Source organism: Anguilla anguilla, chromosome 12 (assembly GCF_013347855.1).
Source record: "Anguilla anguilla isolate fAngAng1 chromosome 12, fAngAng1.pri, whole genome shotgun sequence".
Classification (NCBI taxonomy): domain Eukaryota; kingdom Metazoa; phylum Chordata; class Actinopteri; order Anguilliformes; family Anguillidae; genus Anguilla; species Anguilla anguilla.
The window spans coordinates 25,882,106-26,006,501 of NC_049212.1; the positions used below are offsets into that span (position 1 = coordinate 25,882,106).

A 124,396-nucleotide genomic window follows, 5' to 3' on the forward strand; every position below is an offset into this window, starting at 1 on the left:
GCATTTTACCGCTGCGGAATCGCACAGAGGAGATGTCCACCGGATTAACTGATTAATAGATATCCTATCTCTGCACCCATACCCCTAAGCCCTGCCTAGATTCCATTCTCTGTCTGTAGCTCATAAGGCTCAGGTGCCTCAGTAATAATGAGGACTCTTAACAGTAGGAATGTGTGGAGAGGGAACATGGTGATGGTGTTTTGTCTATATTTATTTATTTATTCTTTTATAACCGTGGCAATGTTCGCCATCCTCCCTTCCATAATCGGATGATGGCCTGAGGCTCTTAACAGTCACTGACGTAATTTTTCTGGCATTTTCGGATTTTGTTTTTACCAGTAAAGATGTGTTTGCTTCAGTTTCTTTGGAAGACTCTGAAATTCTGTTCAGTTCTTTGTTTTGAGAGGCATTTTTATAGAGCTGTGAGCTATAGGCTGATTATTATTCAGCATCACTTTTCTGTGATTTCCATCCACTGCTCTATACAGACATCCAGAGAATGTTCCAGGTGTGAGGTGCTCCAGTGACATGATGTCATATGTGGTGAAAGAGAAGTTATTACATTACAGCAACTCCTGGTGGGGTAATATATATAATGGTGACCCATGTGCCCCCTCACACCCCTTTTGTGGAATATATCAAACCACATTTTTGGCTAGTTTCCAAATGTGATTTACATTTACTTTTTGTCGCTGTTTGCTGTCCTATATAGCTATGTTAATGAAAGCATAAAGGAGTGACATTTTATGCTAAAACAACAGATTTTTTTCCCACCCATTCCCATTATTACCTTACAGACCCCATGTCTGTGTACTCGGATGATAAATTCACCAGTGAGGGAAACGTTTTGTGGCGAACTACCCTTTGTGGCTTAACAGTATGTGCTGCTGCCTGTGTTTGTCCCTGTACGGAGGTCCCGGTTCATCAGTACAAATTTGGCAGACCTCTTCTTGCACCTGCATTTGAGATTGCCATTTGTCATGGGAGAACATGGGTATCTTTAGCTTGTGCAGGGTAAACCAATCCGCACCTGGCTGACGGTTTAGGCAAAAGCTTAAACAGATCAAGGACAAGCCCCTTTTGGGGCCAGACCATGCAACACCAACTGGTGGAATCTTGCACTGACATGGATTGCACAATTGGCTTCATTAGTTGTTGCTATGAAACAAAAGCAAGCAGAAAACAAGGGAGTGGACCTAACCTTTAAGTTTACAGCAACACCCTGCAGGAGCAAGGGGCCTTGTGAGTGATTCATTTATTATGTTATGTCTTGTGCAGTTTTCATCATCCTGATCCCATTTCTACAGTTTCACACTGTAGGTTTACAGTAGTGTGTTTGGTATTCATATTGATGCTGAAATGCAGATTTACATTTCTGAGCACGCATGGATGCATGGTCCTATACACGTTGTATATTTAAATGCATTTGCATCCATTGATTCAATTACCAGTGAAGAGAGAGTTGCACTAAGCCAGGTAATTGCAAGAAGCTATTTGTGTAGCCCACCATTTATGGAGTACAGAAGAAGGTCATTGAAGCCCCAGTCCTGTTGCCAATGCTCAATGTGTAAATTAATTGCTGTCAGGAGCTTTATGGAATAATTGAATTGACTACCAGTCTAACGCTGGCGGAATATTACAGAACTAACCTTCAAATGCGCTGAGCGTTCCCTTGGGAAGCTTGGCTCCTTTGCCACAGTCGTACCTCTTAATCCCTTCCATCAGAAATGAGCAGCACTTCTTCAAACCCCCGTGTGAAGCGCCCCTGGGCTCCACATTATAACTGAGAAACACAGGGAGAGAAATTGCACACTCTGCTTAACACCTCTTTTTTTTTTTCCCTCTTTGGAGGTTGGGTAACACCTTAATACCATGACAACCTAAAGCATAGTCTCATTAATGTCAGACCCAGCGTCGCAATTACAGTACATATCCTGCGCCTGACATCAGCGCTCGATTCATCACATTGATTAAAACCGTAGGGTTGAGTTTATTCCCTTTTTTAAAAATTACAGTCCAATTAGCAACGCGTACAGTGAGAATGATATTCCAGCCATGGGTGTAAACTCTTAAGAGCCAAAGGGGAGTCTAATTGCAAGACAAAGTGTACAAGTGTTGTGTAAAATATCAGACGTTTCATATGGAACTGGCCTCATGGTATTTGCACGCTGGATTATTTCTGCATGCATTCTCAGCACAGTGTTGCTGGAAACTGGGATTAGCTGTACTGGTGGGCCAGTCAGTCATAGAATGTCATTAAAAACACAACTGACTTGAGTTTCCATGCTTGCCATTTCAGGCTGGTATAAGCCTTGCACCTCATTTTATTTCAAATTAGTGAGTTGTAGAAGGGCTGCTTCACTTGTCATGAGCATGAAGGAAAATGATTAAAATACCTTGTCATGGCTCATCCTACTAATACACTGTTTCTCAATTTAATGATACACCCCACGGTCTGTTATTGAATCAGGGCAGTGCCAGGCCGGCCTGGATAATATAATAGTAAAGTGACATTACTGCAGTATTTCCCTAACAGAGGAGTTGCACCAAAGACGGAGTATGTGGGTGGTAACCAACAGAACCACATCAAAGGCAATTGGTGGATAGTCCCTGGCTATTTGGTAATTCCAATAGTGATACCAGAAGTATAGCTCAAATGTATCCACCAGTCACCATCAGATTTTTCTATTGGTTGCTAGCATACTCAAGATTGGTGATGCTCCTCTTTTTTTTTTCCCTCGATTAACGTAACATCAGGGCCATCTCGTCCATATTTTATCACCCGTTGACAGCAGTGTAATTGTAAAGACCTGCGAGTTGTTTGCTTCCACATCCGGTTGACCCATTATTTGATAAAATACTATCACATGATTATGTACATCAGTACATTGTTTTGCGCATGCATGCAAGTTCCTGGTGCATGAGTTCACTTAGTAGCCCGTATGTAGCTGTATTAGCTATGAAGGTAGCTAACAAAGCTCTGTAGCGTGCTAGCTAGCCAGCAGAGGTGGGTAACCCGGCTTCAAAGACTGACCATGCATTTGCTTAGTTTCGTGAAAATGAACTTTAATACATAATCATCCCTGAACATTTTAGTGTGCCAACAAACGTATTTGGAATCTTGTAGAGATTATGCATTTTTGATATGGGGTTGGTAGAAAAATTATGCACACAAGCAAGAATCTTTCAGGACAGAACGTCTGGACGTATTAAATGCTTCACCAGGGCAACTGTAATGCAGGAGCACTTCAGCCAGCTTACCCTGCCCTGAGAGAAAGGCGAAAAAAGTCTCCCAAAAATAACTTGCGGTTTTGCGCCGCCAGTGAGTTCATGTGTGGCCCCAGGACAGCAGATTCCATCAATCTTTAAGCCATTTATTGATGGGCTGTCCACACTGATCTGCCTGAATGGCGTTGGCGCGCTGCAGAGTATTCATTTAATATTCGTGTTTGTGGCATTGTGGGATGCGAGAGCGGTAGAGTGACGCCTCTGGCACGGAGCACTCATTGGCCCTGCAGTCTGTGGGTTCTGCGGAGTGCTGCAGTGGGGCAGGTATTGATGCCGGTGGGGTTTCTGCTTGATTCTGGAAGTTCAGCACACGAGCAGCAGAACTGCCATCGATGTCACCCTAGGTCATGCTGTAGAAGGATGGTCAGTTCTTGTTGCAGTGTTAAAAGTTAGATTCCAGCTTCAGTTGCAAAGACAGAGATGGAACATAAACACGTGGATGCATCTTCATTTGATGGCTCTTGCGCCTTTACATTTGTATGTAGTCCTCACGTTATGCTAAACACGTTCCGTAAACTCAGATTTTAAAGCGCATAATCGTGTGCTCCCAGCTGCTTTCTCTCTGCTTTCCTGAAACCGTGAGCAGAGCTGACAGGACAGATACTGGGACCGCCAGCGCGGCCGTCCACCAAGCCCCGCGAAGCGAGCAAACAAATTTACATATTTCCAGCCGGCTATCGGAAGTGACAGTGCGGTTTTCCGCGTTTCTGAAAACGGGCCAGGGTTAGGTTGTGGTTTGGTGCTCCTCATTTAAAAACAGCCCCAGAGTAAATAAATTATACGCATCAGTCCAGGCGCAGAGTGCGAAGGAAATGCCGTTGAGTATAATTATATCGCCGCGTGTGGATGGGGAACGGAAGATGATTGTGGCCTTCCATAAATCATATCTGTGTATTGTGCACTGGAACATGTTGATGTAGCCCCTCACGCAGGCCTCGTGCTGTGGAGCTCTTCAGGCTTGGAGGTGATACAGTGCCATATTGTGCTGGAGAAAGTGGGGAGGGTTCACTGAACCCCAAGCCTCTGAACGTAAATATGTCTAAAAGAAAACAAGACTGTAAAAAATAAAGTGAATTGGCATTTTCAATATGCAAGTAATATTAAACATAAATTTCTGTATACAATACACATAGCTGTATTGCCTCTTTCATTCTGTAAATGTATGTATGTAAACATGAATACATATTCATATATGCATAAGTGGGCTGACAGACACTCATTACCACAATTTTTGTTTGTCAGTGTGTTCCTTGTTTTGGACTGAACATATGCTGCTTTTTTGTGAAGTGAAGTGAAGTGAAGCAGACACTTGTCCATCACTCTGTGCTGTGCGCACTGTGTGACAGGCTCAGTCAATGTGGATGGCTGTGCAGAGCGGGAGACTGACAGCCTGACAGGGCTTCACGTCTGTCCGCAGGGTCCAGGTGCCGATGGAGCCGGCGACTCCGTCAGTCACTGTGCCTCCACAACGACTCTCGCACTCCTGCTATACCGGCTCCTGCCTGCCGCCCAGTCTCGCTATACTGGCATGTGCCCACTCCCACTATACTGCCATCTGCCTGCCACTCACTCCCATTATACTGGCACCTGTCTGCCACCTGCTCCCGGTGTACTGGTACCTGCCTGCCACTCACTCCCATTATACTGGCACCTGTCTGCCACCTGCTCCCGGTGTACTGGTACCTGCCTGTGGCCCGCCACCTGAGGCATCCAGACAGCGTCTGAACAGCCGCTGGGATTTAGGGATTTCAGCCTGGGCAGAACATACCTTTTGGAGCTGATCCAAGATCAGCATGGCCTTTGCTTCTTAAGATAGTTACAGTGAGGACTGGAGGTGCTGCAGCTGATCTTGGACCTGTGCTTTCTCTTTCCTCCCAGAGTCTGGGATTGGACCATGCAAATCTGATCTTATTTTGACAGGACTTGTCCACTTCGGTATCCCTCCAGTCAGAAAGAGGGATGATCAAGTAGAAAACAACCTAATCCCCACTGTGAAGTATGGTGGTGGATATGTGACCTTGTTAGGATGCAATGATATCATGGAGAATACCAGGAGATTCTAGAATCGTGGATGCCTCTGCCGGTAGGCTAAAACCTGGTAATTGGTGAATCTTCCAGCAGGACAATGATCCAAAACATTCCTTAAAATCCACAAAAAAAGGTTAACTGACCATACAGTCATTTTTGCAGTCCCCGGCTGCTCCTCCCAAAATCCCAGCTGTTCTCGAGAGGTTTGTGACAAACGTGTCAGAGTGTCCGATGAATTGTGTGTGTGGGCGGCATCAATAATAATGAATGATGGCCCTCCCAGCTGTTTGTAATGCATTGCACTGATCACATACATGAGCACTGCCGTGCCCTTTATTACTGGAGGCAGATAGGTCAACCACTCCTATCTGCTCCAAGCACTTCCAACTTATGCTCTGCAGGTGGACTTGTTGTTAAACACTTTCTCATTCTCAGTCCAGGGATGTTGCGTATCTCCATATCTGTCCTCTAAGGTGTCATTGTTTATTTGTTGTAATTTTTACAGCTTGGTTAATTGCTAATCACATTTCCATTAAGACTTGAATGAATTCCACACTCTAAAGGATTCACATCAAATTTGCGAGTACCGGTGCTGTTTCTGCAACGCTGCATGGGTGTTAGCACGCTAGTCACACCTTAATAGCTTAATAGTTTGGATGTTATCAAATGGCGTTCCTTTATTTAATGAGCCACCTGGAGCCTTTAGTGATGAGCAGCAGCAGTGATACAGCTGTTTTCAGTGTTTCTGTACTGAACGTTTTTTTTGTTTTGCGCCTATAAATGGTGCGAGCTCCCACCCCCCCGGGGTTCACACGCAGCACAGACCGGAGTGCAGCTCGCCTCACTAGCCTCGCAGCCGCGCGAAGGAGAATCGTGCTGTTTGCTGGTGTCAGTGGGGGTTTTCTTAAGACTCGGAATAGCTCGGTGTAATCTGTGGGCGGGCGCTCTCTGCCCCCTTAGCGCACCTTCATCCCTTCCGCTAGCTGAAGCTTTAATTGCCGTGACGTGCCCTGGCCCTGGCACCCACGCCCCCCCACCCCCCCCCGCCCCTGTTACTGGGCGCTAATTGTATTCAGATTTGCGCGCCAGCGCCCTGTTGGACGTCGCGCTCTGTGGCACGCCGCCTCAGCCCCGCCAGCGCCGTGATTAACGGACCCCGGGAAGAGAAACCGCACGCTGTAAACCCGCTCGCCGCTGTGGAGAGCCCGGGCGGGCGAGGGGCGGGCGAGCTTCACACGGCCTCCTTTCCGTTTAGGTATTCTCCGTTTAATTGGGATTTATGGAGAGCGAGGCCCACGTGCGCCCCCAGCTGTGCCTTGCGGCCCAATTCCCCAAACTCAGTAGGCGGTGCGGCGGGTAATTACCCCCCGCGCCCACACCAGGACCTCCCACGGGTACCTCTCATCACTTCCACTCCCAATCACACACTGGATTGTTGGAGCAGTCCTGCTGTATCAGCATTTTGGAAGAGCAACTAACAAGGCCTGCTTTGTAGCAGTAATGCAGGAAGGGAAGTGCTTATTTTGTAATATGCAGCCTTTGTTTGTCGATGTGTTTGTTTGTGAGGAAGCACAGGATCATTTCCCATTGTATGTAAATATGGGAGGAATGGTGGAACAGTATGGTGTGATGTTATTTATAATCCCCTGCAAATTTGAGCCGGATGCTGCAGGGTTTACGCAGTGCAGATCGACTCGCTGGGCCTGCAGATAGTTTAATGCGCTGCGTAATTACCTTTCCGCAGAGTTGACCGCGGGTACTGATGCCAGATTGCTGGGTTTTGCGAGCGGCGGGGAACGCAGCGGAAAGGCTACTTTGTGATGTGTGACGGACAGACGCTCCGCGCTGGCTTTTAACTGGAGGAAGGGTAGGGGCCTGGGTGTCATGCCGCGCGACCAAACTCAGCCTCCGTATCTTACTTCGGGCCTACATTACGGGCCAGTCTGCTCAGAACCAGCCCCCCAGCGCTGCTAAAATATTCACATCCCCAGTATTATGCAAGTCTTCCAAATGAGGTATTGATTGTTCATCCCACAAGGGGGGGGTGAAAATATTGATTTAAATGGAAGATAAAGGGCCTTGAGAAATGGGGCCTCAGTGATGACTGAACGCTGCAGTTCATGATGTCTGCTCCCTTCACTGAGCGAGCTGACAGGGTGTGCGAGGAGGGGGGCGCGGCGCGGCGCATTCGGGGGGCTACTCTCCTGCTCAGTCTGATTATAAATCTTCCTCCAATTATCGTGAGGCATGGAGCCTAGATTGCGTGTTTCACTGAGAGAAACGACGCCCTTTCTGATGCCATCAGCCAGCGGTGTGAGCGGGGGCGAGACTCCCACTCTGCTGAGATGGCCGCTGTGGCTCAGATTGCACTCAGATACTGCGCATGTTTCAAACACCACTGCTGCAAAGCTAGAACCCTCAATCGGGGTTGAGAAATTGAGAGGTTCTTTGAGGCCTGGGCTTGGTTCACATTCACATCCATGGTGTGTGCAGATGACCAGTGAAGAGTTTGTTGGAGGGGAAAAAAACATTTCTCCGAAAGGTGTGGGAGCAGTTTCCCATCCATACGCATGCACACACATTCTGAGAGTAAATCTACTGGCTCCCCAGGCTTCATAAATTAACCCCAGTTGAGCCTGTTTTACTTTTAAATTGCTAGTCAATGATTGGCTAATCGACCCAGCTGTTAAGATTAAACCCTCCTGCCCTGAACAAGAACCGAATCAATGGTGTGCAGTAATATTTATGGACTGGAATCTGCAGAAAATGTGCCGGAATTCACTGAAGGGGGCGAAGGAGCATTCCTTGGCATTCCATCTTGGTGGCCTCATTCCGTTGCTCCCAGTGCATTCTGGGTAACCGTTACCCTAGGAGCGGGCTTGCCCAGAGGTCAGCCAATGGTGGGGAAAACATGGCTTCACTACCTAAGGCCTGCTTCCTGTTCTTATTGGATGAGTGCCATGCCTGTTTTGCCGTAGCTCGCCGCCTCTGATTGTTGTCGCGGAGACGGCTCCAGTGGGGTGATGGGATGGCTGTAGCCGGCGGATTTTGATCTGCCGTGCCCCCCCCCACCCCACCGCACCCCGCCCCCTGCTCCTGTCAGCTGTCAGCCCGCATCACACACATGCAGACAGCCAAACGATAACAGCCTTTCATATTTTATACTCCACTCAGCTGTACACAACATTGCCTTTCCACCCACTCTCTCTCTTTCTCTCGTACTTTCTCTCTGTGTTCCTGTTTCTCTCTTTATTTAATGAGGCAGTAATATTCCTGATTGATGAATGATCTCGGCCATTTTCAAATAGCTAAATCTCCTGAAAATAGGAAACAAAAAACTCTCTGGGGATAGGGCTTGATTCTCATTATGTGAGACAATCATAAGTTGTTTTCATTGGTTTAATTTGTGTTTCCTTTGTGTCTATCTGATTTGCAGTGTACAATTTGGATGAATGACAAAATAAAGGATATTAGTTGCCAGTTCGGGAACTATTGCTCATATATATGTTTGGTCAATGTATCCGTTTTCTTAAATTATAAATCACTCTGAGAAGGTTTGCTAAATGAATGTAATGTCATGTAAAGGCTTGTTTAAAGCTCATATTATCTTTGCTTTCTGGGACTTTTTACTTCTATTTCATTTCTGAAGGTTAATTATACTCTTTGATCCATAAATGTGGAAACCTGCCAGAGCAGAAAGGGAGCAGGAAAGATGTGTGTGTCCATAATGAAGCTTGGTAGATGAGTTGAATGACAACAGCAGGACCAGAGTTTTGAAATGAACACCCATCATCATATGTGGTATATGTTAGCTTCCTGGGAGAGAGGTCATTCCATGCTTGATTTATGGAGGTACAAAAGGAGGTATAAAAAGTACAAAATAATGTATTAGGCTATAGTGCAATATCTTACTAGTGAAAAATTTGTGTCATCCAAAATCAAAGACCCTTGTCCTTACCTTTTCCCTGAACACAACCCCTCAATTTGAACCCTCCTGGTCTATTCAAGAAGTAGGCTTATGGTCTTGAAAGTACTTCACATTGATGTGAAGAGTATGATAAGATCATCCGTAGCCAATGACTTGCAGCACACATTTATTATTGCATATGCTGGTGTAGTTTCCAAGATAAGATCATGCATAGTGCGGGAGATTCACACATTTTTAACTGCGAGCATCAAATGTTTGTGTTCTTCCTTGTCATCCTCTACTCTTTTTTAAAAATTGTTTAGGGTTGGAACTTCTGTCAAGTATAAGAGATGGTTAACTTCACTTAGCACATTTATTTTCCACAATGCATATTTTATTGTTTTATTTCATTGTAGTGCACACGAGACACACAAAACTATGGGCTGAAGGCTAAATGTTGTGTAATTGTTTTTTTTTTTCTGCAACAATTTCTATGATGTAGCCTAGCTTCATCTATTTTTATGTCTTTGTTTCCCAGAATAGCTACATAAAATGTTGTCCTGATGTTCTGTGTGCAGTAGAGCTGGAGAAAATGCTCTGTGATGCCTTTAAGCGGGCCTGCTGCTGTAAAACGGGCTTTAAACACACAAAAAACAGTGGCTGAGTATTCTCAAGGACAAAAGAGATTGAAAATCGTGTAACCCCTACTCCGGTCCTGGAATGCCTGTGTGTGTGTTCAGCTCTGAAGTGCTTATTTTCACTCACTGATCATTTCTGTGACTGACATGGGCTGCTGATTGAAAGGAATACACAAAGCCTGCAGACACTGCAACCCCCCCACCCCAGGGCTGGAGTTTGAGATCCCTACAGTGGATGCTCTCAGCCAATACCAGGAAAAATTGAAACCCATGAATAATACAGAACCGATCAAAAATGGGAAAGGGGGGTGGTGAAAAAATAAAACAACAACAGAGAAAGAATGAAATATGACGGCCTGGAGGGAACTGGGTGTAATGGAAGCAAAAATGGGACAAGACACGAGGATGGGGTTTGCGAGCGGTAACAAAAGGGCTTTGCGGGAGGCCGGTCAGACGAGCCGCTGAAAGGGTGTTTTAAGAACACAGGGCTGATGGAACCTGACAGAGCAGAGAAGAGAAGGACAGGAGGAAAAAGTTCTAAAAGCCAGAGTGCCCCTGCCTTTAGCATTAGAAAGCTCTAGAAAATCCACTCACCCCAACGGGAAGACGGCTCTGCACTGGGGGGCGGGGGGTTTGGGTATCTGCGGCTGGAGGGAATGTGATTATTGGCACCACCTGGGTGCTCTGGCCCACAAGATGGCTGAAGTGACATCGTTCAGACACTGAAGTCCCAGTGAAAGGCTATCTTCCCCTGGGCGCGGGACGTGCACGTCCATTTAGCGATCGCCTCCAACATCGACCAAATTCCGCGAGGCCCTCCATGATGTCGTTCTCACCCAACGCATGCGTCACACACCCACCGATTTCTCATGATTGTAATTGTGTATCACATTATTATTAATAATGATTGTTAACTAGACCGCAAAAACTTAATGGTGTATTACCACTGTCGATGCCCAGTTCCTTCAATTTCGTCAGGGGAATTTTTTAAAATCTGGAAATCAAATGAATATGATGGAGAGGGGAGAAACCAGGGTCTTGATGCGAATGGGATGTGAGCAGTATTGGCAGCAGATTTCTGCATAAGCTGCTTGTGTGCCTTTGTTTGCCCTCAGTAGACTGGGGTATGGACCCCTGATATTACACACAATGGTGTTTGTGACACACGTCAGCAAGACAACGCAGGCTGCAGAATGTTGAGCTGTTTTATTTCTTTAAATTTAATATCCCACTGTTTGTTTTTCTAAAATATTTGTCATGTCCAATTTCTTGAGCATAGTTCTAGGAAGTGGAAAGAATTGCTTTTCCTTAGCAGTTCACCTAAACTTCCGTAACGTTCGAAAGCCCCTCTAAAAATACTTTTTAAATGGATTATTTTTTGAAACCAGAGTTACTGTACAATGACAGAATGACCTGAAAGTGGAAATTTGTCGTGGGCTTTTAAAGAAACCGTGACCAATTCATACAGTGCCATGTGTTCACACTGCACATCCATACAGTACATACAGACCTGCAGCTTTGTATATGTAGATGCAGTTGTATTAGGCACCCAGCCAGATGTTGTCTAAGCCGAGAGAAACTTTTCCAAAAATGAACAAAACATAAATGGCTTTTCTTCAATTTCACGGAACAATGGCTCGCACCATGGCGGTATTTCCTTCTCAGAAAAGGCCTGGTGGTGTCTCATAGAAATTTCCGCCATTTCTTGGCCGGTGCATTCCTGCTGCAGCTCCGGCAGACTGCCTGCTGTTTGCTCTCCAAACATCGAGCTGTCACAGCATGGCGGTGCGCTGAAGAACCCCGTGTTTATCCGCGTCTGTGTGTGTGTGTGTGTGGCAGGTGTCTGTGCGCACAAGGACCCCGTGTTAACCGTGTCTGTGTGTGTGTGGCAGGTGACAACCGCACACTGGCAGGTGTTCTGCTCGTTGGCCCCCTCCGATCGCGGTGCCGACCGCATCGATCCGGCTCGTCGCTTTCTGTGCTGAACCGCGGGGGGGGGGTGTACAAAAAGATACAAAATATCAGCGCAGCAGGGACGCCTGTCACTCACCGATGTGCGTCCCGATCCATGCGATCGATGGATCTAATAGGCCCCTGAGAGTCCCAAAAACGGGACACCCCTTTCTCCTCCTCCACAATTACGTTGACGCGCTTGCACGCGTGCCTGTGCCGGCTGGCAAGGCCTGGGAGACGGGCGGGAGGTTGGGTCTGGGAGACGGGCGGGAGGTTGGGCCTGGGAGACGGGCGGGAGGTTGGGCCTGGGAGACGGGCGGGAGGTTGGGTCTGGGAGACGGGCGGGAGGTACGGCCTGGGAGACGGGCGGGAGGTACGGCCTGGGAGACGGGCGGGAGGTTGGGTCTGGGAGACGGGCGGGAGGTTGGGCCTGGGAGACGGGCGGGAGGTTGGGTCTGGGAGACGGGCGGGAGGTACGGCCTGGGAGACGGGCGGGAGGTACGGCCTGGGAGACGGGCGGGAGGTTGGGTCTGGGAGACGGGCGGGAGGCACGGCCTGGGAGACGGGCGGGAGGTACGGCCTGGGAGACGGGCGGGAGGTTGGGTCTGGGAGACGGGCGGGAGGTTCGGCTGGGAGACGGGCGGGAGGTTGGGCCTGGGAGACGGGCGGAGGTTGGGCCTGGGAGACGGGCGGGAGGTACGGCCTGGGAGACGGGCGGGAGGTTGGGTCCGGGAGACGGGCAGGAGGTTGGGTCCGGGAGACGGGCGGGAGGTTGGGCCTGGGAGACGGGCGGGAGGTTGGGTCTGGGAGACGGGCGGGAGGTTGGGCCTGGGAGACGGGCGGGAGGTTGGGTCTGGGAGACGGGCGGGAGGTTGGGTCTGGGAGACGGGGGGGAGGTTGGGTCTGGGAGACGGGCGGGAGGTTGGGTCTGGGAGACGGGGGGGAGGTTGGGTCTGGGAGACGGGCGGGAGGTACGGCCTGGGAGACGGGCGGGAGGCTGGGTCTGGGAGACGGGCGGGAGGTTCGGCTGGGAGACGGGTGGGAGGCTCGGCCTGGGAGACGGGCGGGAGGTACGGCCTGGGAGACGGGCGGGAGGCTGGGTCTGGGAGACGGGCGGGAGGTTGGGCCTGGGAGACGGGCGGGAGGTTGGGTCTGGGAGACGGGCGGGAGGTTGGGTCTGGGAGACGGGGGGGAGGTTGGGTCTGGGAGACGGGCGGGAGGTACGGCCTGGGAGACGGGCGGGAGGCTGGGCCTGGGAGACGGGTGGGAGGCTCGGCCTGGGAGACGGGCGGGAGGTACGGCCTGGGAGACGGGCGGGAGGTTGGGTCTGGGAGACGGGCGGGAGGTTCGGCTGGGAGACGGGCGGGAGGTTGGGCCTGGGAGACGGGCGGGAGGTTGGGTCTGGGAGACGGGCGGGAGGTTGGGTCTGGGAGACGGGCGGGAGGTTGGGTCTGGGAGACGGGCGGGAGGTTGGGTCTGGGAGACGGGCGGGAGGTTCGGCTGGGAGACGGGCGGGAGGTTGGGCCTGGGAGACGGGCGGGAGGTTGGGTCTGGGAGACGGGCAGGAGGTTGGGTCTGGGAGACGGGCGGGAGGCACGGCCTGGGAGACGGGCGGGAGGTTGGGTCTGGGAGACGGGCGGGAGGTTCGGGCTGGGAGACGGGCGGGAGGTTGGGCCTGGGAGACGGGCGGGAGGTTGGGCCTGGGAGACGGGCGGGAGGTTGGGCCTGGGAGACGGGCGGGAGGTTGGGCCTGGGAGACGGGCGGGAGGTTGGGTCTGGGAGACGGGCGGGAGGTTGGGTCTGGGAGACGGGCGGGAGGTTGGGCCTGGGAGACGGGCGGGAGGTTGGGCCTGGGAGACGGGCGGGAGGTTGGGTCTGGGAGACGGGCGGGAGGTTGGGCCTGGGAGACGGGCGGGAGGTTGGGTCTGGGAGACGGGCGGGAGGTTGGGTCTGGGAGACGGGCGGGAGGTTGGGTCTGGGAGACGGGCGGGAGGTTCGGCAGGGTCGCCGGCGGTTTTATTTTGATTGCATCACGGGCCGTGCGAGTGATGGATGAAAGCTGAGTGGCCGCGATGTGGCAGAAGATCGATGTGGGAGAAAAGGCGAATTGATCGGAAGCGGCCGCTGTTACAGAAGGCTGGGAGGGGAGGTCTGAAGGAAGGAAAAGAAGGAAGAAGAAAAAAGTCACTTTTGAAAGGAATTCAGGCGCAGGAGCGGACGCCATCGGCTCGGATTTGGACCCGCGTCCGTCTGGAGCGGAAAGGATGAGCGGCGACCGCGGTCCGTGGCTCTATGGTCGCGCTGCGCAAGTCGCACGCGTGGGGATGCTGGCAGGTAAAGATGGCTGCCAGACACGCTCGGCGGAGTTCTCCTCTGTGATGCTGGCGATATCCAGGAGGGAGAGGAAACTGAAGGGCGTGCTCCCTATTCGATACCTACGATCCCCGTGACAACAAAGTGCTAATGAAAACCATCAGCTTCCCGCCCAGGCCCAGGAGAGAGGGGCAGCTTGTGTTTCCTGGTGGGTATAGGTGGGAAACGGCCATGGGCTGATGCCTTGTTAATGCCTGGGCACCTCGTCCATCTCTCCCTACCCAGCCCCCCCCATCTCGGGCCCACAGGGTCTGAGCTTTAACGGCTCCGGAAGATTCCTCGCCTTTGGCGTCCCCTTGGTCTCATTGTGAAGGTCAGGCTGCAACTCACTACTCCTGCGGAGAGAGATTCTGTCTAAAATTAGGGAGATGGTGTGCTACAGTACTGCCTGTGAGTGTGGGTGTGTCTGTGTGTATGCGCATGTTTGTGTGTGTGTGTGTGTGTGTGTGTGTATTGTGTGCCTGTGTGTGTGTGTGTGTGGTATTGGTGGTGGAAGTTTCTGCCTGAATGTGCTTGCTGTGTGCAGTCAGATGTCCACAAGATTTATGACTTCAGATTGGCTAATTAGGGTGCACCCCCCTCCCCCCTGCAAGGCTCCGAAATGATAGCAGATGCTTGCCGTGCCGTGTGTAATGAAGTGGACCCTGTCTTAATGGCCGTTCTGAATGCAGTAATGTACAGTAGCTGCCGGTCTGCAGTGTTTGATCGCATCGGGCATTGATACAAGAGGGAACAGCCGACAGAGGAAGCCATGCACCTGGAGCAGAAACAACAGCACTCGATCAATAAATCAATCTTTATTCTTCTATAGTGCTGTTAACTAGCAAGTTGCCACACAATCCTGTGTATTTTTAAGGCACTGGTTTAAATAGATATGAATTACAGGGGACAGTTTGTTGAAGGGGTGGCAGAGTTCACATTTTTATCACAAAGATGCGCGTCAATGGTCATTTAGCACTTGCATGTTAGCTGTAATGCGCTAACGTGTAACTGGCGCTCCAGTGCGAGCGGTGGCTTTACAGGGCAGCTCAGGGTTGGGCGTGCCAGGTTAAGGGGCCGTCGAGGTGCCCTAACGCTGCACTTTGATCTCGGCGTGGCCGTCTCCACGGCGATCACTGCGGCGGTTAAACTGGCGCTTCAGCGCAGGTCAATTTCCTGTGCAATTAAGCGCAGCGGGAGATCTGTCAAACGCAAACCAGGGGCCAATTAGGCACGGCAGACACATGCACATAAACAGATCAATAAACATGAACTTATACTACGGCGCAAAAGGAGGAGCTTCACAACTCATCGCTTTCACTTTACTTTCACCAGGCAGTTTCAAATTCCAATATCTGGGCAATTATAGAATAAAAAGTAAGGAAATTATAGAATTTCCTTACTTAGGTTTAGATAAGTGGTATACTTGCCCTAATAAAATATTTTGTAACCGTAAGGTACTGGGGGGGGGGGGGGGGGGGGGGTCGATATTCAGAATTTCAATTCTGGACTGAGAAGGCCATTATAAAAGTGTAATTTTGTGGATGGCTAGCCATTTCTGATTTTGTGGTAAACTTGGGAGCATGAGAAAGATCCATATGTGGCTCTGTAAGTGAAGATCCATAAGCTTGCGCTGTCTGTGTGGGAAGTGTCTTGGTCCTTGCTGGAGTACATGATTCAGTTCACCTTAACAAGAGCCCCAGGACTTGTTGATACGATATAATTCCATAACATCAAAGGTCCACCATCGTATTTTTTCACTATAGGTTTAGCATCCTCCTCAGGATGAGCATACTTATGATGGCAAACCCACCACTGGTATGCCTGGCCAGAAAACTCTGACCATAGCACCTGGTTCCAGTCAAAGTTTAGTACAAGGAGGATCCTTGTGTGTGTGTGTGTGCGCATATGTACGTGTGATTGTTTTCCCAGCCTGTCCCATGTCTGCAGCATCATTTGTATGTTTGGGAGAGCGCAGGCTACTGCACTCCTCTTCTGAAACAGGTAACACAGGCAGACTGCAGGGGGCAGAATGGCTTGCTCTGAGGGGCTCCTGGCCGCAGTCGGCACTGGGGTGCTCGGTTCGATTCTGGACTATGGAAGTAGTGCATCATAGGACAGTGTAGGGACACTCAAATCTGGCCCTCGAGGCCAGTGGTGCCGCTGGTTTCCATTCTTCCCCTCTAATCAGGGGCTGTATTGGACCAGGGACAGCAGGTGAGAGGGATCTCTGGCCAGTCAGTGACATTAATCGCATATAGAAAAGAACCCCAGCAATCCTATTGGCCTTCAGGGCCTAATCTGAGTATCTGGGGGCTGAACCCTAAGCTGCATGTAACATCTGACAGCAGTCTGATCTATTTTGGGTAAAGCTTAGCATCAGTATGTGGTGTGTCCTGTCATCAATCACCTATATGACACTTGTATTACAATATCCAGCTGCCATTTCCCTCTGAATGGTTGGCGCTCTGCTACTGGGGTCCTCTGTAATCATTTCAATTTTGTGCATGCCTGGAGCGCATCAGCCTACGTTTCTATTTACCTGGCAAATTCCTGTGAAGCTATCAAAACAGGGTGCTTGTCATCCAATTTGTGCCTTCACAGAAATGTTAAAACCCTCTGGGTTCTTTTGAAGGGAAGGTAGAAAACAGCATTTTACCAACGGGGCATTCAGATGAGATTACATGCACTCTTATGAATAAAAAAAATTTAAAAATCAAGGAAACGAAGATGAACAAATGTCTTGTGATGTCTGTGAAAGCCTGTGCTGGGAGGTCAGCCGCTGAGTTTAGTGGCATCTGATGGCTGCTCCCTGAGGAAATGTACAGGAAGTGGCGGGAGCGGCTTTCCCACAGGGATGTGTAATTCTGACATGACTGCCGCGTCTGCGTTCTCAGAAACACGGGACGCACAGAGCACTCACGTAGGGGAACGTGACCAAAAAACAAAAACTGGGCAAAATGTGGAATGTGACACAGCCATGTGGGGAGAAGCCTATTTAAGAATCCGTTGTATGTCTAGTCTGTGTGATTCTGACGTTCATGTCTTGTATAATCCTGATTAGCTGAATTCATGTATAAACCTAATTTTCTGCGGCCGTGTATAATCCTAATTTTCTGGAATCATGTACAGTCCAGATTTGTTAAAATCGTGTATAATCCTGATTATCTGGATTGAACATTATTCCCGCAAATTAGGATTATACGTGACATTTATTACAAATTTTCTGCAGTTATGTTTAAGAATAATCCTAATTTGTGGCAGTTATTTATGCTCTCAATTTGCTTAAGTATGACCTGTTCCATTTCACAGATATATATATATATATATTTTTTTTTTCTTAAACATTACTGGGCTTTGGGCAATAAGTGCAGTATGCTTGTGCCAAAGTCTTATAATGCATTATACAGTATTGTGGTTATAAATGCTACGAAAGATACACATCTATTGATACACAGTACTGAACGCGGCTAGCCTCACAGCAGTATATTATTACTGTTTAATGACTGCATCCTATGTAGGCGATGCCCTTTGTAATATTTGTTTGTCTAGGTATAGTATAGTGTTTAACATTTTGATTTCTAGCTCATCATATACAACTAAATCAAGGCCTGGAAAATGTTTACAAAGACTAGCAAGCAAAACGCTTTCTCCATCACGTAGTTAAAGGCAGAATTACAGGGTGAGTTACCTCATGCTGTTCTGTGATGACACACTGTAGTGTTTTGTTGCTGAGTCCAGTATAATCATCGAGCCAATATTTACGGCAATGCACTGCAGCTGTTATGACTGTCACGTACTCACTCGCTGTCTACCCACCGCAGGCTGCCCCACTGCGGAGAGCTCCGCAGGCCCCCTCAGCCTGGGCAGGCGTGGTCTACCTTCACATCTCCACACTTCTGATGTTTCACCAAGATTTCAAATGTAAATCAAGCTAGAAAGCCTTTAGAAACCCGCACGTGTGTGTCATTCACACCACAGGACACAGCAGGGATGCTATCTAGAAATAAAAGCAACACAAAAACACTTTTTAGATGGACTATTAACAGAAAAAGGTAAAACGTTCCTAGCGATTGTGTTATGGCCTGAGTCACATCTGTGAGCTAGAGGCAGGAGTGCGTGAGGGAGACCAAAAGGGGGCGCTGTGTTGACAGGCAGTGGGGCCGGATGCAGAGGAAGATGCTCGCCGAACATGCTTCACGACCCGAATCGCCGGAAAGTTCAGTTCACCTGACACTGAATTCCGGGGGGGAGGGAAGAGAAGAAAAATGACGCTGAGACCTGAATGAGCGGTGTGGAAACGGCGTCCCCGAACAGAGCAATCAGGGGCCTGTGACTTACTGCATCTGTTATTGATCAATCAGAGCCGTGGATGCGGCTGCCCGGGCGGGCGGGGTCACTTCAGCCGCCTGCTGTTCCGGGGGGCTTTCGGCTGGAGATGATAATTGCAGAGCCCCCCGTTTTCCACGCACGGACAAATATCGGCAAAAAGCAATTACACCGAGCGGGCGCTCCGCTGGCTCCACACCTCTTAGTGTGTCATTTCATAACACCGGGGGGCGGGGCTGGGGTTACAGGCACACCTCTGAAACGTGCCCTGGAAAGCTAAGTGTTTCACAGAAATAGCCCAGCCTGCAGCAGAGGTTTTTGGCCATTTGTGCCAGACTTCAGTAGTATCAAAGGTCAAGAAACTGGCCATAAATCATTGAGTTTCCCAGGGTGTTGAACATTGCCATAATAAATAGGTACGAAAATGAATGATGATGATCATTTATTATACGTAGTAGTATATTTAGTAGTCATAACCAAGGATATTATTTGTCATTTGTTTATGGTTGTGGTACTGGATAGGTTAGGGTAACCATAGCGTAGGGATTGGAAACCCATGTCCAGGAGAGGAAATTGCGGATAAATAACGGCCTGGTTTGGAAACAGGAGCTTTTGAAGGAGGACAGGAGGCCTGGTCTTTATTCTGGATGCTGCCTGCCACCCAGGGGCAGACGGTGGGAAAGTTTCGGTGCAGCCAGGGGCAGGCGACCCGCTCATTCCTTTGTACTTTTGTCTTCCAATCTCCAGGACAGGACGCCGCTAATGTCAAATTTCTGTCTGTAACCCGGAGGCCTGGAAGTAAATTGGGAGGCCGACTCTTCCTCGAGATGGGGCAGGGAGGACGGGAGCGCAAAATTAAATGCAAATCCAATTTATTACTGGCTAATGCTAACGCACTTCGTATGACACAGCAAATGAATGCTTTGTGTGGGGGGTATGCAAATTCCCTTCTCCATTTCAAACTGACACATGAAGCCAGCCAGGTAATTAAAATCCAGTCCCTGTCTCAGTTTAAGTGTGATTGAAATATGGAAATGAATTGAGATGTTGACTGTTATCTGTACAATTCAGTTTGCTTGTATTTTTATGACACTTTTTTCCCCCCCTAGGAGTTTATGAGCTTTTTTTGAACTTTCATCATTTGTGAGCGAGAACAAGTTGACGGGAACTTGCTCAGTTGAGCCAGTACATCTGACAAAATTGTGGCGAATAAGTTGGGATTCTTTATCCGACTGCCCAAACAGCCTTGGGAATGGCTACTCGCGGAAGCTTTCATTTGAATCTGACTTACCTCTAGTTAAGACAGCCTTTCATTGTCTGCATTTCGGAACATCAGACTGATGACACCGCGACGACACTGCGTTTGTGAAACCTCTCGCGCATCGATCCATAGCGCTGCCGTTTTTCTCTTTGACCCAGGGGAAAAACACGTCCCTCCTTAATATGCGGTGTTCTGCGGTCCAAACCCGATTGAGCAGCACCCCGTGGATAGACGTGGCGAGGCCGTTTGCATGCAGATGGAGGCAGTGTTGTCGTTGGGCCCCCGGCAGCTCCAGCTGCTGAAAAATGCCCTAATGCGCCTCGGCTCGGCTTCCCACACGCTGAGGGGACGTTCATCCGTTTGGAAAAGGCTTCGCTGGCCACCGTGCTGTCATTTGTTTGTTTTGTTTGGAGGGTATTTTTGGACAGGGAAAATTAAATGGCAATTTACATTTGTATAGATTTTCTGCTTGTTTAGTGTCTGTATATGTCTTGAAGCGGGTCAGGTGAATTACACTGACTGTGAAGGGACAATCCCCAATGCGACCTGGGAATTGAACCTGCGACCTCCAGGTTATCTCTCACATGCCTCACTGTGTGAATCAGTGTTTTGTGCAGGGTACTGACTGTATTCCCTGCTTTGGGCTGACTCATGGAATGAGCTAGCTAAGCAACACTTCCTAGCTGGTTCAGTTTGAAGGGAAATAATCCAGTTTAAATCAAAATAATGAAATAAATTGGCTTTCTCACCGTTTGGCTTGCTGTGTTAAAGCTGTGAATCACACTACGCTTTAGTATCACACATTGAGGCTGCATTAGCAGTTTGGGCACGGGTGTTATTTTGGCTCTGGGGCAGACTGCAATGCCACATTGAAGTTCACCCCCCCCCCCCCCCCCTTTCCCCGCACACCCCTTTCACATCTGGCGACGGGTTGCAGTTTACATAGCAGGGCCTCACTAAAAATTAGGAGCGTAATTCAAGTAATTACAATGCGAGGCGAAAGGCAGGCTGCCTCTTTCTGAGTTAAACACATTCATCACCGAATTAGCGCTGCATCTTAATGGCGGGAGACGTCGCCGTCGCTCGGGCGAACACGCGAGGCCGGCCAGCCTTCACCGCCAGCACAGCCATCCAGCCTAGCCTTTCTGCCCCTTCGTACTTCCTGAGAGGAAGAGCTTCGGATTCCTGGCAGATCGATGGCTTCCTTTGCAGGTCTCCTCCGATAAATCCCGTACCCCTCAGAGAGAAGATGTCCAGGCCATGGAGAAGGGGACACTCCGCTCCTCCTCGCTCTCGCTCCTTATGTAGACCGTTTGATAATGAAGAGAAGTGAAGCTTTTCTGTGCTCTGTTCTGTGCACAGATTCCTTATGTAACATCCTGTACGTGTACAATAGTGTATAATCCATTACAATGACTTACGGTACTGATGTGGACAAAGAGGGAACGTTTAGGCATATGTTACATATTCTGTGCACTGTATAGGCAATGTATGTATTGCATGCATAACATTAACAGTTCCACAGCCATTTGCGTTTTTCTTTTCATTCAAATAATGATATCATGAAATGAATATATTACAATCTTAAGTATTTCAATATTATATATAAATATATGTATATAAACAGCACAAAACTCTTATTGTTTCAGAATATATAACATTGTTATACTTATGCTATTGTTTTTAATTGTAATATAAAGTAATTTAATGATGTCATTATTTGAAAGAAAGGAATTCTTGTGGATATATTATCTGTAGTATAGGCCTGACTTAAAAACTGGCAGACTCCCAAGATGACACGCAATTGGCTGGTGAATCATCCAGAGAGGGATTGATACAGCCACCGGAGTTGTCCCTGTGTGACCCCCTCAGAATCAGTCTTGCCCGCAGTTTGACTGCGCTGCCTGCTCACGCAGTCTGCTGTCGTGCTCGAACGGCTGCGCAGCTCAGCTGGCGGCCTACGGAGGGAAAAAGAGTTGGGACAGGCCTCTGACCAAACACTTGAACAAAGGCCTTATTCTCACTGTGTTACTATCCATTTTTTTGTTTCCTAACCTATATTCTTTTTCCAATTTCAATTATTTTAAATAGATGGCAAGGAGAACGCAGATATTTGAACAAGAGAGCCAATGTTTTTGCCAACACTACCCACCAAAAAGAACTGGCCTCTAGTATTTCAGCTGTGTAACCCTGCAAGTCATTCCTCCCTGAATAATCCTGTGTGTCCTCACCACCGATCCAGAGTGTGGGAGTAAGGCTCAGGAGAGGAAAAACGCTGGCTCCCGGTGAAAGCAGACTGCCAAAAACCTCGCGACTCGCGGTAAAGGGAGCTCGCCAGACCGGAAGGCGAGGTGTTTGGGAGCGTCTGCCTGGCTGGGGAGGTCCCGGGGGCCTTCAAAAGCCGTAGCTGTCAGGCCGACCGAGCGCCGCCAACGTCCGGGAACACGTCCCACCTGAAAGGCCGCTCCTCGCCCTGTCTGACTCAGTTTGGCGGGAGGCCGCCGTTGGGGACCACGCCCAGACGGTTATTAACGACCTGTCTGCCACCGGCCCGCACCGCACAACAAAGGGACCGGGGAGTCGCGAGGGGGCGGGGGGCTTGTCAGCCTGGCCCTGCAAGAATCTGGTAACTGACAAGCTGTCTTCCTCTGTTTGTCTGCCCCTGAATTATTTATGGGTCGCTCCGTTCCCCGCGGAGTCCTGGGCCGCAGCCGCGCACGGCTGCTTTATTGCGTCTAACCGAAGAGAGGAAAGAGCAATCTTAAAATTTCACATCCCCGACAAATCCACAAGCCCCCCCCCCCCCACCCCCCCCCCCCCCCCACCCCTTCTGCTGGTCCTTCCAGAACACTACTGCATATACAACACCACTTGCAGGATAAGAGGAAATCTCATATAGCCGGAAATCGGATCAGTGCTTTGCCACGTCCACGGCAACCATGTATCTGAACGAGACATAATGAGAGATCGGCCATTAAAACTACTTCTCAATTTCCATGGGATAAGGCTTTGGTGTTAAGGCTGTAGCTCTATCCTGTTGGCCAAAATCTTATGAACCTATCAAAAACTGCGATTGCTAAAAATCTGTTACTGAGTCATTGATGGTATGTGATGGTTCATGGTTCACATAGTTCATGTGTCCACAGCCCCCCATCAGTGGAGGTTACAGCCCCCCCCCCCCCCCACAGGACTGTGTCTCCTGGTTGGCTGCCACAGACACTCCAGGCAGCAGCATGGCTTTTGTCTGCAGTTTTTCTCTGCAGATCTGAGGGCACTGTGTGCAGCCATCTTTAGTAGCTCTTCTGTGAGCTGTAGGTTTAAGCCGGCTGAAGCCCTGCTGAAGGACTAATGCGCTGTTCTGAGGTTTTCTCCTCTCCAGTTTTAGCACTCTGCAGTCCGACGGCTGAACCGGGTTCTTTGCCCGTTTATCAGAAATGCCGTAGGCAGACTGCAGGCACTCGAGGGGTGGGGGTGGGGTGGGGGTCGTCTTTATTCCGTGATGAGCCACACAGTACTCCCCCAATTCAAACCCTTCCTCCCTGAGTAATATTACTGCCCCTTTATATGCTCTGTTGGCACTGGCACCGTCAGGGTCTGAGCTGTGTGTACATTTGCATATATGCACCCTGTCAGAATACCCCCTCTGACTCCTCTCCCCTGTAATACACTCCCCACCCCATAATACCCCCTCATTCCAACCCACACAGAAGCGGTAAAATCCCAGAAAAACAAGATCAAATTTAAAATGAAACATGCCAATGAGAAATGGAGAAAGAGAAAGAAAGGAAAAAATTGAGGTATTAAGACATGTCAGTATATATTTTGTGCCATTCCTTAAGACCTCTGATTTATCTGACAACAAACATGCAGCTCCCACTCTCCAGTTATCCTTCAGCAGTGCTCAACCACGTTTGAACAAGACTTTCTCCTGCATACGTACGCCTATGCCTTTGCCACTGAGGGGGCAACTGCGCTTTGATAAGGGAGAGAGAGAGCAGGACTTTTGGGTAAGTGCACTTTGAGAAGGCAGAGAGAGCAGGGCTTTGGGTAAGTGCACTTTGAGAAGGCAGAGGGAGCAGGGCTTTGGGTAAGTGCACTTTGTGAAGGCAGAGAGAGCAGGGCTTTGGGTAAGTGCACTTTGAGAAGGCAGAGAGAGCAGGACTTTTGGGTAAGTGCACTTTGAGAAGGCAGAGAGAGCAGGACTTTTGGGTAAGTGCACTTTGTGAAGGCAGAGAGAGCAGGACTTTTGGGTAAGTGCACTTTGAGAAGGCAGAGAGAGCAGGACTTTTGGGTAAGTGCACTTTGTGAAGGCAGAGAGAGCAGGGCTTTGGGTAAGTGCACTTTGTGAAGGCAGAGAGAGCAGGGCTTTGGGTAAGTGCACTTTGTGAAGGCAGAGAGCAGGGCTTTGGGTAAGTGCACTTTGTGAAGGCAGAGAGAGCAGGGCTTTGGGCAAGTGCACTTTGTGAAGGCAGAGAGAGCAGGGCTTTGGGCAAGTGCACTTTGTGAAGGCAGAGGGAGCAGGGCTTTGGGTTAGTGCACTTTGTGAAGGCAGAGAGAGCAGGACCTTTCGGTTAGTGCACTTTGTGAAGAAAGAGAGAGCAGGGCTTTGGGTAAGTGTACTTTGTGAAGGCAGAGGGAGCAGGGCTTTGGGTAAGTGCACTTTGTGAAGGCAGAGAGAGCAGGGCTTTGGGTAAGTGCACTTTGTGAAGGCAGAGAGAGCAGGGCTTTGGGTAAGTGCACTTTGTGAAGGCAGAGAGAGCAGGGCTTTGGGTAAGTGCACTTTGTGAAGGCAGAGAGAGCAGGGCTTTGGGTAAGTGCACTTTGTGAAGGCAGAGAGAGCAGGGCTTTGGGTTGTGGGTGGGCTTCCTTCCGCCCCTGCACGTGTGGCGCAGTGCGGACTCGTCATTTTTCAGCGGACTGCTGGCCGCCACACAGCTCTCTTTGGGGGTGCGGTGGCTCCCAACGAGAGCGTCAAGGTGACCCTGCTTAATCTTCCTGTCTTTCGAGCCATTTCAGCGCCATGCAGGGGGTGGGGCTCCCCGTCGTGGGGTAAATTGGGTGCCGCCTGACACAACTCTGTGTTCTGGGGGGTTTTTTTATCGCTCACAATGGAGTGTAATGCGTCCCCTCCCCAACGGTACTACAGACAAATTAACACAAAGCCTAATACTAGCACAAGCTGAAAATGTTCTCCCCCCCCCCCCCCAAGAGCAATGAAATGCTCCCTCCTGTTTGGAACCCTTTTGGTATTGAGGCTAATTGAAAACTGCTGTAGATATGGCTCCCCCCCCCCCCCCCCACATGAAAGGGTTTGGCACCCCCTCTGGACGCCTTCCCCTGATGCTGGTCTGAGCTAATCAGCACCTTGCCGATGAAAAGAAGAATTCTCCAAGGGACCAGGAGCCCGCACCCTGACTCCGTGACCTTGATGTCCTTGAGCGTTTGAGCCCCCTTTGAATCCCGTTGGCCGTCTGATTTCAATAGAGTCTCTGTAAGCCCAGCTACTTTACACGGGCCTCGTTTTTTTCATCTTCTGCTTTCAGCTTAGTCTGCAAATGGCTGGTTAAGTGCTTTTCATTTGTCTCTCTCTCATTCTCTCTTTCCCCCCACCCCCCCTCCCCTCTCTCCCTCTGCTGAGAAAAATGTCATTTACTACTTGGCGCATTGTTAAGGCTAATTAAGCTAAATATACCTGCGGGATACATTTTGTAACAAGGCGCATTTGTGGCTTGAGTCATTAAACGGTTTTGATTCATTGTTTGACTGTACTGGTCACGTGACGCGGGCAGCTCACCTGGTGCAGCCAGCAAACAAAGGAGAGGCTTTTTAAAGGAGAAGCTTGGTTTTAACAGTCCTGCTCCAGCTATTACAATGCAGATAATTTTTTTGGTTTGTTTAAATTTGAACCAATTGCAATTAAATTTTGCATTGATACATTACCTTTATTATGATTAGCCGTAATTAAATTAAGAAAAAACAACATGAGATATGGGTTAAAGGTTGTTTGCTGGAGTGTGAGATGGGGTGGTGAAATGAGCTTTCCAACTGAAGTAAGCACTGCGGCAGGACATTCAGTCCAGGGGTTTTTTTTATTCTCAGTGTATTTTATGATTGCTTGTGTCAGATTTTTCAATGATGAGGCAATCTGGCTGGAACTACAATGACACACCCGTCCTTCCACCCAGTGACTTCTCTGCACTGAACCCCTCCCTCTCTCTTTTCACACTGATGTCACGCAATGTCCTGGCCGGTGCCCAATCAGATTTCAGCATCGCTGTGAGTCAAAGGCTGCATGAGGAATCGGCGTATCCCTATTTCAGTTTGGCATGCAACCTTATATTCAGTGTTCTGTGCTTCAATATTTAATGTTCAGAATGACTTGGAACTGAATTGTTCATGATTACTTTACAAGTCAACATGCAGATCAATATTTAATGTTCAACACAATATGCAATACGGGTTACATTAATAAGGTGTTTAATTCTGGCACGTTATAATCTCTAGGTAGTAGGGGTGTGACGATACGTACATAAAATTCTCCTGAATTATTCGATATGCTCATGGTTCGATGATCATTGTGAATCAAACAATTCATCTCTGCAAAGTGGGGAAAATAAATTATCGCTTAATACTGTGTGAGATGTGTTGAAAACATCAACGAGCCAGCCGATGGTGAAAGACGCGCACAGCAGACTGTACAAGAGTGACCTCTGAAAAAAGACCCTTTCCCCCAACACAGACACACCCAGGATCACAGTGGCACACACTAAAGCAAGCTAATTAGCCTATGAGCTTGTTGAAGACAGCAATGGCTACTGACAGCAGTAAACCAGAACTAGAAGATCCCTAACAGTGTTTGGTTGAACTTTGATTCCCTTTGAAGTTATGATGGTGACGGCCAAAGAGTTGTGGATCAGGAAGTTGCAGTGTGCCGAAGGTGTCTAATGTGTAGCATACACTTGTGCCAGGATCACAAACATGTCAACTGACATGGCATCACCCTACTGCGTCCATTGGGGGAACTAGACAAAAACATAATCCTACTGTGCATTGGTGGAACTGCTTGTACTGAGGCACTGCTTGTTTTTTTGCATTATAGCCAGGCACTGCTTGTTTTGTGTTTATATACACAGCTGAGAAACCGCTAAATGAGTCGGGCAGAACTCCACTGTGTAAATATTATGCTTTTATAATGTTAAATGTTAAAATTGCAAATGCAAATGTAAGGCACATTCTCAGACATTTTTATTTTCAAGGAAGTGGAAAACGCTTCAAATCGTGAAACCACCATATTGTGTCCCAGTGTAATCATGAATTTTGTGAATCGTTATACCCCTATTAGCCAGCAAAGGCATATTTTGCTTCATGTTCTTGAGTGTAGTTTGTAAAACGCTTGGTTTAAGCATGAATTTTGGCTAATTTCTTCAATCAGCTCTCATACCATTTGAGGTATTTGTGTAGGTTTTACAGCCAAGTGAGCAGAATTTAGCTTAGCTTGCTCTGCTTTAGTGTTGGCTGGAAAAATGCTTGCATGACAGGGGACCTGGGTGAGCAGCCTCTGGATGTCTGCTGAGTGAAATGGAGAAGACTGGCCTCTGAGCAGTTGCATTCACTCATTGTTTAGCTTTGCCTGAATAAGTAGCAGAATTAAATGGATAATGTCACGGTCCTACAATTAAATGCTTTCAAGCATAAGAGGTGCTGCTGTAAGCCAGATGCTATCGAGTTAATTTTCTCATTTGGTCAAGGTTGATTATTTCATTTACCCCATAAATAAATCTTATGTTACTCGGTAATACGGACAGGATGTTCACTGGAGGAAGGACTCAACAAAGCAAGCCTGCAGGGGAGTCTGACTTATAAAGACAGATTTTTGGCTTGCTTGTAACTTTGAGTCCTGAACCCCTGAGAGAAGCATGCTACAGTATCTGAGTTTGATATAAATGTCAGTGCTGTGAGATCAGTGTGCAGGGACATGATGTTTTATTTCGAGGCTCTGCACGTCTTTCAATACATCAGCACCATAAGCACAGTGCTTACTCTGTGAGCTAAAAATGTCTGCTAGCGTTGGCGTGGTCAGGATTCCATCCCCATCCAACAGATTTGCTGCATACACTTCTTTGTTTGGGGTCAAATCCTTTTAATTTCCTTCAAATTAGGAAATTAACTAAAGTGAAATTTGTTGTGGAACATTATAGCCATTCACTATCACCTTTTTTCAAGTATTTGAATTTGAATTAATTTCCTGAAGTGACGGAATTTAAATGGGTTTGATGTATGGCACTTGACAGGCTCCGCCTCACCGAAGGAAGTGACACGCGTGTCATGTGAGGTCAGTCACCCGCTTCCCCTGCATTGCCTGTGAATGTCAGACACTAAAGAGCAGCTTCAGCAGCTGCAGCCCTCGTCATATATCACTGCTCGTCCCGCTCTCCTCTGCAGAGGCGGCTTCGGCAGCTGCTCTCTGGGAACACCCTGTGAACGGCTCTGAGTCCAGATGTGCCTTCGCTAAGTCAGGGCTGCAGCTACCGCTTTCCGGTGCTCGACAGCCCGTGCCGAACGCGAGCGCATCGGTCGAGCCCGTGAGCCGGGCCACAAGCTTTGGCGAGCGCGGCTGCAGCCGAAGGAACCGGTCACGGGAAAGCGTAAACGGACCCCGCTTCCTTCCGCTCGTTTGCTGCTGCGTAGATTATTTTCCTCTTTTTTTTTTTGGTCACCCCCTGCTGACTCTGCTGTAATGGAGACCTCCCCCACAACCCTGAAAGGCTCCGGGGGTCAAACGGAAGGTCGCTTGACACGTACGCGCTCTGCGGTTCTGTTTGTGCCGGGACACGGAGGAGCTTTCGTAAACTGAGCTCCCACCCATCCCTTTAATGGTTACCCTTCCTTTGCCCTTTAAGAACAGGCAAAAATCAATCAGGGATCTTTTTTCCCCCCATTCGCTGGTTTGTGTCTATAAATACTGCAGTAGAACAGGAAGTAGTTTCTGCTGCTGCTTTGGTTTGTGAAGGGGGGTGGGGTCTCAGGTATCAGGGTGGGTCAATAGGAGAGAGATGCACAGATGACTTATTTCTGAACCCTGTGATTGCTTTTCCAATGCCGTTCAGTCCTGTGGAATCGCCACCCAGGCTAGTCCCTTGATTTGCTTGGTGGTTACAGGAAGAACATATCGAGGGAGGCTGCACTGTAACAACTGCTGTAAAAGTGGGCTTATGAAAGATGCCTCACCGTTTGCTTTTTACAGCATCGTGGTGGTAGCCTTGTGCATTACCTTCCAATGGGAGCCTTGGGAGGAACAGATTAATGGTAAACAGTTGTGCTTTGCATGATGGGTAACCTCGGCCTTAGCTTTTATGAGTGCTCATTACTGTTTACCTGGTGAATTTGCATTTCTACTGCCAGTCCTGGGCCACGGATTTGTTTTGTGAGCTTTCACTTATTTCTTGCTTACATGCAATGAGTAGAAACAAATTTCTGGGGGCAGAAATACATACAATTTGTGTTTACTGTTATGCCTCAAATATGGCTTTTTGTATTTCTTTGGTGCTATATTGCACAGCACAAGAACAGCCAGCTTGCTGAGAAAGCCAAACTGGCACTTCCTTATCAACAGCCCTCATAACAGGACGGATATTCATGCAGGATACCCATCATTTCTAATGAGATGCAAATGTTCCTTAAAATTTAAGAAAATAAACTAAACTGATTGTAAAACTTGTTTGTGGGATTGTTCTGTTAATTATTTGTGAAAAGAAAACCTCTTTATGAACACCTTTATCTGTTCACCAATCACTCTGAAATGTAGAACCCTCATGGGAGTTGTACTGTAGTTTTACATTAGTTTCACTATTGTATTATGTTGATCGATCATTTCCTTCTCTAAACTGTTTGCTTATTAACAAATCAGAACAAAACCCAACCATTTTTTTCATCGTTTTATTTCTTATTTCCACTTCCCTGGAATACTGAAATGAAGTTAACTCCTCTGACCTGAACATTGAATTCTGTTGGTCATCAATTGTTAATTATTTTCATTACATTAAATTTTATTTGGCAGATGTTTTATCCAAAGTGACATCCAATAAGTGCATACTGAAGGTCATTGGAAATACTACAGAACACGGGTTCGGTAAGGTACAATTCTCATTATGTATCAGTTATCCACAGCCGTGAACATCATTTTTAGTTCACACAGTAAGCACAGACAGTCAGTAAAGTTTGGCACTCAAAACCAGCGTTGCCTCAGTCTGTTCTGACCGGTCACATGACAGGTCACATGGCTGGTGTTGGGTAGAGGGGCTGAAGATGAAGGGCCAGCTGGCTGAAAGGCACATTGGGGGCAGTGGAGCATGTATGAAAGGTGTCCCCAATTACACGGATGAAAATGGCCATTTTTGTGCAGAAGTGATGAACAGAACCCTGCTCTGTAGAAATGTAATTTCCGTGATATGTGGAGAGTGGGAAAAAGTCTCTGACTGCAACCAAAAATCCATTAGCTAAGCATTTACCGGTGTCCCTGAAACCCACCAATCCTGACAACAAATAGCTGCTGCTTTTCACATTAGTTCCAGAAACGCTGTGTTAAACTGGTAAAAGGGGACTGTAATTATTCCGTTTTAGAATGATGGTGTTCCTGTTTTAAAACAGACACTGTTAATGAATCCGAGCCGATAAAGACGTTCTTCTCGTGACATTCTGAGTGGATCTGCATTTCCTGCTCTGCTTGCTTTATTACCTTGCAGAAATAGAACGGCACTTTATTATGTCATTGTAAGGAGAGCTGGGGTCATTTCAGTTCAACTTAGGAACCAAATTAAAATTTTTAAATCCTCGTCAAACATTATCGCTGTTTTCCAATTTGTGAATTGAATTGAAACGAACATCCTGAATTGGCTGAACTGAAATGGAATTGACCCGCCCCTGATAAGATCTGCTGGGGCTGTGCGTGTAGGTAACTGTAGCCGGAGCGGATGTGTTTCTTACCGCCACAGTTCCGGTATTGAGAGGAGGACTCATCCCATTACGCGGGGCTAATGGCGCACTGAGACTGCAGGGTGGACTGCAGGCTCCATTCAGAAGACTCTCGCCCATGGTAAACAAACTGCCAGCCAGAGGAGTAAGGTCAGCCGCACTGGAGGAGAAGGGAGGTCTAGCTGTCGGTTTGGTGGGAATTAAAGAAATAGAGAGAGAGAGGGACAGAAACGGGCTATGTTCTGGACTAGTCGGGGAGAGAGAAAAATCTGACTTTTGGATTGGAGATAGAGAGAACAATAGAAAACAAGATAAAGCAGAAAATGAGAGGGAGAGCGCTCCGAACAGATGTTTTATTATAGCCATTTGAAATGTGAAGGTACGGGTTTGTTCTGATTTTTTTCTTCTTTTTTTTGGCCTCTGTAAACGGAGACAAAACCCCAGACAATAACAACATGTGCTTCACATAAGAAAAAGAGACGGGCTGCGTGACTTGGACGGGACAGCTGTCTGAACTGCCAATTGCCTGGTCATTCAGCGACTCTGCAGAAGTGTTGCAATGAGGGCACAAAGGGCAGCATGGCGTGGGATTTCTCTCAGCTGGGAAGCACATAGGAGCATGGGACATTACAGTTACCAGGACAGGAGATCAATCTATTAATCTGTACGTGTCAATGCATCAGGAAGGGCTTTTCTGGTTCTTGAGAGGAAGGATCCGTTGGTGACAGGGAACATCTGGTACTTATTCACGCAGAAGTGTCCTTGTCCATGTTTATTTTCTCCTCACGTCTCCGCATGAAGGCTTTAATTGGCTGAATGTCACTTTTAAGATAAAGTCATCAAAGCAAATAGACGTTGAAATCTGCGCACTTCGTTAAGTTTATTTTTATTAAAGATGCAGATGCATTTGCAAGCTAGTATTTATTTGTGTGTTCAGGGGTGATAACACTGGTAGGTTACTCTTGTAGGAGCGTAGAAGCACTCATTCTGAGGGTATCATGAGGTCACTGCATCAACCACATCATTATAAATTAAATAACTGACTCCTTTGAAATTTGACTGCCAACAAACCTTTCAGTTTTCCAGAAATATCTTCCTTTAATGAGGAACATTGCAATGTGCAAACGCAGCATTCCACTCATTGCAGGCATTCCAGGTTTAAAAGAAATTAACATGCAGTAAATGATACAGACAATTGGCCAGATGCTCTCAAACGGGTAAATGTATTTGATGAGACGTCTCCAACACCAACATTGTAATTTGTGGGGAAAAAGAAAATGATCCTATGGTGTTTATGACTCTTATCTCCTGCAGAGCTTTGTATAGACAGTGCTGGTTGGCTGACTGGGCTCCTGACAGAACTACCTATTCAGCACCTGGAAGCCGATGCTTCTCGGCGCTGACATTTCTGCTCGTGCAAGCAACACGTCCTCCTTTAATCATTTTTACTGAGGCGCGATGGCGTCCACAAAATACGCCCGTCTTTATGTGTGATTATATCCTTTTAATTGAGTGAAGCAGTTTGAGCATGATGCTGGACCCCTGGGCATGTCACTGGGGACATAACTCCCATTAAAGCCAATACCAAAAAAACAAAAACAAAAGAAGAAGAGTGTGTGGACTGAGGATGGCTCAGTGCTCGGGTGTATTATTGAGGTGGTCCTCTGCACGCCACTGTTTTCACCCGAGCAGTTTTTCCCCCGGGGCTATTAAACAATCACATTTAGCCATTAAGCACAGTCGCCTTCTTTCAAAGCCACGTCAGATATCCTTTTGAAAAGACATTAATGCAGGTTTTCCCTGAGCGTGCAACGCAGAGGGGAGAACTGCCGCCTCTTTCTTTCCTAAAATGGAGCCTCTCCGGAGATTCGGCAGCGAGGGGCGTTCGTGTCCGTGTGCGTTAGATAAAAGACATTGAAAGTTAGGAGGAATAAAAGGAAAAAAACACCCTTGTTCCTTCTCATCTTCCATTTTTTGCATTTTCCCCTTGCTTTGAAAGTATCGCTTCTGGCCTGGCTCGCGGTTCTTGGGTAACGCGTCACGTGTGGTCCGTCTCTCCACGCTGTCTCAAACAATGGCAAAGGCAGCGTTTGTATGGCTTTAGCAATGTCTCCCATTCTTGGCCCGAACCCACCTGAGCATTTTGGGCTATTCTAGAACAATACGTGAGACAGCATTTTCCACTACCATTAATAAAGCACAAGTTTATTAATGGTAGACTGTATTGAGGTGTTTACAGGTCATACCCGGTGGCCCAGCACCCAGTCAATTCACCCTTACATTGATAATCACATTTATTTTTATTTGTTTAGTTCCCTACCTGTAGGTTAAATGATGGAACAAAAAATGTGGAAATAATTACATCCAGTGGCAACCGGTGAGCCACACACCAGCGAGTTTGAGAACTTGCTTTTAATTATCTTGAGGTTGTTTTTTTTTTAGTTTATTGCATTTCACGTGGTAATAAACACTAATTGGTTTTTAGTTAAAACCCAATCTCGGTTCTTTTTGCTATCATCAGAGTTGGTTAATGTTGGCAGTCTCTTTGAGAATCGTTTAATAAGCTGTTGTGAAGTGCATATGAACATGATGGGTAATCCTACTTAAAATCAGCAGAATTGCTAGTCATGAAAAACCTGTTCAGAGCCAGAGTCAGTAGTGCTCCTCTCCTGTTTGTAGCTCACCAGACACAGCTGATTCTTCTTTGCAATTTAGTTTTTATAGGAGGACTGAATAGTACTTTCTTTGAATGGTCTTTCAACAGAGCCGTATAACTCCTTTATAAACACTACATAGCACTTTTATAAGTACTTAACAAACATTCTTCATGCTTATGTGTGGTATTTCAGGCTAATGTCTTGGTGTGTCAAACTTGACATAATACTCCATATGTCTGTTTCTGGTAACTGATATTATCATTTGTATCTACTTATGAAGGGGTTATATGTCTTATAAAGGACAATTCATAGAAATTGTTACCCATGGTTGAAATCCTTAAATCCACAGGAAATTAAAAGCATGAGAGTTTGTAACTCTGGACTCCACCTATTAACGTGGATTTTAATAAAGACATTTGGTCCATCATGTAAAACTGTATGCATTTAAACTCAAGACAAAATCCCTGACTATGATACAGGTTTTACAGCAGCCAGGCAACTTTCCCAGGAGGAATATTACAGTATGCTGGATGTAGGTATATCTTAATGTCTTTTAAAATCTCATTTTAACACCTACAGTCCTTGTCAGCTTGAGATCTCCAATGGCAGGTTGAGTCCTAGCCACTGTTTTGATATCATGGGTTTATGCAAAGAGTGGCATGAACTTCCCTTTCTTTGATGTGTACTGAAATAATTTTTACCCCTTGAGACACATCAATCCATTAATGCATCTAAAATGTATATTAACTATATTTCTCATCTGTTTTCATGTGCCATGGTCTCACATAGACTTACCACTGCTTAAAATGAGATATATTTATTTACAAGATAAAACTCAAGAAGATTTCTCTATCCCCTGGACTGCAAAGCTAAAGTTTGCAGAAGCCAGTGTAGGTGGATAGCAGTGCTTCTTGACAGTACTGTGACAGGAGCTTTATTTTTAGGAGTCAAACAACAGGAAGGAAGCGCTGGGGGAAAGGGGGGGGCTAATTCCACCTGACGAGACGTGGCGGTGAGACAACGCAGACCAGGGGAGTGTAAACAGGTTCCGCTCGGAGGGGGGGTATGAGCGAGTCAGCCAATAAGAGACGGGCCTCCTCTCCCTTTCATAGTGGGGGTTGGTGGGAGGGGGGGCACAACCTCCCGAAAACTTTCATCTACCTTCCGCCATCTGCAGCCAGAGAGCTTTGGCCTATATGCTCCTTGCGGACATAGCTGGGGAGAAGGGATTGGGGTGAGATTAATTATCTAGGTCATCCCCTTCTTCCCATTAAAGTGGAGAGCCTGGAAAAGGTTTGTGGCTGTGGAAAATCCGAGCCCCTGTGAATTCTCGAGCCAGTTTGAAAGGTGTTTATGCATCCGGCCCACAGTTGAGTGAAGAAATCTAAACAACCGTGCGAGCCGGTTTGAAGAGATTGTGAAGTTAACAGGGTCAAGGAGAAGTTCTGGAACAGGGGCCTAGACAGGCCCAACGAATTTGGAACTGAGATGGGCAAATTCACTTCAGTAGTAGGCCACAGTGTGTAAGCTTCGCACAGGATGTTAAATTGGCAACAGGAGATTATGGACTTCTGTCCAGTCGAGACCTCTGACTCATGGAGACTGGAGGTATAGGGAACACCAGGGATGCGTTGGTCTCTCCAGTGGCAGCAGCAGTTTACATGCAATTTGTTGAGTTTTTTTTAACATTGATGTGACTCACTGATCTTACAGCAATCTGATTGGTTCTTCATCACTCACTGCACCTGTCTCATCCAATCCTTGCTCCATAAAGATCAGTGATTCTGTGGCTTCAGAACACAGACCAGAACGGTTATGTGAAGACGCGCTGCCCTCTTCACTACTGTTCACAACCTTTCTGCCGTGTCCCACTCCTGTCCCCCCCGCTCTGCCCAGGCCAGGCAGTGAGGGCTGAGGAGCACTCCCTGCACAACGTCAAACTGGATTTCCGCCCCCGCCCCCACCCACTGAGCAGGCCGATATCAGTTTACGCACAGCCATCGCGTGAGCCACTTAAAGCCATTTTTAATGGCTATTTATATAAACGAGGCGAGTGAATAATTTATTTTTAAAAGCAAATGAGCAGATGAGGGGGTGGAGGGAGAGGGGTACCGTATATTATGAGAGAAGGAATGAGAGGACAACAGGAAAGAGAGGCGTGACTGTCTCTGTGTCACCCCCCCCCCCCCCCCTTGTTCATTAGCTTGCTGCCCCAACAGTGATTACACTGAGTGTCCCTCTGTGAAGATTGGCATGCTGTATCTACCCACAGAGGGTATCTTCAGGGGCAGGGGGGGCAAGGGAGTCTGGAGGGTGGTCGCTTCATAAACACCTTTGGTTCAGGTTTGTTTCTGTCTCAACTTCCTGACATACAGTCAGTCTGTATTGAAATAACAGTGCAAATTGCCCTCACTGCTTCTTATTGATGTGCTTTAAAATATGCATAAAGAAAACACGCTGGCTGCGGTCTGGGTTCACTCTCTAATTAAGGGAAAGTGCCCTCAGCAAATCAGCTGTCATGGCAACCAGATTATTAATAGTGGCAAAGTACAATGTGAATTTAAGTCGTCTGGTTTGCCAGAGACCAGGAGGAATAGTGACCGGCAGTAATGAAGGTTTGTTGATCCTTTGTCAGTTTTGGGTGATGGTCAAACGGTGGGACATTTGCAATTTTAAAAATGGAGAGGGACATAAGTCAAGGAGAGTGCGCACACCATACATGACAGAAAACTGTTATTTGAAATATATGGGATTATATTCCAGTCCTGTGTGCCTGTAAGGACAGTATCTGACCTGGCAAATTTAGCAAAAAAAAAAAAAAGACATTCCAATCAATTATGTCTTTCTCTCTTCAAAACGAAATTGATAAATGATTGTTGACCTCAAAGACTGTGGCAGATATGTAAATGAGATGTTTGATTCCCCCTGCTGGGCGTCACAGCAGATTTATTAAGAGTTAAAGGGTGGTATTTTCACAGAGCTATTTTTGAAGAAAATTTAGGTCAAAACAAATGCTGCCTGCTATTTTTAAGCCCTGGCCTCTTTAGCCAATATCTGTGAGCCATAATAAATTGAACTGGGATTCTGATCCATTTGCATGGCTGAGACGACGTGGGAAAACTCCCCCCACCGCCCCCCCCCCCCCCCCCGGCTGCCTCTCTTCCCATAAATAACGGGTCAGTTTCTAATTCACAAATATGTAAATGTGGGAGCTCTCGGCTCCCAGGCAAGGCCGGGCTTGGTCCCAGCCTCTGCTCTCCTGCCACTGTTTACTGACCAACCTCGCTCTCCCCTCACCACAAAGGAAGGGATAAATTGGATTGCTGCTTGTTGTCATTCCATCATATTTCACACAGCAAGCCCCCCACCCCATCGCCCCCACCACGCGTAATTGAGTTGTTCTCGCCGATGCCAATACCCCTGCGCGGGCTTCAGCGTTTGCAGGCCGAGCGCCCCAATGAGCTTAAGGGGTCTGAGCCACTGTGACGGGTCATGTGACGCCGGCCGTGCCTTTGGACCACGACTTGGGAATAAACCAGTGAGTGTGTAAGCAGCTATTTCCGCCACACGGGTCTCTAAGTTGATTTGGCCACCAGTGGCTGGTGCCTGGACCCCCCCCCCACCCCCCCCCTCCCCCCTCCCAATGTTTCCCTTTTCATTAAGGAATCTGACAGTAGTCTTATCAAAAGTCCACCACAACAGGAAACCTCTTATAGGAAATCCAATTACGGAATCTATGGGATTATGTGAATGCCTATGTGGCTTTAAAGATGGGCTGTCCAAACAGGCCTTTTTATAATAAAGACACGTCACAAAAAATAATAATCCCCTCTCTCCAGCAACAAAAAAATACGTATATATTCTGCAGGTTGGAAAATGTTGGATTTTATTACTTCTGACCATTTTTATAAATTCACTGGAAAAAAAGATGTGAAATACTTTCTTCTTTCATGTTTGTTTTTCCCCCCAGATGCAATATTGGTCATTCATTATTCAGGATTCAGTTTGTTTTCATTGTTTTAGTTTTATTTCTCAATGAATGAGGAGCCTTGAGCTGTCCATGAAAACAGAATTTGTTTGCCTTTTAGTTTGAGGGCTCCAAATCTTTTTCAGTGGCTATTTATTTGCACAATGACCCCTCTGTCTCTTTCCTTTTCTATCTCTGTCTCTCTCCTTAAAAATCTCTTCATTTTTGTGAAACCCCCTACTGCCAACTTGCATTTCACAACGTAGGTTTCTATTTGAAAGCAGAATTTCCGCGCTCATTTGAAACTGCTGCGGATGCGGACCCTTTCCGCCTCATTAGTGAGCACTCTGCCGTTTGAAAGCTGGGTAATGCTAATGTGCTGGGGAATATATTCCAAAAGCACACGGCATCCAGTGCGCTCCATCACTCGTGCATTTCTGATGCTTTCATTTTGGTTTGAAACAAATCAAATTAGGAACTGCCGTAGTGAATCTTTCTATTTCCAATACCTTAAATTTAGGGCCAGGAAAATGCAGTAGGTTTGAGCGTATTATCATAATTGGTGCATCTTTGAAATGAGGGAGCAGCTTGTAGCGTTCATTAGGGCACGCCAGAGCATCTTTCTGTCGCTGTTCTCTACCCACCCCGGCAGCATAAATCATTTGAGTGAGAGCAGCCATTCGTGGTGAAAACTCATAGCTCCTTCCTCACGGATCTCATTTCATTCTTAATCCTGTGGCCGGTTATTTTCCGCTGTTTGTGGCTCAGTGGTGCCGCAGCGCCCGACCCAGGCTGCTGCTGTTCTTTCAGATCCAGAGGAGGGGGTGTGGGGGCACCTGGGAATTAGCAACGGCTACTTCAGACCCTGAGATGATCTGCAAGTATAATGCCAGAGAGGATCCCCGGCCAGGGAAACATTTAATGAATTTAAAGAGCCCATTTAGAATGACTGCATCAGCTGGAAGATTGAGGCATCCATCATGCACTGCAGCATTCCCCGCTGGCCGCCTCCTCCTGGCCGGTGCGTCAGTTTGGTACCTTACAAGAGAGTGGGCGCTCCCAGAATCAAGGTCGTACGGAAACGTGGCTTTTACCATTTGGGCCCTTAAGTTTTTAATCACATGCCATTTAGTGCTACAGGGGCTTGTTCCCAAAAAAAGAGGGGGTCTGGGTGAATTGTACAGGGACAACACTTTAGCTGTTGTGGGGTTGGGGTAGCAGTTCTCTGCCTGTCTTTCCATAAAAGCCTGTGAGCAGCACTGCCTCTTCTTCAGGTTTGAGAATAACGTTGCAGGAGTGTCAGCTTCACGAAGAAACACAGCAGCAGAGAGGGGACTCGCGGAGAAGAAAGGCAGGACGTTTCTCCCTCTCCAAAATCTGCACTTTTACTATTTTTTAGCCGGGAAAAATGCCAGAAGGTAAAGGAGAGCCGTCAGAAGAGTGGCTATTTTTACCGCTGGCCTTTGCCCCCCTACCCCCTCATGGGTGTACGCACCGCCTCCCTTCCATCCGCAGGACGTCAGAGCGCCCCCCTCTGGCCTGTCCTGGCCTAGCGCTCGGCGGAGGGCTGGGTGAGGAGCCGGGCCTCTGTGCGAGCGGCGCTATTTTAAGCGACGCTTTTGGGCGATGTATTTGATTTGCCGTAACGGCGGGGCGGTGTCCCGCGCTGCCTTTAAACGGGTCCTGGGGAGGGGGGGAGGGAGGGAGGTGCGGAAAGCCTCCGGCGTGGGCAGTGAGGTATAGTCCTGGCTGACATTGCAGTGCTAATGCAGGGGAGCTGCAGTGCATGCAGCCGCTGACTGGGGTACGCTTCTGCAGGAGAGCACAGGCTAGAGCACAGAGTCTGTCTCACTAATACAAAGCACACAACGTCTCCCCCTCTCTTTCTCCCTCTCACTCTCTTTCTCTCTCTCTCTTGCTCTCTTCCCCCTTTTTCTATCCTTTTTTCTCACTGTCTTGCTCTCTCTCATTCTCTCTCTCTCTCTCTCTCTTCTCCCTTTTTCTTTTATTCTCTGGCAAGCCCAAAAGCACAGCCTCAGTCTCTTTCAAGGAGTCAAAGGACTCAAGGACTCAAACGGCCTTTATTAACATGACATCATTTATCCAGTATTGCCAAGTCATTTTAAACCCATAAATAAATCAACTACACATTCTAACCACCCTGCTCCAGGGTGTAATGAAGAAAGACAATAAAAATGCATCATCTTTCATACATAATAGTGTAATATAACAACTTCTCTTTTTCTCACGGTTGTTTTCACTCAGGCCCAAAGCAACTGTAACTGTCACTGCAACTGTCTCTCACTTTCACTCATCTCAGGCAGATAGACGATCTGTATGATGGGGCTCATACACACATACTCTACAGTGTTTCTCTTTCTGTTTCCCCTTCTCTCCCTTTTCTCTCTCTCCTTCTCCCTCTACTATCAGGCCATAGAATTGAAAGCAGCTTCTCCTTGCCTCTCAGATTTGAGGGCAGATTAAGGGCTGTTTGCGTTACCGGGCGGGGATGCAGCTTTCGCTAATAGCGTGCTCAGTGCATTCTGTCTGTGCTTCAGAAAGTCCACCGTGGTGTGGGTGCATTTTCCCCCGGAATGCAGCGATTTATATACACCTGCTCCTCTCTTTATCTTCAGGTTATTTTTAGAGTTGAATGTGACAGGGATAATTATACGAGCCATATGGCGTTTTCTTATTTTTATTTGGAAAGGGCGCAGGGGTCATTCCTCTGAAGGCTGCTGGATATGAAGTTGGTTGTGTTGTCAAGGCTACTAAACATTAAAACAGAAGCCTGTTGCCATACACACACTGGATTTTTTCTTTCTTTTTTTATGAAGCCTAGTTCTACCTCTGAATCCTGTGTTTTTTCCCACAGCGTGCAGGCAGGACTACCGCCGTGGGCTACGCATGGCAAATTGTGGTCACTCACTCGTGGACGACCTTTGATGGATGTTTTGTGGGACGCATGCGCAGGTGGTGCTTTGTTTAGTAGGACGCATGTGCAGGTGGTACGGCACGACATTTTAAAGCACAGCTTTATTGCCTAACGTTGCTTTAGCTAAGCCTAACATGTTCGCCTTCCGCCTACTTTACTTAACCTAGTTAGCGCATACGGATCGCCTACTTTATGAACCTAGTTAGCGCGTACGGATGCTATCCTGCACGCATGAGTAGGCCTTAAGGACACACAGCTACAATCACTGATACAGATGTATGGACACACGGAGGACAACAAATAACGTTACAGAGGTGAGGACATTCCATAACTAGCTAGCTTTATAGTTAGTACAGATGTGCCGTGGGTCTGGACGGTTCTGTGCTTGTTGTTCTTTCGTCGTGTCGGAACGGGACAGTGACTCCCTCTAGATAAGCATGTGCTGAGAGAAGTATCAAGCGAGTGACTTTGCAAACGGCGCTTCTGTGCTGAAGTTTGCGGTGCCGAGGCGTTGAATTGTGTCTTGGGTGATCTCTGGAGGCTGCAACCTCCGCACTCTTCTCTGCCGGAGACCCCCCCCCCCCCCCAACTACCCCCACTCCCACCCACCGTGTCCCATGGAGGGGAAGCTCTTGCTCAGACTGTAGAAGTGGTGAATTTCTGGCTCTGCGCCACCGGAACATTCTCTCAGGAAAACAAGTGACTGTGCGTCAGGTGAGTAAGAGGGAGCATCCGGCGCCCGCGCCAAAACAAGTGTCAAGGACGACGTTTCGCAACATGAGTGCTTACTGGGGGGGAAAGACACTGTCCAACAAATAAAAGTACTAAATGTATTATTCCCCCAAATGCCGCCTGAAGACTATGTGTCAGCCGAGGAGTTCTTACCAAATCAGCTACATGGATGAAAAATGAGAGCATACGTCTGAGTCATAGCACTCCGAAGGCTCATATTAACCTTTTCACTGCCAAAAGACCTTGCTGTCTCTTTGAAAAACAAGGAATAATAATTATAACAGTCAAGCCATGTGTTTGAGGGACTGCTGGGTGGCTAATCCTGTGAAGGTACTGTTGTTGTGCATGGATGGGCCCCATACTCTGGTTCTGAATCTGAACCGTGCCAGTGCCAACTGTGGCTGACAGACCCAGCTGGCTCTATTGTCACTCAGGGAGAGTTTTAATGAGCCAGGATTACAGCGTCACACTGCTCACTAGCGCCACCTGTAACCAGCTAACCTCAGCCCCTGTCCATGCTGACTACCATCTTTCATATATTACAGTTACTAATAATTATGCGTCTTTGAGAGAGACAGCTAACTTTTAATTGCTAACAAAAATGAATTGAAACAATACATGCTTAACTGATAAAATTTGTTTACCTGCCTGTTGCCGCATTCTGACAAACTGAATGAAAGCATGGGGGGTGGTGAGAGGGAGTATTGATCATTGATTTTGAGTGGAGTGCCCTCAGGTTAAAAAAAAAAACAATTATCAGAGAGGAGCACTTGGTCATCAAGGGCAAAAGGGGGTAGGGTCTCTATTGCTTCTAGCCTCCCCCTCTGCACATGAAGATCCCTGGCATCAGTACCCACTGACTTGGTCAACTGCATAAGTCTGCATTTTCATTGTTGATATGTGTCCAAAAGAAACAAAGAACTTCAGCTGCCTGCCTTGTATGGATGCATTTTTAAGCCTTCCCTGAGCTTCTGAGACAAACATATACTATGATAATATATACAGACTCAAGGGCGGCCCTCCACTCACAGCTTGAAACAATCATGTGTCCAGTTTAAACTGCACGGCTCCTGAAATAACGGCTTTGGTGTATGCTGTCATTCAGACTCATCAGACACGAGAGCATCCCTCGCTTCTGAGCGAGTTACGCGTGTAATGAAGGCAGGTTTACACCGCCTGCTTCTCGTTTAACCTTTCAGTATATGTGGGAATGAGGTCCCAGAACAAGTTTTCATTTCTGAGACTTCATGGTCAAGGAGGTAATAGAATAATGTCGGGTGTGCAGCAAGCAAAAATAGCAAAAAAATCAATAGCGAGCGTTTCGCAGCGCAGCAGGCTCGACTGGCAGAGACCGTGGTACCATATGGAGGAGAGAGATGGGAAATGTATACCAACATAAAACGGCGCCAGGCAAAGATCAAGCAAACATTGATTAGAAAACTCTGAGGCGTTAAAATTCAGTCGCCGGGAGAGGCGGGCACTGTGCGGAGCTCCTGCTGCGGGCTCAGTCCAGTGGAGTGTGGAGTGAACCAGATTACAGCAGGCCTTCAGGGACGGCCAATCGGAGAGCAGCGCAGAGTCTTGGATTATGGTGAGTGAGAGGGAGAAGAACGGGATTGGACAGGTCATCCTTTCTCCCCTCTGCAGCTTTATAAGTGAGTGAGTGCCAGTGAGACGAGCATGTGCGATGAGGAGAGAGCCGACCAATGATATAACAACACAGAACTCCACTAGTGAAACAGACGCTAAGTAAGATAGATGTTCTTGATAGAGAGAGACATCCTCCTAACTAGATTTTTGGATCAAGTTTGTAAACTGTGTCACCTTTTATGTCAAATAAAAGACAGGAAGCGTGGCAGAAAGAGTTTGGTGGAAGAGTAAAACACTAAAATAATCTTTACTAAGACCGAAGAGTAGTCTGGACTTGTGAAACCCATGGCCGTGGTCTTGGTGTTTTAGAGAAGTACTGTAAATCAGTGAAGTTCCCCTGACTGAATGGCTCTGAGCCCTGTTAACATCACATGACATTGTCAACCGGGATGGATAAAGCCATTCCCTGTTGTGTGACTGTATATAAGCAATAATGAGGAGCACACATTGTGCAAGTATAGGTTCATATGGAGAAGGGAGTGGGACCCAAGGGGAGCCTTGCAGTACCCTCGTAGTCACAGAGCATAGGTGAGAGAGAGAGAGAGAGAGAGAGAGAGAGAGAGAGAGATGATTATGAAGAATGTCTCAATGGGGAAATGAGCATTGAATTCGCAGATGGAGGAACTGCAGGGCCCTGTATCTCTAGCTACACGAGGTATTCAGGGATTAACTGTCAACAGTCATGGGTTCACAGACATGCTAATGATGTAATTTGTTTTTTATATGACTGCCATGTGGTAGCCATTAGTGAAGGCAAACCAATCAAATTACAAGTCAGGTGGCCAATGTTCTCATTAACCCAGGAACACACTGCTAGAGGAAGGGTAGGGGATGGGCGAGTGCCGTTTGCAGGTAGACATGTCTAACTGTGTAGTTTTCTGTTCAGCGTTGGATCCAGCTGTAAAGATGCTCCTTGAATGTGACCAGACCAAAGCAAAGTACACTTTCCTTTGATTTGACCTTAATTATTAATTCACTCAACTAAATATGAATTATTCAGATGTGCAATAACCCCCTGATACACACTCGCTCCTCTGGGAAGGGAAAACCCTGGGACAGTTTTAAAAGGATGCACCCAGAATAAATACTGTGTTTGTGTCTAGAATGGGCTGGCGCTTGGAAGGCTAATAGTCCCTGAGGTTTCCGTTCCAAATACTATTTTCCAGTAAACATCAAATTAAATTCAAGCTCTAAATACACACGCTCGTTAAATAAGTAACTGTGAATTAAATTGGTCAGTGCTTCAAAAAGTAACCCTCGTACCGTCAAAGATTGCCCTATAAATTATAGCTCCCTTTCATTGACTTTGTAAGGAGCTGGGGTGTTCATCTGTCCAATTATCCGATGATTTATAATGCAATTACATCTTCTCACTGCACGTCATACCATTGTCTGAAACATGTAAAAAATGTTTCCCATATTTTAAAGACCCCATTGTTAAATTTTAAGGAAAAGCATTTGTTATGCCTATATGGAACACTAATTGCACTCACAGATGGCTGTTATTTTTTGTAAAGTAAGCACTATACACTAAGCAGCACAACAGTGATTTCCCTTATTGTCAAAAGCACAGTTTTTGCATAGGAAAATAGGGTGAGAAGTGCATTGGTATCATTATTATTTTTTGTTGGCAGCACCAAATTTGTCACTCCACTTTTTGCTGGGTAAAATTTAAATGAACTGAATGATTAAGAATGAACCCCAAAGCCACACATTTTGTTTGCCACTGACTAAAATGGATTAACATATGAAATGCCATTACAGTAATTGTGTGTAATTAATAATTACAATTTGAGATTAATTACATGACAGGTATTAATATGCCTTTTGATTACAGTGTCACCGTAGCTTTTCAAGGACTGAAACAGGAAAGAGAAATGGATCATCTGGACTGGGGTGAGAAGAAAACTGTTTAAAACACTCCAGCTCCATTTGGCATGAACCAACGTCCAACGCCCATTTTCCAGAACCCCTCTTTAATTTATAGCAGCCTCTCCCAACGGAAAGCCTCCCAGCAACAGTCCACCAGAACACATCTGGCCAAGCGAGGGCGAAGTCTGTCATTACCACATTCGTGATGTGTGTGTTTGGAGCACGCAAACCCAGTTGGTCAATGAAGTCTCCCCCTGGAGACCAAACGCTAGGCCCGCCTCGCTTGACTGGCTTTCCAAATATGAGGGAACATCGACATGAAAACACGCAGCGGTTTAACTGAGGGCTGTGGGGCCTCATCAGCAAACCTGCCTGAGAGACTTTGCGGCATGTCGATCCCGATTCGCAGGCTCCTCCATTTTTCTCCCGGTTCGGTGTACCAGCAGCACGCAGCTGCTAAAGGTTCCTTTATATCAGAAAGAAATCTACAGACATTTCTATTTTTACTCTGATGAAAAATGAAGCCTGTGCTCAAAGCAACAGCGAAAGGTCGAAACGGAAACATGCTGACATTTGGTTCCCATGCCGTAAAGTGACTGTCAGGTAATACCAGCAATAATGTGGGACAGTATACAGACATACCCCTCAATATCATCGCCAGTCCAACCTAGGAGGCTTGGCGTAGAGACGAGAACAGTTTGTTGATTTGTGGATTGTCAGTCGCAAGCATGCATGTTGAATGTTAAATTAACTAATTGACTTTTTTTCAAATCTCAAACCGTTCAAGATAAAAGATCACCAATGTTACCTAGGCTACTGCTCTGAATGGGTAGTAGAGGGGGCAGGCGGGCCTTGTTGTCATTCACTTAGCCATCTTTTCACTGACAGTAAGCAGTCACATTGAAAAGCTCAATGAAAACACTGCAAAACCACACATCGACATCTATGATGTTAAGCTATGTGAGAACTAAATATCCGAGCACATGGAAACACAGCATACAAGCATCCGACTTCGCAGTGAGACCTCATCAGTGTGACAGCTGTCCAGCTGAAACCACAACAGCTTTAACTGCTAAAATAGTAACAAAAGACATGCTTCCCGTAAGCATGGACCTACTGGCATTTGTTGAGCCTGGATATACTCCTGCGTGATGTGTTGTTGAACGAAAAACCATCACAGCTTGACTTGAACAGAGTGAACTGGTATATTCCAGTTTGTGGGCACGTACAATGACTTTAAATCACATTATGCAAACGCACCACAGTTCGGCATAATTTGTATAGTGAGAAAGCAAACTACCAATGGTTAAAAAATGTACTCTGACAAATGCACTCTGGTCCAGACTCTTAACAAATGAAGTGGATTTGAAAACCACATTAGGAGAGTTTCTTCAGATAATCCTCCTTGGTCCAACAGCACTGCAAAGGATGATGTATTTTTACCCCTGCCACTAATATGTTTAACAAAAGCATTGATTGTGTGGGCTTGGACATGGTCTGAATTATCCCCCCTGCTAACGTCGTGGCTCTCGATCTTCCTGGGGAGGCGCATTAAGGAAACCAGCCAGGGTGGCCACTTTATGAATTAAAGGATTGATTGATTGATTTTTATTTTAAAAATCAAGTCTGCGTCCAGCTTGCATGTTTGGGTCCTGCTGTTCTCTCGGCTTGATTTATGGCAGCATGTTGCACACAGCACGCGATGCTGACAGTCGCCGTTTCTCTGAACTGCAGAAGAGAAACTACAGTAAGAGAAGAGAGCGACCGCTTGATATTTTCCAAAAGCAGCGGCTTTAATTGCACTATTGCTAACATAACAGACCTTGCAGCGGAAGCATTCATTTATTTGCCCCCCTCCACCCCCAGGAGAAAAGCTAAATCTATTTTCGGCGTGCCGGTAATACTTTCCGTGTCGGCACGGCTCGCACAAACATCGTGCGAGCCCTTTGTAGAAAGAACGGGTGGGTTATAAAAAACCAACATTTAAGGAGCACGTGACTGCCTCGACAGCGGCATGCCTGTCTACGCGCGTGCTTCTGCTGCCTCCCCATTTGCATGTTGCTGGGTAAAAGATATCATTCCTCTGCACTCAATATTTTATACCCTGTCATTCTTCCTCGTTGGGCTTGTCAGAGAAATTGTCTTGCTTGGCCGGGCTCTGCGTCGGTCGTGCCTCGGGCCGCGAGCAGAAAACGCCCCTGGCTCCGGATTAGGCTGGAGCCCAGCAGCAGGGAATCGGCCATTGTCCCTTCAGCGTTCCTCCTCTTCCTGATTTAGGCCCCCAAGACTTCCTCTCGCTCAGTTCCGAATGCTGTAGCCATTTTTCTTCCTCGAGCTCGGTGGGTTTACGTCATCGCACAACCCGCCCCGTAAGCTAGAGCCTCGTTTGGAAACAAAGCCGTTTCCGTTTTTTCCCCCGGCAGTGCGCTCCGGTAAAGTTCACCACTGTATGGCGCTCATGGCAACAACAAGAGCACAGAAATATGTCTGTCCAGTGCTTCACTTATTGCTGCGGTGTGACTGTTTATTCAAAATGATGCATTTGTAAATGGTGATTATGAGGCTGGCTCTTCGCACCCCACAGCCAACACCGTACAGCCAAACATGATATAATTCTACTGTTGCGATTAGGCTGTGGTGGACTGGGGTAAGGCCTGGCACAGTCTACTCCACTCCCTGCTCAAGTCAAATGGTATCGAGCTGAAGAGTAACGGATTTCTGATATATAGTTCCCGTTTCTCTTTTAATCACCCCCCCCCCCCCCCATTAATTACAGCTCACTCACACTCCCAAACCCCCTGCCCCTAGTCCATCTTCCTGACCATTCAAAGACACCATCTTACCTTATGACCTAATGTGGGTTTTTTATGACGAGGTTGTCGTGGGCGATAGGCTTCCTGTTTGTTGGGGTCATGCCCTCGGCCTCCGTGTCTGGGTTCTGGATGATTGCACACCTGCGCTGCAGTGCTCAGTTCAGGTGGCACATCACCATGTCCATAGTTATTTGACATGCTTTAGGCCTTGAGACACCAGTGCAATTCTTGCGGAGTTCTCCCAATTTTAAAAGGAACGCGTATTTTAACTAAAATTCAGAACAAAATCCTTCTTTCATATGATTGCATGTTTGTTGTGTATTTGATTTGGAAATTCTTTGAGACCTGTAGGAGTGCTTTCAAATTTTGCCCTCAGTTAAAGTGTTTCAATTAGTGTGTTTAGGGCCAGAATTAGGAAGGAAATGAAACTTTCAAAGCAAAAATATTTACTGTGTTATGTTGTGGTCACATTCCAGGACCTGGCTGTGCACTTATTTCTTGCATTTAAAATCTTGAGATAGAAATGTATTTTCACCTTTCCACATAAAAAATACTCATCAAGACAGGTTTTGTCTGCAGGTCTAATGGGTCCCGTAGGTGAGTAAATTCCCCAAACAGGGCTGATCGCAATGGGTCTTAATCCTTCACCTTGTTCAACTGCCCAAACCGAGCGGAGGGGAAAGTGTGAGGGAGAAGGTCATGAATCGGACTGGTCAAGGTGTCATCTGAATATCAGACGTGGGCACTGTTGGGAAGCCGCTGGGTTTGTTGGTTTTTCGGCTGTTTGATGGAGGACCCTGGATTAGCGATGGCGAGCAAAGGTGAGCAAACATTTTCAGTTTGCGTTGAAATCTGCTTGATCGTGCTATTCATTTGGTTTAATAAACCAACTGCGTCACTCTGTGCCCTAATAGGTACAAAAAAGATTATTGTTTATTTTCACATTAGCTTGTTTGTTTTGGTGGTACGCACGTACTGAGCAGAGCTGAATGTTTGAATTATGTAAATGTTTGCAATGTACCACAATAAGCACCATATGAACATGGGAATTTTATAGCTATTTCTGAAATAATGCAGTTTAAGAGGTTACATTTTCTCTGAACATGAAAAGCACCTAATTAAGAAAAATGAACAACTTAGAATTCTGGGATTGGTTGGAATATGCAGAGGGTCCCCAGGACCGAGAGAACCAGTGGTCTAAAGCATAATCCAGCGTTGTTGGGCCAGTCAAGACATTGAATTGTGTGCGAATTCCACAACCCCCCAAAAAACCTCAGGTCCTCTGAAGATTGGACTGAAAAAGATCAGTTAGACGGGGCAGGGGGAGAATTCACAACCTCTCTTCTCATGGCAAACACAGAAAAGCCCTCACACAAAAGCCCTTCCCCACCCAAAAACCTAATCTTGCCTCCATTCGCCGATTTCAGTTCATCTGTTGTAATTTCTCCCCCTGTCGATCTGTGTCGGCTCAGACCTCAGGCTGATTTGCCCAAGGAATACGGGCCACTCCAAAACCAATGGAAAAGGATCAACTGGAAATGAATCACACCCAGTCCTAGTGACAGGTAAAATATTGTCCGTGGATGAACGGTGGGATTAATTTATGTAGACATGGAGCTGTGGCCTGATCAGATAATCTGATGAGATAAATCGCAGATATTTCTCCTCAAATCCCTTTGTTAAGCCCAGGCTGCTTAGAAAGGCCTTGCTCACTGACAATTTTTTATTTTCCGTGTTTTTTTGTCCCAAGTGTGGACTCACTGTGTACGCACTGATTGGACAGTAACCGAGGAGGTGATAAATGAATCATTGTTCTAAACACTGCAGAAAGGAATCTTTTCTCTTACACTGCAGCTGAAAATAGCCCACTACTCGATGGGAGGGGGGAAACCAGAATCGGTGCTCTGTGCAATGTAGCCGGAATTGTATTCAAGAGAAATTGATCTAGTCACCTTGCATGCAGGAGGAAGATGTGCGCCAATGTCACAGTGCGGCACAGTTTCAGGTGCGCATTAGTACGGTGCAGGTCCCCCTCAGGTACCACATAGGTGGGGTAGTGCAGTGGTGTAGGTCTCGCGTCAAATGTGTGTGTGTGTGTGTGTGTGTGTGTGTGTGTGTTGGGGGGAGGGGCAATATTGCTTGGTGACTGAGAAGGGTCAATGGCTGCGCAGTTCCCCAACGGCTGCGCAGTTCCTCATAGGCTGTGCAGCTCCACTGGCGGACTGCAGACAGGAAGGTCCTTGGCTCCCCCAGCCTTCAGCACAATTGTTTTTCGGTCCTTTCCATTCTTATAACCCAATTGCCTTTCTGAACTGAGTTATAAAGAAAAAAATGGGGATTAAAGCATCGACAACAGACTGCTGATATTCACGTCTGTTCACATACCGGCTGTTTTCATCCACTGCCGTCCTCCTCTCCTGCTCCTGTGCCCAGCCTGTGTCTTCAGCCGGGGTTAATGGGCAGTACTGTATGAGCAGAAAATGTTTTTGCAGGAATGAAGGCCTGCAGCGAGGCAGAAAGCTCCTGCATCGTTAGGAGGGCGCCGCGTTTGAGTGACCCATAAACAAACATCCGATTCGGATCAATACGCCGCTCGGCCTCGCAGCCTTGACTCGCTGACCATGAATCTCACAGGGCCGCCCCCTTCCTCATTAAATTATAAAAGGCCCGCCAGCCGTGAAACGCCATGAGCGAAGAACGCTGCCGCCGTCGTCTAAAAATAGACCCGAACAAAGAGATGCTTCTCCACGCACATTGTTACTCGAGAACCCTTTTAACTTTGTCTGAATCCCTAAGGTCGGACAGACGTGTCCTCTTCAGCTCAGAGCGTACATCTGTACACGCGCCACTCGCGAAAACGCTTACACCGCCGTCGATGGCTCGGGCGGGGTATGTTTTGTAAAAGCCGCAGCGAGAGACAAGGGTCTTCACTTCTGCCATTATTATTCGATACCCCTTTATTCAAATCTGCATTGCAAATTCTCTCGAGCTGGTGCCACTCCGGACTAAAATGGAAGCTATGTTTGTGTCTGAGGCTTTTTAAAAAATCATCGGCCTTGCACTCAGGAAGATAACATTGTTGTGCAATAGGGGGGAAGAAATGTCTGTCATGGTTACTCAAGTGAACCCCACTTCTCAAGTGGTATGTGTCAGATGAGAGTCGTATTACCCACAGGTGTGTCTGGAACAATACTCATTTTATGGTTCTTTACCATTTTAGGCATATGTTTTTTGTTGAGAGCTATCTATCCATTTTATGTTTATCTATCCATACTGGGTGGGTCCATGTCCCGTGATTAATCAGTCTTAGGGTTATGTATTGAAAATGGCTGACTGGCCGAGTCAGGGTGGCGGTGAAGGAGCGTAAAGGCCTTTAAGCGGCGGGGGTGCGGAGGCCGTGAGGCAGTCAGATCTGCGCCAAATGGTGTCAGAGACCCCGCTTCCACACGGCCATTTCAGGGGCCGCGGCGTAAATACGGCCCATCTGTGACACCATCTGCAGCCGGGCGCTATATCACCAGCGCGGCCGAGTGCCAGCACGCGGGCCGCTTTGTCTCCACGCGAGGGGACGGGCGGCTAAACGCGCTCATTAACTTATCGCCGCCGCTTCCCGTTCCAGCACGCCGTTACTCCCGGCGACCGCGGTTCGTCCGCCGCTGCGTGAGCGCCGGCCCAGCAGGAGGCCGGCAGTGATTCATCTCCCAGAATCCCCAGCTTCTCCACCCTTCCATCGCCCGGTGTACAGTATCTATTTATTTGTTTTGTTTTTTTAAGGTGCTGTTTTATCACACTGTGAAACTGGATGATGTCATTTCACACCAGGGATGCATCTCATCTCTCCGTCCTGCACTTTGCCCTCAATTCCTGTTCGCATTTGGCTCCCGCTCTGCTGTGCCTTAGATTGCCGCACAAAGGACGGCTTCGTCGTTAGTTACAGTGCGCTTCCGCAGCCGGTTTCATGGAACCGTTAGTGCTTTTTGATTTTATTTTCCGTTAAGTAAAAACAAAAAAAGAAAAACAAGAATTCTCAGAAGCAGTAGGTACTCAGTGTTTCCCCTGTGAGAGAGCGGTCTGACGATAACCCTGCGAATGTGATTCATGTTTTTCTGGAACGGATTTTAATGTTGACCTTGTTATCGCGTGCAGTGAAAGGCACTTGTTTGCTGGTGGCTGCAGAAATTCCATCGTTCCCAATCTATCAGGGCAAAAAAACAAAAATAACAGTTAAAAAGAACAGATCATAGAAATTGACTTCTGGGAAAAAAAACACCGGAGTGTGAGCCAAGCCTATTGCATCATTCTCAGTTATTCCTCAGAAAGCCTGCTAAATGTGAGTTCTGTGTGCAGGGATTCCCTTTTCCACTGGACACAGGAAAGCATGACAATACCTAGTGTGGATTAAACCCGTGTTTAACGGTGTCGTATAACACACAGCCTCCAACCGTCCCATAAATTCATCGCAATCACATTCACGGAGGCGCGGGAAATACGTCCATATTTCCTGTGCCGGGACTAAAGCTGAGCGCAGTCTGAGAAGGGCAGGACATTATTAAGGGTTGTTTACTTATTGGAGCGTGAGTGAATGGAAGCGCACGCACCGAAAGCTATCGCATTTAAAGGGGCCTGAGGGCTGCGCGCTGAAATAATAAAACCCTCGCTGGACGGCCTTGCAAATATCAGCGCTGGAAAATGAGCCCCGGGCCCACAGGGCTCAGGCAGCGGCGCGGAGCTAAACAGGCCCAGCCCCTCACCCTCGCGGGGCCCGCTTTTTAAAGGGGGCTGGCCCTTTCCAAACAAAGAGCTTTCCACGGTTTAGCGTTCTCATTCTGCGGCGCAAGACACTGTTTTAAGAGACGTTGGCGTGCAGGCGTGGACGTGGGGGGTCATTAGAATAAGCTTCTATCTGTAGAAATTTTGAGGGTTACACTACTTGGACTACATGCCACAAAGCCAACAGAACACTGTCACTGACATAACACCTGTCTTAACCAGTAATGACAGCAAGCTAATACTCACAACAAATGCCAGAACACTACCAAAATGTAAGTAGTGATAATTTTGACTTATGTAAAATTTGAAGAATACATTTTGACACTGTTACTACGCTTATCATAAACTGTAATTGGTTATCATCCTTATCATGCTTATAACAGTGTTATGTAGGCTTTATGTGTACAGTTCAAGCAACTGTTACCCTTTTGCAATATCAAGCTTTAGAATAGACTAATCCTTTTTATATTATTGTTTTGTATTGCATATTTTTAGCAAGCCTTAAAAAGTAACGTCAGGTGTTTTGTCTGTTTGAAGCAAGACAGCCGAAAATTCCCTTTTAAATAACTCATCTTTGACAAAAAATGTGATTCCCATAACCCTAAACTCACATGCTGTTATTGCTGTGGATTGTTCTGGAACAGCAGAGGGCATTAGCATGACCCACAGCCTCCAAGGCCTTTAACTCATTCATCTGTTAGTTAATTTAACTGAGCCTCTGCACTCACTTGGCCACACATTTCAGACCAAAGGAACCAATGAAAGAATAAATAAACCACAACAAAGCATGCACAGCATGAAATGGCTTTATAAATGGGGTCCTGGGTAGGGGCATCCATTTTTAACTGGGATTAAAAATTAATGTTATTATGAGTTTTTATTTTTGAACATTATTGGCTTTTATTTTGGAAAACTAGTGAGATTTGTTAGCATTTCAGTTGTCAAAGGAAGTCTATTCAAAGGTGGAACCATTTTGCATTCCACATCTCTCCACAGTATTGTGTGTTCCGTGCATTGGATTTCAGTCCAGAAAAATCCCATGATAATTATCCCTGCAGTCAGCTGCAATATTCCTGTATAGCATGCATAGTGGGCATTCAGTTCATACAAAGCCGTGTTTAACAAAATGCATTCATAGTCCCAATGTAAAAATAAGCACTTGGCTAGATGGATACAGAATGACTGTGGAAAGGCCACAGTCTGGGTTCACATGCATAAACTAATGTTCCTTTTTATTCTGCATGGCAGTGTGCATTTCTCTCTGCATGGTGCCAGCTGGTGGGAGCAGAGGAAACCAGCTGGTGTAAGGTACAAGTCATTTGGGCACCACTGCGATGATCCCAGGTGGGGGTGGGGGGGACTGCTGGCTCTGAGTGGTCTCCGACAGGCTGAGTTATCATCCGAGTAGTTTATGATGCTAGTATTCCAGGATGTTCCGGAACATCACGCACTGATTCCAAACCAGACACCTTCACAGTCCCCAAAGAGTGGAGAACGGAATAAGACCACAAAATGTGGCAGCTGTTAACCAGCTAAGTCAATTAGAATCTGTCATTATCCCCACGTACAGCCGTTTCCGTTGTTTCAAGTTCAGTCTACCCTCAGGGCCTAGGCATACTGACTGGCCAGAGGAAAGGCTGCTGCTGCTTCTGTAGAATATATGACATGCTAGTGTGGCAGATAGGCACTGAACCACAAAAGTACAATTTCTTGCTCAAAACCATCTGCTTTATTCCCTCTATATTTAAAGTGCAGTCAAATCATAATCATTAAGGCTATGATGGTTATGGTGGCAATTACCTAACTGAATTCTAGTCCAATTCTATTTTTCAAGCATAATGATTGTCGAGGGTCGATCATGCATGTCACGTCATAACACTTCTCATTAACGTGAATGTAAAATTTTAATATTGGCTTAAAGTTTATAAATGGCCATGCCATCTGGGATCAAAGTAAAACCACATATCATCAATAAGGTTATATTTTGTAATCAATGAGAATAACAGTAATGAAACACCTCCTTTTTATCTACTGAATAAATAAATGACCACTGAGTCTCCATAAGTCCCGTTGCCTTTCAGGCAATACATGCTTTGCATGGCGTTTTGTCCAATGCATTGCAGCAATGCTTTATTTTGAATTTATAGTTTTACTTGAAGAGCAACTGGAGTCTGTCTGAACTCAAACTTTTAATTAATTTCAGTTTCGAAGATGTGCAGTACCAGGGAAATACGTCATCCATTCAGACATAATTTAATTAAAAGCAACTGCTTAAGGCTCAGTCTGTTTCAAGGAGGTAAAAAAACACCCAGAGCGGACAAACATATGATGGATAAATATTGATTTATTTTTACGTATCCTGCAATAAAACACAGAGATCTCCTGGGAGACCATCCTCCCTAACGTGAACAAATTAATGGAGAACGGCATCGATTTCTTGTTGGTCTTTACAGATCTGCTCATGTTGAAAGCGCTTCAAAGCAGTTCAGCCACTATACAAAGTCTAGAACTCGGGTGTTTTAAATCGCTTGAATGGTAAAAAGGAAATTAGCCATATTTCTCCTTTTCAAAATTAAAATGTGCGGGCTAAACCCCGAGACTGAGCAGCGCTTATTGCCCGTACACAAACACCCTGCAGTGGTGCTCCGCTCTATATACGCTTTATGTTCCAATATTCTCATCGCATACTAATATGTTTCACTATCTTAAAAAATAACAAAATCTGTGTTAATATGAATTTGGTGTTGGTAATGCTTGGACAAAAGTAGAGCGACTATACGTCCCATGCTGGCACTGTTTCAGTGAACCAATTAAACACGCAGTGCACACGCATAGGCCTACATTCTGTAAATCTTCCATCTCATATCTTGCGCTATGTATTGGGTAGTACATGAATTGCATAAAGAATTACATCTTCTGAAAATGTCGTGCCGGCCTGCAAAGAACAGTACACTGTACAACATTGGATAAGGGCGTCTGCAAAATGTAATGTCATGTACTTTAATATATAGCCTAATGCGAAACTTAAAAAAAACCCCTGCTCCAATCGCCTGTACTCTTGTCATTTTCGTTTGTCTTAACAGTGCATGATACACTTATAAGTGGCCCACCAATTATTTATCGGCTTAAAACGTTACTTCTGACGGGGTCTGAGCGCCCCGCTGCCTGACCGGTATGAAAATTGTTGGAGGATATAGTTGCTCTCGTTAGACTTGCAAGGGAAAGTCAGCGCTCCGGTCTGTAGAGGTCTCCATCCTTCAGCATCCTCCTACACTGCCGCTCTCCTCATTGTGTGCGCAGAGTAGGGAATCAGACGAGCCAAGCGCGCACAGAGCCTTAGAAGAGCCCGAGACAAGCATCTTCACTAAAACCGCGAGGAACTTTTAATGTAACGGCTATTTTAACGGAATCGAAGAGAAGAAAGCCCAGCATTTTTTTTTAAAGATCTGGCCATTCGAATGGCGTGAGACATGTCGCCCGCGGACGCAGTTAAAAGCAAAGGTCCATTTCTTTTTCCCCCTGAATTTCTCCTGGACTGCTCCGCTATGAGTGTGCATTTCTGTGACTCAAATGCATTTTAAGGGAGTCAGAACAGATTCCTTTCGGCTTGCTAGTTTGGGATTTTCTGTCGAAGTGGCTACCGTCATGTCTGGAACATTTCGTTCATTGTTTTTAGGTAAGCTATATCCGGCATAAAGCACACCTACATACCTACCAAAGGGGAGCACAAAAACTTTCTATTGTCTCGTAGCCTACTTATGCGAATGGGTAACGCAGGTAATCCTCGGTTTGAAACAGAGTGTATTCATCTGTTTCATTTATGTTTGTTTTCATTATTGTATAGTTTATATTGTGTGTTAAGTGTTATTAAAATGGAAATGCCTGATACATATTTTTTAGGGTGATATTACAAAATTTTCAAATGCCGTTAGTTGGCAGTGCCTCGCTATATCCTATGTTGTTTCAACATTCTTTGTGTTTTTGCAACAAGAATATATGAAATGTTCTGAAAGTAATACATACTGTGGCTGTCTGAAGGTTTTTAACATTTTTGCAAGCATATTTCCTTATTGGGAAATTAACAAAGTTGACTTAATTAGTCTTGCTTAAAATTCCCCTTCCAGCAGGCGTCTATATGGCAAATTGAAAACAGATGCTCTTTCTTCCCCTGTGTGTCTGCGCTTTACAAAGCTACAGTAAACGAAATATGTGCCGAATGAGGAGAAAATCAACGCGTTGTGTATGATTGTGTTGCACTTTAAATATTGGAATAAAATGTTTTTTTTTTCCCGTCCGGAGCAATTAGAATACCATTAGCCTACTGTTTCACAAAACGCACATTGCCGAGGCAAGCTGCTCAGTTCATATAGCATAATGTGTTGTGACATCAAATGGCAAAAATAGATACACTCATTAAATTGCCAGTGGTGGGGGACCGACGACAGTGGCTGGTGCTAATGGAAGTGTCCATGAGGAAGAATGTCGGGCTATCGCGTGTCCGCGTGTGCCGGGGTCAGAGCTCACCAGGCGTGTGTGAGGCAAGCTCTCGAGACACTGAGCCTTGTCTCTACCAGTTTTATCTAAAGGGTTTCTTTTTGGAAAGACAACGGAGAGTGTACACTTTGTGCGAATCCTTTGTCTTGCTTTGTATAGATATACCGATCTAGGTTTCGTATGCCCAGGATTGTTTTTTTTTTCTTGTGGTGGTATTATAATCACTGCACCAAACTTTGCCCTTCGATCAATCATATGTCTCCCGCGTTTAGACAGACATGCATAATGAGATGCGTTTAGCCTGGCTTTAGCCCATCGGCTCGATGATGGGCTTTGTGTGCATTTCACTCATTTAATATATCCATTGCAGTTCTCTTTGCATTCTTTGTGCAGTAGCGGAACCTTAGCGCACGAGAAGGTCAAAGATGTCCAATCAGATGGGACAAAGGAACACTGACCTAGCGTCAACATTTCATGTTAAGTTTCTTTCTGTTCTGTAATTGGGAATGCAGGCTTGCATCATCCATAGTAGACTACCTGTCAGCGTGTCACGCTGCGAGTCCTCCTATTTTTGGCCAGGTATATTACGTGTGCGGGCTCTCAAATGATGCAGGGGCGCACTACCACAAGCTCTGCTGAAGCTGCTGGAGGAGCGGGGCACGCCACAGCAACGAGCCCCGCCGTCCGAGGGTCGACGGTGCTCCCCGTTATTCGCATTAGTGCCGCGCGCTAGACGAGCTGTGAAACAAAGACCGCGCAGCGTTAGCAACGTAGATGTCATCATATTCACAACAAACATTAAAAAGCGCACACCGCTTCTTCCCCGCTGTGCACTCTGCTTTGTTTCTTGTCAAAAATGTTTATACACCGTATTTTCTTACTGTTACACGATTGTGCCTTAGTGTGAATTTAGTCACCTCTTTGTCTGTGATACCATGTACTCGTGGAAGCATATTCATTTATTTCAGTTCTGATAATAGCCTATAACAAATACAATCTTCGTATGATTTATATCATTTTAATTATCAAACATGTATTTTTAAAAAATTAGTTTAGAGCAGTTTCAAAAGCTTTGTATTAAAACAAGGACCGTGGAGTACCATTTGTGGTCACTTAATATTGCAAATCATTTTTCCTGTATTGTCGCTCTAGCTGCCTCATCAGCTGTTATAGATGTGTGTGTTTTCTGATTGGTGCACAAGCTCAGCTCCCTCTGAGCTAGAGTCTAAATCATAGTGAGAGCTTTTTAAAAATAAATTATCTGTATTAATTAACAGTGCTAATTTCCTCCTCATCCATCTTGCTTTGGACAGCTAAAGGCATCCAGATTTTTTCAGCCCCCAGTGGAAAATGGTATTAGGTATACATATTACAAATGTGTGCTGCAATTTACCATTGTCAAAGACGTCATGTAGTACGGTAAAAAAAAAAGTCTTTATATAGTACAGTAAAATGAACTCGAGAGAAAAGAAAATAAATCCCTAAGCCAGCCTAATACTGCGGATGAAGTATTGTAGATGATGAATCACCTTCCCCGTAGTTTCCAGAGAAAATGTATGGCTTAAGATGAAACTTTAAAAAGAACTTTTAAGAAAATAATAACAGAATAGTAAATTAATTTATTTTAAAAAGTACAATTTTTTTACAGTTTTTATTTTTTTTTATTTTTAGATTTTCCCTCTTGTATTTTGTGTTGAGGCTTGTCTTGACTCTTGTAGTACTTACCACTCAGTCACCGTGTTCAGTGAGAGGTCTGACTTGTTTTAATATTTGACCGGGACCTTACTGTCTATTGATGGCATTGGGTTTGTACAGTAGGTTGCAAGGAATGCGCGGGTTAAGGATACATGTGTTGCTTGGTCTATATGGAACCTTTAGGGTCACGAAATAAGAGGAACCCCTTGACCGGGAAGCTACTGAATGGCATCTCACTGTTCTTCCACTGAGCCACCCTGAACCAAAATCTCTCTCTCTCTCTCTCTTTTCTCTCTTTTCTCTCTCTCTCACTTTCTCAGTCTCTCTTACTGTCTCTGTCTCTCACTCTCTCACACACAGTATACAATACATTATAATATATCGGCTATTTAATTAAAATAGCATAATATTTAGGGGTGTGGGACAATTATATAATTATATCACAATTATTTCAACATCAGACCTGGGTGAAATGCGTATTTGTTTTGTATTCAAATACTTTTCTACACTTCACTGATCTTGTCTGATGTATTGGAACCAATGAGATACTGTCAAAAAATGCAAACCCCACCTCCTTGTCATATTGGCTGGTTCAATTACACCAGGCAAGATCAATAGAACTCAGAAAATTATTTAAATTCAAAGCAAAAACATATTTGACCCAGGTCTGATCAACGTCATATCATCCAATTGCTTTTAATTTAACTCAGGCAAGTATTTGTCATTGAACTACGAAGCCATTTCTGCGTGAGGGAGAGTGGTAGAGCCGCAGCGACTGCTGAACTCTTTGCTCACCCGGTTTCTTCACGGGTTCATTCCTCAACTTTGCCATTGCTTTCAATTCAGGAACTGTTGTAATTGGTCACACCAATGGGAGGGACTCGGGGCGCACGCTCCGGTCAGGTGGATCAATGCTGTCATTGGCTAATAGCTACAGTGCCCAATGTTGAAAATTGTTAGATATGAGTAGCTGCAGCTTCAGCGAATGGCATGTTTTCAACTTAATGAGAGCTGAACCAAAGCAACGAATCGTTACATGGAGGTGAGTCAGTTCCTTTCGTTCACCAAAGGGAGTCGTTCAAAAAGAACGAATCATTCAGAAACAACAGGCCACTAGTGCATTGACTCCTCCCTGGCTCACTTGATGCTCTGCATTGTGTCATCATGGTGATAATAAGAACCATCGCCAGGAAACTGAATGGTTTTCAGATGTTTTATTTTCAGTCTGTCGTTCTGGCAGATCCATTGCAGCTTCCCGGTCTTTTGCAATGTGCAGATTTCACAAGCCCTTTGCCTTCTCCCAGTTCACTTGGGGGTATTCAGCCAGCAATGCGGTAGATGCATCCAGCTGTATGACTTCACTTTCATATGAAATATGTAGTGACTCAGGATTAGCATTAATGATGTTATATTAAAGCGAACGCAAGGAGTTTTGTATGGAGAAGTTTGAAAATGTCACATCGTACCCATGGGGTCCTAATCTGTGCGTTGCAAAATTAGCAGTGTATTTATTTTCTGCTCTGTTGCGGTTGACCTGGTTCTTCTTAAATAATAAATATGACATTAACACGTTATGAAAAAGCACATAATTAAATTTCATCCATCCATTACAATTTCTCTTTTGAATATGCCCATAGAGTTTTATATATACACATTCCCATAGCCTATAGGTCTGTGGGTGATGGTTTTTATGGGACTTCTGTTTTTATCTGGTTTTTGGCTCGTTTGAGAAGCTGGCTTGCAGCTGTAAACTTGTATCCTTGCTTCTACTGCCACAGTATTTTGTTATATTTAAAGCCTCAATATAACGTGTACGAGGGCAGAATTCCTTCCCCTCGGTCTGCACCACCGACTCTGCTGAAGTTTATGAGATTCAATGGGCATGTTGGAGGAGACCCTTCATCACTCTGTGGCCTCGGGCAGAGGTGGGGCTCGGAATATTGCTCCCGGGCAGAGGTGGTGCTCGGAATATCACTCCAACTGAAACCCTTGGTGACTGGTCAACACTATATCATCCTGTGGCGCTCCTGGCCCAAGTGTGGGCCGGATGGACAAGATCTGATTCGGACTGTACGTGCACCCTGCCGGCGGTGCTCTGGGTGATGTTTAGATGTTGCGAAATCGGCTGCATGTGGCCAGAGTTTCTTTTGGTGCCCGGCCAGCCTGCCGGACGGTGACTCGGACATTCCTGAGGGTTTCGCATCTATCCTCGACCACGAAAGAATGAATCGCAACGATGCTTACGCGAGCACAACTACTAAGGGGCAGGATGTTTCTTCATCCAGCAGATGCCTTTTTGCTGCCAAACGCTGGTGGTTTTGTTTATGGGGGGACACGCTCCACGCTGTAAACAAACGGACTCGTGCACAGCAGCCACTCTGAGTAGACTGGAGTGGGTGTGCTACTGTTCAGCCCTGTGGGCAGTCAGGCCATAATTAGTACAGAGCAGTGGAGCGTTGGGGGGCGGGGGGGATGTCTCCCTGTGTTCAGAAATCACAGTGACACCCCACAATCTTTCATTCAGTCTGCCCCTCCCCCTTTCCCTCTGCCACAGACAGCCACTTCCCTTTCCCACCCCCACACAGCAAACAAAGAGCCAGCACAACCTGTCTGAGGTTCATTATGCTTAATTAACACTGCTTATATTTTTAGTTTAGATTTTTAAATAAATTGAATGACTGGCAAACTATTAGGTTGGGTGGTTTGATTTTTGTTCTGTTTTTGCATGTGAAAAAAGATGAAAGAGAGTTTTCTATTTCACTTTTGTTTTTTAATCAAGAGAGCCGGTGATTTTCTTTTAATTTCCCAGTGTGGATCCTGCGTATTGTATGAATGAGGATTGAAAGGAAATATTTCTGTGCCTTAGTCTCTCCCAGGAATATTTCAGCAGTGGATCAGGGTGTATTTATAACAACCAGAGACATCCCAGGTACAAGTGAAGGTCACTAGAGTGGGGATGTGCATTTCACAGTTCTTTTTCTTATTCTTTTTTTTTTTTACCTTTACCTCACATTTTTCATTCAGGGGTTCTTTGCCAGTTCTATTTTTAGAGACTTAGTATAATTCACATTACATGCCACTGGCAAGACCACTGTTTGTTATGAAATCGGTTTGTTATGAAACTTTCACATGAGTGTCGCTTAGAGATGTGTTCTGCATATCTGGTGCACAGTTCTGTGATGATATACACAGCTTAGTATTCTGGGAAGGGTCCTTGAAACATGGCTTTGTGTTGTTGCCTGCTTTCTGACCTGAAAATTCATGCAATCCCCCCTCCCCTCCGCCTTTTAGCCGTGACTGACTAAATCACTTCCAGATTACAGTGCGACTCTCTTCCAAAGCACAGGAACTGCCCGTGTTACTTTACGACTAACCTTTGGCAGATGTTCTGCTGTGATTTAGACTGAGATGTTGTTCAGCCCACATTCGCCGAGCACGTTCATTGTTAAAATGTTAGGGGAGCTTTTCCTTTGATGTTGCTATTTGTTGTGCGTATGCGTAGGTGAGTCAACGTTTAACGAGGTCCATGCAGGACCTTACTGTACCTGTGACGGGGGGCCTCGGCTCGGGTCCGTAATCTCTGCCATTTCCACATTGTTTGCCAGAGTGAATAGCCATGAAAGTCGAAGGAGCAGGGAGCAGGGAGCAGGGATAATCTCCCTTTCCTTTCAGTCTCTAAGCAGGAACGGGCCTCTCGTCTTTTCTGAATGCAAAAAGATCCCCAGACGGGCCCTGTGAGCAGCTCTGAGAAACGGAGAAAGGGAACAGAGGAGGAGAAAGGAGGAGAGAAAAACAAAAGGGAACAAAAATAATGATGAATTGCAGGCCACGCGATCGTTTCGTATCCTTTAGGCTGTTTCATATGCGCGGGGTGCTAATAATCCGCTCGACATCACGGCGTTGGGTCCGCTCACGATCCGAGAAGATCAAGGACCGCACGCCCGCAAGAAGTCAGGTGTGTGGCCTTCACCCCCCTTTATCTTTGTAAATGATCTACAGTAGCTGTCAGTGCTCACCGCTGGAGTTATTAGCATTGCAGCCTACATGCTTTTTGAGTTGTTTCTCATAGCCGCTGCCTGGGCTCTTGCTGGAATGCTAAAGGAGGGGCTGGCATGCTCGTCTCCCAGCAGCATTTGATCTCCACATTTCCGCGGATAGCCGGCATCTCCTTTATGAGAGGCAGAGCGAGCTGACTGCACGGAAAATGAATAGAGAGGAGTCAGATGTATTTTCTGTCTGTGCGCGATGCACATCTCTCTCAGATTCAGGGCTGCGTGGCGCATTCATGCCATTCTGTAACAAACAGGCCTTAAAAATACATTTTTCTGAGAGCATCGGAGTTGCCATTATGCAAGGATGCCATTGTGACTGTGCTCCGGCGCTGACACACACACACACACACATATACACGCATGCATGCATGCATGCACACACACAAACACCCATCCATGCATGCACGCACACACACACACACACGTGCACACACACAGTTCCTGTAGAGACTCTCACTCAGTCAGAAGGCGGGTGTACTCACAAAGCCTTCCCTGTGAGTATGAGATATATCTGCACTCCATCTGCGTGGATTAGAGGCACACTGAGTTTATCGCAGGGCTTTGGTGTTTGAAAGCCGTAATACGCATAGAGCTGAGGAAGATGATCTGACTGGCGTGTGGTATCCTTCCTGGGTCAGGTGGTACTTCAGGCAAGGCACTGTGTGACGCAACCTCTAGTGAAAGTTTTATTTCAGTCTCTCTGACAGTGGCAGGAACTGGGACCAGTCACGTGATCGTTCCTGTGCCCACGTGCGGCTGTAAGACTCAACGAGGCTTCATTTCCTCTCCCACATAGAGCATTTCCTGCCCCTACGGAAAATGAGAATACACAGAGACCTGTGCTGCAAAAAAAAAAAAAAAAAATGAAGCGGTGAAAATGACATTTTTTTAGGCATCCCTGCGGCTTCTGCAGCTGGAGAATTCCGGAAGCTTGAGCTGCGGAGGAGAAGCGCGCTGCCGCACTGTTTCCTCTCCCGGCCTGCCTTTCAAATGGAAACGTTCTGTCAGCGCCGTTATTTCCCCCCCCACACACGCACACGCTCCGCTGTCCTGGACCGCTCGCCTCTCTGCTCCCCGCGTCTGCCGACCCGGAACCAATAACACACGAGGCCCTCCTGCGCCCTGCCATTCATCTCCCTCTCGTTCCGGCAGGTTCCGCGCGGCCTGGCACGGCGTCCCCGGCCCTACCCGAGAAGGCGCGGTGCACGCGCATAGCCAACACAACCCCGCTAATCGAAGTCTTTTGACTGAGGACCATATCTGGCTGATTAGCCAGATTGGGTGTTTTTCAGTTCTGGGCCAGAACAAAATGATGCGCTCATACCAGCACTTAGCATATAAATTTTGAGACCCCTGCCCTGGTGGACCATGACCAAGGTTTTTTTTTTGTTTGGGGGGGGGGGGGGGGAGCGCGTTTGTGATCTGGGGGCCTCCATGGGGTGTGGGGGACAGGATTAGCATAAATTCACAACTCAAAGGGGAAACTAGATTATTAATACACAGCCCACGGCTTCCTCCACGCATTAGTTGGGAGTGCAACTTAAACAGCCTGCAGGCTGTTACACCAGGTTTACGCCTGTCCAGTGAATTTCTCTGAAAGCCTGTTCAATCTACAGCGCAGATTCTAGAATCGTTCAGAGATGTTTAAAGTGTGACAATAGTTTGTGCGTGCAGCCTTTGCATGAACCTAAATCACACCGGTGCCTTGTCCGTCTAACAGACCCTTAAAATACAGAAACATTTAGCTTTTCATTTTGAATAGTTTTTTAGAGGGCTCCTCAGACCAATAAAGGTAGAATGCATGAACCCGGTTGCGGTTCTGGAATGTCAATTAATTTCCTAGTTTTCACCATTATGTCCTGAGGTGTTATTTTGTATTGGGACTGTATGTGATGGATGGTTTAATATTCAGCCAAAATAGCAAGGGCTCGGCTTTCCATATGAGCGCAGAAGACTGTAAAAAGCCTGTCTCTGATCAATGGCCGCCTGCGATTGGCTGGGTAACGCTGGGGCCCGCTAATGTGTGGCATTAGTAAAGTACCTTAACCTTTAAGCGTGGAAATGCAAGACAAACACCGCGGGCAAAACTACCTGTTTGTGCAGGAGATTAAACAAGTCTTCCAGGTGCTCACTGCACCAGCAGGATCCAGCGCTCTGCTTTGCCGAAAGAGCTTTTTCCCCCCATTACTCTTTCCCTGCGCCTGGAACCTGCTAACGAGCAGATGGCACGGCCACCTTTGTTTTTTCCGAGTCGTTAGACTTGACTTGTTGATGAAATGGAGCCTTTCCGCTGTATCGGCCCCATGGATGTGTATCTGTGTGATTTAACTCTTTTTTTTTTTACCCACACTCCCACGTCCCTGAATGCTGGCCAGAGATAAAGAACAGCGACTCAGCGCCCCTGACCGTTAAAAGCTGGGAGTAAGCACCTTCTGAGGAGGCCACGGGATTTCTCCATTTAAACATTTTTTTCCGGCTCTTTTCCACAAGGGCGAGCGCGGAGTTCTGTCTCAGCAGGGGCAGCGGTCCGCAGGAAAAACAACCTGCCTTTTTCTTCTCCTCCGTCTTTTTTCACAGTCGTCTTTGGGGCGACTGGGCCGTCCGCGCCCTTGCGGAAGGCCGCGCCGATGCAGCCATTTTGGTTTTTGATTTGTCATCAGTGAGTCATCCTCCGTCTCCCCCGTGTCTGGTACTCCTGTGTTTTCATCACCACGTGGGCTGACGGTCAAACCGCAGACAGTCCAACCAGATGACATCTACGCAACGATGTGACCTAACCGAAGGCGTAGGGAAGCGAATGAAACCCTTCTCCCTGCTCTGCTTACTGCTGTTTTTATTGAGTGCCCTTTGACCCCCAAAAAGGAACAAACCGCCGTTTAATCTCGTAATACTCTAAATTGAGTTTGGACCCCGTTTCACCAGCGTGAATAATTTAGCTTTTTTTGTCGTTTTGAGGAGGTCTGGAGGGGCAGCTCTTGTCTGAGCTCCAGAGCTGGTGGAGAGAAAGCAGCAACGTCCGCAGAAAGAGGCTCTTAAAATAATTACATTCGGGAGGGGATATTGCCGCGCTCTCCATGTTGGTTCGAGCTCAAAAGCATCCTGATCAGACTCCAGAATTACTGTCAATAACGCGATAATCGGATCTCGCGCGCGGATGTTATGAAGATGGACTGTCAGATGTTTGAAGGCCAGCCTTCCTTTGTGAGTTCACCTTGCCCCTCGTGGCCAATTGAAGGGAGAACAGCGAGGGGTCGGGCCGTGCCCGCGGCAGAAAGCCGTGCCGTGCCGCGGTCATTCCGTCTCTCGAAAACAAACATTTCCCATTTCAAGGAAGAGATGCCGTTTGCTCTATTAGCCTTTCCTCTTGGATGAGCTCTTGACGTTCAACAGTGCGGATTAGCCGGTTCCTCAGGAGCTTCTTGCTAATGAGGCAATTATGCCTGTCCTACCGGGGGTTCGGCTCGGCTGTAAGCAAACCGAGGACTCCTTTGCTGTCTCAGCAAATATCAGGGCCACCGCTGCCCCTCCCTGTGAACAAAAGACACGTGAGGAGACGCTCCTCTTTTGTCGGTTAAGATTACCGGTTTTGGAATCCCATTAAATCCTTTGTTCCGTAACACGGAAAGAGAGTTGGCACAGAAAGAACCCACATTTTCCCCCAAATAATTCAAAATTACTGCAGTGCACATACATGTGTGTTGTTTGTCTTAGGTTAGCGTGACTGATCTCTTGAAGTTGTCTTTGAAGTGAATTCAGAAATTCAGAGAGGCTGTTGACCTCTGGGAGGTCGGAGGTAAACGCTGGAGTGGTGCAATCACAGCCGTCTTCATTTGTCATGTTTCTTCAGCTCATTTTTTATTGAGGCCCCCTGTTCTCTTCAGAAAGGGTTGAAGACAGAGGAAATTGGTGCAGTTTGTGTGGGCTGAAGTCCCCTTACTGTCCTGATTGTGACTCATGAGAAGCCAAATTTCCATTTCTGCTTTTCACTTGAGCCTCACCCCCAGTTTTTAGAGAAGATTCTTAGTGGAGCACAGATGGGAATGAATGCGTTTAGAAAAAATAATGACCTTTTTTTCATTATTTTTCTTTACTTTCCTTTCTATTTTTTTTGTATTGCATTCTACGTTTGAATGCGAAGCCTCCAGCCCAATTAAATTAGACTGACATCAATTTCCATGCCTTTCATGCAGCCCAGAGAATTTTCCATAAGAGAATATGAGCGTTTGGCCTCTGCTTAATGTGTTTAAGGGATGCACAATTAAAATGAGCTGGAGAACGGTAAGGACAGGCTTACGGAAGCTCAGCGGGGATTATGGCGTATAGCTGTCTGTCTTCAAATGCTGGCTCACGCATCTGATTTTGTTTTAATGAATTGCCAGGCTATGCTGACAGAGAGTATTTGAGGAAGATGTAATGCGGAGAAGAAGGAAGCGTGCGAGCAATTCTCTTGACATCAGCGTCTGCCAGAATCTTACAGCCTCAGGTCTAATTTGCTAATCAGGAGTGTGTCAAAAACCGATGTGGATTGTGTACGAAAAATACCCCAAAAATTGTTATTGTACTTTTAGTTTTCGTGATATCGAATTGATTTTATCAGGTTTTTACTTACATTCAATTTTCTCCACAAAACCGCACACACATCCTTTGGAAGTTAAAAATAACCCAAAGAATGCCACGAGCTGACAGAAGACAACCTGTATCAAATGATCGAATCGATACTCAGAAGATTTCTTTCTCATTTATAAAGACTTGATGCCTGAGTGGTAGTTTGAGCTGGGTGCAGTGTCACCTTCCCAGATTTACCAGTGCACGCTCCCCTGGAATATCTGACCTTTTCTTGTGTCATCAGGTGGAAGTGTACTCGCGACAGCACTGAATTTTAAGGATACGAAACATAGTTACTCAGACATGAATGAAAAAAAGCGTTCCAATACCGGTCTAATTGCAAAAACGGTGGATCCACGAAAAGCGCATCAGTCTGGTTGCGGTTCAGATGTCTGTTAACTTAGTAGCCTCGTATGTAGCTTTCTTAGCTATGAAGGTAGCTAGTAAGGCTTTGTAGCTGATAGAAAAGGTGGATGGGTTCTAAAATATTTTCTTGGGAGTGCAGAGGCACTAGTCAGTATCATTGGCACCAAGGTCACAGCGGTGCCGACCGTCTTCACCAACAGTCGCCATTTAACGGTCAGCTAAATGCCGCTAAACGCTAAGGAACACTTCCTTGGCGTTGACGTCAAGCACTAAGCGTGTTCATGCAGCAAATCTTTTCTTCTTTCTTTCATTGGGAAAAGGGGAAGTATTTTCCGCGGTTATGGCTTCCAGATGACCCACTTACCTCCGGCCCCCGCCGTTTTCACCACGAGGTTAATCCATCTTCTGAAATTGATTTCACAGAACATTTTCAGGGGGGCGCAAACGGGCGAGGCGGCCCGTGTCCTGCAGGGGGGGGAATATGCTGATTTATCTGGCCTCGCGCCGTCATTCGACTGCATTAGCCCCGCTCGGCCTCCAGCCAGGCGCACGTGCGCTGGAGGCCGCCATTACGCTACCCATTGATTTTCCATCCGGGAGGCCCTGACGCTCGCTCCCCTCTGAGCCCCGCTCCTGGGCGTCTGCAGGTAAGAGTGGCGGTGTGAACGTTAACGCGCTCCGTTTAACAAACGAGGGCTTTCGGTAACCGCCAGCCGTCGCCAAGCCGTTCATCTCATATTCAGGTAAAAAATGCTCGGGGAAATTATACCGATAGGTGCTCGCGTACATGTGTGTTCGTGCCCTTGTGTGTGTGTGTGTGTGTGTGCGTGTTTGTGTGTCCGTATGTGTGCTTGCTTATGAGAGTCAGCAAGGTGCAAATTAGTTGCCTGAATGAGCTTCAACAAAGGCTAACCTCGGGGGATGGTGACTAGCGAGTGGCTTCGGGTACCTGGCTCGTTGATGCTGATAGAAACGACCTCAGGGGTCACACAGCAGTAATCAGGAGGCTAAACGACCCCACTGTGGATTGTACTACTGAATCCAAATCCCCGCCCACCCCAAACCCCCCACCCCACCCCACCCCAGCCCAAGTGTTCCCCTCTGCTCCCCCTCCACAGTTTTTCAGACAGGCTGAATTTTGCCAGGGCACTTCTAATGTCATGACCGTCCTCTCCCCTCTCGTTTAATTTGGGTGGGAAGAGATTGGGCCGGCGGGCGGTGATGGATGCCCTCTCTCCCCTCCATCTCTTTCTCCTCTCATCCATCTCTCTCCCCTCCATCCTTCTATCTCCCCTCCATCGCTCTCTCTGGAGTGGCCTGTATTTTTTCCGTGTTGAGCCAGTGTAAATATTGCACAGCCAAGGCTAAGGGGCTGTTGGGGGGAGGGAGGTTGGATTTTATTAGAGGCCACAGCTGGGTCAAGGAATGAGAAAAAAAAGAAAAAGGAGGAGAGAATGAAAGAGGCAGGGAGGGAGAGAGGGAAAGAGAATGGAAGAGAGGCAGAGAGGGAGAGAGATGGAGAGAGTGTGCATCAGGATGTGTCACATAGCGCTGCAATAACAGGGACTGCAGCAGTAACAAGCCTCCTCTTCCTGCAATGCTCGCCCCTCTCTCACCAATCACAGCCTGTGTCACTCATCCCGCAGTTTTAATGGCTGGCCGTGTGTCCTCTCTTTACCTTCCCTCACCAACACACACGCACACACATACGCACGCACACACACACACACACACACACACACGCACACACACACACACACACACACACACACACGCACACACACATACGCACGCACACACACACACACGCAGGCACACACCTACATACACACACACACACACACATATACACTTATGCACACACGCACACACACGCAGGCACACACACACACGCACACGCACACATACACAAGTGTACACACGCACACACATACGCACGCACACACACACACGCAGGCACACACCTACACACACACACACACATACTCACTTATGCACACACGCAGGCACACACACACACACACTCACACACGCACACATACACAAGTGTACACACGCACGCACATGTGCACACATACATACAAAGTATGTGCACGCACACGTGCATGCACCCGCATACACGCACACAGACACACACACACTGCACAAACACAAGGACGTGTCACTGTGACACTGGGCTTACAAAACATTTCCCAAAAATAGAAATAAATAAATAAGGCTGCTGCTCTGAGAGAGAGAGAGAGAGAGAGGGAGGGGGGGAAGGTAACAGAGAGAGAGAGAGAGGGAGGGTGACAGAGAGAGAGGGAGAGATTGCCATTCTCCGAGCCGGCTTGTCCGCTGTTTGTTGGTGTAATCGCTGGGCCACCCTTGAGAGATAACCTTGGCTGCCGGTGGTGGGTGTTAGCGGAAGCTGTTAAATGCAGGTCTGTTTCCCAGCGCGCTGTCTGCAGGAGCGACGGATCCGGGCAGTTCAGGAGCCCAGCACGTCCTCGCTAATGTGAAGGGTGACTCAGCAGAAGCAGAGCGATCAATCTGCTTACCGCCGCCGCCGCCGCTCCGCCACCGCTGCCGCACCGCCACCGCCTGCACAGCGTCCCCATCCCTCACCCGCCAGCTCCATCCTCATACACCTCAGATACAAAACGGGACGGAGCGCGCGTGTGTGTGTGTGTGTGCGTGTGTGTGTGTGTGTGTGTGTGTCTGTGTGTGTGTGTGTCTGTGTGTGTGTGTGTGTGTGTGTGTGTGTGTGTGTGTGTGTGTGTGTGTGTGTGTGCGTGTTTGTGTGTGTCTGTGTGTGTGTGTGTGTGTGTGCGTGTTTGTGTGTCTGTGTGGGTGTGTGTGCGTGTTTGTGTGTCTGTGTTTGTGCGTGTCTGTGGGTGTATTTGTGTGTGTGTGTATGTCTGTGTATGTGTGTGTGTGTGTGTGTGTGTGTGTCTGTGTGTGTGTGTGTGTGTGTGTGTGTGTGTCTGTGTCTGTGGGTGTATTTGTGTGTGCGTGTGTGTGTGTGTGTACGTCTGTGTATGTGTGTGTGTGTGTGTGTGTGTGTGTGTGAGGACTTGTGTATTAGTGCAGATAATGGCCGTATGGGCAGGAACACACAGTGTGCAGTTTCCCATGCTGGTGTGCTCTGTTGTCGGGGGTAGAGAGGATGAGGAGGGAAGGGACCCCGGTTGCTAGTTTCGCTGCTTCACTGCAGAGCGGTCTAAGCTTCCTGCCCGCTGCCATGGCGACTGCAGAGCTGGCACATCACACTGTACCGAGCCTGACCTGTCCTGCTCATCTCCCCCCACCTCTCCTGTCCTCACATTAAGCACAGCTGCCCCCCCCCCCGCACATCACACTGTACCGAGCCTGACCTGTCCTGCTCATCTCCCCCCACCTCTCCTGTCCTCACATTAAGCACAGCTGCCCCCCCCCCCCGCACATCACACTGTACCGAGCCTGACCTGTCCTGCTCATCTCCCCCCACCTCTCCTGTCCTCACATTAAGCACAGCTGCCCCCCTCCCCGCCCCCCATACCCATCGTCTCCTCATTTCAATGTAAATTACACATAAAGACCACATCACTGGCGCATAATACCGCCATCTAGTCCTTCCATTTGTAAGTGGGATGTGGGGGGGGAGGGGTCACAGAAAGAGGGCTTACTGGGGGAAGGGGGGGGGGTGGATGACGTGCAAAGCGATTGGCCAGATCTTATCATTATTTATGCCCCACCCCCATTCCTCCCACCCGCCCTCCTCGCTTTGCTGCGGTTTCCTACACACAGGGCTGTCACGCTGTTCCCACACAGTTGTCAAATAAGAACCACAACGCTATTGGTCCAAAAAAAGGGGGCGGGGGTGTGCAGAAATGTGTCCTTCGCCCTCTCCAGTCAGCATGTTTTTTAATGGCCCGCCTCCCTGCCAGAGGACGGTAAAGAGATGTGCTCGCACCGGAGGATTGATTGTTTAAGCGTCGTAGGGGAGAAAAAAAAATCAATGTCAATCCATCCTTCACGTTGGCGATTTCATTACTCCCTGTCTTAACGAGCGTCCAGGCCAAGGAGGGCCCGCGAGCTCCCACCCACACCTGAACCCCGCGATGCCCACGCCGCCGAAGCCGCCATCCGTTTTCTCTTTTTTCTTTTTGAGATTGTGGCTTCTTTTTCGTACGAGGCGTTCGGCAGAGCGAATCGATCCGTATTCTTTGCACGCATCACATTTCGTCCACCTCAGGGATCTGCTGGGGTTACTTCCTTCCCATGTATGAATCAATAAAAAGGGTTGCTAAAATATTGTGTCACTCTGCTTACAAAGGATTATGGTCTTGGGAAAAAAAATTTAAAATACAAAAAAATCCGATAAGAATGTCACAAGAGCGCTGTTTGTGCTTTCCATTGGTGGACAGTGTGAACAGCAGACGTCAAGCAGGACGGGGGAGGGACTGGGACTGGGGGGGGGAGGGACTGGGACTGGGGGGGGAGGGACTGGGACTGGGGGGGGAGGGACTGGGACTGGGGAGGGAGGGAGGGAAATGCAGATGCGTTCTTCACGGAAGCTGATAGTCCTTAACGCTGTCCTCCGGTTGGTATTAGCCACGGTCATTTCCGGGGAAGAATTTAGCTGCGAACGCCGGAGTGTTTGATTGGGCACTCAGAGCACGCCGGCGGCGGGGCTGACATTCAGGGAAACGGCGAGGGGCCCTCCTAACGCTCGATTCATCAGCCGCCCCGGCCCGCGCAGCGAGCGGCGTTTACGCAGGAAGTGAGGTGGGGCTGCTGAACAGGTACTCAGGTCCGCAGGCACCCGTGCGCAGGTTCCAGTGCGTACTCGAGGTTGAGTGTGTTGCGGCGCTGTAATCTCCTGACGGCGTGGCATATGCCACCGCCCCCCGCTAATCCCTCCCCCGCGCGCGGGAGCTGAGGTCACTGTGGAAGCCGAGAGGGCGACTAAGCTAATCCACTTGTCCCGCGAATCCTATTTGCTTCAGACTCAGGGTCCAGGTGCCGTGCGAGAACACGACGATACTGCGCAGCGATGATGAGTTCAGGCCGGCCGAATAAAGATGTGAGCGGAGGAGGAAGACGATCGGACTGCGGAAGCGCGTCTCTCGGGCGTGTCACGCGTGTGCAGGGGTCTTCCAGTGGTTCCGCTGATGGGACGGGGGGGTCCAGGGGTCTTGTAGTAATATATGTGCCGTGGCTAGCCCAAGGTGGGTGTGATGTTGCTTGTGTATGGATCCATCCAGAGAGCTGGAGATCTGTTTGTGACGCTGTGAGCGTGTTCGGATGACGCTGTGCGGCGACTCGCTGCGTAATTACCTGCTTAATTACTGCGTAATTACCCAGCGCCCCTCTCCCCTTCCCTCCGCTAGAGGCTCAGTCATTAGCGCAACGCTGGCATGTGCCCCCTCCCTCCCTTCCCGGCTTGCAGCGTTGCATCATGGGACTGAAAGGTGTGTGCGCACGCAAGACGAGGCAAACGCGTTCAAATTCTCTTTCGGCTTAGTTTAATCACTGCTTTCCTGAACCCTTACCCATCGGTGAGTCACTGGGCCACTGTTTAAACCCCTCCAGCCAGCCCGCGCCCCCGCCCCCCCCCCAGCCCGTTCTGCTCTGGACAGCACCTGGCCCTCCACAGGCACTGAAGCAGGGTTGGTAATCCGCTGTGGCTGAGCCTGCGGACCTGGCGACCTCTCCCGCCGGCGCGCCCGACCCAGCGTCTCCTCCCCCTTCTGCATCCGTCCTCCATAAACACAGCCAATCACAGCGCGGGGCGGGGCCTAAATCGCCCGTCCTTTTCCTAGTCCACAGCCAGAAAGTCACTTCAAAAAGAAAAACCCGAAACATTGCGACATAACGCAGCCCAGCTGTGGCCTGGCTATGTTATGGAACATTGTGACGGGATGGGGTTTTGGGGTTTGTGGCGTCGCATGGTCAACACTTTCGGCCCCGGTGGACGCACTCCGTGTGTAGGTTTTGTGAGGGTGCGTAGCGTGTGGGGTGGTGCGGGGCCCGCGTTCTCTCTGTTCTTACAGCGTGCGGGGGACCTTGTTTTCGTGTCGTCCTGGGAGAGGCTCTGAGGGGCGCGTTTCCGCGGCGGCGCGCCGCTGTGAAGCTCCGGGGTAGCGCGCTCTGCTCTGCCTCCCAGTCCGAGGCTCCGCTCGCGCGCTTTAACCGCAGGACCAGCTGGACGGACGCTCGGCTCTGACCTCCGTCCGACTCCAGCGTTCGTTTGAAAATAAGACGGTAGAAAAAAGCCATAAATAAGCCATTGGGGGCCGGAGACGGTTTTGTTTAAATATTTCATGGTCCGGGGAAGGCCGACTCTCTGGAGGCAGGTTTAATCTCCTTTTTTTCTTTTTCCTTTTTCCTTTTTTGTCGACAGTCGCAGTGGCCGGAAAACCTTGCCCAGCATACGTTACAATTAAGCCTTAAACGTGCTGTTATGAGGCATTTCATTATGGGTGATGGATGTGAGCGATGTCTTAATCGCATGCCGTTTGCCTCCTTTATGTTCTGGAGAGCCGGGTGCCACGATGGAGATAAAATGGCCGATGTTAGGGCGGAGAGATCTTATCCTTTCTCTCCCCCATGGCGGCGTGAGGCTGGCCCCTCTTTTTTGGATCACGTGACCCGGCCCTTCGTTCCTTGGTTGTGATGAAGAGACCGGCGCATAAGTGCTACTGATTAGTGTTGTTTTTAATGAGATACTACTCAGCCAGCTCTAATGGAGTCTAATTGTCGAACACAGTGTCCTGGCGCCCGGTACGCTTGTATGTATGCTAATATATTGCTAATAGTCTGGATGAGCCTCCCTTGTATTAGATTCCCTATTTAATTCATGTTCTCTGGGATCTTTATTCTCACAAAAAGTGTTGCAGGTGCATTAATCACAGGCCAACTGCGAGTTTGAAATTTTAAAGCGCGCAATTAGCGAGCTGGAGTAACCCTCGGGGGATGGTTCTCCGCTCTCTTCCCCCGGCTGAGGGGTGTGATCTTTAAGCGTGTCGACGCCGCTCCTCTCCCCCCTCCCTTTGTTCCCGGCAGGCCGGTTACTTCAGCGGCTCTCTCTGCCCCAAAGCCGCGGCCGCTAACAGCACACCTGTCCTGTCCACTTACCTCCAGCCGCGCGGCATCGCCATGGCGATAACAAGCCTCCCCCCCCCTCCTCCCTCTTCCCCTCACACTCGCTGCCTCTCCGCTCCCCCCTCCCTCTTCCCCTCAAACTCGCTGCCTCTCCGCTCCCCCCTCCCTCTTCCCCTCAAACTCGCTGCCTCTCCGCTCCCCCCTCCCCCTTCTCCTCAAACTCGCTGCCTCTCCGCTCCCCCCTCCCTCTTCCCCTCAAACTCGCTGCCTCTCCGCTCCCCCCTCCCTCTTCCCCTCAAACTCGCTGCCTCTCCGCTCCCCCCTCCCTCTTCCCCTCAAACTCGCTGCCTCTCCGCTCCCCCCTCCCCCTTCTCCTCAAACTCGCTGCCTCTCCGCTCCCCCCTCCCTCTTCCCCTCAAACTCGCTGCCTCTCCGCTCCCCCCTCCCTCTTCCCCTCAAACTCGCTGCCTCTCCGCTCCCCCCTCCCTCTTCCCCTCAAACTCGCTGCCTCTCTGCTCCCCCCTCCCCCCTCCCCTCAAACTCGCTGCCTCTCCGCTCCCCCCTCCCTCTTCCCCTCAAACTCGCTGCCTCTCCGCTCCCCCCTCCCTCTTCCCCTCAAACTCGCTGCCTCTCTGCTCCCCCCTCCCCCCTCCCCTCAAACTCGCTGCCTTGTTATTCTAAAATGGAACCTCTGGCCCTGTTTGGGCCAGTGCAGCACAACGCCAGTTCAGCGGTCCTTGGACTTTAGGTCACCTGCGAGCAGCTCTGCATCTCACGGTCTGGCTGAACTGGCTCTCCAAAACAGCACAACCTTGACAAAGCCCATTTCATCTCAGGGAAGGAGTGATTCATAATGCACTATGACATATGTTTCATTTTTTTTATTATTTCATATTTCAACAGCCCCTTTGTAAACGATTCTGTCTTGACCTTTGTCCTTTCATTACAAAATCCCTGCTCCCCACTTCCTGGACAAGTGTGACTGCAAGTCCTTCAGGGTGAAGTGAGGTGAGGTGTATGAAAGTCTTTCGACCAATCGGAAGGCTGACTATCAGTGAAGTCATCAGGGATCCAGTTTCGCAGTTGTGAAATGGCAGATGTTTTTGTAATTATTTTTTTGGGGAGGTGGGAGGAGGGGGGGGGGGTGTGGCCCTTGTTCCCAGATGTGGAAAAGCATGGCATGCCAAGACTCCTTTAGCTTCAACTGTTTGAGAAACAGCAGGGAAAACCCAACACAGCCTCCATTACCCAACTCTTCCATTCACTGTCCCGGTCCCACCCCAGGAGGGAGGGGGTCTTCTTCAAGCTCGGCTAAGAAATGGAGCCTGAAACACACTGAAGGGTTTCAGAGGGTCGGAAAGTTTCTGGAAAATTCTCTGAAAGCTTCTGGAAACTTTCCATGGGAAGTTCAGCTTGGGAATTTAATATAACATGTGAGCTTATATTAGTGAATCATTTTTTGGGGAAAGTGCACTTAAAAAGGTAATTCTAGAGATTGTTGCATGTTTTGGCTAAAGTATCGTCATTTAATGGAGATTCAGTTTAGTTGTAAGCCTGCACTTTGCATTCTTCCTCATGTGCAGTGCACTCTTGCATCTCATGCACAGATAAATGTCAGCGTCCTATTTAATGAGATTTCAGTAGAAATGCAACCTTCTGCATACACAGTGCGTTCTCCTGTTATTCAGTGTTCAACTCTAAACTAAATAGTAAATTTTTGATTTCTAAATTTCTATTAATAAAAGTGCCATAAATGCATAGTCATAGTAACTGTTGAGTGAAGAACCTCTACTCTTGATTATTATGATAATGGTGTAATGGATTATAATTATAGGGATCATGGCTGTTGTCATGGTTGCGGGAGTGATGGTAGTGACACCAGTTCCATGTTGGTGTCGAGACAGCGAGACCAGGAAACCAGAAATCAAAGCCATTGATTCTCTGGGGGGGGCACAGTGGGTGGAGTGGGGCTGGGGGGGCTCATACCCCCATCATCCCTCCCTCGGCTCCATCGATATGCCTCAGCAGAGCCTAATGGAGACTGTCAAACAGTGGGGGAGGGTGCAGGGGGAGATGGGGTGGGTGGGTGGTTGGGGGTGGCTGAGTGGCCAGATCAATTTCCACATCCGTCACACCCCCGTCTCCCAAGGTTAGACAACCAGTCACCCCAGGGACAAAGTGCTGTTTCTCTGGCGTGATCCTTCCTAATTCACCCTGTGAGGGAACCTGTACGACCTCAGCCCCCCCATCTCAACCCCACCCCCTGACCCTGTGGATAAGCCCCTTCCCCTTCCACCCCACCCCCCCGCTTTGATGAATTCCTGCTGCTACGGTGACAGCCTTCACCCATCAGTCAGTCAATCTCCTGATTAAAGCATGGCGGCGGTGGGCGGTCCCAGCAGGACGCACTGTGGGGCGAAGGGTGGGGGTCGTGACGTACCGGGGCGGGCGGCGCGGTTCACAGCCAGAGCGGGATCGGCGTGTGGGTGCAGTGGTTGGGAGAGAGGGTGAAGGTCACGGAGAGCTCGTGCAGTAATCTGCCTCTGCCCAACACCGGCTGGGGGAGCAGCGCGGGCCAGGCTCACAGAAGCAGACAAATAAAACGGGACAGGCCTGCTGTAACAGCGCAGGTCTGCTTAAAAACACGACATCGCCTAATAGTGTCATGTGTAACAGTGCGATGTGTAACAGCATGACAATGTGTAACAGCATGACAACGTGTAACAGCGCCTAATAGTGTCATGTGTAACAGTGCGATGTGTAACAGCATGACAGCGTGTAACAGCATGACAGCGTGTAACAGCATGACAACGTGTAACAGCATGACAGCGTGTAACAGCATGACAACGTGTAACAGCATGACAACATGTAACAGCATGACAACATGTAACAGCGCGATGTGTAACAACGTGACAATGCGTAACAGCGTTACATCATGACGTGTAACAGCACGATGTGCAATCGTGTGATATGTGATACACTTGTCCGCGCATTGCTGGCGGGGGGGTGGGGTGGGGGGGGGGGGGAGGCCTTTTTTTGTGTGCCGGGGTGGGGTGAGCCTGACCAGTGCGGGTTTGGCAGATAGAAAACCCCCCTCCTTCCTCCCGGTGCTCCCCCACCTGTGATCTCAACCCCGCCCACTGCACTGAAACCTCACACTGTAGACATGCTCCGCACCATGTGAACCTGCTCAGGGCGGGGGTGGGGGGGTGGGGCACAGTCTCAGTCAAGTGCGTCATCAGGGGGGGTGGCGGAGATTGATGGATTTGGGGGAGGGGCACATTGCAGCACAGCGTGACCTATGGGACTGTACATTATTTTCCGGGATGGTTTGCTTAGACAAGATGTATATCCTGCTCACGGCGTGTGTGTGTGTGTGTGTGCGTGCGTGCGTGCGTGCGTGCGTGCGTGCGTGCGTGTGTGGGGAAGGGGGGTGGAGTCACTGAATGTTACTGTTTTCTCTTACCTGATATGTCAGATTTTTCCATGTGCAGCAGTGCCATGTTAACACCATGATTGGAGTGCTGTTATTAATGCTGCAACTACACCACTGTAACATACAGCTGGGCCGCTTCCCCTTGAGAATGGAGCCGGGGTGGGGGTGGATGGAGGGGGGGGTGGGGTGGGGCTGTCAGCTGTGTAATTTTAAAGGGGGGGGGGCGGTGACAGAGGGGGCAGGGGGCACGGGGTGGGAGGAATCGCTGAGATCCAGGAACTCTTCAGATCCGCTGCTTAATAACTCGCTCAGCGCAGCGCCGGGGGACCTCACCGGAGGAGCAGCGGAGATAAGATCCGGGTCCGGCCGCGGGGGGTAATTATGCGCGAGTGGAGCGGGACTCCTGGCGCGGCGGCGGGCGAGCTCGCGTGAGAGGGACGCGCGGCTGTCAGCCGAGGGCTCGGCGCGGCTCGGCGCGGCTCGGCGCAGCTCGGCGTTTGGAGGGTCGTTAGCGCGGCTCGCGGTGCGGAGGGGTCGTTAGCACAGCTGAGCGCCGCTAGGAACCGGGACTCCAGTCAGAACGCAGCTCCACTCAGGAAAATATCCCAGCTGCACCAGTGACACCGCACACAAACAGCACACTTCTCCTGCACATCCAGGCAACACTGGAGTTACGGGTTGCCAGTTCAAACCCCCGCGTAACGCTGCTGCTGCTCAGCTAACACATAATGTTCTCACGATGTTGCTGCCATGTACTGCCAGTGTTATAACATTGACCAAACATTCCAGTAACATTGTGAGCACATTTTGTGTTTGCTGGGTATATCTTTAGACACAGCGCAGGTACATGCAGGCACATACTGTTAAATGCTCCACTGTACCCGTTGTGATGAAATGCAACTCATTGGTCCAATATAACTTAGCTTTTTACGTTAAATGAGACTGGAATTTATGTCTTGGCTACATGTCTCACTGTACCTCGTTATGTGAATGGAGCTTATGACATAAACGGCACACCAGGGTTCTTCAGCTACTTCTTCCTGGGGGCCAGATTATTTTAAAATGGTGCTAACATTTTCCACAAACTATTTGTAAAACAATGGCTGGCTAAGCTGTATCATAGCTGCATCTTGGCAATATTAGGCAAAGGCTTCTTAGTTGGTTTGTTACCTTCTGTGTTTGCTGTAGGTTTGTATGAGTTTATGTTTTTTTGAGTAGTTGTTGAATCCCTGTATCTACTTTTGTGTTAGTGTGCTTCTTCTGTTCAACTGCTGTGTAAGTGTAGTTTGGGGTTAGTGCTAGTGTTGGTATGTTCTTCCTCTTTAAAATGTATTTATGTTTCATTTTTACATTTTCTTGTTGCTTTGTCAGCGTTAAATGTTATGTGTCAGAAGTGAGAAGTGCAATGCCATGTAAGAAATAATGTCATGCACAAAAAAGATGGATCAGTGCTGAAATTGCACATCATTTTGATCAATTACTTTTTGATACAATTACTGTAATAATTTTATTACTGTAGTAATATTATAAAAAATATATATTATTATTGCTGTTGTTGTTGTTGTTGTTCCTGTTGCTGTTCTGGTTATCTTTGCTGAGCTGTATTTGGCCCCTGGGGCCCCAGCTGAATAGACCTGCTGTGCACAAAGCTAACCAGACCGACTGCGCTGTTTTCCTTTGTTTGTTTGTTTGATTTGATTACTGCAATTCCCCTCTTAATGAAAGGAAGTCAAATGCACTCAGACCCTCTTTATGGATAAATGAAAATCTGTAATAGTGTCTTCTGTGTGTGTATGTGTGTGTTTGTGTGTGTGTGCGCATGTGTGTGTGTGTGTATGTGTGTGTTTCTGTTCTCATCTCTTTGCTTTGGGAAAGGCTGTTTGCAGCTCTCATGTAAAATCAATGGGATCAGTGTGTGAATGTAATTATGAAACAGGGCCAGTACATCATAGCATATGACGCAGGGAGAGAGGAAGGAGGCCAAGAGCAGTGAGCAGTGTGTGTGGAGTGGGCCTGTGTGGCTGTGTGGGGCGCTGTGCTGTATGGAGTGGGGCTGTGTCACTGTGTGGAGCGCTGTGCTGTGTGGAGTGGGGCTGTGTGGAGTGGGACTGTGTGGAGTGGGGCTGTGTGGCTGTGTGGAGTGCTGTACTGTATGGAGTGGGGCTGTGTCACTGTGTGGTGCGCTGTGCTGTATGGAGTGGGACTGTGTCACTGTGTGGTGCGCTGTGCTGTATGGAGTGGGACTGTGTCACTGTGTGGAGCGCTGTGCTGTATAGAGTGGGACTGTGTGGAGTGGGACTGTGTGGAGAGGGACTGTGTGGAGTGCTGTACTGTATGGAGTGGGGCTGTGTCACTGTGTGGAGCACTGTGCTGTATAGAGTGGGACTGTGTGGAGCACTGTGCTGTATAGAGTGGGACTGTGTGGAGTGGGCCTGTGTGGCTGTGTGGAGCGCTGTGCTGTATGGAGTGGGACTGTGTGGAGTGGGACTGTGTGGAGTGGGACTGTGTGGCTGTGTAGAGCGCTGTGCTGTGTGGAGTGGGACTGTGTGGAGTGGGACTGTGTGGAGTGGGACTGTGTGGAGTGGGGCTGTGTGGCTGTGTGGAGCGCTGTGCTGTATGGAGTGGGACTGTGTGGAGTGGGGCTGTGTGGAGCGCTGTGCTGTATGGAGTGGGGCTGTGTGGAGCACTGTGCTGTATAGAGTGGGGCTGTGTGGAGCACTGTGCTGTATAGAGTGGGACTGTGTGGAGTGGGGCTGTGTGGAGTGGGGCTGTGTGGAGCGCTGTGCTGTGTGGAGTGGGGCTGTGTGGAGCACTGTGCTGTGTGGAGTGGGGCTGTGTGGAGCACTGTGCTGTATAGAGTGGGACTGTGTGGAGTAGGACTGCATGAAGCGCTGTGCTGTATTAATAGTGTGGCTGTGTTAATAAATGCATAGTACCGTGTGCAGGGGGGGTGCGCTCTGCTTTAGGGGTGGCTATGATTAAAAGAATCGGCTCATGCAGTCCTTGGGGAGTGTGTGGATTGGGTTTAGGAGATTGGAAATCCCATTATCTCTCTGTCACTGTCATAAGGCAGCTGCTCTTCAGATTTACTGTCTCAGGCCCTGTGAAGGGGTGGCATTGTTCCATGCTACCCATCAATTTATGGTGTCAGAGAAAATGTGGATATTCACACCACAAAGCCCTACTCCACCATAATTTGCTGTCACTGCTAAAAACCCCAATTTTTACTTTAACAAGAGGACATATTTAAATTGCTGGAGTGATGCGTTAAGGATTTATTTTATTTTTTGTAGAAAAATGATGACGCAGCAGTGCTCGGGCCGAGTACCTGTGCAAAGTAGGACCGGCTGTAACAGTCTGAGAAACGGGTGCCTAAAGTGCATTATGGGAACTAAGGCGACCCCCGCGTCAGCCGCACAGCTGAGCCAGTGAAGGCAGTCCCTGCGCTGCCGGGGTGAAACGCAGCTCAAGCCTAGCGTTTAGGTGTCAAACGCTCCTCCACACACAGCTCGAAACAGAGCGCAGCTTAGCCCCACCATTTCGAAGCAACGGTAGTTTAGCGATGGTGTCCCCCGAGCCCTCCCTCTCTGCTCCGCCACATGCGGAGGGTCTGGCACAGACAGGCGGAGCGTCCCCGCGCCGTGTCCTTCATCATTGTCTTCATCACCCCCTGTGTGGCTTATGCCACTCTGCAGTGAACCTGAGTCTTGTGAACATCACGTGTTGTTGTGATCTGTGTCGCAAGTTATTAAGTTGAATTACTTGTGTGGAGTGAAAATTACAAGAAATGCCTGAATATGTTATTTATAACAGAAGAATTAAATAGACATGAATCAAGAATGCATGTTTCTCTGTTTTATTAAAATCAAGAGCCTTTCCCTATGTTATGTGAGCGGGCTGTATATCAAAGTCTTTGATTAAACTCTGATTGTGGTGTAGAGTTTATGATATAGGACATGAGTATGCTTATGGTAGGGTGTGTAGGGGATAAGTATGCTTATGGTAGGGTGTGGGGGGGATAAGTATGCTTATTGTAGGGTGTGTAGGAGATAAGTATGCTTATGGTAGGGTGTGTAGGGGATAAGTATGCTTATGGTAGGGTGTGTAGGGGATAGGTATACTTATGGTATGGTGTGTAGGGGATAAGTATGCTTATGGTAGGGAGTGTAGGGGATAAGTATGCTTATGGTAGGGAGTGTAGGGGATAAGTATGCTTATTGTAGGGTGTGTAGGTGATACATATGCTTATGATAGGGTGTATAGGGGATAAGTACTCTTATGCTATGCTTATGACCAGAGGGGTAGCTGTCGAGCTAGGAAACTTATAGATCTGACCTAAACCCTCCCCACCAGAGCAGTGCTATGGACCAGTCAGACATGGTGTAGTATAACGTCTTGTAACATAAAAGTCACAGGTGCGATTCCTGGGTAGGACACTGCCTGACCTGAATTGCTTCAGTATATATCCAGTTGTATAAATGGATGCAATGTAAATGCTATGTGAAAGTTGTCGATAGGAGTCTGCTAATTGCCTGTAATGTAATGTAATGTTACGTGGTTCCATCCAGCTGGTGCTAGCAGACACACTTCGAGTCCTGCACAACCTTCAGGGAGAGACTCATGAATCACTATCCGCTAACAATTCCACAGGCTCAATTCACAGGTTTTTATGGCGGTTCCACATCTGTTCCGCTGCCGGTGTCCAGACCCGGTGTCTCCAAGGTCTCTCAGCCCGGATCAATGTCAGTGTCAAACAGACCCAGCAGACGAGACTAAGAGTCTGCAAAAGAGTTACACGTCATCACTGCAGATAACAGCATGAGGTCATTTCAGCACCTTTCCCCTTAGCCCCGCTCATTTTCATGGAAGCTGCTAGTATAGACCGAAGTATTTGGTTGGATATATACTGTAGTATCAAGCATTTATATTCTCTTAAAGGACACTGAATGGATGATGGTCACTTGGTTCGTCCAGTCACTGTCCCTGGCTTTCATTTCCTCATCAATATTGAATTTCTTTAGAATTTACTATCATATATACGTTAAACATACATTTTTACATTCCAGTTGCTGTTGCCCAGCAGAGAGACATCCTAATGTGCCCTTTAAATAATGCACGGTGTCATAATGGTCTATTTTAAGCAGAGTGCAGTATGTATGAGCAGACTGGTAAAGCAGCGACTATCCCGCAGCTTGTTCAGTACGCTGCCGCGGTTCAAATGCTGCTATTACAGCGCGTCAGTTACAGCGTGCATGCGTGAACTGCACTCATTCATGTATTCATGGGCCCATTACGTATCTCTGGAGCTTTGCTGGAGACTGGCGTCTTTTGGGGCGGCAGGCCACATCCTCCTATTGAGCACCTACTATTGAGTGCCTTCAGCACAAAGGCAGATGGGTTTTTACAGACCTGTGGACCTGTTAAATACGGCAGGTCTTCACGTGCATTGGGATAGGGTCTTTAACCTCTGACCTGTCATGTGACCCGCCTCTGAAGGAGGCTCGGGGGATTCTGGGAGCGGCGGGACGCGTTAGGCCGATTTGCCCCCGCTGTCTGATCCCGTTCTCCAGCCCCTCCCCGGGCTCGCTCTGGAGGGACGGCTTTGGAAGCGGCGGGCGTGTGGAGCCGTGAGAGGGACTGCGGGAAGCGCTCGGCGCTATTAAAGGAGAGGTCCCGCCAAGCATGCCTGTATATGGCCAGAGCAGCGGCGGACAGCGTGACACGGGGGCCGAGGACGCGTGGCGCTCATCGCCACGGAGACCAGCCTCTGGTCTTCCTCAGCTAATCCAAACAACGTGAGCGTGTGTTTGTAGGAGCTGGGCAGCTCTGGGCTCTTAGTGCTGTCAGAGAGTGTGAGTGTGTGTGTGTGTGTGTGTGTGTGACTGAGTGAGCATGTGAGTGTGAGTGTGTGTGTGTGTGTGTGTGTGTGTGTGTGACTGAGTGAACATGTGAGTGTTTGTGTGTGTGTGTGTGCTGTTTAACTTGATATAGAGGGCTTTTGGCAGGGCACACTGAGTCACCGTTTCACCTGATTGCCATTTATAGTCAGAATTAATGGAGGAAATGTAAGGCTGGAGAGAGGGAAGTTCAGACTGTACACAGCTCTTACATAAGGGAGACAGCACATCAGTGTATTCGACGATCCCTCTCCCTCTCTCTTTCTCTTTTTCTCTCTCATTTTTTGTCTCCTTTTCCCTTTCATTTTCTCTCCCTTCCTCTTTCTTGCAGCTGCATTTTCTCTCCCTTCCTCTTTCTTGCAGCTACATTTTCTCTCCCTTCCTCTTTCTTGCTCTTATTCTCTCTAACTCTTTCCCCCACTCATTCTTTCTTACTTCTCATTTTCTTTCTCAATTTCTCCATCTCATTTTCTCTTTCTCTTTCTCCCTCTCATTATCTCTCTGTTTCTCTTTCTTCCTCTCATTCTTTCTTTCTCCCTCTCATTTTCTCTCTCAATTTCTTCCTCTCATACTTTCTTTCTCCCTCTCATTTTCTTTTTCCCTTTCTTCCACTTATTCTCTCTTGTTCTCACTCTCTCTCTGTCTCACAGGAGTGACAGATCCCTGTATGAGCAGTTTTTGATCCTAGTCTGTGAGCCCTCTCACTATAAAACAAAGCATTTATTGCCCAGAAGCGGAGGCTTTAGACAGCCCATTGTTCCGCCATAATCGAATTTATCTCAGAAGGTTCCTCCCCAGTGACCCTCTGGACCTTCCCCCAAACTCCCGTCCCATTTTAAAAGCAGAGAAAGGAGTATTTCGGTATTTCACTGGCTCAGCGGCTACACAGACCCCGCAGCCTGCGTGCCAGAGAGGGCTGGTTCCGTGCCTGCTGTTGTCATGTCTGCGCTGTATGCGTCAGCGCTGCGCCTGCCCTGCGTGGGCAGCTCTGATTGGACGCTGACCTGTCACGGTGGAGTTAGTGACAGTAGTGACCATGTGATGCTCGGCTCCCCGTCAGTGACAGGCCTGTCACAACAGTCTAGCTGCCTCTTTCTGCCCCGAGGGCTAGTGAGGGGGAACAGCGCTGCCCCCCCCTCGCTCCAATGCCCAACCCCACCCCCCCCATCCCCACCCCCTCCAGCCTAGTCAGGACTCAGGAATCACATGACACTCATTTGGTTGAGAGGAACATCCACAGCATGATTGTATTCTGAAACAGCAATGCATTGCTACATCAGTACCCTCACAGCACTTCAGCAACACTTTAAATGGACACTGTAACGTTGATTCACTGATACACCCCTGATGCACTGTGCTTTCATACAGTGTTATATTTTTGATTTATATTGCTGCATTGATGCATTAATACATCAATGGGCTAGTGCATTGATACACTAGCACATAAATACATTATATATTCATACACGGGCACATGAATTGACACATTGTGACCTTACTGATGCACACTGCTACTTTAATAATTTGATGCACTATTATAGTATGTAAATATTTCAGCATGCTGATAGTCTCCCTGCTGCTGTAGTACAAGAGAGCCCTGGGCCAGCCTGCCCACAGCCCTTAAGAAGGGCAAGCCGGGGTAGTCGGCAGCGTCTGATTCGTCCCCGCTCCCTCACACAAAGCTGCCATTTCCCCAGCCCCATTAAAATGCACTGACATTCAAGGGCTGGCAATGGGCTGACATTAAGATTTATTTCTTGTAAAAGCCGGTGACATTATGCGGCCTATCACTCATACGCAGCAGCGCGACAAAGGGCCCGCGACTCCGTGCCTCCGTCAGACGCGCAGCTGCGCCCCCGTCCCCCCCCCCCCGTCCCCCCGCGCAATTATACACGGGACGGAAACCTCGGGCGTGAGACGTAGGGACGGGAGCTACCGCGAACGTGGCCTTCTGTGTCTTACACTGTATTTGTGGCCAAGTCCCTCTTCTGCTTGAGTGACAGGAGTCCCATTATGAGGTCATAATGGAAATCCAGGATGTAATTGCTAACTGGTGCTTGGGGTGGGGAGTGGGAGGGGTTTGTGACCTCAAGGTTACACCAATGGGTCAATGGCGCTTTTGCCCAGAGAATCACTACTGCTCCAGCCGTGTGGGGGTGGAGTGGGGAGGGGGGTAAGGATGTACAGCAGAGCCCACCTCTGGGACACCTCTGCCTCGTTAAGGCATACAGCACCGAACGTTTTCCCACTCCCACACCAGAAACATTTAACCTGCAGGAGTGACTGTCCCACAGCGCAGTGCTGGAGTGTGAATCAGAAGCCCCGGTGACAGATTGAGTCTCTCTCCCTGATACGCCCCCCCCCCCCACTCTATACCCCCCCCCATCGGCGGCACTCACACTGAACCTCCCATATCTCAGAACAATCACGCGAATCACCACAGGGAGTAGCAGAAATATCAGTATCAGAAATATGGGTTTACGCTGAGCAGATTAAGCTTGGCTCATCCACCCAGAGAACAGGGTGAGGGGGGGGTAGGTGTTGCGTGTTGGGGCGGTGCGCTGGGTGTGTTGGGGGTAGACAGGCCCCAGGCGGAGCCCGTCTGAAACGGATCGGAGCCCGTCGGCGCCGGAGCGGGCCTCCTGGCGCCGGGGAGTGCGCTGGAGATGATTTAATCAGTCCTCGTGATTAAACCCGGGGAAATGTTATCGTTGGCCTGGCGTTAGCCCACCCGTGCGTAGCGCCTGCATTATTCTCCTCGGCCGAGCAGCGCGCCGTGTGAACCCTCGGAGGGAACCCGTCCTTCCGGCACGGGGCGATCATACGGGCATGAGGGGGCGCGAGGGGATTGGGGGAGGAGGTCCTGTGTGGTCTCACTTCACGCTTACATGCTTCCCCCCCCCCCCCCCCCCAAAAAAAAGAAGTGAAAGCACCAACCCCCACCCCCTGGGCAAGCCACTCAGCTGACACCATTTCACATACCCACGCTCAGAACCAGCTCCCCTTTGGGTTTTCTGCCTGCAGCCAATGGCAAGCAAGCATGAGAGGAGCGCTGAGAATCAGCCAATGGCTGTGCAGAAGGCCACAGCTCTGCGTCCTCCCCTGTGAGCAGATATTCTCATTGCTGATAGGTTGGGATGTGATGGTTATTTTTCCTTCAGATTTTTTTTCTTCCCCATTTCAGAACTGCGCTGGCGGGCTTTCGCGTGTCCTGGCGGGCTTTCGCGTGTCCTGGCGGACTTTCGCTTGTCCTGGCGGGCTTTCGCGTGTCCTGGCGGGGTCCGCAGCCGTCCGTGAACCGTTCACCACCTCGTCACACGCTCAGCGCCCAAAAAACCTCTCTCGCCAGAGAGGCCCGACAAATACCCACAATGCAGCGCTGCGGTTTGCCAGCTTCGGAGCGAAATGGGTCAGGCGGGTAGCGGTTCCGCGGCTAGCGGCCTGGAGCATTAATCACCGGCATCTTCTCCGGAAGCCTCGGCTCTGTCCTCCATCAGCTCGCTGAAGGCCTGCGCTGAGATGGGTTTCAGACTGAGGGCGCAGATCTGGGATGAGGCCGTTTGCTAACACGTTACGCTCGCTGTGTCAGGCAAGCTCCCTCTTTCTGACACGCGCGAAAACCGCTTTGAGGCCGAAGTCATTTTAATGAGGGGACGCAGTGTTTGTCGGACGCTAGAGCTTTCTCGCTTTGGCTTGCTTGTTAAAATGGGGAGGTGGATGATGGGAGGGAGGGAGGGAGGGGAAGAAGCCGATGCTTCCTGTATCAGGCGGATTGTATGCCTTACCACAGAACTCTTCGCTGGGAGGACCGTCTCTGCCACATCCGAGCCTCCCCGACGTATCCGAAGCCGCCCCGGCCCGTCGTTAATCTTCCCACGAGGCGCCCGCGTCAGCAGGAAACACGGAGCTCCACTCCGAGAACCGCGCCAAACTTCACCGCGCGAAAAGGCCGCGAAAGAGAAAAAAAATCCTCCCTTCCCCCCCCCGCCTTTTTCCGTTCGCTGCCTGCGTGCGCAAAGTGGCCCTTTTTAATCAGAAGGAGAGAGCGTTTCCAAACAGGTGGGGCACGGAAGGCAGAGCACCTAGCGCGCCTCACCTTAAATAAGGTTTTTACGTTCTGCTGCAGCCAAAAATAAACGCGTTTGTTTAGCGCTCCCGGGCAGGGTTTCTCAGGGCTGAAAGGGCCGCTGCACTGATTACCGCCGGAGCGCCGCGAGCGCCAGCCTCAGCCTCTGCAGCTTCATCTAAATGACGGGAGGAAAGGTGCAGATTTACATAATACGCCCTGAGAGGGAGAGAGAGATTTGCGTGCTCGCTGTTTCCAAAGCAATGGCGTCCCGAAATGCCATCATCCTTTAAAAAAAAACAAACAACATATAAGATTAAGACACTCGACTCGATGTTTTGTTAATTCAAAATTGGACGGAAGATGGGGAGGATATTTTCAAGGTCTTTTTTCCTCCTGCTGTCCCTTTGCTCAAGGGTCAAATCCAGTAATCTGGAGAGGTATGGAAATATGTAAATAAATATGAAATATTTGAAGAGCAGCGGTAGCAGTGAGTGGACCAGCAAGCGGAGGGGGGCGGAGGGGCATTGGCAGGGTTGGCTGCCAGAGAACAGTAACGAGGGTACGCGTGTGTTGTGGGAAGCTCGGTGAGCGTTTATAGTGTGCCTCGCAGCAGGTAAACCCACAGGAATTCTCCCACACGGTTTCCCTCCTGAGGCTTTTACACGGGCACGCTCCCCAGGTCTTTCACCACCGCTCGCTTCCCCTCGCAAAAGAACGCTTTCTCCTGCCGCCTCTCAACCCCAGTCTTTTCTCTTTTTTTCAGCACTTGGGATAGGCCCGTTTGTTTGTGCTGGAGATGTCGCAGCTATGAGGGCGCTGCAGCATACCGTGTGTATTGCGTGTGCTCTGCGTGCCGTGTGTATCGCGTGTGCTCTGCGTACCGTGTGTATCGCGCGTGCTCTGCGTACCGTGTGCATCGCGTGTGCTCTGCGTACCGTGTGTTGCTTCTGCTCTTTGTGCTTGTAGGGCACAGGTTAGTCACGTTTTTGTGTAGCTGCGGTTTCTGTAATGGCATGAGTGTAAAATAACTCACCTGTAAAGCAACACGCTGTTCGAAACAACCCAGCTGCACGAATCAACCCAGCTGCACGAATCAACCCTGCTGCAGGAATCTGAAAAGCATGTTAAGGGCAATGAGATTTTCCTCCCATTAATCTAGCAACAGTTTGAATGTTAATGCACGAGGGAAAAGAGAAAGTTCTCCTTCATTATTCATGCGTCGCGGTGCCGGCGTGCGGAGTCCTGAGCCGCGCGGTCGCGTCTCCGTGGCGGCCGCGTTCCTCGGGGCCGCGGAGGGCCGCAATGGCTGCGCCAATGTCACGGGGACCTTGCCGGAGCGCGTCACACCCTGGCGCGGGCCGCCGCGCCAAATCTGGATCCGACGCCTCGAGGGCGGTGTGTCCCGGATCCCGGGCCCTGGAAGTAGAGCCCCCCCCCCCCCGACACGGCCAGCTGAAAACAGCAGTGTAATCAGTCACGCCCGCGAAGCGCTCTCAGCTCTGAGCGCGTGAGCCAGAGCGAGGCAGCAAACAAGGACGCACGGCCAACCCGGCCCCGTCCCTATGGAAACCGCCGCGACATTTAAAAATGAGCTCTGCGCCTTTCATTACGCTTATTTAATTTTTTTACCGCTGCTCCCTTTACCTTTGGCCCAGAAACGTACTGATCTTTAAAAAATGTATTCCAGCTGTGTGCAGCTGAAGAAGGATGAAGGAGCTCCGAGCTTTTCCTTCCCTCACACACAGGCTCGCTACTTCGTTTCACATTTTCCAAGGAAACATCAAGTGGATTTGAAAATGAACCACTGCATGGATAAATTCAGTGTGCACAGTATCCCTGAGAAAGGTGTCATGCAGTGTGTGTGTGTGTGTGTGTGTGTGTGTGTGTGAGAGTGTACAGTATGTGTGCATAGTCCCAAATAGATAAATCCCGTACTGTGAGAACAGTAATCTGCAACCAAGATAAAATAGGACGATTATGATATGAATTTGATCCCATTGAAAATACCAGTGCATCAAGATTATTTAAGGTGTGATATCTGAGAAGTGAGGTTGCACACACAGAACATACTGATTACTCTTGCCAGGTAGTCAGTATACTCTGTTCTGTTCTGTTCTGTTCTGTGTGTTTCTAGTTGAACACAAACTCTTCCCTCAAACTTCGCTGCACAGCGTTCCTCCCTCAGCGAGTTCAGTGCGTGTCTGCGCGCAGAGAACGAACACAATGCAAACTGACATATCCCCCTGAACGCCTTTATGCCAGAATCTCATTTAATCAGGTTCATGTGCGCAGCAGGAAAATATGAATCAGCGTAGCTGGAGCGTCCGGGACGAGGCGGCTGAGCGGGACTGTTTCTGATGGGTCTGGACGAAACGGGGACGGAGACGGAAAGATGGAAGCCGTAGCGCTGCGCTGCGCTGCGCTCCGCCCCTTTTCCGAGCCGGAGGCCCGGGTGAAGACGCGCGCGTGCGCCGCCGCGAGCGGGAGCCTTGGCCGCCGCCCCGCCCCGCCCCGCCCGCTCCCTTTAATCAGGCCTGTGGGAGTGAAATACGGGCCCCGGCGCGGCCCCTCCCCAGCGGCCCATTCATCTGCTTTCAGTCTCCGCCCCGCCGCGGATGTGGCTGCTCACGCATTCCTTATCGGGCCAGCTGAGCGGGGGGAGGGGGGAGGGGGGGGTGCAGCGAGCGCTGGAGAAACCGAAGGGGGGGGGGGGAGCATTGCAGAAACCATGGGCCGCTCTTGTTTATCCACAGAGACCAAGCGGCCTGCTCTTGGTCACGTGCGGGCATGAGAGCCCCTGATGCAGGCAGACGGGCTGGGGAACCGGGGCCCCTTGGAGGGGACCCCCCTTTGGCCTCGGAGGCACTGCGGTCCAGCTGCCCCGAGGGGGAGAGCGTGGCTCTCAGAATTACAGCTGGCATCCATGCCAGCGGGGCATGAACTGCGTGGTGTTGCTGAGGGCTGGTGAGGCTGGACTCCCGCTCACCCTCACCCTAAACCTAACCGTACCCCGGTCCAGTCCCGCACTCTGAGGGCCTGCAGAGGCAGGGCGACTTCTCTGCTCCCGTGGTTTAACTGAACCCCCCCAACTGTCAACATGTGTTTGGAATTTTCACTTGTTTCCTAACCTGAAATGTAATTTCAACATATGATGTTGTGCTGAGCTGGATGAATCATCCAGTTGTTGGCCAATTGTAAATCCCGTCATTTGAACAGTAATGTTGTTTATGAAGTGCCGGCGCTGCCCATGCGCAGTAAATGTTGATGAATATGACCGATTCCCGAAAGACCCCCCCCCCCTCCCCCAGCACCCCAGAGAAGAGCTGTTTTCCATCCTGAGGAAAGGCGAGTAGTCTCACTGCACTTTTCGGAAGACGCACCCTATCGGGGACTATCGTGGGCGCTGTTCTGTCGTTCACACGCAGCGGTGGAGTGAGACGGCGTGTTACGCGCTCACGCAGGCCTGATGCTTCACTGCCACGCCTCTGTGAGCCACACACAGCCCTGCTCTCAGTCCAGCCTGGGGTCACCTGACCGTGCTCATGTTTTATTCATGCCAGGGTCCACACTGGGTGGGTCCTCCACAGTGTTCTCATAGCCCTGGGACTAGCTGGATAAGGAGGAGGAGGAGGAGGAGGAGGAGGAGGAGGAGGAGACACTCCTGACAGTGACAAACTTTGCCTGTAGTGCCGGTGCAGGTGAATTAAAGAAGTGTGGAGAGAAGGAGAGAGAGGCCGTTCACAGCCGAAGCCCCTCGCTGCTAATAGCGGGAGCGGCGACATTAGCACGTTCCGAGCGTATCCTTTTAACGGCGGCCTCTGCCGCGGGTTTATAGCTGACTGAAATATGGACTCGCAGGAGCGTTTTCAATTAGTCATGTTTTACGCACCACTGTCCTTCCTATTTACTCATATTTTTATGGCCTTCCCTCGAGCTGTAAACGAGAGACAGGGGCACATCTTTAAACCCGCGGAGGATCACACCCCGTTCGATAAAAGCCAATAGAACAATACTTAAGGGGCAGGCAGTATTTTACGCTCCCCGCGGCTGCCCAGCGTTACCGGGCGTCCATCAGGAGACCCTGGAAGACCAAGACACATTTCACTTCCTCTCCCCATACCCCTCGTCAGCTGGATTTTCCACCTAATGGACATAAAAAAATTGCAGATTGCAGCGAAATGGGCCTGGCAGCACAAAGGCTTATTAAGTATTGATCTGCGGAGGTCGTGCTGGAATTCAGCTCTGACAGAGTGAGGGGACTTCACCGGCTGCTGTCCACGGGAGAAGATTGGGGCACATAAATTTCAGGGGGGTTGGGGGGGGGGGGGGGGCGGGGGGGTGGGCAGTGTGCCTCTCATTTCAACACTTAAGTTTGGGGTCGGTAACACTGAAGAGCACTGGATAGTCCCACAAATCAGTCTTGTGTAGGGCATATGGGAGAAGGCATCGGGGGAAATATTTTAAAGGTTTCTCATCTGACAAAACAGGGGTGGTTCAGAGTGTTCCAGTGACCCTGGGGTGCCCCCCCCCCCCCCATTTCCCACCTACATGGTTGAGGAGGTGTAGCGCAAGTTCCTGACATTATGGGGTGTTGCGTAAGAGACCCCTCACCCAGTAAAACCCAGCCCGTTTCCAGGAACAAGCCCTGCCCCCCTATCCACTGAACCGGCAGAAAAAAGAATTCGCTGCGAAAGAACAGGCCGGAAAATTCCGTGGCCATCGCCCCTCCCTGTTGCTGGCTGACCCAAGCTGCAGCTGTCCCACCGCAACCGGCCTGTTATTAACAAGCTCGTCTCTGCCCCATCTGCTACAGTTTAGTCAGCGCTCAGGTGGAGCTCTTCTGCACAATGCGTCATTCATCAGCTGGTTCAACCCCAGAGGCTCCGCCCCCTGCTTTGGTTTGGAAGCGCTCAGTCTGACCTTCTCAGAACTGTGAGTGTGTGTGTGTGTGTATGTGTGTGTGTGCACGCACGTGTGTGTGTGTGCGTGTGTGTGTGTGTGTGTGTGTGTGTGTGTGTGTGTGTGCGTGCGTGTGTTTGTGTGTGTGTGTGTGTGTGTGGCTCATGTGCTAGATCCCTTTCAATCTCCCCTCTGAAATGTAAGCCTTCTGAGATAAATATTTCCTTTCTGTATTTGTAGGACCCTGCCAGTGAAAATAGCTTAATGCCACTCAGAGTAAGGAAAGGCTAGATGGACAACAGTCTGCTTTGCAGAATTGTCGGAAAAAATGTAACTTCGTTCAGGAAGAGTAATAAATATTTTTTTCAGAAAGAGAAAAAAGCAAAAATCCCAATGTATTTAAATAAAAACAATTCTAATTTCTCATCAAGATTTAAACATTTTATTTTAATATCACAAAGTGCTGAGCCACTCTTTATAAATATTTTTTTGCATACACATGCACAGAAACACACACATTCACCCACCCACGCACGCATGCGCACACACACACAGACACACACACACACACACACACAACATGCAGTTCCAATTAAAGGCCAGCTAGATGCCAGTGTTTTTCTTGGATCGGCAAAGAACCCTTTCTTTGAAACACACTGGAGCCCATTCCCCTGTGACCAACACGGTCCTGACTGTGGCTGCCTTCAAACATTATATATATATATTTTTTTTTTTCCTGCCACAATTTAAATGGCTTCATTGTGGATGTGGGACACTGAGGGGGTCGGGGGGTGGGGGGCAGTGGAGTTTGCCTGCTCCCAGGATGGGAGGGAGGGAGGGAGGGAGGGAGGGAGTGGGGGTTAAAATCTCCTACCAATCCCCCAACCTCCCCGTGTCACACACTCCCAAGGTCCCATACACACACACACACACACACACTTTTATGTACATGTCCACACATATTTGCACACTCACGCACCCACACACACACACCCGCAGTCTGCAAACACACACGCACACACACCCAGCCCGCGCGCACACACACACACAGTGTCATACACACACAGCCCCAGTCTGTGCACACACACACATGGTCTCATACACACACAGCCCCAGTCTGTGCTCACACACACATGGTCTCATACACACACACACCCCTAGTTTGCGCAGACACAGAGAGAGAGTCATGTTTTTGATCTTTTGCCGTTCCAAGTGGAAACACCAGCTCAGACAGGGAATCTGAGAAAGGTCCAGCCGCTGAAATGTTGGAATAACATTGTAGCCGCGCTCACAGAAGTGTTGGATCAACATTGCGAGAACTTTAGCTTTAATTGGACAGCAGGAGCAGCAGAGCAGATCTGTCCCCACACAGGGCTGGCACTGCAGGCCAGGGAGAGCACAGCCACATATTGCTTTGATTTGGACAACACAGTGCTCTCCTTTTCTCTTCCCATAATGCAACTGGGACAGTTTTTTATCTTCAGCCAAACAGACTGCTTGACATTTTGCGATTGTGGGTTTAAAGCACGACAACAAAGTCCATTACATGGTGCTTCCCCACCAAATAAAGGTGTTAACACGGCCCGGGTTTAAAAGGGATTATAGACGACGAAGGCTCTGAATATGCGAATGTGTCATAACAGTCTCAGAAGTGTGTGATGTTCTCCTGTAATTAAAATTTACAATTTATAACAGCCCTTTCATTCCAAAAGATTAACTGGGTTTTAATTAAGACCTAGTGAGTGCCAGGCTGGACGACTGTGTGCTCGCCCCTGTCTGTCAGTCTGGGAGAGGCACGTTCACCTCTGTGTGTCCGTCTGGCAGAGTCATTTGTTTTGTGAAAATTTAATGTGGACTTCATAAAGGTGGCGGGAGAGAAGTGGGTGTGGCTGAAGGTGGTGGGAGAGAAGTGGGTGTGGCTGAAGGTGGTGGGAGAGAAGTGGGTGCGGCTGAAGGTGGTGGGAGGGAAGGGGGCGTGGCTGAAGATAGTGTGACTGACGTTACACCCTGCAATTTATGACTGTATGACACTACACCCTACTATTGCCGTTCCACACTACAACCTACAACACTATACCCTACAACACTGCACTGCTACGCTATACCTGAACCCACCCCCCCCCCCCCCCCTTGCCAATGTGCTCTGTCCCACCCCACATCGTTTCTGTGGGTCTTACTTTAGCTTGATCACTTCCAGAATATGACCTTTGAATTAAGGAGAGTTCCTCTCAAGTCTTCTCTCTATGCTGGAAGTGGCCCTGATTTTTAATAGCACAGGAAGTGGCCAAGAAGAAAATTCCTCATCTGCAAGGGGCGGGGCAGGGGTGAGGGGCGGGGGGTGTGTCTCGGTCGCCAGGCCCAGCAGCGGGAGGATTACAGGCCTTCAGAGGGCTGCCTCCAGTCCCAAATTAAACCCCAGAGAGAGCAGGAGTGCCACGTGTGCAGAGGGCAGGTCGGCATGGCGTTTTCACTCTGAGTGTGTTCAGAGCAGCCTGGCGGTTTTACTCTGAGTGTGTTCAGAGCAGCATGGCGGTTTCACTCTGAGAGTGTTCAGAGCAGCCTGGCGGTTTCACTCTGAGTGTGTTCAGAGCAGCTTGGCGGTTTCACTCTGAGAGTGTTCAGAGCAGCCTGGCGGTTTTACTCTGAGTGTGTTCAGAGCAGCCTGGCGGTTTTATGCTGAGTGTGTTCAGAGCAGCCTGGCGGTTTTACTCTGAGTGTGTTCAGAGCAGCCTGGCGGTTTTACGCTGAGTGTGTTCAGAGCAGCCTGGCGGTTTTATGCTGAGTGTGTTCAGAGCAGCCTGGCGGTTTCACTCTGAGTGTGTTCAGAGCAGCCTGGCGGTTTTATGCTGAGTGTGTTCAGAGCAGCATGGCGGTTTCACTCTGAGTGTGTTCAGAGCAGCCTGGCGGTTTTATGCTGAGTGTGTTCAGAGCAGCATGGCGGTTTCACTCTGAGAGTGTTCAGAGCAGCATGGCGGTTTTATGCTGAGTGTGTTCAGAGCAGCCTGGCGGTTTCACTCTGAGTGTGTTCAGAGCAGCATGGCGGTTTTATGCTGAGTGTGTTCAGAGCAGCATGGCGGTTTCACTCTGAGTGTGTTCAGAGCAGCCTGGCGGTTTTACTCTGAGTGTGTTCAGAGCAGCATGGCGGTTTTATGCTGAGTGTGTTCAGAGCAGCATGGCGGTTTTACGCTGAGTGTGTTCAGAGCAGCCTGGCGGTTTTACTCTGAGAGTGTTCAGAGCAGCATGGCGGTTTTATGCTGAGTGTGTTCAGAGCAGCCTGGCGGTTTCACTCTGAGTGTGTTCAGGGCAGCCTGGCGGTTTCACTCTGAGTGTGTTCAGAGCAGCATGGCGGTTTTATGCTGAGTGTGTTCAGAGCAGCCTGGCGGTTTCACTCTGAGTGTGTTCAGAGCAGCCTGGTGGTTTCACTCTGAGAGTGTTCAGAGCAGCCTGGCGGTTTCACTCTGAGTGTGTTCAGAGCAGCCTGGCGGTTTCACTCTGAGTGTGTTCAGAGCAGCCTGGCGGTTTCACTCTGAGTGTGTTCAGAGCAGCATGGTGGTTTCACTCTGAGTGTGTTCAGAGCAGCATGGTGGTTTCACTCTGAGTGTGTTCAGAGCAGCATGGTGGTTTCTCTCTGAGTGTGTTCAGAGCAGCCTGGCGGTTTCACTCTCTGTGTGTTCAGAGCAGCCTGCCGTTTCACTCTGAGTGTGTTCAGAGCAGCCTGGCGGTTTCACTCTGAGTGTGTTCAGGGCAGCCTGGCGGTTTCACTCTGAGTGTGTTCAGAGCAGCATGGTGGTTTCACTCTGAGTGTGTTCAGAGCAGCCTGGCGGTTTCACTCTGAGTGTGTTCAGAGCAGCATGGCGGTTTCACTCTGAGTGTGTTCAAAGCTGGCACTGAAGGACAGGGACACGGTATGACCTACCGATCTGAGCGGCAGGGGATTTCATGGTGTTATTTCACTGTCAGTCTTCTGTCTGAGCAATCTTTAAAGATAAAATGAGGGATCTCAGCTCCGCAAAGAGACCCCATAAGCCCAGTGGATATAATGAAGGAAGAAGGATCTCTTTTCTGTCCTTGAAAATTCTTCTCTCTCGGTGAGAGGTGCGAGCAAAAATTTTACCAAACTGCAGTTTGAATTCACAAACGCACTCTGTTGGGTAAATTTAATTTCGGAGACATTTTGTAAACCTCTGTGCCGCATTTAGAGCTTAGCCTCTGAATATTTCTGTGAGTTTTGTTTTTTTTCTGCTCATCTAAGAAAACCCACTGCACGAGAGCAGTGGTGACGATCTGATGATTTTTCCATGTGCCTCCCCCCTCCCCCTCCACCTCCCCCACCACCACACCTCGTCCTCTCCCCCCGTCGCAAATGGAAACCCAGTCTTGCACCGGGAGAAATGTTTATCACCGTGGCCCAGGGCGTTTTGAGCAATGCACTCCTCCCTCTGTCTCTCTCTTTCTCTCTCTCTCTCTCTCTCTCTTGTGCTTGTGATGGGACTGTCAGAGGATTTAAGATGTTGGGTTTTAAGCCGGCCGGTGCAGGCGAGTAATGTCTACTGCGCGTCAGGGCCGGCCGCGCGGCGTCCCGGTTGCTCTCGTTCCCGCTACGGAACTCTGGCGGTGTAATGAGCGCCGTATTTCAGCCGCCCCCGGCTCGCCGGCGCGGCGCGTCCTCCGGCAGATTTACCGCCGCCGTAACCGCGGGCTGTGTGCTGCCATTATGCAGAGCGGCCGGCGCGCTCCGCGGGCTCCGGTACGCGGCCGCGTCCAATGAGAACGCTTATTTACGAGCACCCAGACACGGCGAGCCGATAAAGATCGCGCGCCCCTGCTCTCCCGTGAAGCTTCTCCCCCTCGGCTCGTGGGAGATTATCATCAACTTATTGTGTCTGCCATCCGTAGGGCATGCTGGGAAATTTCCATGATCTCGAGGAAGAGATTTGGAATTAGAGGAGTAGAAAAAGAGCAAGACTTCTTCCCCTGTTTTTGTCTGTTTTTTTTGTCTCTCTAGCTGTGGGTGTTGGTAGGTCAGGTGTTTTCGCAGTGGCAGGGCCCCGGGTCGGGACAGTATGCTGACTGCAGGGGGCGCAGCTGGACTCCAGCGATGTGCAGGGCGTCCCGCCGGCTGCACTGTAACAAGGCCGCGGGAGTCGGAGGGGAGGCGGGTTTACTGGAGCACGACTCCCTCTAGGGCTTCGCCTTAGAAACTGGTGCTTGCACCGGGGCTGCGGCTCTGGCTCCGGCTCCTCTCTGCCGAGCCCATTCAGCTGCTTTCGTTCATTATCATCCCGGCCCCGCGTCCCGCCTCCCAGACGGGCCCAGAGTTTAGGCTCGGCCAAAAAAAACACGTCAGGCGGCTGTTGATTACAAACCAGAGGGAGGGAGAGCGGGAAAAAGAGTGGGGTTGAGTAGCGGAGAGCTAGACGGAGCACCGTGGCCATTAACATAGCTACCTTATCACCCTCTCCCTGCTCGTGAAACTCTGAGCGCAGGTCTCTCCTTAACATTGTGTTCTCCTCGCTCCGTGCACCCCTCTGGGGGGGATAAAAATAGCCCGAACGAACGAATCGGCTCTTTCGTAAGGAGGGTGACCACTTTGCTGTTGCAGCACAAGGCTCGTGACTTTCAGTGTCTGATATCTAGAGCTGACCCTTCCTTCTGTGTGCACACACACTCACACACACACACACACACACACACACACGTCTCAGCGGTAGCAGATCCCTTCGCCTAATTCTGTAATCTTGCTGTTCTGAAACCGTCGTTAGCAGGAAAAGAAGATTATATTTTTAAAAACTGAACCAGAGGGACGGATATGGTAGAGAAGATAAGAGGGGGGCCGGTCAGGAAGAGGGGGGCACATGCGCGTTCAGTCCGGGGTCCCGTGCGTCTTTTTGCCATCAATCCTGTTATGAGGGGGCGGAAGGGGGGGAATCCCGTTGTGTCTCTGTTTCAGTTCCTTTCAGAAAGGCCAGTTTGTCCTGTCCTGGTACGACCAGGACAACCAAAACAAAGGGCCGTGCAGACAGGCTAATTTTGCCCATCTGCACCATCACCCGTAAAGCCCCTTTCCCCAAACCACTGGTGTGCGTTAGCCAAGGCTGCAGGACATCCAGCATCATACTGTCACTGTAAGGTCAGGCGGCTGAAGTCCAGGCTGTGGCACAGTGCTGGTTACCATTTCAACTGCAGGTGGAGTGATGAAACAAAATGGCTTGAATGAGCTGTTCTCATCAAACATTCTTATGATAATTCACAATCAAAATGTATTAGAGCTTTCGGCAACAGTTGTAAAGTGTTCAAATTTATGATGCATAATTTGATTTCTTTTGTTGGAAAATACACCGTGTGTAAACTGTGAGGAGAGTTCCTTATTTTTAAAACAGGGTTTATTCTCCTCCGGCTATTTTGTTTAAATGTATTGTGGCTCATAGGCTCAGACATATTTTATTATTGATGGGCTTCATCCACGTAATAAAAATCCATATGCTGTCCACACATTCTCCATTTTGGTGAATAGCATCTAGCTCCTATAACATGAGTGGGATAAATGCCGATTTAATAGTCCGCTCCCCCTGCTTGCTTTTGATATTGCCTTCATGTAGGGATCTCGCTGGTGTGACTTTCGCGCCACGAGAGACGAGGTCCATTATCACCCACACCTTCCAGCTCGATAAGTTCCCCTCGGGAAGCAGGGGGGTGGGCAACGTGGGGGGGGGGGTGATGTCAGATTCTGCCACAGACTCAGCCTCAACACCTCAACGTGTCTTCCATAAGCAATTAGGGACCTGTCCCAAAGACAGTCAGACGGGCCCCAAGGCCCCAGCCCCCCCAAACTTGCAGGGTACGCTTGTGACTTCCAAACCAATATCGGCCAGAGGGAAGACGAATGGCTCTGCCAGTCCGCCATTAAAAAGTAATGAACAGGAATACCAATAGGAGTGGGGCTTACTGCTGAGAAAAGCTTTCCATTTGGCTTTGGGGTGGGGGGCAAGGCTGGAAACTGAGAGCTTTCCATATAGGCCTAAGCATTTAACAGTACCCCATTGCCAAATGCTAGGAGAAACAAGGTGTGACAATGTTGTTTCACTGAAGTTTGTTTTTTCAATGTTCACGAGACTATATGGATGGTACACATACAGTGCACAGACATTAAAAGGAGAGAGTGAGGATGTACAAATTTAAGATTCATATTTGTGATGCTTGTGTTGTGTGTCCTGTATTAATTCACCAATTTACATAGAGGCTGGCTGATCAACCTTCAGGAGTCACCAGAACTGATCTTTTCTTTGGGTGTCAGAACCCCCCCCCCCCAGAAAAACTCCCTGCCACCCCTTCACCACCCCATGATAAATTTTACAGATCTGCTACTGCATGGGTTTGAATTCACGGTGAATTCCCCCCAACGCCTCTTTCTAACCCCTCCGAGCTGCCACCTCCGACTGACAGTGCCCTTTGAGCCATGTAGGGGGCGCTGCTGAGCTCGGGAGCTGCTGCCTGTAACCGCTCTGCTTGTGTGTGCTTCTCTCATGCAGTCCTGCTGAGCCTGCTGGCGGCCTGGGCGCAGACGGAGATGAAGAGGGTGGTGGGGGACAACGCAACCCTGCCCTGCCACCATCAGTTCTGGGGTCCCGAATCCCAAACACTGGACATCGAGTGGCTCCTGCAGAAACCCAACTCAAAGCAGAGAGTGGTGAGGAGGCCTGCCTCTCTTTCTCATCCCTCTCTCTCTCTGTCTCTGTATCTTTCTCTCACCCTTCTCTTTCTCTCTGTCTCTCTCTCCCTTCCTCTCTCTCTCTGTATCTCTCTTTCACCCATCTCTCTCTGTATCTCTCTCTCACCCTTCTCTTTCTCTCTGTCTCTCTCCTCTCTTTTGCAAAAGTGGTGAGTTGAGATGGATACCCCTAATTTTTTGTCTGAAATTCAGTTAATTAATTGACAAATGATCTCCAATGGTTCTCCAATGACTATAATGTTTTCTATTCATGAAATTCCCTACTCTTGTGACACTGGCCATGTACCATCCACAAACACACACACACACAGACACACGCATGCACACACACACACTTCACACATACGCACACACACAAATTCAAGGACACATACGTACTGACAGAGTGTCTCACACGCGCACAAACACACACGTACATGCATGCACGCACACACACACAATGATTACACCGCTAGGGGCAATCAGGCACAGGTAGACAATGTGGTGTGGCACCAGCATTTAGCACTCATCTACAGCAGGCCCTGCAAGGCCAGGGGCACAGGTCTCTCTCTCTCTCTCTCTCTCTCTCTCTCTCTCTCTCTCTCTCTCTCTCTGCCTCTCTCGCTCTCCCTTTCTCTCTTTCTCCCTCACCCTCACCTTCTATCTCTGTAAGTGATTATAAGGGTGTCTCTTTAGTCCCATAAGGGATATGCTACAGTGACAGTGAAGAGAAAAGCTTTTTTTTCTGTGTTTTAGTGGCGTTTGGTTAGATTTTCTAACTGTGCTCATCTGTCAGGTGATCACATACTTTGGGGGTAAAGTGTACGACCCCATCGAGAACCAGCAGAGTCGGCTTTCCTTTGCGGGGGACTACCTGAAGGGCGACGCCTCCCTGCTCATCGGCGACCTCATGCTGACTGACTCTGGGGAGTACAGCTGCAAGGTGAAGACCGGGGGCAAGTACCACTGGAGCACAGTCGACCTCATCGTGCTGGGTAGGTGTGGCTTCTGTAGTTCTGAGGAGATGTGGCTTCTGTAGTTCTGGGGAGATGTGGCTTCTGTGGTTTTGGGGAGATGTGGCTTATGTAGTTCTGGGGAGATGTTGCTTATGTAGTTCTGGGGAGATGTTGCTTATGTAGTTCTGGGGAGATGTGGCTTCTGTAGTTCTGAGGAGATGTGGTTTCTCTGGTTCTGGGGAGATGTTGCTTATGTAGTTCTGGGGAGATGTAACTTATGTCGTTCTGGGTAAGTGTGGCTTATGTAGTTCTGGGTAAGTGTGGTTTATGTAGTTTTAAGTAGGTGTGGCTTATGCAAATACATGGATTGTCTGTTGTGAGATGGGAGGTCAGTTTTTTCTGATATTGTTCAAGGTAAATGTGCTTATATTTCAATATTTTTTTAACAGTGGTTTAATTTGGAATTAATTTTGGTGTTGATATTGAGCTAAAATCTTAACACCTAGGTATTCAAACTCGGTCCTGGGGAATCTCTGTGTATACTTGTTTTCATTCGAACCACAAATGCAATTCCAGAATTTTAACAAGCTATTAACTTTTCATAATTAGGTGCGTTTCATGTTTAGAGGGATTATTTACCCTCTTAAGCCACATAATGTCAGAAATAGCTATGCATGTCATGAAGAATAAAAATCCCATGTCTACAATCTGTGTATTGCGCTAAATTACTAACAAATGCATAACAAGAGGTTACAAAATTATTTAACAAATCAAGTTAAAGGCATGGATCAGTAGGCTCCTAATTGCTGAAGGCGTGGACACAAGGCCACTAAAACTAGCCATTTGGTAGATAATGAAGAATGCAAAGACATAGCAAATGATAATGAATGAAACTTGCATTGTGTTAATAAGGTTAAGAAAGAAAGAAATTATGATTTCGTAAAACACTTGTAAAACCACCTAATTAGGAGACTATTGATTCTCCTTGTTCGGTTTAAAATTTGTTACCTCTTTTTGTGCAGTTGTTCGCAGTATAGCACAATGTGAACAGCATGCATTAGCTTCTGACATAATGTGACTTAAATAATCTAAATTAAGACTAAATAATCCCTCTAAACATGAAAAGCACCTAATTAAGAAAAATGAACAGCTTGTTAAAATTCTGGAATTGCAATTGTGGATGGAACGAAAGCCAGTATGCACAGAGGGTCCCCAGGACCAAGTTTGAACACCTAGGTATTAATATAATACCCATATTCTGGCCTTTGTATGTCCACTAGTCTGTGCTGCAGTGACACGCCCCACAGCCAAATAAAGTCAAATAATGACAATGTCTGGCTGTGGATAGGAACGCTATGGGGTAATTCAATAATGGGGGGTGGGGGGTGGGGGTGGGGGTGGGGGGTTTAGTTAGCAGGGCTTTAATTAGCATGGTTTCAGTTAGCAGGGCTTTATTTAGCATGGTTTCAGTTAGCAGGGCTTTAATTAGCATGGTTTCAGTTAGCAGGGCTTTAATTAGCATGGTTTCAGTTAGCAGGGCTTTATTTAGCATGGTTTCAGTTAGCAGGGCTTTATTTAGCATGGTTTCAGTTAGCAGGGCTTTAATTAGCATGGTTTCAGCTAGCAGGGCTTTATTTAGCATGGTTTCAGTTAGCAGGGCTCTATTTAGCATGGTTTTCAGTTAGCAGGGCTTTAATTTGCATGGTTTCAGTTAGCAGGGCTTTAATTGGTAGGGTTTCAGTTAGCAGGGCTTTAATTAGCATGGTTTCAGTTAGCAGGGCTTTATTTAGCATGGTTTCAGTTAGCAGGGCTCTATTTAGCATGGTTTCAGTTAGCAGGGCTTTATTTAGCATGGTTTCAGTTAGCAGGGCTCTATTTAGCATGGTTTCAGTTAGCAGGGCTTTAATTAGCATGGTTTCAGTTAGCAGGGCTCTATTTAGCATGGTTTCAGTTAGCAGGGCTCTATTTAGCATGGTTTCAGTTAGCAGGGCTTTAATTAGCATGGTTTCAGTTAGCAGGGCTCTAATTAGCAGAGTGCCCCTCTTGAGGACTGACAGACTGGCATCCCTAGGTTGGGTAGGGGGGGGGGATAAAAATATGGGACAGAGCTGGTTTAAAACTTAAATGACGGGCCGTTCCAGTGAAGAGCCACTCTTTTTAGGAGACTTTTCTTGTGATATACAGGGTGTTTCACTGCCCTGGACCTGGAGGCACACCATATGAGCTTCTTCTTTTCCAGATGAGAGCTTGGTTAATTAGCTTTTACTGAGCTGTTGCATGAAATTGAATACTGATCTATATTTGACATCTCTACACTTAATCTGCTTTAAATTCCTTTTATATTCCTAAAAGAAATGTGCTGTTGGAGGTTCATAAAAATAAAAAAAAGTTTTTTGCCCAACATATTTTTTGTTAATATCTGTTCCGTGGACAGTTTTCATGCATTTGTCTCAGTTAAGCTTAACTGGTTAATTTTTAATTTGTAAATTAATTCTCTTTAGTGCCCAGCAATAAAATGACTCTTTTTTTGCTTAGCTGCACGGTCTTTGCTTGGAGGGGTGTACTTCATGCTGAGCTGGCACAGGAAACCTGCAGGCCCAACTAGACCGCATGCGCCAAACTCACCAGGGGGAGTCGCTGTTGCGCCATAAGTAGAGGCATCCCTGCCAGTAGAAACTCTTCTTCCCAGGGTGACACTATGGCCAGTTATGCATGGCCCCTTGGGGCACTGGATAAGGGTTTGATATCAGGTCATGTCAGGGCTCGTCACTACACTAAAAACCAATGGTCTTACTACAGTGATCCAACTGACTGCTCCAGGTACCTGTGACAGAATCCGCATGTGTAATAAGTCCGATGGCAGATACATGATTAGTGAAGCTGAATCCAGATCTGTATTCAATTAACAGCTCAATCAAACCTAATTACAGATCTGGAATGGAAATCAACACGCACACAAACGCTGCCTTCAGGCCTGGTGCTGAGAATTACCGCTATAGTTTGCACTCCAGAGAGGGAATTTTGACACCTCCAACTCCTAACAATTAAAGGCCAAAAACTTCTCAGTGTCTCCTGGCTCTTCAAAAGGCTGTTTATTTATTTATTCTGACAAAACCCCTTTGCCTGTCATAAATATTGAACAACAAACTCCAGACATGCTTCTGGAAATGATTTTTTTAGTTTCAATCTGTTTTCAGTCATTTCAATCAAGCCTTCAGGATAATTGTTAAATTTCTTCACTGGTGAAAATACAGCTTCTACCAGTGGAGTCTGGAGCGATGGAAGAGTTTTATTCTTCTCTGGACACAAAGGCGACTTGGCGAAAGCCTATTTGAAACAGCCTCGCTTTGAACGAAAATGTAACGCCCCCCACCCCACACCCCTTAAAAATAACCACAAATCTTCTCAGAAGTCAGAAGGGAGATGTAGAATCGCTGTCAAAGTAGAATCCATCTCTTGAAACGGGACGAGCTCTTGAAACGCCATGGGAGATTAGTTTAATGCAGTTATTGGTTTTCTAATGGAAGGGACTCTTAATCTCCCCTTCTCTCTTCCTGCCCATAAAGACATTGCGCTGAGTTAACGGCTGTATTTTTACAAATTGCCCGCAGCTTTGCCGTGACACTTTCGATTCCGAGAGACGAACATTTGCATTTCTCTTTTTCTGCGCGGAGATAGCGGTTTGGCGGCGGACCCACCGGCCGCCGTGGCAGAGATATCTAACCAATCCTGACAGAACCGCGAGATTGACTGTGGAGGCACTGCCGCCTTCTCGGGCTCCTAAACTGCATCTCCTCCGCTGCACTGGAGCAGAATTTACACTCCAACATGGAGGGCGAGAGGGTGTGCAGAGATTGTAGGGTGGAGCAGAGACGATGGGTGGAGTTACAGATAGAGGGTTTTATTTGGGGGGGGGTGGTGTCTCTGTGTGATTTCTATTCTAGTCATGAACATTTCTGAATCACCAGCAGGAGTAGTGGGCAATTTGTTTATTTATTTTTGTTTGGGAGGGGAGGTCGGTATATAATATCATGTGACACTCTGCAATGCTCTTTGTGTGGCGGTATGATATAATGGTTAGGGGGCCTGTAACTCTGGGCTGGCAGGTTGGATTACCATGCGGGTGCTCACCCGTGAGCAAGGTGCTAACCGTCAGTTACTTATGAGTAAATTGTGTGAAAGTGTCACTGTGGATGAGAGCATGAGTTAAACGCATAAATGCAGTGTGCCCTAATGTGTCCCGGCCCCGCCCCCTCTGTGTGACCCCCCCAGTGAAGCCCTCAAAGCCCCGCTGCTGGATGGAAGGCCGGCTCCTGGAGGGCAGCAGCGTGAAGCTGAGCTGCAAGTCGGCCGACGGCTCAGACCCCATCCAGTACAGGTGGGACAGGGTGCTGGACAAGGGCAAGAGTGTGGGGAAGCTGCCCGCTCAGGCGCGCATAGGTGAGTCACCTGACTGCCCGTGCGCAAGCGCGTGTGAAACAGAGCATTACACTAGTGTTACCATAAGGAGTGCTACATTACTGTGATTATATCATTATTATAGGAACAACAGATTATGATAATATAGTGAGAAGCGCTAATGGTGGATAGCTAAAGAGAGCAAGGGTTGAAGTTTTGATTGTAACATACCCCTAATCTTGCCTCTACCTTAATGCTTGCCATTTTCCACACCCTAAACCTAATTCTGACCCTAATACTAATCCTAATTCTAGTCCTTGGAGTTATTACAAATTTCATATTTTTTGCTATTAAAATAGAAGTGAAAAACAATAAATGTAATCAATTCAACAACTCCAACCCTGTGTATGTGGGCCCTGGTCTATCTGTGTGTGTGCCTGTTGGCTGCTGGACCAGTTCACCCCCGAAAAGCTCAGAAGCACAGGCCAATGGCGTTCAGTTCTCTTAACTGGGTCTGAACAGATCCATCATGCTGCCAATGGAAAACAGCCAGCTGAAGCCTAACAATTAATGACCTCCCTGGAACGACACCTGTTCGGACTAATTAGCTTGCATCGGGCGGTGAAACGTATTGGCATTCAACATTATTTATCGTCCTTCCCTAATGATCATGTGGGACACACAGTGTCACGTGCCCGTCCCGACACGAACGGACGATGCGTCACTCCTCTAGACTTTGGGATGCGCCCCTCTTGTTCCGGGATCCGGCGTGTCCCTCCTCAATCAAACTGCTCCAAGGATCAATAGTAGCTCTCTGGGCCCAAAATAAACAGTTGTTAGTTCATCTGCTCGGCTTGGAGTCTCAAAGAGCAATGTATCAGAGTGACGGGCCCATTACAGGCCTAGTTTAACAAAGAAGCCTGAGTCAGGTTTAACCTCCGCCAGCCATCAACACACTTTCACTCCCACGAGTTCCATCGACCAAAACGTATGCTGTGCAAAAAGCAATCATTTCTTTCTGTGTCCGGTAGGTTCTTAACTATTATTTGCAACATGGTAGCAGTGAGAGTATAAGCGGTAGCAGTACCATAACAGTTAAAGTGTCTCCAGACTGAAGTCTAGTGTAGTTTTTGCTTTTTTTTTTTGCTTCTAGATTTGAAGAACCCTGAGATTGTCACCCTGCAGAATTTGACACAGGAGAGCTCAGGTGTCTACAGGTGCACGGCCAGCAATGACGTCGGCGAGGAGAACTGCCTCATTGAGGTCACCATGCACTGTGAGTACCAAGCACCCCCCACCCCCCCACCCCCACATCTTCACTGTCGTGGTGATGGATTGGTGTCGGTTCCTGGGGTCAGCAAAAAAAAATGTTTTCCCCATCCCTGCAGACTTATTGACCAGCCGCTGGGACCAGACACAGCAACAAGTGCACAATGGTCATTGTTTTCATTTGGAGGCCAATCTTTCAATGTCAGCAAGCGCATAAGATTTCCAATAGTGCACAGAGCGAGACTGACGATTGCAATATGGTGGAACAAATAAAAATTGCATCAACCAGCACACCTTTGCTTCACCTCTCTACACACCGAATCTCTTTTACCAAGAGTTCATTTTGTCGTGTGCATTCTAACTAGGGTCACCATTTTTTTCTCACCTGCGTTTCAGTCATCCCTCAGCAAGGGGTCAGTAGAGGCTTTTTTGATTGCACATGACATCTCCCCAGTCAACCGCGTTGTTAAGTCAAATCCCGCTTAAGGAGATGTTCCCACACTGACATGCTGTAATCAAGTGTAGTTATCAGAACCACAGATACAGCAGTAGCATGCTTTTATCATGCGGTACAATGTGTGTGCTTGTTAACCTGTGGGAAGTAGCTTGCTCTTATCTCATCGACACAAAAAAAAAAAAAAAAATCAAAAAAGATTAATTGGAGGCTATTTATAGTAATGAAATTCAGCAGGGCTAAAGAACAAAATGAAATAGATTCAAGCATCGAACGGACATGAAAGACAAATGTAGGGTTTAAACAAAGTTAATCGTGATTAAATGAACTTAATTAAATGAATTTAATCATGGTCAATTTTGTTAACGGTATGCTCAGTCATTGCTTGACTTGAACTTGCTTGACAAGTTCATCGCTTGAACTTCTCCGTGTGAAAAGATGCACCTTTCTGCTTCAACAGAGTTGGTTAGAATGACCGAGTATCATTTTTGCTATCTGTGCAATATTTGGAAAGATTTTCTTGGCTGTGCCCCAGCCCCCCCCCCCCCCCCCTCAGCAGCCTAGCAGAGCTGCTTTCCTGTGCAGATCATTTGTAATTGACAGTTTCGGAAGAACAGTTCTTGTGAAATCCTGTAATTGAGTCCAGAGGGAGTTTTGGAAAGTCGAATGTACAGACTTGCTTGGGGTCAAAAACCCTAACAGCCTCAAGAAATTTGTGTGCTGGTTGATATCTGGTTTCTTTTTGGCTGCACGAGGGTTGTCATATGTTGTCAGTTTCTCCGTAACTGCTCTCAATGTTGGAACACGTTGGCTGTTTATCGTTTTGCATGTGCTGTGTGTCTGCCGCTGAGCCAGTGTTTAGTGTTCATTTTTTAATAAAAATTTTCGGTTTTCTAATTTCTCTGCTCTCAAACTGGTCTCACTCGGTCTTTTGCCACTTTTCGTGACTGACATGAGCTGTGTCCCTAAATCTCTCAGCTGAGCCAGCACAGCAGTATTTGGTGAGATGTCTATATCCAGGTCCACAAGTCTGGAGTAGAAATCCAGGTCCTGGGAGTTTCAAACCCCATCAGATAGTGTCTCGTTTGCATGGCTCAGCTGGGAGTTTTACTGCGAGGTCTGACCCTTTCTCCATTACGCTGTCCTTTAGAAGCACTGCGCAGTTTAACTTGGACAGTGCTTAAAATCCCTTTTCTCAACTCCCACGAGATTTTGTCAACTTTGGGAAAACTGCTTGGCCAATGCAGCTTGCCAGTGCCACAATGTGGGCAGTGCAGGTTCACCCTTTAGGGTGTGAGATCACAGATATGTGATTATAATGTTGGGTTTAATGGGCTGCATTGGGCATCAAGCCTTTGAGGGTTCCTTGTTACGCATTACCTGAGAGGACTACATGGTTAAATCCACCTCAAAGTCCAACAGCCATTTTGTAATGCCATCCTCACCTGAACAGTAATTTACAGCAGCAAGGTGCACCAGGTCAGCGTGGACACTTTCAAATCTGATGTAACTGATTTTCCTTGTGCAACAAATAAAAGATACGAAACATAATTGTCTGCGCCACATCTGTGGCCATGGACCTGCTGTCAGCTGACTTTACATTTTAATTCTGTGCACCAACGGCCACGGCACACACTCCTGCTGAGGCCTTATCGCAGACAGGAGTGACCTGACATTAATTGCATGTTTATTGAGAGATGCACCTAATTGGGGGTTTATGCAGTTTTTCTAGTGGAGTGTTTGCACTCAGAAATGCGTTGATGTCTATCTGCTTCTCAGAGCTCTCATTGCCTGCTCACAGATGATTCCCCCTCGCTGTCGGTCTCAGCAAGACCGGTGTAGTTAAATTTATTTATTGTAAATGTCAGTCTACTGTTGTTTGTTGTTTTGTGTGCATAAATGGTTGAATCCGTCTGTGTGCAGTGTACCAGGCACATACTGGTGCACTAGATCACTGCGACTGCGTTTTTATTTAATAATAAACTTTATTTATATAGCACCTTTCATATCATAAAATGCAGCTCAAAGTGCTTTACAAGAGAAAAAATTGCCATCTTCTCCATGTGGTCACAAATAAGCACTAACTGTTTGATTAGTCAGGTGATTGTGCAAATCCAGTGCATTTGACAGAAGTAATGTCTTATAGTATGTGAAATGCAATGGCTAAAGCAGAATATGTACAATACAGGTAGAAGGGGGTAATTTACATGAAAACAGCATGCCTGTCATTTTGGTTCACCATATATGTTTTAGCTGTTCAGATTTCAGAAAAAAATTGTGTTGGCACTCATATTTACAGGTTTTAAGTTTTAAATAATTTTAGATTTTGTCATAATGTATGTGCACATTGACATGGTTTTTGACGTTTCCACAGACGTGCGGGGTATAGGTGTGGTGGCGGGGGCGGTGGTGGGCGTGTCCTTCGGGGTGAGCCTCATCATCCTCATCATCTGGCTGGTCTTCCGCAAGAAGGAGAAGAAGAAGTATGAGGAGGATGAGACGGCTAACGAGATCAGGTGGGCCTGGCTTCATGTCAAAGTTAGCCGCACATTAACTTGTCAGACATTTGTGGCTGAAATTGCCATTAGGTACTAGTTGAGGGCAAATGCGGACTGAATCTAAATCATAGTTTCACTTCTCCCATTCACATAGAGCCTCATTCTCCCATCACCCCTTGCACACTGTGTCCCATCAGCCAGTGGGGCCCCCAGGCCGCAGGTCTAATCTCCAAGCAAGGCCTCCCGATTTAGGTTAGCTTCTAATCAAGCCTCTCTGCTCTCCAAGCCAGCCTCCATTATACATCACAGTCCCTGATGGCACTTCTCATTCCTGGCATAAACAGGTTCTCTTACAGTTTAAGTGGGATTTGCTTCTCTATTGCAAGTGTAAAAATGAGTTATTAAGGTTTTGGGGACAACTGCGGATATACAATGCTTGCCTTTGAGGTGGGGGAGGGGGTTTGGGAGTTGTGGAGAGACAGTTGAGGCTAAACAATTTGAAAAGTTTGTTTCCGATATACATGAGTTTTGCTGCAGCATTTTTCATATCCGGTGAGATGTTCCTCTCTAGTCATAAGATTAACAAAACCCAGCCATGAGCCCTTGAAGTGTTTGGCAGTGGCACGCAAGAGCTAGAGCATGGAGCCACAGTTCCTCTGAACCCCAGACACCACTGGAGGACCCGTATAGGAAGCAGTGGTCCAGAGAAAGCAAGCACAACTACAGCCCTGGAGCTGCAGAACCCCCCTCCCCCACACACACACTTTGTTTGTACCCCTAACTGCAGCAGAATACTTACACTGGTTCAATTAAACCAAAGATTTGTTGAGTGAGGTGATGGTAGACCGTGGCTGGAGGGAATGTCCTGTAAACATATTGCAGCCCTGTGCTATAAAAGTGAGTGCTGTAGGACAATAAGGCCATTCCATTAACCGTAAAGTGCTTTCAGTCTACGGTATACAGAGGTCTGTACTCTGCAGAGCTGATCTGAGCTTTATAACTTGAAGTCATTGCCCTGCATCGCTGAACCAAAAACAGTTCCAATGTGTTTCAGGTGTTCATGAATATTAATGAGCAGGAAGTCTGTTGCTTGTTTGCTGTTGATTCAGATTCAAGTTTTAACTATAATTTTGTTAAATTCTTATTATAGCTCTAATTAATTAAAAATTTTATTCTAATTCTCATTGCTGTGGGAATGCATTCAATTTCCAGATTGCCAAGTTATTCTGGAATTAAATGCAGGCCCACCTGCTGAATGTGCACTGCGAGTGGCTGTTGGCGGAACTCTCTTTATTAGAGACAGGAAGGAGAGCTGGTGCGGGGGCTGGGTATCTTGATGGATATTAATGATCTCTGGTGTGCCTCTCCTGTAGGGAGGATGCTGAGGCTCCGAAGGCCAAGCTGGTGAAGCCCAACTCGCTCTCCTCGTCCCGCTCGGGCAGCTCCCGCTCCGGCGCCTCCTCCACCCAGTCCATGGTGCACAACAGCGCCCCCCGGGGGCACCGCCCCCGCCCGCCCGCCGTGACCGCCCTCAAGGAGAACGGCCAGCCCCCGAGCTTCCCCCAGTCGCCCCCGGCCTACGCGCAGGTGGTGCCCAAGACCCCCGAGCCCAGCACCCCCAAACTCAGCCCCGGCAACCTGACCAGGATGGGGGCTACGCCCGTCATGATCCCTGCACAGTCCAAGGCATTTCAGACTGTGTAGGGAGAAGAGGGGTCACCCCAACACGCCCCCCCCAACACCCGCCCGACCCCCTGGCCTGTCCACATGTCCAAAGCAAAACAGACCATTGAACAAACTACACTGAATTATAACAAAACAAAAGGGATGTAATTACAAGGAATCAATAATTAATAACAAAAGAAAAAAAACAAAAACTGTTTTTAAAAGGTTAAATAAATGCATATAAAAAAGGGACAATTGGATGTGCTTGCCCCTTCTGAATTTAAAGAATGAATAAATAACGTAATTAATGAATTCAATGAAACTAGGCAAGAATAAAGATGTTTTCTCTGCCTTTCTCTCGTCAGAGGCAGAACTTTCTTTTTTCATGTGTTTGGTTTTACTTCTGAAGACGCGGGAAGGAATGTGCGCTCTGGGGGGAGATGAAGCCAGGAGGAGGTAGAAGGGAGCCACGCCCCACTTTCTGATGCTCCGCCTCCGGGTAAGGCAGAAACGGGGAAGGGTTTTTAAACCGGGCGTAACGGATGGCAATGGCGGACGAGCAAAGAGTGGAGCGGGGAGGTCCCCAGAGAAAGAACACAGTGTCCCGCCACTTTCTGAGGCCACCTGAGCGTCTGACCCAATCACGCTCGCCACCGCCCCTCCCCGCCCACTGTTGGCCCGAGCGCAGGAGCCGGAGACTGCAGGGATGGCAGGAGCGAATCGTTTGAGGTAGTCTCCCCCGTCTTCCTGTGTGGGGTCTACTGCTCCTTGGACGTGAGGCTTCGGGCATATGTGGATTTTGGAAGAGGTGTAAAGAATAACTTGGTGCACGCATTTCAAAAGCCTCCTCTTAGGACCTCAGGTCTGCAGGACTGCAGGTTGCGCCTCCTTTCGGTGTCTCCAGCACCTCCTTTTTTTCCTGGATGCCCAACACTATATGAAATACCCTCCCCATACTAACTCGTATTTTTAGGGAGCATGTAGCATCTGTATAAATACTTTGCTTACCTGACACTGCTGGTGGACTACATTGAGTAAAAAATGTATGTTTATTAGGAGGAAAAGGGAGCCTTTTTGTTCTAATCTTCGATCTTGTTCAGTGGGGAATCTCAAGAGATTTTTTAAGGATGTTATGCAGTTGCATGGCAACTGCATCATACTGAAGTGCCACAAAGCCTCTGGATGTTGAAGTTGGTTCTTTTCTTTTTTTAAGGCTTTTTAATTACTTAAACTTTTTTGTAAAGTTACTGAAACCAAAATCTGTCAAACAAAAGCTACGAATGTGTGTTGTACAAAAAACAGAGATGGTCATTACCTATTTTTCTTTATTTCTCGGTGCAGAATGGATTTCTAATGGCAACATGTAGACACAATGTAGATCTTGAGCTCAATTAAACAATCAGGTGGGTCACTGAATGGTAAGCGAATACGGACTTGTGTATAGTTCTCACTGAGATGCACTGCAGAATAACTACTCTAGTCACATGCAGAGGCAGTGGATTTCCTCACGTTACCATCCCATTGTGTTGCCTAGAGGTGTCCCATGTGACCAGCATTGATACATCATTTATCTCTTGTTTCTACTTCAAAGAGCCTGTGCAACATGAAAGCAACTTTTGAAAAGGACAAGTATTGCCTGTTTTGGTGTGCCTTTGCAATCCCATCTTCTTTGATAATTTTTTTCCTCTGCTCTTACTGTGTATCAAAAAAGAAGCAAAAAGAATCACTTATAATTAGTAACAGAGTTTCAGCGGCTGACTGATGCAAAGGATGCTGGGAGCAAACACATCCATTGAGGACATATGCAAATGAATAACCGGCTGCATCAACACAATGAGATCGTAATTTGGGCAGTGGAAATTCACTCTGTAGTTGCACTCTTGTTTGATATTGTACATACAATAGATAGATATGCATTTCCAATGTCTTTTAATTTTGCAAGGAAAGTGGCTGAAGTGCAGAGGCATCTATAAATGGAGAGAAAGCACTACTCTTTGGTATGCGTTTTTGTTTTTTTTTTACCAGAGATGCCACATTTATTAGTGGTATCCAGTTCTCTGGCCAGGACCACGCTCTCTGTCCCTGTCTGACACGTGCAACCTAAGCAACTCAAGTGAGATGGCACGGGTGTTGACATTCAGATTTCCCTTTTTTTTTGGACCAACACGCTTTTTGAAATCAAGTTATTTTGACGGGGTGTCGATATTGAATATGAGATGCGCAGATGAGTCAGCAGAATATGCATATTGGTCTCGTGCTGTGGAGGTACCTCACCAGCATGCTGGTGTTCTGACAAATCAGACGAGGCGAGGCTGCATTCTGTATTAGCCAATGGGGTTTACAGGGGCAAAAAACAAGAAGGGGTGACAAGGGAATTGTAATAGTCCAGGGCTTCAAAACAGTAGGTAGTTTGATTTTGGAAATGTGAAAATACCATAGGACTACAACTTGCATACTTATGGATAACCACACATTGGAAAATGAGTTTGAAAACTACTTCTGATATGCAGTTTGTTTTCATCCATTATCTAGACTGCTGAGAAATAAAAGAGCACGGCCGTGTAACTAACAGAATTATTTACTTCACGAAGCGTGCTCAGTTTGAGTAGGTAGGTCACCCTGAAGGGTAGGACAGTTTGTCAGAACACCGACCCATCTTAATAAATGTCTGCTGGCTGTCAGCGATTTGAACGCTTCTAACGGGACAGCCATCTCATTTTTTCTCCCCCCAAACCGCCCCCCCCCCCCCCCCCCCTCCCCCCTCGCCCCCGCATTTGACGGATGAAACTTCAGGAAATATTAAGCGTGACTGATTGTGCAAAGCCCTTAAGGACCACACAGTGTATTTCTCTTAGATAACCCGGGAGCGACTCTCTCAGCTTCCCTTCCGAGGGGGTCAAGTGCCGTGAGATGCAGGCGTGGATTAACCTTTCAGCAGGAAAGAATGAGAGGCGAGAAGAGAGAAGAGAAATGGAGAGGAGGGTTGTGGAAGCTGTTGTTGTAAATTACCTAAAGCCCCTCTAAGTCTGTACATTGCCTTTATTGGCTGTAGATGAAACAGGATCAGTGAAAGAATGATGAACCTCTTTATTCACGTTCAGCCAGGCCCAGGACCGTACGCTAAAGGTGTCCGATGCCTTGTGCAAAAAGCACTGGATGTAACGCTCCCTGGTTAGCCCAACTTTCCACTACATTTCAACTAGGAAATCTTCTAAGCTCCAAAAAATACAACTCTATGGTATTTTAAAATACTTTAACAGATTTTTTTGTTGTCAACAAGATTACAATAGTATGAGGAGAGGCTCCACAATAGGCTGAGCTATGATTCATTGACTATTGTGAACCAATCAAAACACGCTGCACTGCACACAAACACACACACACACACACACACACACACAAAAAAACATTTGATTGGTTCAAATTAGTCCAATTAATCTCATAAAATAACCAGTAACATCCACCCACCCTTGGAGTTTTGTTCTTTAGCGAATTATGTCTACCAAATTCTGTTTCTTTTAAAACATTTTATTTGGTACTCTTATATTGTGGTATGAACATGTACTCGCATATGCTGTCACCTTTAACAAATAAAATAATTAATTGGTCATATTTAATTATCTCACACAGCTAGTGAACTATGTTTTATAAGATTCCTTCAGTAGGTCTCTAGCATGACATAGCATAATTCACAGCTTGGCTGGTCTGTCTGTAAACCTGTGCATATGATGTGTTAGAAATGACTGAAAATCACCACAACAGTGAAAGCAAAGGGACTGCATGTTAGAGTTACTTAACTTGAGAACGGAATATCTTGCCTCAATACTGATATAATATATAGATATAACACATGCACACGTGTGTGTGTGTGTGTGTTTGTATGTGTGTGTTTTTTTTAGTAGTATATGTTTTGCTTTTGGTTGAAACTCCTAAAACTGTAAATATCTCATATGGAAAGATTTAGTACATTACTATATTTTATTTTGTTTTTGTTTTTCCAATCAGAGTACTTTTGCACTTTCACACTCTGTGCTCACCTGTGGTTTGGTTGGGTCTGTAATAACCGTGTGTGGATGTACCGTCAGAAAGGCCACTCTGAGCAGTCAAATAAAAGGAACTACAAGCCACCTTTTACTTTTATTTGTCATACATGCCATTGATTCTCTCTGATTCTGTAAACCGGACCCTTTGTTTGAAGACAAAGACCATGTAAATATGTCCTTCACAAGTAAAATTGTATATTTTTACGAACTCTGAATTATTACTGTTTCCTTTGTAATAAAATATTCAGTGACGAGTTATTCAACAGCACAGCTTCTCTGCTTTGGTCCAACTTGGGCAGCAAAGTGACATTTTAAATCTTTATTTGGTGGTGACTTCTTCTCGGTATTTGAGAAATGGCCAAAGGCTTTATGATATGCGCAGGCCCAAGAAAATCCCCAGTGTCGCAGTAGAGAAGTTCCCGCTGAGTCTCAACCAGGGACATGTTATCAGTCCTCAGGGCCAGCCTGCCTCTCTCAAGGCTGACACTTCCACCATGTCAACAGGGAGCTGCACTTGGTGACAACAAGAGAACAGTGTTCAGTAAGAGGAATGTTCAGGATAATTTCATGCTTAATAAATAAGGCTATTCCCTCAAAGAAAGTATCTTTTTTTTGTGTATAGCTAGAACCACTTTCCTTTTTTATTTTGTAGTTTTACAAGTTGATATTCATAAAAAATAATATTCAATTTTAAATAGAAGCACAGTACATTCTTATCATATGCGCAGTCCCTAAGCACATTACAAAGGTGTAAAGCAAGAGAAAGGTGGAAACAGAATGCTTATTCTTATAATAATATTATTATAATTAACAATAATTATTATCTTATAATTATAATTACCCATGTATCAAAATCAAAGCCATTGCTCATTTTTCCCTGTGTAAAAAAAAAAAACCCACACGAATGTTTAATCAAAAAAGTCGTACGGCTTTAACATGCGTTAATCAATGAGGCTTGACACGGCGACATTGCACGCGACCTTCCGTTCCACTCGATAACGACCGCTCTGTAGCGTCACACAGAGCCGCCGCCATCAACGGCCTTCCTCCTCAGAATTCCGCTCAGACTCCGCGCCTCTCCCATGCCTGTCCTTTGAAATAAAATAAAATCAATAAAACGCACCGTGTGAAGGGCACTCTAAAGACGTCAAACGCCACATCAAAACAGAATGAAAATGCCAGCACGGCGAAACAATACACTTCACACAGCCACTGTCGGTAGACTCTTATAATATCCCAGAATAGATTTTATTTTTATAAGTTGTTGACTGAAGCTTGTGTTTTATATGACCTGATGTTCATTTGTTTTGTGCAATATGTCTAACTGTATATAAGCCAGTGGATGTTTGTCTTTAAATGACCTGAAAGATTATGCTGTAGATGTATTCAAAAATGATGGCAGCCTCCTGGTAATGCCATTGCATTTGTTGTGGAGCTCTGCTCTCTAGTGGTGCGATCAGGACCCAATAAATCTAAAGGTCAAATTCAACCGTGAAGACTCACACAATGCTTACAGATGGTAATTAAAGCAACAGTTGCCTAATACAGCACATATAGTGCATGTAAAATTGACAGCACGTCAAACTATTTTATATCTGTAGTTCAAGAAAAATGTTGGGACAGAACATCACAGGGTAATTATAAATTGGGGATGTTACTGAAATCATACTGAGTTCTGTCCTTTGACTGAAACCCAAGTGTGTTGTAACCTGACTATAACAGTAACAACTGACTAGCACTGGTGACCGACGTTCGAATGTTTGGATCAATGCTTGAGAGGTGATCGCCAAGAATGTTCTTGTAGTTGCCCCACAGTTCCCTCTAGTGGATAAAGAGAGCAATATCCTGGTTTTACGACCTGTGTATTTGATGTCATCTTGTTTCTGCTGTCCTGTAGGTTTTCACTCCAACCCTAACAAAGCGCACCTCATTCAACAGCTAGAGATCTCACTCAGCTGCTAATTAGTACAATCAGGTGTGCCAAATTAGGGTTGGAATGAAAACCCACAGGATGGTAGATCTCCAGGAGCAGGGTTGGTTACCACTGATGTACATTGTCATAAGCAACATTAAGAGCTCAATAATGGAATTATTTTGACAGTGGAATAGAACATTACTCTAGATACTTGCTGGCTCGATCCATATTGTGAGGCTATGGTGAGTGGCTAATATTATTTTGGATGTTTATCAGCGAAAATGTGGATTTGTAAAAACACATATTCTGTACTATTTTTTATTTGTGTGTATTATGCACTAGTGTTTTTATTTATAATTTTTAAAGAATTATACAATTAAACGTAAGGATATTATTTGATTTAACAGTGAAGAGTTTCATCTTGAATGACAAACATTGGCACTTCTGTGCTGCTTTTCTAACTTACATAAAAGACCTTGAGTCACTGAGATGAGGTTTGTGTTCCTAAACAAAACTGTAACAGCTAGCTAAAATTAATTCATCAAAGTTAGAAAAAAAATCCGGCCATATAGGATTTAATGTCAATATATTTAAGTTTTAAAAGATATTTTAATTAATTCATATTTTTGTTTTACCAATCAAAATTATGCATTAGCAATGAACAAAATATGTTTATTTATGAACTTCTGCAATGAACCTCTAAACCCAACACATGTAAATTTAGGATGAAAGTTCATGCATTACTGCACACCTGGTAATATGTACACTATAGCGGTATATACAACATACACTACACTGCAGTTTTGCAGCGAGCGCTTTAGAACTAACAGACTTGTATTTTGATTGGGGCCCTTTAGTGAAGGTGCTTTTCTGTGGAATTATTTATATTTTTATTTATTTCGCCTTCATTTAACTTGATAATCCAAACAGGATTAATTGTCCTGCCAAGAGGACAGCACAATACATATATAAATACAAAAAGCATGCAGTAATAGACATCAGTGATACACAACGATAGTCCCAACAGGCAGAGTGCACACTTCCAGCATTGCTTCCTGAATTCTTCATTTAAACTGAAAGCACTCAAAATTGAGTGTTTTTGTAGGTCTTTTAGGCAGGCTATTTCTGCCCTCTCAGTGCCCCCCCATTCCATCCACCCCCTCTTGTGACTCAACCCCACTGATTCCCAGTGGACAGCGAGCACTGAGACCCCACAGTTAAACTACATTACACTGTCTGATGACTTTGCTAATTATTGCACAGCGATAAAGTCAAATGGAGAGGTTAATAGGATGCTATTTTTAACAGGTGCTTCTCATAGTTCCTTTTAAAGCGCTGCTTTCTTTGCAACACGGCTGCCTTGATTTGAAGATACAGCTCTGAAAGTGCTTCAAGGCAAAACAGATTATTGCAGAACTCCATGGACCGTCTTCCTGGCAGATTATCAAACACATCTAAGCTACTTTACATGGACAAAATAATGTAACGGACATACTTCCTTATTGCACCAACAACAGCAAAATGATCTGTGTAAAATAAAGCACATGTGGTCCCAACTGGACTTCTATAAACTCTGTTGTGTTGACATAACTTTATTATGTGTCCCAATTAAAATGAACACTTAAGCAATTTTATTGCTTTTGAAACACTCATCAGTGTTAACCTTGCATTTACAAGTTTGGTGCAAACTGTGATTCTTTTTTTGTTATGTTGGAATCACAGAGCCTACAAATAAAAATGTTAGTCATGTATTTGCCAGTTACAGCTTACAAGCACAACTGAACAAACCCCCGAATTCTAAACCAACACACAGATCGGAAAAAGAAAATAGACAGGAGGCCACTGAGCGAACTGGATCAGCTGTAAAATAAGAGTAAATTACTGCCAGGAGATCGATTTGCAACTGTGTAATGATAATGGTGAATAGAGTGAGCCACACAAACTTCCTCACAGAAGCAGGAAAGAGTGAACCAGTTTGCAAAATTAGTGTAAAAACGTTTACTCTGTGTGTGAGAGAGACCCTTAACTCAAGCTAGCCTTCAATCAAGGATTAGATTCGGCAGAGCCTTTTCAGATGGCGTCCCATTAAACAGAGACGTCTTAATTGATTCCAAAGCATCTGATGACCATGCTGTTCCTCTCTGAGTTAAGTAATTGGACAGATACACTTAGTAAGAGAAACAAAAACAGAGCTGAATGCTTTCCCTGTGTACATCAATAAACTGGCCGCTGCAGTCTCCTCCTGATTTGCTGACACTCTTACCCGTCAACACAAAATTTACCATGTGAATACTCTGAAGTTTCCCAAATTTAAAAATGGCCCCATAACCCTGTAATAGGCACATCTTTGATCAGGGCTGTCCAATCCAATTCCGGGAGATATACCATCGGGTAGGTTTTCATTTCAACCCTAATTTGGCACACCTGATTCCACTAATTAGCAGCTCAACATTTCAACCCTAATTTGGCACACCGCATTCCACTAATTAGCAGCTCAACAAAATCTAGCTGTTGAATGAGGTGTACTTTGTTACGGTTAGACTGAAAACTTACAGACTGGTAGATCTCCAGGAACAGGATTGGGCAGCCCTGTCTTAGGTTAATAACCTCACTCACAGGTACAATGGCAGCACTCCACCTGGCAATCTAACCTACAAGCCCATGTGGATTGCAACATAGCCATAATATGGGTTGTAATTTAGAAACATTTTTTAAGATACTTCTTTAAACATTTTAAAGGCACTCCGTTTCAGTACTTTCTTTGACCTACGCATTTGAATTTGTCCTGGAGCATTAGGGCATTTCCAGATTGACATCCAGCCTCGTGTATTTGGAAATGTGCAAACGTGGACATTCTAAGGTCACTGTGTACTACAATACTGCATGTGTTAAACAAAGATGTTTTCGACATGAACACAAGTTAGAACGAATACATGAAATAACTGTTAGCGCCGGAGTCGCTAACACATTTACTTCAGAAAATGTGCATGCCCAGCATGCGCCAGCGCCTTGGCCCTTAATGGTTTTCTAACCTTGGAAACAGGTGAACCTGCCTCTCCCTGTCACCTGAGTGTGTGTGTGTACTGCTCCACTAACCAAATCGGCATCCTCGTCGCTGTCAGAAACGGCAGTGCTTCGGACGCGCACCGCTAAGGTAGGCTACTGGTGGGAGGGGAAAGAAGACGGACGAAAACGCACGGGGGAGGAACGGAAGTTTCCAGGTCCCCTTACAAGCCATATCGCCTGTAGTATTTGTTTGTTGCCCCCAAAGTTCTCGCTCGCTTTCTGCAAAGTATTCGTAGTCATCGGTATTCAGCCACACGCGTGGAAAGGGGGAAATGGCTTTTGCAAACCTGGGACACGCCATCCCGCAACTGAAACTGGAGGAGTCGGCGGAAGACAGTTTGTTCAAGAGCATCTCCATGCGATCTTTGCAGCAGTTACAGCAGCAGCTGCGGATTAAGCCCTGCTCCCCAGTAAGCTTCAGAAAAAACCACAGGTAGGACAGATGTTTCACACGTATTCACACCGTTCTCTTAACGTTAACAAATTGAAGGATGGTGCGAGAGGGAAGCCGACAGTGGCGTTGCACGCGCTATATGCTCAGTTGATATAAGCAGTTCTCCAAAAAAGGAGAGAGAATAAATACCGGAATCACCTAAGTTATTTGAAGACTGTTTACAGGTTAGAGCTGCCTTCGTGCAACAGCGAAGTTAACACCGGCGACAGGTGGTGGCCCGATTGTGTTGCTCGATGAGAATGTGGTGACGTAAACAATGCTGTCTAATTCTGTGACCCACGCAGTTTAGTAGGCAATGCATTGGTTTCTGTTATGAAGAAAAGCAACCTAGCATTTCCTTTGTGAAATACTAAACATTTTACAGCTGCTACACTTACAAGGTTTAACTTCAAATCGTTTATCCGTTTCGATTCATTAGTGTGACAGTATTATAAACAAAAGAAGAAAATATTTCCATAGAAGTCTTAACTTCAGGACAATGTTCTGACGAAGTTTATTGCTCACACGCATGCTTCTTTCGTTTATTAAGGAATATGTTCAAAAATACATATTAAATAAAACAATATAAATACATTGCAATTGAAATGTTGTTATGGTATAAGGTAAGTAAGACTATAGTTTGGTGTTTGCAAGTTGAGCACCCCTGAGAGCAAATCGCTGCATCATGCTTGGGGTTATTTGCATGGCTTGTGGTGGTCATGGTCCTGGTTTTCCTCGTGATTGTGTTTCAGACCCTCAAGGCCATTGGCGGGCAACCTCTTTGTTTTCTGACACCTGACATAACAGAACAGGAGCCATATTAGCCCTGCGGTAAAGGGGTGGTGGCCCACGCAGCAGGCACCACCTGGACAGTTACAGTAGATGGAGCCTAAGGTCAAACCCATCTACCATTTCCTATACAAGTCTATAAGCAAACGCACGCTCACTCTTTCATGTCCCTCTGTCTGCGTTTGTTCCTCAGGCGCAGGACAATAGATTCTGCAGCACAAAGGGAAGTGTTGGGCTAAATATAGCAGCAGGTCCAAGAGAGAGAGTCTTTATCGGATCATTTATGTTTATTCAGTTTTTGTTTGCTGCATCATTTCCAGTAACCCCACGGCTCAGTCAACCTTGGGTTTTCAGCAGGCTGTCTGTACGTGGTAGGTAGCTCATAATAGTATGCTGACAGGCTGAATAATTGGTCATCCGATGCTAATTGGTTATTTAATGCCACGGGCTCTTTAAAATTGTATAGATTGCTGGCCGTGGTAAAAGGGGAATTCTTTTCAACGTGCCACCGCCGTCTGTAGGTCACCGTATCAAGGTTCCCTCATTCCTTGAGAGGGTTTTAGCGGTGCACATCGTACGCAGTCTTCAGCGGGGCCTGCAGCAAGAGGCACAACATATCATGTGGCTCCTGAAAGCCCACTGGGCACCCACAGTAGCCGAAAATTTCCTGCCAAATGTTATTGCTTTTCCCCATAGCCTTCAAATCGTTTAGGGGGCTGTACATTGTAGTTTAATATTATATATTAGCCCTGCTAGCAAAGAGTGTGAATTAATAACTGCTGGAGAAATTGGTTCTAAGCATGTAGTAGCAATTTCCTATTCATGCATGGTGATGATGTTTCCTGAAACTGCCTATGCATTTGCTCTGTGTTTATCATTTAGGGAGTCATTTTACATCAGCTATCTCTTGCAGCCTTTAAATGACTTAAGGACTTAATTAAATTACCCCAGTCTTGTTTGTATTGTGTATGATTGGTATGTTCTGCACTGTCCACAGTGCATAATAGGGCGAATGCCTGTCAGGAAGAGGTAATAATGACCCCTATCAGGGTAAAAACAAAGCACCTCTAAGGCAAGTTGCCAAATGACAGGCCCCTCTTTGGGTCAAATTTACTGTTGGCAAAGTGTCCGCAATAGGTTGCGAATATAATGTCAATATAGGCTACATTATTTTAAAGTGGAAACATTGAGTATTTATAACTTTAACTTTGTGCAACTGTGAAGAGTATATTTGTGATGCTCCAAATTTTGATTTCATTTTCATATTTTTGATTGGAACAAAGGCTATAATGGGCCTACTACCTTGGAAATACAGACACATGGTTGGGTTGATTATTAGAGAAATTGAAATATTGCCTTTTAATTTGCATGGACAGAAAATTGGACCCCAGCCTATAAAATAAAAATATCACACTTTCAGTGTTATTAACCTCTTCCACAGCCATAGCTATAGTACAGGCATCTGTAACAAGTCTTCTGAAACTTAAATTGAAATACAAATGGATTTCTGTCTGAGATGAGCTTTAGTTATTAACTGACTGTGTTGGTCTCCAAACCAGCTGTGTCTCTTAAGAACAATATCTGCACAAGCCATCTGACCTCTTAAAGAAGCAGATTCTGAGCCAATGGCTGATCTCAAGGGCACAGACTGGGGAGCCCTGTGATTTAAACTCGCAGTGCATTACGTCATTGGCTTTGACCTTGTGTGTGTGTGCGTGTGTGTGTGTAGTGTGCGTGTGTGTGCGTGTATAGTGTGTAGTGTCATATCTCTTGTGAGAGCGCCTGTCTCTCCTGCAGCTGTGCCTCTGACAGCCACTTAGTCTCCAGGGACAGATGATTGACAGCTTGGATATGGAGACTTCACTGAGCCAGAGCATAGACTGTCCTTGATTTGGAATCTGACTGGCCGACAGGCCGGGAAGCTCCGCCCTCCTTCTGGAGGCTGTGGATCTTGAAGGGCACCTTTGAAGCAGGAGAGCATGGGGGTGGGGGGGTGGGGGGGGTGGGGGGGTAGGGGGGCTGTTTTATCCCCCTGCCCACAGTGTTGACAACATCAGCTCAGCCAAATGCAGTATAATCATTTCATAGCCAGCATCGTTAGCACAACCTGCTGTCACACTATCACTCCATTTTTCTTTCCTTTGTTCTAAGATGGGAATAGGTGAACCTGCTAAATGGATTAAATAAATGTTCCTCTAAGACAAAGCCATTTGTGGAACTGGAAAGAGCCCTTAAACATAATAGACTTTGTTACTGGATATTTGGACAATAGTCATTAAAAGAATGAGTCTAACCTTGATGAGTTTCACATTTCTGTGCAAAATTCACCCAAGATGCCCTCTGTTATTGCAGCTTTTTGAGGGAAGGTCACTTTCCTCCTCTTAAAGAGGACTTGCTGCCTCATTTCACATTCCGTTGACTAATTTAGACAGTGCACGCTCACAGATAGCAGGAATCTAAACTATGAATTTAATGAACATGGATTTAATAAGAAAAGA

The 124,396-nt window shown here is 47.6% G+C and overlaps 1 protein-coding gene across 1 annotated transcript; it reads left to right on the forward strand.

The window, feature by feature from the left end:
* Nucleotides 1-55,289: 55,289 nt before the first annotated feature.
* On the forward strand, nucleotides 55,290-114,077 carry clmpb (CXADR like membrane protein b). Its single transcript, XM_035386378.1, has 7 exons — nucleotides 55,290-55,799; nucleotides 100,234-100,391; nucleotides 101,209-101,407; nucleotides 105,641-105,808; nucleotides 106,920-107,042; nucleotides 109,864-110,005; nucleotides 111,361-114,077. The coding sequence occupies exons 1-7, from the start codon at nucleotides 55,694-55,696 to the stop codon at nucleotides 111,689-111,691; spliced, it is 1,227 nt and encodes a 408-aa protein (XP_035242269.1). The 5' UTR covers nucleotides 55,290-55,693; the 3' UTR covers nucleotides 111,692-114,077.
* Nucleotides 114,078-124,396: the final 10,319 nt, after the last annotated feature.

Excerpts from the sequence above, each read along its gene's own strand:
- clmpb (XM_035386378.1), top strand. The coding sequence starts at position 55,694 with ATGCATTTTAAGGGAGTCAGAACAGATTCCTTTCGGCTTGCTAGTTTG. Across the intron at positions 105,809-106,919 it reads GCCCGCTCAGGCGCGCATAG|ATTTGAAGAACCCTGAGATT; the intron begins GTGAGTCACCTG and ends TTTTGCTTCTAG. Across the intron at positions 110,006-111,360 it reads GAGACGGCTAACGAGATCAG|GGAGGATGCTGAGGCTCCGA; the intron begins GTGGGCCTGGCT and ends CCTCTCCTGTAG.